Consider the following 121896-nt stretch of genomic DNA (forward strand, 5'->3'; position numbering starts at 1 on the left):
TCACAGTCCTTGGCTTAGCATTACAGCAGTACTAGGGATTGTGGTTTATTTTGCTCAAGGAAACCATGATCAGTAAAACACAGGCAAATCTTGGCTACAGTTTAGGTCAACCTACAGTTGGCTACAGTTTAGGTCAAAGCAGTCCATGGGGGTTATTTAACCGGCCCATAGATCCCCGCTGCCTGCTCGGTTGGCTCTCATGCACCGCACTAAACCAGCACGGAGTAGAGCAGGGACCACCTTCTGCAACGCTGGCTGGCTTCCCATTGGCTGCAGGAAGCTCCTGCAGCCAATGGGAAGCTGCGCACGCCTCCTCCGTGCCGGAAGGAGCGCCGGAAATAGTGTTTGCGCATGCGTGTGTGTGCGCACACACACTCTGGCCCACTGCAGCGTCTGCGGAACTGTGAAGCGACCCAAGCCACAAAAACTTTGCTGGCCCCTGGTTTAGGTGCTAGGCAAAAACGTTCATCTTCAACCAGGTCTTTGGCTTATTGACATTCTATGCCCTTTTAAATGTGTTGTGGGGATTATTGATTTGTTTTTGTTCTTCTTTTTATTATGTCTTTTGTGGGTTTTCATATTGCACTTCTATGCTGTGAACCACCCTGAGATCTACAGATGAAGGACAGTATACAAATTTTAATAATAATAATAATAATAATGCATGAAGAGGGCTACTGTTGCAGTATCACAGAAACATCCAACATTCTGCATTATATTTCTAGGCATTAACTGCAAATGCAGCCTTAAAATTTCCAAATCAGTTTTTACATTTATCCTTCAGATGGCATTGGCAAAATTCTAAATGTGTAGTAGATGCAAAGCCAAATTACATGGAACATGATATTGATAAGATTGAGGGGGTGTTCCCTCCAAGCCACATAAACTGAGTAACACCTATGCTGGCAACAGAGCCAGTACTGAAACTGTCCTGGCAGCCATAAACGCGATTTAAGCTTAACTTATCCATCTACAGCTTTTCCTGATACTTTATCCCTGGTTTATCCCAGGTAGACCCATAAAACACCCTCCTTGCAGCATGTTAGAGAGGATTAAACCACATTAGGATGGAGAGAACGTTCATTCCTGGAAAAAGTGCATGTGATGCTGTTATGACACTGAATGATTTTCCTGTAGTTTCTCAGTACTCATCTATAACAGATTTTATTGGGATTTAATGGGGAAGGAGCCTATTGTGCAGTTGGGTTACTGGTTTGGAAAGTGTGTAATGTGGCACTGCTGAGTCTCTGTTCTTCATTCACGGACAACTTGGGCTGTATCATCAAGGTATTTATTTTTGCAGCGAAGTATTATAAACCATTGCCAGTTCAATAAGCATTCCCTTTCCACAACCTTATTTTGCCAAGTTTTCCCAGCGTTGCTGACCCAGAGTGCATATGTTTATTTCATGAGCCATATAGGAGTGAATTATGCAGGGCTGCCCATTCCAAACTGGAGGACGAAACAATGGAGAGAGGGAGCGCTGGGCGGTTTGTGGAGAGGAAGATTTGTGTTAAAAAATTATCACTGATAAGCATTCTTGGAAAAGTCTTCTTGACTTTCATCACAAACAACCGTGATCATGTTGATTATATTGTAAGATGGAAACCTTGCTAGTTAATATCTAGCCTTGTCTTGGGAAAACCTTCTTGGCCTTCATGATAAAGAGCTTTATTTCGATTTGCTATATAACAGTAGTAGTAATGTGTAATGAATGCTTTAAAAAAAGTAATTACAAATAAGCAAAAGCAGAGCATTAAGAAAAAGGACCAAAGATAATAATAGAAGCTTAAAATTTGGGTCTGCCCATTCATATTTTCAGATCCTTGCTGGCCCTTTTAAAATTGGTTACAGCTTTCCTTCTGTGGCTTTGTAACTAGCCTGGTCTAATTTAATACCATTGTGATGTGATTCCAGAAAAGGTTTTTCAGCCTGCCAGCTTTGTATATATTCACCTTCTCTCCCTTCATGCACCACTCAGTATTTGTCTATATGAAATCCTTGTTTTTTCAAACAGAGAACTGCTACACAAGAAGGAGAACCATATATATTGCAATATCCAATTTTTCTCTTATTGGGCTCCATTCAATAAATATGAGTTTGCCAACCTATAAACTATTTGGATTGACAAGACAGGCTCTATAAGTCTAGGTTTGATGTCTTCTTTGTGGAATTTGCTCTATACCAATGATGTTTTTGAGTAATAACACAAAGTAGATATTATTTTAAGTTTAAAGCTTTGAGTTGTAGCACACAGTAGGCATTCGTTTAAGGCTCCTATCCACACTTACCTCGCTACTTCTGAATAGACACCCATAAGCTGTATATTTCACAATTAAGCCTATATTTAAGTAGGCAGTAAATTATGTGAGAATCATACTAAGTGTGATGTGTTTTAAACATAATACTTTTCCTTTTGGTTTCCTGAGGACTTGTTTAGAATATTAATACCAATTAGGCAATAGCTTTCTTAATTAGATATTGCCATGTATATAGGGTAGACAGTTGTGCATTGCCAAAAGGAAACAAAAAAAGAATTTGCCTTACTGCAGAAGAGGACACCAATTTAAATAAAATTTGAAGGCAATTCCTATGTATAGGCACAAATTTAGAAATAATTACTATAATTGAAATAGAAGTGCTCTGTCAGCACACCAGGTGCTGCTAATTGTGGATGTGCAACTTCGATGCTCCTGCTCTCCCTTCTTAGGATTCCTCATCTTTAAACCAAACCTGGACTGGACAGCCCTCATGTACAGGACACCTTCAAATAGATGGTTGTCCACTGACAGCTCTACTAAATATCTGGGATGTTTGTACTGATCTACTACAGTAGTGGCTGGTGGGGCGGTGTGGCCAACTGACTTACCAATATGGAGTTTGCTGCCAACCAAGAGGAAGAGGAGGGAGGCAGTATATGTGAAGAAGTGTGCATGCACAAGAAAGCTTATACAGTGGTACCTCGGGTTACAAACTCTTCAGGTTACAGACTCCGCTAAGCCGGAAGCAGTACCTCGAGTTAAGAACTTTACCTCAGGATGAGAACAGAAATCGTGCGGTGGTGGCGTGGCGGCAGCAAGAGGCCTCATTAGCTAAAGTACCTCAGGTTAAGAACGGTTTCAGGTTAAGAATGGCCTCTGGAACGAATTAAGTTCGTAACCAGAGGTACCACTGTACCCAGAACAAACTTAGTTGGTCTCTAAGGTGCTACTGGACAATTTTTAAAAATTTATTTCAACCTTCATTTTGGTGAGCAACATCACCCCCACTCCACTAGTTGCTACTATTTCTGTAAGATACCTTATACTTTCTTCAAGAGCTGTACAATCTGGCAAAACACAGCTCATTTATAACCTCTGCCCATACATATCTTGGTGCTGGGCCAAAGAAGGCTGTCCATAAATTAGAAGTGTGTGTAGTGTGTGTGTGTGTGTGTGTGTGTGTGTGTACTTTTCATCATCAGATGGAATCTTATAAAGGAGGGATAGAGAATATGATCAACACTTACAAATACCTTTTAAAAATGTTTTCACTGAAAGATTTTCATGGATAACAAAGGTACATATAATGTTTCTGTTTTCAGCTCATAAGAGTCCTATCTACAAGTCAGTTATGTTTGGTGTGAGACATTGCTATCATACGCATTGTGAGGTTGCAGGGGGAGAAAAAGGGAGGAAGATAGAAGGGGGGGTAATGATTTTCCTTTTTTGCATAGTGTATGTGCAGGGTTTCCATGTCAGCGTCACATGGCTCAGTTCTTCATCTATTAATTTATTAGTTGTTGGCAGTGAGAGAGATTGATATGGCTAAAGTGACCCAACAACCGGTTTCCCTCATATACACAAATACTGATTTTTTTTAAAAAAATAAACTTATCAAATTGTGTCCTCATTCTCGGGCTGTTCTTTAGTACAGGTGTTGCTTTCCCCAGCAGAAGAGAACAGGCCTCCTCCTTTAAGCAGGCCACCCCAGCATGGGGTCTTTGCAATGTGTCCCCACATGAAGTATGAATGGGTCTTTTCTGTTGCATTGAGCATAATGCAAAAGGGTGGGGGGTGGGGAGCCAGCTATTCTTCCAGATAAATGACTGACTGACTTTAAAGTCACTAAAAAGGAAAATCAAGAATGTCTGGACCTCCTCCTTTTCCCGAGCCTTCTTTTTCACAATGCTTAACATGCTAACACATAAAAAGGCATTTTGTTTTGCAAATGAAGTCTGGAAAAGGAATTGTGCTTCATAAAAGAAGTATCAACGCAGCAAGCTCAGTTAGAACTATATGCGTAAACAACACTGTCTCTTAAAATAAATACTGAATCTTTGTGCACATGCCAAAAAGCCCCAAAATGTTGTAGATGCAAACATTAGAGAAGACACATGAGAAAGAACGACAATTTCCTGTTTGGAAAATGAGGAATATACCATAATTATTTACAATAATCATTAAGAGTTGTAAAGTGGTTACAAAACAACATGTTTATGGTGCTGTTTTCCCCCTCCAAAATGAAATTCCTTATTAACAAAAAGTTTCTAAAAAAACCTGTCCAGTACCAATTTAATTATGATCTTTAATTGGCTTCAGATTAAACAAACCCCACAATCCTCTGTCCACAAACTTGGGAGACAGACCCATTAAACAAAGCAGGACTTGTGTCTGAGTCAACATGTATTGGATTAAGCAGAAAGAAAGGTATAGAACAGCAATATTTTAGTAAACTGCAAAGATAAACTAATGCAATACAAAGGTATGGTCTGTTAATTAACTTAATAAAAAATATTTGTCAACCACCTTTCATCAAAAGACTACAGGACAGTGCACACAAGTGTGAATAAATTCACAAAACATAAAAATGCAGTTTGGAACATAACAAAATACAAGAGAAAGCAGAAGATCCTTTAAAAAAAGGCTCAGGACTACCTCTTTCCATATGAAACTAACCTGACCCTGAGATCATCTTCTGATGCTCTCCGTGTGTCAGGAGCTTGTCCTACACTCGAGTAGGACCCTGGTAGAGACACGTGCCCGACTGGCATGTTCTCTCCTTCCTGGTCGATTGTTCGGGAGCTTCAAAGGCTTTCTTCAGCCCGAACATCACAGCGACCGATGCCAACAGACATCGGCACACTTAGGGATCTACAGAGTCTTCGCAGCTTGCGTAACAGACCTCAGCAGCTCAGCATTTTGGCTAATCTACTTTATTTACATATAAACACACACGGAGCACTGCAACATGGCTCCCTCTCTCTCTAGCATCAGACAGCAAAGAAAAAGAATAAAGGACAATACAGTGGTACCTCGGGTTAAGAACTTAATTAGTTCCGGAGGTCTGTTCTTAACCTGAAACTGTTCTTAACCTGAAGCACCACTTTAGCTAATGGGGCCTCTTGCTGCCGCTGCGCCGCCGCGGCACAATTTCTGTTCTCATCCTGAGGCAAAGTTCTTAACCTGAGGTAATATTTCTGGGTTAGCGGAGTCTGTAACCTGAAGCGTATGTAACCCGAGGTACCACTGTAGTCCCCCTTCACGGAAGACAGTAACACAAACATCCTGTCTCCGTCACTTCCCACTTTGTGGGGTCAAAACATACACTGTCATGTGATAGACAAAAATCCCATGACTGCAATCATGGAGCAGGAATTCTAACACTGTGTGCCTACTCCTTGAGAGGTCCGGAGGATGGCAACACAAGATTGGGCCCTCTCTGCAGTGGCTCCCCATCTGTGGAATGCTCTCCCCAGGGAAGTTCACCTGGTGCCTTCATTATACACCTTTAAGCACCAAGCAAAATTGTTCCTTTATAACCAGGCCTTAGGTTGATTTGATTGATAGGCCCTTCAAAATGTGGTTCGGGGGGGGGGGGCAATTGGGTTGTTTTTATTTTGAGGTTTTATATTTTCATTTTATTCTGTGAACCACCCTAAGACCTCCAGGTATAGGGCGGTATATAAATTCAACAAATAAATAATAATCATACTAAAACAAATCATAGACTAAAACACAATTCCCAAACAAGAAATAAAAATCTACAATGTAAAATACTGAGGAATGTATGATGCTTAGGTTACTATGAAATATATATAGTGTGGATTTTTTGGAGCAGTGTTGCGGGCAGGCCACGTTGTCTCCCACTCACTGCAGGGGCAGGGCTAAGCCCCCACATCATGAGGGAGTTCCCGGCCACATCACGGCCCCTGGCCAGCCAATCTGGTTGGCTGGGGTGAGCATGGCTTAGCGCATTTAAGCAGCTGAGTGGCTGGGAGATCTCCCTTCTTCCTGCTTCCGCGAATCTTGCTGCTCCCTTTCAGCTTAGCCTTGCTTCCTTCTGTGTAAACAAACAGTAGCTTTCACGATTTCTGCCTTTTTGTGGGTGCTGGAGTGCCCTCCATCCCAGCCTTCAACTCCATCGATCGATCAAGGGATTCGCTTGCTCGTGAACAGCTGACTGGCGGTGGAAATTCCCCTGCTGGAGAACAGCTGACTGGTGGCAGCTGAAAACAGCTTGTGGGCACGCGCTGCAGCGAGGGCTTTTTCGGAGGAGGTGTTTGGGTGCCGTTTGCATTGGAATTTGGGTTGGGAATTCCTGGCGACCGACTGGCACGAATGACGCAGCCTGCTGCTCACACAAGGAACAGCTTCACACATACACCCAGCTTGTCGGTGGTTGCACAACCACTGCCACCACCATCAAAAGAATAAGCAGCTCTTCCCTGTTCCACTCCTGAACTTACAGGATAGAGCCACTGCAGGGATCTAGCATTGAGCTTTGTTTAAAAGTGTGGCAGAAATGTAGCCCAAAATGTAAAGAGTTCTAGCGGAAGCTCAAAAACATAGAAAATGGGGTTTGGTCAGTTGCTGTGTATATTCCTTGGTTTCCTGCACATGGCTGCAGAATTCAGCTTCCAGATACAGAATTCTCGAAATTCAAGTGTTTTCCATGAACCTCTGTGCAGTATTATTATTTTTTCACCTCATTTTTGCTATTAATACAATGAAAACAAAACAGTAACACAAACAATAACCAATATCTTTTGCCAAATTAATCTCTAACACACATTACAAACAAACAAACAAACAAACAAACAGAATCCTACTCATTTATGATTTAACTCAACACGTTAATAGCAGAGTTGACAGCCCCCTGCCATCTGACCTTCTTCATTTACCTTAATTATCCTAAATTGTGTTGACAGTCAGTCAAAACTATAAGTAGGAAGCTAGCTAGGTCAAATATCCTATGGGTCTGACTTGTCAGTAAAAAGACTGGTACATACTCTCCTACCAAAGATATTTTGTTCCTTAACAACTTTGCTCTAAATTTCTGTCTAGGACAATATAGACTTCAACACTCTGCTTTCCAGGATTTCCACAACTGGTTGTCCAGACTGATGTTGGTGCTCATTCTGGGGAATCCCTCTGAACCATCCTAATGAAACTGCAAAGGAGAAGCTATTCAATCCTGTCTTCCCTTCCCCCAATGTTTGGAAAACATATGATTTTATATATATATATATATATATATATATATATATATATGGCATATCTATATCTATATCATCTATATCTATATCTATATCTATGCCGTATTTATATACATTTTTAATCATTATGCATTTTTCTCCACCCACCCACCCCTTTTTAAGAAACCTTTATAGCATAGATTGCTTTTCTGGACTTAGAAAGCCAATGGGTTTGAGGTCATTAAAAAGGAAATTACTTCAATTAATTCTGACCCACCACAGGTTTAAAAGAAATAAAGAGCTGTGAAACTTAAAAGGGAAAGGGTGGGCATTTTATGGATCCATGTGAAATATTTTGGTTACAATGAAAGAGAATTCTGATGGCTGCCAGACACCCAGAGGTTGGTCTCCTGTGACTAATTCTTTTTAGCTAGTTTGTAAATTAATCTCCATGTTCAGCTTTTCCTCCCCACTCCACTCACACCCTAGCTCTAAACTAACAAAAGCAGCCTATACCAGAAATCTACAGGTAAAGGCTGGAAATTAAAACTACTTCACACCCTCATCTGACCCTGTGGCACACTTTTATCTTAAAAAATATTATTTTACAGGTCCTCTCCTGCCCCCACTTCAAATGTGTTTTTCATTTACAGCCTCTGGGCATTTACTTGACTTTTGCCGAGACAGCGCACACCACTTCTTCTTCTTCTTTATAAAAAAGTGGCTCTCTTCTCTCTGTTGTGATGCTTTTAGTAGTTTCTACGAAGTAGTAACCTTTGGTCTCAGGGGATGTGAAAGGGAAGCAAAATATGTTGTGGGAAAGTGACAAGGCTTTACAAAGCACCTTTCTCAGATAGGCTTCCAGATTTCTGAGCGGCTGAAATGGATAAATGTTTTCCAAAAGAAAGTATCATTGTACAAGGTCTGTATACATAATTACTAAGCATGAAGCCAATCTCCTCCCCACTTTCTCTTTTCAGACCTACATTGCAAGTTGCTCATGATGAACAGGTCATGAGAAGACTCCCACACAAGCTCATAGTGCAGTTATTTTGCCAAGGAATGGAAGTCTTCCAAAATTTCCTTGAGTAATGATAGCACTCCCAAACCACAATCTTGGCCCATGGCAGGGTCCTTAGTTACTATGAGCTGGCTTCTATACATTTTTAGTAACAGGATCTTGCATGTAAGATCCCCACGTGGTTGTATCGGACAGTGGAGGAGAAGTTATCTATCCCCGTTATCCTTCTGAGATTTGGGGTGTCGTTTTTACCCCCAACACTTCTTCCCAGACCAGTAAAACTCATCATATGCCAATGCTGGAATGTGCAAATCAGTTGAGAGGAGGTTATTGGCTCCTCTCTGCTCATCAAATGACCACTTTGATTACTAGGAAAGGGGAAATTTGTATCCCCATCACCGTGTTGGACCGCCACCAGTATAGTGTCTACCTTATTCCCCCTTTTTTTTCAGCTGCCCAAACCATTCAAGTCTTGGAGGGCCAGAAAAATTCACTCCAGGGGCTGTATAAGACCCCCCCCCCAAAAAAACTGCAAATTAGCCATCCCTGCTATAAGCGACATTAAAATAATAATAAAAATCAGCAGCAGGCAATCCACACAATATACTAAAACCACCTTACCTGCAGAGGCTGCAAACCTCTCCAAAATAAGGATGGTTTAATGAATTTCCTAAAGGTGCTCATAGGTATTTCCAGCGCAGATTGCAACTTTTTTTAGTAAGAACGTGGTGTATTTCAGATGCATGAAGTTCACTGTTGAACTAAACAATGCAAACAGACTGATTACTTCTCAAAGCAAATGTCCAGGTTTCTTGTGATATGCCCCTCCCCCCGACAGACCAGCTGCTACTTTGACGGTTGAGGTTACAGCACGTAGATCTTCACAAAAGCAGATTCAAGCCCTGAAGGTGAAATCTGACAAACATTAATGGGAACATTTGGAAGTCATACTATTCATTTTGCACTATGAAAACAAAAAACCCAGTGCTTTAACATTCCATAGAATCACTGATGTGGCTATTGAACTAGGAGCACCCTTAACAGGGCAATAGCCAGCATTAGTCATACTTGCGAGTACACCCACTGAAATCAGTGGGTTTAAGTAACTGAAGCCTATTGATTTCCATCAGTTTACTCTGAGAACGACTATCCTAAATTGATGGATCTTCATATGCAATCAACAACCAATGATGACTCTCAAGCAATTGGATCAATGGAAATATCTAGGCGTGCTGTTTACCCAAGGGGGCCAAATAGCCATACGACCCCTTGAGAGATTGAAGGGGACATTAGAGCTTTTAAGTGTGGGGTGGGGGGAAGCCCACAATGCTTCCATCATATATTAAGCTTCTGCTCAGAGCTGTCGTAAAACTTTCCCAAACCATCATAATCATACTTGCCACCTGCTTACCTAAGCATCTTCTGAGACTGCCATTTAGGAGACCAAAACCACCCCAAAACCTGCCAGACCTCCATCACTGGAGAAACCAGCACCTGTTAAGACCACAAAGAATACCAAGAAGAAGGTGATCTCTGCTGATTTCCCTAACTATCCTACAGCCCCTGTAATCAGCTCCAGAAAGTTGGGGTCTCCTCCAAAAATTGGGTGGAAGGTGCGGTGAGGGACTGCAAGAGTAAATCAGCAATGATCCCCTTACTCTTCTTTTCCCTCAGCAAAGGCATTTGTTGGATCAGCGGAGGTTAGCTCAGTTGGTTAGTGTGGTGCTGATAATGCCAAGGGTTCAATCCGTGTACAGGCCAGCTGCATATTCCTGCCTTGCAGGAAATCAGACTAGATCCTTGGGGTCCCTTCCAACTCTACAATTCTATGATTCTATGAAAATCTCTTCCATGAGTACAAGGACACCTAATGGGCTCCACCAAATATGTTTTCAATGATTTGGAAATCTTAAGTGATGGTTTTGTCTTACTGATGAACAGTGTTTTTTTTCTGGGGGGGGGGGCGCAGGGGTACGCATACCCCTAAACATTCTGCATGTTCTTTGTACTTTTGTCCATTTACTATAGTTATTTTCCCCGATTTGAACTATAAAGTGGTGATTTTCTTGAGTCAAAATGAGAGTACCCCTAAACATTTTTTAAAGGAAAAAAGGACTGCTGATGAACCAGCAAACTAGCTGTGAGACTGCAACTATCACATCATATTAACATATTTCAGCACCCCCTTCAAAAGTTGTATGGTCATACTATGAATATTATCCTATTCTATCTTCACAACCAACTTATGTAGTAGAATAAACCAAGCTGATAATGAACAATTTTCCATTGATAAAAAGTCATTTTTATCAACACAAGTTATCAGATGTTACTGATTTCCATAAAGGAACTGATACCATACGAGATACTATCTTATCAGTTGAACATAGCCAGGACAGCTCCACTGTTATGAGACAGAATGCTGCTGAATACCTGTTGTTGGCAAGTGCAGCTAGGGAGAATCTTGTTGCACGCAGGTCCTGCTGGCAAGTGTCCTAAAGACATCTGGTCGGCCACTGGGAGAACAAGATGCAAGGCTAGAAGAACCTTTGGCCTGATCCTGTTGGATCTTCTTATGCTTTAATTTTTAAAAATAACATTTGCAAGGTTTGAGATTGATAATAAGGGAGAAAACAGTCAGCCCATGTAAGAGATCTGTGACACCAACCACAAAACCTGTTGTTTTAGCTTATTCAGTTATCTCACACTTTCCTTTCGAATAATAGCTCTTAATTGACACTTTTCATAATTGAATTTTGAAGTCTGTGTTGTTGTTTTTTAAATACAATGTTCAAATGTTACCATTTGTGGACGACTTACATTGCATACCATTTGTTCTATTATTAGAACACAGATGGGCAAAAATATTTGGTGGATGCAACCACCACACACAAAGATGTTAAGTTATTAGAGGAAGGTCAATCTCTGCTTCCCTGCTAAGCAAGCTGAGAAAACAATGAGAAGACAACTAGTGGGCTACACACATTGTCAGAATTAGAGGAAAAGATAAAACAAACAGGCCTTCCATTGTTCTATGATCTTGAAAAATGTAGAACATAAGGTGTTCCCCTCTCCTGTCTCTGTGCAACTAGTTGCTACTGATTTTCACTTGATGTGAAATGTGGGGTAAATTTCTGGAGGTTCTCACGCAAGGGAATCATCCAAGAAATTGTGAATTACACAAACACAGAAAGTGTGATGGCCAAATGGTGACAGTGCCTCTGATCCCCTCTCCCAGCCTCAATGCTCCCTTAGTCATGAGGTGGTGAGGTATCTGTTTCTCACCTGACAAGTATCTAGGGCTGAGGAAGTGTGAGCTTTTCCCCAATTCCTCTTTCAGCTCCTTTTGCCTTTCAATATTGCTTCTTCTGGTTCACACTTTTACCAGAACCAGGACTTTTTTCCCATCCAGAACTCACCGGAACTCAGTTCTGGCACCTCTCAGGTGGGCACCATTGCCATTCTAAGAAAATGAGGGAGGTGTTCATGGTGAGTTCCGACATATCTTTTTATAGAAAAATAGCACTGACCAGAACCCTTGGAAAAGCAATGTGTGTGTCCATGTTGTCTCAGAACAGAGTGATCTAGGAGATGGGCGAGACAACTGACCAGAAAAGAAAAAGTCCATGACACTAGTTCATAAATCCAGATGTGCAAAAAAAATGTTTACCAGCCCATGGTTCAGGGAATAAATGGCCAGTGGTTCTGACTTGTTATGGCACCTTCCTGTGTGTGTAGTTCTGAAGTGCCCTTCCTCTCCTCATTTCCTGCAACAGTGCCAGTATTGATTGACACTGAAGCCTTGAACTCACTGACCAAACTGCAGAAACATTGTAAAAACCATTCAGCCTGACTTTCAAAATGGCTGTTTTTGTATGTGGCGTGTGTTTGGACAGCTGCCCATTCTATAGTTCTACCATATCGTATCCCAGCAGGTTTGATGGTTTCCATCTTAAAATCACTTACTGAAAGCTTACTGTATTTTTATTATTATGATTTAACCTTCCTAGCACTATTTTTAAATATAAAATCAGCACAAATAATGAGAATATAATCACTAATTTAAACCAGGGAATTAGATGTTTCTGTGTATTATATAGTCATTGAGGGAATGTAAAAGAAACTCTTAGTTTAATTCCAGTTTCTTGCTTCACTAACCGCAAGCCACCTGCAATCATTATTCTCGGACATACTGCAATGTTTTTTTTGTTTTTTTTTACAAGATACAACTGTGAAAGGCTATAGTGTGGTATTTTAGCTGATTGCTTTTCAGATGCATTGAAAGAGGATCTAATTTTCAGTAATTTCATACATTAAGAATTTGATATGCCATTAAGAACTCAAGCCTTGACACTACTTCAGTGGAAATAAATGGATTTTTCAAAATATTTTCCTAGAGGCATGATCAAATTAAAGTATAGTACACAGTGGTTCAGCAGGTTCCAATTAATCAGTTCATATCGTGTTTATTTCCTGGCCTGATGTCTAGAATAACTTTAAACTTTTAGTTGGAGCAAAACACATAGGAATCTTGCATATAGTCAAACCTTCGACAAGCTGGAAAGATGGGATTATTGAATGATGGTCTTGCGCTTCCTCAGTAACTATCCTTCCAGCTCATCTATTTGCATTTTCTCATTTTGCATACAAGAAAGGTTACTCAAGTGATGCTATGAAAGAAATGGGCTGCTACGAGTTTAAATGAAGTGAAGGAGGCCCTCTGCCCAGCTCTTCCCAATACATCCACATGGTAAGTGGGTGGAAGCTAGTGTCCATGGATTTCAGCAGAAACACTTGAAATGGGATCACTGGCGGAGGAAGAAGAGTGCGGGGGGAGCGTATTGGCAAAACCTATTTGGTGTTTCACAACTTTCCAGCTAGTTGCAGGACCTTAGCCAGACCCAGCAGAGTAAACGCAGAATCCATGGAAGCAATTGGCGACTTGGTTGCAGACAGGATAGACGAAACAGGAACCAGGAACTTGTAGATAGGTGTTTATTATATACAGTGGACTATTTACAGGAACAGAACAGAACATGGATCTTTAGCTAGCTCTCTCATACACGACTCACAACTCTCAACCTCCAACTCCTACACTGACACTCGTACTCCTACACATTCCAGTTAGTAGGCCATTAATCATTATTCCCGTGAGAGAGCTTGACCAATCACAGAGCTGTCTCCATGCCTCTGTATCACCAGGCAGACTTACTCCTTCACATTGCCTTGGCTGTCTGCCAAATTCTAATTGACTCTGTGTGAGTAGTTGCACGTATTCAGATTCCCAACAGAGCACACCGCCCCCGGCTGCACGATCCCGGTGGGTGCCATTGCGGCTGCCCCGTCCCCAGGATGCACGCCAGCCCCGCCCCCACCTGCTCTCCACCTCCCCAGTGCCAGAGCATGAAGCTCTGCCACTGAATGGGATGTTTTGGAGGGGGTGGGGGGGAGCAACAGAGATTTGCTAGCAAAGGATCCTGGACTAACTCTCCTGCTGTCCTGTGACGGCAATGGGCGCAATATGGGCTTCTTTGCTGTGGCAGTCAAGATTTGGCATGGCAAAATGCAATTCCCCTCCCCTCTCACCTTCCATCTTAGCTCGCATGAGCAGTACAACAGTTCAGGACAAAATGAGAATTAGTATTGGGGGATGTAAGAGCAAACTTCATATGAACAGATTTCACATTTGTAGGATGTAAGAATATCCCTGAGACACCAATGTTTTTAAAATCATTGTTTTTTGGCTTTAGAACAAATGTATATGCCTCTATATTATGCAAATCTGAGGCACTCTGGATTTTCACTTTAAACTCTGCAAGTCCGATGGACTTAACAACAAGTTTGACTTCTCTGTGTATTTGTAGCATCTGTTTCTGATCATTAATGATTAGCCACATGAGAAATTACCCTCACAGCTATTCAAATTACGTTTCATGGAAGAGGTGTTTATTCCATTTTGTCCCGGGAGCAGTGTGAGAATGGAATTTGAGTGGAATAGTCTACTTTCATCCTATTAATTGTGTGCTGTTTATATATTTTGTGTATTTATACCACATAGAGCATGAGGTTGTAGGGATAGTTTATAATCCGCCAACAAAAAATGCAGCTGCACAGGCAAAAGAACTTCTCTTGGCCAGTGAAAGAGACGATTTAGTCAAAATGGACTTTCAGCTGGGCTTCCGTCTTCCGATATAAATTATACTTCTGTGTTTGATAGTATCTTTGCTCACTTTTTTGCTAAATTGTAATTATTCGTATATAGGAATTGTTTTGCCCATGTAAATATAGAGTCAACTATATTTTCATATTTTGAGTCTGGTTTATGCACCGACATAAAACAGTGGCGCGTAGACTTGGTGATGGATTACTCTCTTTGCCTTCTGTAGCATGTATTAGTCCCCTCTTATCCCAGATCTGAGGGTGTCACCAAGAGGCACCAGGGAGATGTGGCCATTTATAACATTTTCAGTTGCTTTATGGGCCCCCTATTTTGCTAATAAAAACCATTCACAGGGATTTTCCTGTTGTTAGAACACCTGGACCTGTGTTTCAAATCCAGTATTTCTCTCTTTGCTATTTGATGCTGGGGTAGGTGGAGAGAGTCCATGTATTTTCAAAGGTAAGTACTCAGCAAATGTGTACAAGGTGAAATATGTAAAGGTTCATTTGAGTCTGAAATTTGCCTTAAGGGAAATTCAGAAAGAACCTTCACATTTTAGATTAAAGCTGGTGGTCAAACACAGAAAAGTGGCTGATGCTAGGTGTTTGCAATATATAGTTTTTATGCACAGGTGAGCTAATATACTGCCAGCCTAACCAGTCACACAACCCAGATCTCCTGAACCGAAATTGCTGTTCTTAAAAACAGATGATGGTATTACAGACTCTTATTTCTCTCCAAGCATGATAAAACCACCTGATTTATTTTACCACTGTGGTTGTATGGGGTTTTTTATGGTAAATTTAGTGCAATATAATATTTATAGGGCCTTCAGCTGCTACATTAAACAAAAAATCCATGCATTGGGGTCCAGGATTAGTGATACTTAAGGAGTAGTTAAGGTCATGAACAAGTTCTATTAATGCAAGGATTTCTGTTTGTGCAACGGATCTCCCCCTACTTCTCTCCACATGCACCCTTCCCAAACTATTTCCACTGGTAGGCATTCTTCAACAGGAATAGTTGTGAGGTGTTCAAGGGGGCAGATTTCACACCTCAAACAATATTTTCTGGTGCTTCATAGACTTATACAATTTTATTTTAATGTTAATCAGTGATTTTAGAAGGTGTGGCTAAAAGGTCTGCTCACAATTTCAACTTGTGGGAAAAATTGAAGCTTCAAAGCTGTGACACAGAGATATTACACATGATATCTGTGATGTCCAATGCCAACTTATTATGGAGCCTGAACAAGAGATCTAGTGTGTTTTGATGCTTCTGGGTCTGTGGACCAGTATTTGAAGGATAGATCAGAGATGTTGGCAATCTCTGATCTACAGCACTATCAGAAAACTTGCTTCATTTTTTTCATTCCTCATACATGTAAACAAGTGAATTCTGGTCTATATTTATTCACAGTAGATGCACTATAGCAATAAAGAGTACAGCACTAAAATTATGAGTGATTGGCAGCACTTTGGCAAAATTATATACATTGGAAGCACCAGCTATTCTCAAGAGAAAACAAGTAATAGTAACACATTTGGCTAACAATATACAAATTATCTGGCTGGGTGAAAAAAAAGTGGTGGAAAATATGGAAGAGCTCATGGAATTTGGTGTGATTGATTTACAATTATATTTTTTGGCAGTTGTGTTATTTATTTGTTAAGGACACTTCGTCCCTTGTTAATACAGGATGTTGCAATATCATTTAGGGATTTCATCCAAAATTACTGAAAATGAGAGCCTATTAGCTGAATCGTCCAATAAAAAAAAGAAAAAGGTTCCACGGTACCCAAAACCTGCCAAATAAACCTCCCGCACGCAGCAGTCTCTTTTAACATCTGGCGATGTGAATCCTTACGTGTCTTTTTATATACGTACATATATATACACAAAAAGAGGGAAATTGCATTTCGGAAGTCTAGTGGGAAAGTGTGTTTTTAGGGCTGCAAATACTTAAGTGATCCACTCATGGTGTTGGAGCCATTCAACAAAATTACAGCTTTGCAACATACGATTCCGGGAGCTGACAATTCCAATTCAAAAATGGTACTTTTATTGTAACTGCTGAGTATGGCATATGACTTGCATGTCGGGTTTTTGTGCCATAAGCAGCTTAGGTGGCCAGTTGTAGTCCAAAACATCTGGAGGTCACTAGGCTGGCAAAAGCTGAGCTACGCACTTGCTCATCACCCACCTGGCTGAAAGGGAATGAATGCAACAGTGATAAGGGAATAGCAATTAGAAGGAATAAAATACATGCTGGACAGTAAATACTCTTAAAGAAACTTGTTCACGGATCATGTCATAAGTATTTTTATATTCATATCCATATCCTACTTTTCCTCCAAGGAGCTTGAGGTGCATATACAGTATGCTTCCTTCTCCCCTCTTCCCTTTTATCCTCACAACCACCTTGTGATGTAGGTTAGCCTACGAGACGGTGACTGGTGTGAGGTCACCCAATGAGTCTCTCAGGTACCAGTCCAAAACTTTACAACAACTGTCCCAATCGTTGGCAGCCTTGTAAATTAGCAAAATATTTGCGAAATGTAAATTAGCAAAATTAATGTATGATGATTGTATCAGTACTCCAAGTTGAGTTAGATGTACTTAAGACCTGGATAGCTCAGTTGGTTAGAGCATGGTGCTGATGATGTCAACGTTGTATGGGACAACTGCATATTTTTGAATTACAGGGGATTGGACTATCAGCCTTTCTCAACCTGTGGGTCCCCAAATGTTGTTGAACTACACCTCCCATCACCCCTAGCTAGCAAGGCCAGAGGCTCAGGGATGATGGGAGTTGTAGTCCAACAACATCTGGGGACCCACAGGTTGAGAACCGCTGGATTAGATGATCCTCAGGGTCCCTACTATTTGCTTAAGTAAGCCTAACACTGTGTTGGATTGGGCCCATAGAGGCCTTCAAAGAATGTCATTTTTCTATCACTACAAATCGCCAAATCACCTTCTAAATCTGGCCCATGGACAGTCCAGGAATCAACATGTTTTTACATGAGTAGAATGTGTCCTTTTATTTAAAATGCATCTCTGGTTATTTGTGGGGCATAGGAATTCGTTCATTCCCCCCCCCCCCAAAAAAAATATAATCCGGCCCACCACAAGGTCTGAGGGACAGTGGACCGGCCCCCTGCTGAAAAAGTTTGCTGACCCCTGATTTAAGGGATGTATAAGTAGGTGGCTGGACAGTGAACCAATAGATTCATTGTATACAGGTAACAACACACATGATTATTTGTGTACTAAGTTCTAAACTTGCCATATTTTGTGAAATGCTTCCTACGCCAATGACTTTGCCGGTTCCAAGTCTTGCTCATAAAGTTGTGGCCATTAACTCCAAAGTGTAGGTTACTTCTGTAGCTGTATTTTCCTTCCAGGTCCTGCAGCAATTTTCACTAATTTTATGGGTAAGTATTAAGTATGTCAGAGACATCACCTTGCCAACAAAGGTCCGTATAGTTAAAGCCATGGTCTTCCCAGTAGTGATGTATGGAAGTGAGAGCTGGACCATAAAGAAGGCTGATCGCCGAAAAATTGATGCTTTTGAGTTATGGTGCTGGAGGAGACTCTTGAGAGTTCCATGGACTGCAAGAAGATCAAACCTATCCATTCTGAAGGAAATCAGCCCTGAGTGCTCACTGGAAGGACAAATCGTGAAGCTGAGGCTCCAATACTTTGGCCATCTCATGAGAAGAGAAGACTCCCTGGAAAAGACCCTGATGCTGGGAAAGATGGAGGGCACAAGGAGAAGGGGACGACAGAGGATGAGATGGTTGGACAGTGTTCTCGAAGCTACAAACATGAGTCTGACCAAACTTTGGGAGGCAGTGGAAGACAGGAGTGCCTGGCGTGCTCTGGTCCATGGGGTCACGAAGAGTCGGACACGACTAAATGACTAAACAACAATTAAGTATGTCCCCCTTCATTCTTGGTAGTTTACCCTTCTTGCTTTTTGTCCTTTTTCTGATACATTTAGGAAAGAATTTATGGCATGCTCCAAATTCCTCAGTGTATGAATTATGATCATACTCAGGTTTACAGAACTACTTTTTTTAGGCAAAGGATACACCATTGTACATAATGGGAGAAACCAGGATCTGTCCTTTAATGTGAAGTCAGAATCAAAGCCTCTCTTTTATCTGCCATCTTACACTTAAGTAGACTATGCTCTTAACAGCTACATGAGGTGTGTCAGAGTTTCTCTATTGGTTACCTAGGTCAAAAGTAATGATGGAATGTGAGATAACAAGCTCCAGTGTCTCAAAGCAAGAATCCCAAAACTCTAAGAGAATATGAACAAAAGACATTTTGTGACCACCAGAAACATGATTAATTGAAAGTGACATTCTGTGCTAAGTACAGGTGACCCAATGATTGGGTCATGCCCTGAAGGTTTAAAGTCTCATGTCTTTCCCAAGGAAGTAGTCAAACAGGCATGTTTAACGGCCATTATCCAACTACTGTTTACAAATTTCAGGACTGCATACGGTCCATCTATTGTTGTCAGACATAAACACAAGCTATACCGGCATTTGAAATGGCAGATGGACAGCATGAAGAGTGGCAATGCGAGAATGCTAATTACCAATGACATTAATGATGAGTTAACCTTCCTTGCTTCAGATTATGAAGTCATGTGTTCATTTATTTGCTCCAAATGGATAACAAATTACATGTGTAATGTTTGATACGGTAACAGAACTAAATTATCTGCTCTTTGGGGAGATTTGTTTTCCCCTAATTGCACTAAACAAATCAATAAAAGAATTATCACTGGCATGATCCCACTGGGAGTTATGGTAGCAAAGACAAAGTCAATTAGTTTCCTGCAGCACAATGCACTCAAATGGAAAGAGTCATTATACCCAAATGTAAGATTCAAGCTATCTGGTATTTGCTTCCAGTGGAGAGAAAGGTTAGTAGGGAACGCTACACAAAGCAGGCCACACACGCTGCTGGTTCTGTGCCTATATCCTATTCTTTGTCTATATGCAGACTTTAGTCTGCCTTTTTTATTTTCAGTAAGAATATTTTCCACAAACCAATGACAGAATCTTTAGACTACTTCCTTTTAACAGAATGAAGTGATTCCCCACCCCCAACTCATAGCCCCCATTTTTCTCTTTCCAATAGCAAAAACTACACAAGGCCAATGTTTAGTCTCTTATGATGGCAAATGCTACTAACAAAGTGGAATATAACACCGTTGGGTTTAGCTGATGTTAGACATCTGAACATTTTACATTGGTGCTCTTCAGACAAACAAGGCACTTTTAAATAAAAATGTGAACCACTGCACATGCCAAAATAGTAAAAAATAAAAATGTTCTGACATATATTTGCCATGTTCAGTTTTTGTCTGTGCCTTATATTTCTATGTCAGTTTTACATATTATATTAATAAATCTTCGGTCAACAGTTTTATTCATAATTGCACTCAGAAAATGAAGGCAACAAATATAAGGTACAGTCTTGCGTTGATTGCATGTCTACCACAATAAATAAAAACGAGAAACAAAAGTATTTTCTAAAGTCAAATTGCATCATTGTCCCTTTTCCTCCCAGATTTTCTTTTTACTTTGGATTTATTATCTTTGCTATTAAAGCCTCAGTTTCCTAATAGACAAAAATCACTGACCACCCAAGGTTTTAATGCCTAGAGCAGTAAGCGGAATTCAGCAGTGATGTAATGTTGTATTTGAAAACACGTTATCATTCTGGTTTCTGTTCTGTGCTTGCATACAAAGGACTCAATTGATTTTTACACGTCAATACAATTTCAAAGGCATCCCAAAACTGTTGTTAAAGGACCATGAGCAGTTATCAAAGTCAAAACAACGATTCTATTTAGAAGTAGCTAACAATGTATGGTTGTTCTTGGCAGCAGGAATATATATATGGCCACAGTTCCCTCTATTCGTAGTATATATGTGTGTGTGTGCAAGACAAGCCCTAAAGCCACTAATTTAGTGCCACATTAAAGCTCATTGTGTATCTTCTCTTCTGCCCCTAGCAAAGTCAAGTACCACGACCTCTTTTTGGTCATGATGGGACAACAATTCATGCGACTGGGATTGAATTTGAGCAGCTAATGAAGCTACCCAACGTCATCATAAACAATGAGGTAGTATCTGTTAAAATAGACCAAAACGTTACAAATTATATCTGTATACATTATAGTCCTATCACACTAATTTCCCTACTTTTTAAATAAACAAAGAGTCTCAAAGTCTGCAACCCAATGTACATTTATCTGGGAATAAGCACCACTGAATGTAGTGGGACTTGTTTCTGAGTAAATATTTGTAGGATTAGGCCTGTACCCCGGAGAGGCCACTTTGTGCTAATGCAGCAAAAACAACATGGGAGGCAGCAGTTGTGAGTTACTGGTCTCTGCAGGCACAGCAAGCGCTGTGATTCTCCAGCGATTCAACTTCATCCCCGGAGGAATACTCCGTTGTCTCTTGAGACAGGTGGATGGCAAGAACAACAGTGATTCATAGGATCAAGGTACCTGATACATTAACAGTGAAATCTAAACTTGTCCACTAAGAGTAAGTTCCATGTGGCCTGTTCCCAGGTTACTAGTACAAGATTTCCACTTAAATGAGAAAAATGGCCCTGCCTTTTTTTTTTAGTGAACAACTCTCTGGGTGACATACACACAAATGGATTTGCAATACATTATTTACCAGCCATGTGTAAGAATAACTATACAGTACAATAATGAGACATAGAACAGATTGTTTATGCGTTTTGTGAGCCTGCCTGTTTGCCGGTAACAATAATGTGAACAATTTGATTGTCACAGAGTTAATGAACTGGACTGGTTAACAACTTCAGCCCCATTCAGTGAACTGGATCTACTAAACAATTTCTGACAGATAGTGACCAAATAACCACTTTGTATAAACATTGGAGGGTTGGCGGGTGCAAAATGAGGTTTAAACATTTTTTTAAAAGCAAATAGCACAGAATTCAGTTGTTGTATTGGGGTTACTTAACAGAACATGATACCTGAAGCTTAGGACTCCTGAGACTGTCAGAAAATTCATACAGCTTATGATAGGTATGATAATGCTTCTGAATCTGTAATGATTACTAATGTTCTCTTTGGAGCTTTGATTAGGGCTTGTATTGTGCAATTATGCCTCTTGACAAGGGTTTTGAATTACCCTCATGATATGATTAATGTCATTTTTTCCCTTCTAAAACTGGGAAAATTTCTTCCCCTAAAAGTGGACTTAATTTGCATTGCTATAGGCTTTGATGGCTTAATGATAAATAATTCCATGCAAAACCTTCAGATTAAATTGCCCTTTCTTCAGTTTTGCTTCCGTTTTCAATGTTATTTTCAAATGCATTCTTCTTTCATTTGCTGTTTGTTTTATCTTATGTATCTTATCTTTGTTTTGGGGTATCTATTAATACCCCAGCACTGCATTTCATCACAAGAATCACAAGAAAGCCATTTTATTAAAAAATCATTTTACGTATTTCAATTTCTCCTTTGTTTCCATGCTGATTGCCATCACTTCTCTCCTCATTTTATACCATCAGGTTTTGTGCCACTGGAGTCTTCAAGGCCCCCAAATCAGTATGGCACTTTAATTTAACACAGTTCATTTCTTTGGCTATTGATGGATTCAAAGAGTTCATTGTACAACACTGTCAGTGCATGAAATGCTCTACAATTGTTGTCTCAACCACCCTCATGACAAAGCCTGTGTGGTTATGTATTAAAGAAGATCAGTTTTCGTGATCAACTTTCAGTTATTTGGGAGAGCACAGTAAACATGGTTGAATTGCAAAGCAGGCATGAATCAAAACAAAGCACACCACCAATTTTATACCTTTAAACATAATGTCTATACAAATCTAGTCTGGTCAAATTCTTAACACTTCAGTTAGCCTGTGTGAGAGTCACACCAGACAAGACACCATACAATTAGCAAGGAGTGGTTCCTGGTGGGGCAGTCTGTGATTAGATCCCACTCAAAAATAGGGGCAATCTAGAAGTGCCGCAGGGTGAAAACCAAGCAAATTGGCAACATTAAAAAAAAAAAAAGTTCAGGGCATTTCAAATAAACATTCAATGCTGTAAAAATGTTTAAATGTTCTAACATATGGGAATCCAACTTCTTATAGCCATGCCTCCTTTCTCATACACTGGGGGGTCTCCAGCTTTGAGAATTATTAAATTCCTTAACCAGCATTTTCAACTTTGCTGTTTCATAATGGGGGAAAAATGAATCGCAAAACAAATGTGTCTCAAATATCGAAATGTAGGTGTAACTCTGCATGGTATGTATTTTCATACATACAAAGGCAGACCAGATAGGAGGGTCCATGAAATGGAAAAAACAGTTCATAGAATAAAACCTTCTCTGAACCTTCCCCACTGCTTAACTATTTCAGTTTCCATTTTTTTTCATTGGGGACAATAGCATATATAGAAAACTTTTATAGTTTCTTTTGATGGGAAGCCTAACTGACTGCATGGTGCTTGTTTAGGAACAGTGCTGGCGCATTAAGGTTTCATAATGACAACTAAGGAATGAAGGGGTTGGAGGCTAAAATATATCTACCCTATAATCATGTTTCCTCATGTATGTTCTGAGATGTGGAGAGATATCCTGCTGAAGACTATATTAAAGATGCCGCAGAGTTTTCATCAACGCAATGAAGGCCTTGTTTGAAACACTACTTTTCTGGAGGAACAAAAATGGAAGTGCTGTGTTTTCTGGAAAGGGGGTGGTAGAAATTTGATGGTTAAACTGGTATTAAGTCCCAATTCCATTGCATTCAGGTGCTAGATCACACTTCTGCCCACTGCCATGGAAGATGGAGGTCAAAAGTTGAATTATTTTGCCATTAACTGCTAGTGTTTGGCAACTAGAAACGGACAAAATGGAGGCAAGCAGACAAAATGGAAGTGACCTAGCAAAATATGCCCTGGGCAGGAGCAACTATAGTAAAGATTTTAATTCTCACCACAAAACTTGTGCAGTATATTATAGCTAATTTTGGGCAATATGATATTATTGACACTGTTAGCAATATTCCATTGCAGAAGATAAATATAAAATTTTTTACACATAAGCCGTTGTTGCTTTCAGAATCAGCCTAGATCCCTCCTGTTCAAATGCTATCCTTCATCCGCTTGACGTGCTTAGAAGAGGAGATAATCTCATACACATGTGCTTCTGGTAAAATGGCAACCATCCCTGGCTAAGAAATTAACACCCCCTTTAAGTTTATCCCCTTTTTCTCAGCTTCCAACAGATAAATTAAAACCAGCATTAAGCAAGTGCAGTTTTGCTTCATATGCAATTTCCGATCATCGCTCCACAAACGCGGCATCGTGAAATAGCCTCAGGCCCTGTTGCAATTGAATCATAACCAGTGACACTCTGTTTCCCATCCTGCTGTATTGATTTATCTCCAAAGCCCCCTGCAGAGGACTCTACATGCATTCCACTAGGGAACAATGTTGGTAACAGCTGAAAAGTGTTATTAAACATCTCTTTCAGCTTCAACTTGAATGCAGGCAAATTCAACTGGTCCCTAAAACATCGACTCAGTAGGATTACGCACACAGCCGTAACTATGGGACCCATTCGTAGTAATTGATTAATAATGAAGACATATGCTGATAATCTCTTTACATGGGAACTCTCCCCTCATTGACAGCTACCACATAACAAGATGATCAAAGGAAGAACTACCACATGAAAGAATCAGATTGATTAGACATGTGACTATTGCAGTTTTAGGGCCAGTTCATGCATAGGAGTGGCAATGGGGGAGGGGAATGCAAAGGGCTGCAGTGGAAGGGGAGGAGTCATGAAAGCCTCCACTGTACAATTTTGCTCATGCTCCTCTAGATCTCATCCACTCCAAGGGAATAAAAGCTCCTATACCTGATCCAGAGACTGCATGTGAATGGGAACAGCCCAGGCAGAATGTAGCTGCCCAAAGGACAAGAGCAGTTAACCAAACTCAACAGTAACCTAGGGAAAGCCACTGATGAAAAGAAAAGATCCCCAGTGGGATAGGTAGCCCAATGGTAGAAGCGCATGCTTAGCATCAGGTTCAATCCCTCGAACATCAAATTAAGAGTAAGGTAGCAGTTAATATGGAAGTTCTCTGTCTGAGGTCCCAGAGATCTGTTGCTAGTCAGAAATAGACAATACTAGGCTAGATGGACAAATAATGACTGTCTAAAGGAAGTTTCCTATGATATTGTTTCTATTTTTGATACATGCCACTTGTAGTCCTTAGGCATGAAATGGAGATAACAATATATGTGTACAGTGGTACCTTGGGTTACATACGCTTCAGGTTACATAGGCTTCAGGTTACAGACTCCGCTAACCCAGAAATAGTGCTTCAGGTTAAGAACTTTGCTTCAGGATGAGAACAGAAATCGTTCTCTGGCCGCGCGGCGGCAGCAGCAGCAGGCCCCATTAGCTAAAGTGGTGCTTCAGGTTAAGAACGGATCTCCGGAACGAATTACGTACTTAACCCGAGGCACAACTGTATCATAATTTGTTCTTGTTTCACACATCCTCTTCCATATTAGAATTACAGCTGAAATAACAACTTTCCATTACTTTGTAACTGACACGATTCATTCTTTACCTGTAGGCCTCCCTTTTCATATGCATGCTTTTTAGTTCAATTCTTTATCTTAATGCAAAATATCTCTCTAGATACTGTCAACACAGAAACCAATTAGAGTCAATCATTATTAACTTTCTGTTATTTCCCTTTTCTGACAATGGGAAGGTCTAGCTTACACTTATCTTGTAAGCTTCACAGAAAAGCCAAGAGCAATCTTTAAGTTGTCATTGAGCTTGCATTCCTCAAACATTTCTAGAGATGCAAATTATCCCACCCACCCATTTCCAAAAAAGTGGGAGGTGGGAGGGTTTTCCAAACCTAAAGGTAGGCCAATCAGTCTTGATGTGAAAAATAAAATTGCCTTCTTTATTATCCTTGTTTTAAGATTGCTACCCTATTACGCACAGCAACCTACCATTATTGAAAAAAAAGGTTTGCTGTTTTGTCTACTTAAACCAAGGTTATCCAAACAATAAGCATGAACATTACTGAAAATCAGCATGCTGAACAATGCTGTTGACCTCATGAGGACACAGTGGCTTTCCTTCTCTTGTGCATCTGGAAAGAGCATCACAGGAATGTTCACCTCCTCACAGGAGAGCTATGCTGAGCTCATTCATTTGGAAATCAGTGCAGACTGTTAGTTGTTCTTGTCTTGATTGGCTTTTTTAGTTGTCTTTAATCATTTTGGCTTGGAATTTCATAATAGAGTTTAATATAGCTTTGAAATTCTTCCTATTGAAGGTAATGGCAGAACTCCTACTGGCTAAGAACACAGAAACAGGAAAGAGAACTGCAAGCATATTACTGAAAGTTGAAGGAAGTGTTATCCCGATTAAAATCTTTTTTGAGTGCTTTCGCACAGACAACACTGGCTCTAGCGCAACTCAACTTTGACATCATGCGCTATATGGTTGGAAAACAGATGTCGTGGACTTTCTAGCCCAGAACAAAATTGAATTTAGGCATTGATATGGAGATTTGGTGAGAGCCATTTTCAAAGGGAAACTGACAGTAACTTTATTCCAAAATGTAGGTGATGTTGTTTGGGCCTAATCCACTTAGTTAAAAAAGACATCACCGGGAGCAAGTGACCTCCTATAAATATTGAGGTATACACTTTTTAGAGAAGCTGGAGAGCCTACACTGAACATGTCAACTTTAAGATGAAGAATGCCTCTAAACAATAATCAAATTTTCCTGTAGCAAAAGACGAAATTTGATTAATGCTGCATTGCATTGTCTTCATTCTGAACTTCCGCAACTGCAGACAGCAGTGACAGTGGATCCATACAGATTGCAAAATACTCCATCCTGCACTTGAATTAGAAGGAAGTAGCAGGGTAACTAGTGTCTGGGAAGGTAGCTTCAGTATTATAAATATTCACAGAGTTTCACTCCCCCACACTATTCAGACCACTCACTGGCTGCATTCCTATGTGATGATAAATTAGAGGTTTGGAACCTGGGCCCCCCAGATATAAAACACCCATTATCCCTAAGGATTGGCTATGCTGGCTGAGGCTGAAGGAAATTATAGAGCCCAACAATATCTGAAGAGCTGAATGATGTTTGTTGGGGGATGTGGGTGGTGCTGTGGTCTAAACCACTGAGCTCCCGTGCTCTGTCTCAGCACCTGCCTTACATAGCAGTTTGAAGTAGTAAGTAGATATATAGGTACTGCTGCGGTGGGAAGGTAAGCGGAGTTTCTGTTCACTCTGGCTTCCGTCACGGTGTTCCGTTGCGCCAGAAGTGGTTTAGTCATGTTGGCCACATGACCCAGAAAGCTGTCTGTGGACAAACACCGGCTCCCTTGGCCTGAAAGCGAGATGAGTGCCACAACCCCATAGTTGGCTTTGACTGTCCTTTACCTTTCAATGTTTGTATAAAAGCAGTTAAAACTGCATAAAGAAAAATATGGGTAGTTTGGAAGCGTTGTCTCTGTTGTCTGTTGTTTTGTCCTAAACAACAAACAGTGACTCTTTCAAGCTTATTCATGTCGTGCTAAACTATTTTTTAGAATAATGTGTGAACGTAGCAACCGAACTGCAAGCCCATTAAAATTATTGTTGCCTGCAAAGTGTAAAGGAAATATTTCTGGTACATCACCTTCTCACTTACTCATATGTGTATTCCCAGCAATAGCATGTGCTAACTTGCTTCAAAATCTATAGTTTTTTTTTGTTTTTTTACATATGCTATGGCGTGTTACACTACTACCATCTGCTGGACACGCTTTAAAATACACTTTCATAAATAAGGCCTCGTTTAATTGTATCGAAACAAGAGCTTTTCACTGTAATTAGTAATACAACAAATATCCATAGTTTTCCATTCTCAAACCAAAAATGCAATATTCCCAGCTACATATAAGTATTCTGCGCAAAACAACAAATTTCTGAACAGTTACTGTAGATAATCAAAAAGCCCAAAAAAAGTAGTGACTTCTGCACTACAAGTGACTTCTGCCAACTACAAATAATAGAGATGGGTCCATAATGATCTGTGACTTAAGATCAAATTATGCAATATCAAGCTAGTCTGAACTTTGATGGGGAAATAACAAAACATAGCCTAGGGGCATAGCCAACAGTGAACAAGTCAGTGCTTTGAATAGCAAACAATCCATGTATTTATGTGAAGGTTGTTGGCATCCGTCTGTCTTGAGAGACAATGGAGTGTGCCTTCTGGGGCACAAGCCTGGGCAGTGTGTATGCAGATCCTGAGCTGCCTTTATCTGGCTGTACCAAGTGTCCAGAAAGGTGGAGTCTCTGTGATATTCTTCTGAACTAAGCTTGTGTTATGTACTGAGTTGAATAGGATCCAAACTGCAGCAGTCTGATTGGTCCTAGAACAATAGGATCCAAATTGCAGCAGTCTGATTGGTCCTAGAACAATAGGATTCAGAATGCAGCAGTCTGATTGGTTGGCAGGAACTGTCAGCATCGCCCTAGAGCCAGTGCACCAACTGGACTCTTGCACCTCAACCCCGACTGGGCTAGGCGAGCTGGGTAGCACCGCCAGAGACCTCCTTCTCACAGGAAACGGTCACAGTGCTGTGGACTCACAGCTCAGAGCTGAGAGCACCGGATTCACTGTCTCAATAATACAGTCGTTGCGCAGCAGAGTTTTGCAGAGTCTTGCAGAGTATAAACCACTCGGAGAGCAGCTCTGTAAAATATCTTCCTTTTATTCTATAACTACAACTATGATACAAAGCTATATACAGAGCTGAATATTCTAAGCACAAATCAATGCTACACTGAGAGTCTGCAGCTGCTCTTAGCAGCAATCTTATCTCTAGGATCTCTAACACTCTCACTCTCTCCGATACACTGACTGACTGACTCTCTCTCACACACACACACAGATATGTTGCTGGGCAGAATAAGTAGATAGGCAGGACACGCCTCCTTCTCTCTGGAGAGTCAGCAGAGACCATCAGGAGATGATCAGGAGATTCTTGTGTATGGGAGGGGTGAAATCTCCTCATCCTCCCCCATTTCATCCGACCATTTCAAGAATCTTTAACATAACTGCAATTTGCATAAAATACACATTGTGACAATACAAATGAATAAGCAGCTTCTGGAAAAATCTTCACACACATTTCTTCCTCTCAAATGCAAATTGACATCTCTAATTAGGCAGATTTGAACAAACCATTTTTCAGAACTCAAATACACGCTTTCCTTCAAATATCAGGTAAGGAAATAAATAAAGCGTTTTGTGCTACTACTCTCAGCACACTTCATGCTAGGTTTGAAAACCCCACCAGAGTTTCTCGTGACCGCAGTCTTTGCAAACTCTTCAGAAAACCTTTTCGGTGGTACACCCTTGGTTGTTCTCTCGGACCTGCGCAGAACTCTTTGATCCTCTTGTTCTGGTGCTTCCTCCTCTTTGGGAGAATGGGGAGCTAAAGTATATGAAGCTGCTAAGTCTGAGTCAGCGTCAGACTCACCTGAGGCTTTTGGGCTCTGATAATCTGTGCCATCATCTGGAACTACATTGGCATCAGGATTATCATCACCAACAACACTTGCCTCCCTCTTAACTTTCTTTGCCCCTTTTGCACCATCATCACAAATGGGATGGCACTGAAAAACGCCAACTCTGTCCCATTGTGGATTGTCATCAATACTCCTGGTCAGTCTTATGGTTTTCGTGTCTGTGATCAGAACACAATAAGACCCTTTCTCATATCCTAGGAAAACACCATGTTCTCCACGCTTGCTCAGTTTGTCACCCTGCGAGGTGTGCACCCAAACCTCCGAACCAAAAATTTTAAAATGCTTTACACATGGCTTTCTTCCGTGAAGCATCTCATATGGCAATTTACACTAGACTGGTACCTCCTGTTATACACATGACAGAAAAACGAAAGAGCTTCAGCCCAAAAAGGATTGGGCAGCCCTGAATCATGTAACAGCGTTCTGATTCCTTGCTGCAGAGTCTGGTTTACTCTCTCACATAAACCATTCTGCCAGGGTGATCTGGGCGTGGCTGTCCTATGCTCAATGCCCTGTTCAGAAAGAAAACTCTCAAACTCTTCTGAACAAAACTCTCCACCCTTGTCTGTGAAAAGAAAACGTACATTCTCATTATGTACATTTCTGAGCCATTTACAAAACTGGTGAAACTTGGTAAAGGCTTCAGCCTTTTTCTGCAGCATATAGACCCAAACATATTTCGAATAGGAGTCTATCAGAACCATGAAAAACCTTGAATTGCCTCTAGAGAGCGCTAGAGGCCCCACTAAGTCTGCATGAATGACTTCATATGGTTTCTTGGCCTCTCTCCCAGACTCTGTACCTTTGGGAGCTTGCCTTGCCTTACTCTCTGCACAAGAAACACATTTCATGTGGTAGGGACATTCTTTCAACTTCATACCCTGAACCATATCAGGCATTTTTGCCACAGCCTGGAAATTCAAATGACCATAAACGCGATGGTAATAATGAATACATTGGTCATGCAACTTCTCATTCTTATCTACAGACAAATTGCAACACTCTTTCTCAGTTGCTTCTGCAGTGCCTGTACCTGAAACAAAAGGCAATTGGTACAATCCATTTACACATTTTGCATACAGAATGAGCTTGCCATCTCTAAGAATTTCACAGCGAGATTTAGCAAACACCACCTTAAACCCTTGACGATCAAGCTGGGAAACACTCAACAAATTGTCCTGAATATCAGGCGCATACAGGACATTCTTAATAGTTGCATTCAGGCTCTTTAAGAACACAGTTCCCTGAGCCATACTCGTGAGAACTGTCCCATCTGCTTGATGAATTTCTTTCTCTTGCTTCTCAAGCTGAACAAAGAGATTCTTATCTTTGGCCACGTGGTTTGAACAGCCAGAGTCGACCATGAAGAAACTCCGCCCACGTTGACTGGAACAGCGAGAGATCAAGGCCTTTGAAGTAGCAGGTGCATGGGGATTTCGTCCTCCTCCCCCTCTGCCTCTGAAGTTTCCCTTCTTCTTTGAAGACTTCTTACACTGGAAACTCAAATGGCCTTGTGCTCCACACGAAAAGCACCGCTTCAATTTCAAAGCTTTAACAGCAGCAGTTTCACTTTCACTTTCCCCTGCTGAAGACTCAGGCACATTTTCAAGCATATTTTTAACAGCAAAGTCCCGGCTTTCTTTAACAGCCTGTCTGCGATCCCACTCATTCAAGAGCACGCTGGACACATAATCTTCTGTTAGCCGGTCAGAAGGCATTGTGGAAATCTGGGCAGCCACTCCATCATAAGACTCATCTAGGCTATTGATCATCAGCATTGCAAACACAGCCTCTGAAATAGCCAGGTCTCGCTGAACAAGGTCCTGTCTGAGACGCTTTAATTGAGATAGATGGCTAGGCAAATCACCACCTTTCTCCAACTGCAGCCTGCACAGCTTCTTAAAGAAAATCACACTGGAACCAGCATTCTGCCTCAGATGCATATCTCTCAACTTATGCCAAACAGCTTATGCAGTCTCTTGACCCTCTAAGTTCACCAGCAAGTGGTCTGAAACACTCAAAATAATTGTCCCTCGGGCTTTCATATCTGCAGCATGCCACTCAGCCCAGTCATCATCATCCTTATCGGGAGGGTCATCTTCTATCGTGTGAAATAGTTTTTCCCTCTGTAAAAGCGCTTTCATCTTTACTTGCCAAACTGCATAGGTTTCAGGCGTGAGGAGAGGAAAGGACAGAGCCATCTGGCCAGAATGTGCACAGACCATGTCTGCTATTACTTAGAGCAAGACACTTCCCTCGTGCAACACAGATAAAGCCTTGACTCCCTCAGCCACTCTCTCTCCCACTCAGAGCGCAATTAACAGGCAAACAGGGATGCTATCTTCTTCCTTTGGCAGTCAGCAACATACCTCCATAAATCAAGCAGCAGCAAGAGCAACAGCGGCAGCTTGAACACTCTGCTCCAAAACAGCTCTGCTTCTGGGAACCGCAAATCAGTCCAGCATGCAGCGTCCGTTCCACCGTCCGGCAATCAGCAACAGAAACCTCTGGCGACTGGGACGACTGGGACGACTGGGATGACTGGAACAACGCCAGGTCAGACGACTGGAACAACGACTGGGCCCATAACCGATGTCAGCATCGCCCTAGAGCCAGTGCACCAACTGGACTCTTGCACCTCAACCCCGACTGGGCTAGGCGAGCTGGGTAGCACCGCCAGAGACCTCCTTCTCACAGGAAACGGTCACAGTGCTGTGGACTCACAGCTCAGAGCTGAGAGCACCGGATTCACTGTCTCAATAATACAGTCGTTGCGCAGCAGAGTTTTGCAGAGTCTTGCAGAGTATAAACCACTCGGAGAGCAGCTCTGTAAAATATCTTCCTTTTATTCTATAACTACAACTATGATACAAAGCTATATACAGAGCTGAATATTCTAAGCACAAATCAATGCTACACTGAGAGTCTGCAGCTGCTCTTAGCAGCAATCTTATCTCTAGGATCTCTAACACTCTCACTCTCTCCGATACACTGACTGACTGACTCTCTCTCTCACACACACACAGATATGTTGCTGGGCAGAATAAGTAGATAGGCAGGACACGCCTCCTTCTCTCTGGAGAGTCAGCAGAGACCATCAGGAGATGATCAGGAGATTCTTGTGTATGGGAGGGGTGAAATCTCCTCAGGAACCACCCAATCATGCTCCAGATATATGTGAATCCACAACCTGATTGGCTTACAGTAGAATTCCAGAATTAGCCAATCATGTGCAGCCCATGGTGGTGCTAGCATGCGACGCCTCGCCCTATGGCATTGGCGCTGTCCTGGGACACCAACTCCCGGATGGAAGAGAGGTACCGGTAGCATACTTTTCCCAGACACTCAACGCAACCGAGCGGAACTACTCGCAAATAGAGAAGGAGGGGCTGGCAATCGTGAAGGGAGTAAAAAATTTCCATGATTTCTTGTACTGGCGGCCCTTCACCGTGGTGACCGACCACAAGCCGTTGCTTGGCTTGTTTGCCCCCGAAAAGCAGACCCCCCAAGTGCTGTCTCCTCGCGTCCTCAGGTGGTCAATTTTCCTTGCCAGCTACCAGTATGCACTGATTCACTGCCCGGGGAAGGCGATGGGCCATGCGGACGCCCTCAGCAGGCTACCACTACCGGAAACAGGCCCCGACCCAGCACCTGCACAAGAGGTTATGAGCCTGGAGCTGCTTCCCAACCGCCCCATTCAGGCACAAGAAGTTGCACACCATTCCAAGAAAGATAGGGTCATCTCCCGGGTCCTGGACTGGGTGTGGAGGGGATGGCCCAGCAGCAGCCCTAGGCCAGAATTCGCTGGCTACACAACCCGCAAAGGGTCGGCCCACAAAGGGTGCCTGTTATGGGGAAGCAGGGTTGTTGTTCCCCAGCCCCTCCGCAAAAGGGTCCTCACAGCCCTACACGAGACGCACCCAGGGGTAGTAAGAATGAAGGCCCTTGCCAGGAGTTATGTGTGGTGGCCGGGGATCGACGGAGAAATAGAGGCCTGGGTCAAACACTGCCAGGCCTGCCAAGAATCCCGCCCAGATCCCCCAAGGGCCCCAGTCCAGTCCTGGGAGTCCGCCCAAGCACCATGGTCACGCCTGCATATGGACTTCGCTGGCCCCTTTCAGGGGAAAACATTCTTCATAGTGGTGGACTCCTACACCAAATGGCTGGAAGTCGCACTGGTACCGTCCACTTCTACATCCGCAGCCATCCGGGTACTATGCAGGCTGTTTGCAACCCACGGGCTCCCTGACACTTTCGTCTCAGACAACGGGACTGCATTTACGTCAGGAGAATTCCAAACCTTCACAGCGCAGAACGCCATCCGCCACATCCGTTCGGCGCCATTCCACCCTGCCACCAATGGCCAAGCAGAACGCATGGTGTGGACCACCAAGGACACCCTTCGCCGCATGACGCAAGGGGATTGGTAGTACCGCCTTGCCACATTCCTCCTAGCACAGCACAGCACCCCCAGCTCAACGACTGGCCGGAGCCCCGCTGAACTACTAATGGGTCGGCGCCTTGCAATCAGATTGGACCGCCTTCACCCCGATAGAGCTCAGGATGAGGTAGTGGTGGGGGAAGGCAGGAACCCCCGGACCTTCGAGGCCCAGGACCCATTGTACGCAAAGAATTTTGGGGCAGGCCCAGCATGGGTACCCGCCACAGTCACCAGGGTCACTGGCCCCGTGTCGTACGAGGTGCTAACGGATGGGGGGCAATGCTGGCGCCGCCACTGCGACCAGATACGGCGGCGATTCTCGGGAGAAAACCAGGAGGAGGAAAGGTCAGAGGAGTCCCAAGGGAACAGAGGGGCAGTGAGGCCCATAGAGCAGGAGGGGCCAGCAGGAGAGGCAGAATCAGTAAATACAGAGAGGACCCGCGAGGCCGAAAGGACACCGGAACCAGAACCACGACTGAGCGAGCCGGTTGCGCCAGACCAAACAGGCCCATCAAAGCCAGCATCCTTGGAACACGAGCCAGAACCTGAACCCCGGACCAGGGAACACCACAGGCTGCAACGCACACGTAGGCCGCCGGCATACCTTGAGGACTATGAATGCGACCTCCCGGGCAGGACTGGAACTTAAGAGGGGAGGGGTGTTATGTACTGAGTTGAATAGGATCCAAACTGCAGCAGTCTGATTGGTCCTAGAACAATAGGATCCAAACTGCAGCAGTCTGATTGGTCCTAGAACAATAGGATTCAGAATGCAGCAGTCTGATTGGTCCTAGAACAATGCAGCAGTATGATTGGTTGGCAGGAACCACCCAATCATGCTCCAGATATAAGTGAATCCACAACCTGATTGGCTTACAGTAGAATTCCAGAATTAGCCAATCATGTGCAGCCCATTGTGTAAATAATGTATATAAAGCAGATACTTTGAGGGGACTTTTATTCATTCCTCCTCACCACTATGAGCTGAATAAAGAGCATGAAATCACTTTGCGACTCTGAGTATATTTCAGCTTGGATCCTAGAACAATAGGCAAGTAGGATCCTAGAATGCAACAACTTATTGGCTTGCAGGAAAAGACCAGTCAGGCTCCAGGAGGAAATTAATCAGCCTATTAGTCTGGTAGGATCGTAGAATGCAACAACTGATTGGCCTGCAGGAAAAGACCAATCAGGCTCCAGGACGGAAGCAGAATCAGCCAATCAGACGGGACTCATTGTGTAAATAATGTATATAAAAGCCTGAGGTTTGGGGGCAATTCAATCACTGTTTTACAAGCTACAATAAAGAGCATGAAATTACTACAGGACTCCGAGTATATTTCAGATATACAGTGGTACCTCGGATTACATATGCTTCAGGTTACAGACTCCGCTAACCCAGAAATAGTACCTCGGGTTAAGAACGTTGCTTCAGGATGAGAACAAAAACTGTGCTCCGGCGGCGCGACAGCAGCAGGAGGCCCCATTAGCTAAAGTGGTGCTACAGGTTAAGAACAGTTTCAGGTTAAGAACAGACCTCTGGAACGAATTAAGTACTTAACTCGAGGTACCACTGTACAGGCAACCCACAATTTGTGTGGGGATTGTGTTCCGGGTCATCATGTATGATGGAGGTGCATGTATAAGCCTGCCCACCCTGCCCTTTTTCCCTGCTACTTCCAGGTTCTTGGCGATGTCCGCGTGCAGAGTTGCATGTGCTTTGAACACAGACAAAATGCTAATTGCCTGTATTTGTTAATGTTACAATTTTGGTTCTCTTCCTTCGCTACTTTGAAATTGGTGTGGGAGACAGACCTTATAGGCAAACGGAAAGATTCTCAATGGCTTAAGATTTGGTCCACCCATCCCATCAGGTCCAGGTCAGAATTCCTCATCCAGAGATTCCCCCCACCCCCAATGGGAAACTCACTGCTTCAGACAAGGAGGAGTACAGCACATACTTTGCATTCGTGATAAACCAGGCTCTCCAGTTTAAAAGGATCACAAATCAAAATCTGGGTATCAGTTGTTGACAGTCCTGTTCTACATGAATTGTCTGATCTGTTCCTGAAGATGCCTTAAACTAAAAAAGAAAAAGAAAAAAAGCCTTAGCAAATAGTTTAGTATATCTTTCAGAATAAACACAAATAGAAATTTTGAGGACAGGAGCCAAAAATAATTGCTAACTGGATTAAACAAAGCAGAAAACCAATGGGCAGATATAGTGGCATAAGATTGCTGGACTTAGAAGTAGGTCTTGTGGTTGGCTGATTGATGGCTGGTTTTCAGCATATTGTATTAGACCTACACTGAATAATTGGATAATCCCTATAAAACGCAATGATTTTTCCAAAAGGTTTGTAAAGTTAACACCAAACAGTAGAATGGAAACAGGAATCTGGTTGCAGAAATTATTGGCAGAAATGTATAATGAGGTTTCAGTTAACAGAAGCTTGTAGGAGAAATATATGGAGGACAAGAAAGGAAATTAAAAATACTGCTGAAATAGCAGAGTTTCTGATCTCATGCCAAGCTTTGTGACTGTTGATTTCGTAGTGCATGATTCAACATCCTTTTTTATGGGCATGAAATTTGGAACGGAGTATCTTTATGACACCCGTTAAATCCAACAAAATTTAAGGCTGCATCAATTTTTTTTACAAGTTTCAATACTTCCCCGCATCACTAAAACATTATTTAAAAATATCTGGGTATGTTCCAGGTTGAGTTAAGCACTTCCACATCCCATTGATTTCGAAAGAGGATGGATATACTGTAAAATCATGGGCATAAACTCTTTTGGATAATGTTTTCGGAACACATTAAGGTCCTTTGCTTTTTTGATTGAAAGATTACGATCGTAAAATAAATTTAACATCAAGTTCAATAGTACTTATCACTAAATCATGTATTTAGAATTGCATTTCAAAATGGGCACGTAAGAGATACTGTCTTTAAAATATCCATCATAAATTCACAAACTGTGAACATTAAAGAAAATCCATAATTTACTGTTTATTATTATTTTCTATAAAACCACTTAATTTTACAATTGAAACCTAACATTTTAAAATTTAAATTCGAAAGGAAAAACTTTTAAAAATTTATCTAATTAATCTAGAAACAAAAAATAAATATTAAAAAGGCATTATAGTTTGCATGGATGACTTAGTATATTATATGGAACCTTACAGTTCTGTTGTTTATTTTTGTAATAGCTGTCATTAGTTTATATGCTGTCTATTATTATGTTTGTGTGTGATACATACTACACACTACATCCAAATACTATGTACAGTATATATGTTGGGCTGGATCCAGAGTTCCCGTGAAAGTGGGTGTGTGGAGGGGTTGTGAGTTGCTTTGGGTTGCCCAGGGCAAGATAAAGTGACCAACCAATTTAATAAACAATAAAATAATAGAAAGGTGATCTTCCCGGATCCTCTCCCTCACAGATCAACAAGCCTCGCCCTCCCCCCGCTGTATCTCCCAAAAGTCAGGGAACCCTGCTGAACGGACTGGACTGTGGCAGGGGAGATTACAGAAAATTGAGCGGAGGCACTTACTGTGAGTGGGTATAGAGCAGAGATCGGCAACCTAAGGTCTGGGGGCCAGATACAGCCCACGGGGGTCGTTTACCGGCCCCCAAGCCACCACTGAACACTGCCACCTGCTCGGCAAGTCCCCATGCGCTGCACTAAACTGGCGCAGCATGGTTCGGGGACTCATTTCTGCGGAGCTGGCGGGGCTTCCTATTGGCTGCAGGAAGTTCCTACAGCCAATAGGAAGCTGCAGTCGCCTCCTCCGCACCAGAAATAGTGTCTGCGCAGGCGCGCGCGCACGTTTCCTCTGCACTGAACGCACGTGCAGACGTGCGCAATCCGGCCTGCAGAGAGATCTCCGGGGGAATGAAATGGCACAGTCTGCTTAAGCCTTGCCAACCCCTGGTATAGAGCATGCAGTATCCTGGCTCCCAGTTATCAGGGTTAAGTTGCCTTTTAAAGAAAGTACAGTGAGGCATAACTGTGAACTGAAGTCGCAAAGTACAACTGAGATGCTTTTACAATTTCTAAAGGAAAGTGAGAATTTTGTCTTATGAAGTCAGTTGCAGTACTCCTGTGTATTAAGTTCATAAGCTTCTCAACCTGGCAATGTCCCACCTTTGTTATCCCCCCCCCCCCGAAGAAACTGAACTCAGATCCCCCAAGACCAAACCATTATTGTATCAATTAAGACCAACAAATTTCCCCCCTGCTCCAACAGTCTACGCAAATAAATAATAGGAACAAAACTTTACATTTTGTGGAAATCACAAAAGCTGTTTGTAATTTGTTGTTGGGTCAGTTCCATGGGTGCAAGAAAACAGTTGGAAGTTCTTTGAGACAAATCATGAAAGAATGTATTAAACAAATAAATTAAAATACATTGCATAATGCAATCAAGTTTCAAGCTTTACAGTCCTGAAACAGCTCTCAGATATGCTCTGCCCAAAGACGACTTGCGATGAAAGGCTAGTTGATATTTCCTTAATAATCGCTGTAACTTTTGATTACATTAAATTTAATAGTTTCCATTGACCTAATTGTATCCAAGATCTTTGAATGTCCCTATAGAAAAATCCTATTAAACTTACTCCGTGCAAACAGGAGGGGGAAGAAAAACATTTATATTGAAATGGTTTGAAAGTTTAACCTTTTGACATATTTGGGAACAGTGATCAAGGACAAACCTCGTCTTTTGCAGTAAAAACAATTCTCTGGCATATACCTTAGCCTCAAACTGAATATTTTGCTATATTATCCCTTGGTAGAACATGTTTCCTGCCTTTCCTGCATTTGTCATTTTGATTATTAATCTTTTCAAGACAAAGACAAGTTTCTTTCCCATCTTGCATGGAATAAAGCATATGTGTGGGTGCAAATACATTTTAAAAACCTTATGAAATAATAGTTACCTGTTAACCTTTAGGGTGTGTTTAAAGAGTGGCACAAGGGAAATTAAGTATTTTTCCATCCTTTCAATGCCTATGTTTGAACAAAGTGTAAGTTTCAACCCATATTAGTGAACCTCAGTATCAAACACAGCTATTCACCTGTGGTTCCAAGGGCATTCCATACTTTGGAATAGTTCCTCCCACTAGCTCTGGCAGGTAGGTTCTAATCTTCTGACCTCACTTAGTGGGAAGAGACATCTCACCCTCCAGACCAGACTGCCCTCTTGTTTTGGTCAGGTTTTGGCTGAGTTCCCTAATAACCCAGCCACCTTTCCCTTTCTAGAACCTCACCCTTCCCTCCCCGTTTTTTTTCTTGGATTACCATATTTTTCCGTGTATTAGATGCCCCCATGTATAAGACAACGCCCTATTTTGGGAGACTCAAAATTCAGAAAATGGGGGAAGATTGCCAGAATTGTTGAGGGGTTTTTTAGCAGAGGACAGCCCAGAGTGCTTGAGCTTTTTTGGGGGGGGGGGGGGAGGTTGCCAAAAATTGCTACCCCGCCGGAGTGGCGCTAAAAGTCATATGCGCCACTAAAAATATCTATTGACTGCCCGCTCTGAGCCAGCAGCCGCCAGTCACCCTTCTGATTGACGCAGCAGCAGCCAACAGACAGCAGACCTTGCTGCAGTCACCAATCACCCACCCAATCACCACTGAAACTCTCCCGATCGTGGCTAAAAGCAATCACCCGTCCCGCCAAGGCACTATCTGTGTATAAGATGCCCCGCTTTTGGGGGGCTTTGTTTTGGGGTGAAAAAACCTTGTCTCATACACGGAAAAATACGGTACTTTTAATTACCTATTTATTTATTTCTTTACTTAATGCCTCTCCCCCAAATCTGGTATGGGGCAAGCTGGGAAGACATATAGTAAGCCATGGGGGCCTGTAGTACGATGAGGGAGCTTGACTGGTTTTGCAGATTGTGCCCTCTTAACGAAGGGCAGACACACAATAGCTTGTGTTGATTAAGCAGCTGCAGCTGATTCTCCTGCAGATAAGTTGGGAGAAACACTATCAACAGGACGGAGCTCCCAATGTGATTCCTAGTGCCTCTCCACCCCAACCCTAGAATCAGCAGAGACAGAATTCCTGTCCACTATAGCTAGCAGGATGGGATGCAGGTGGCGCTGTGGTCTAAACCACTGAGCCTTGGGCTTGCCGATCAAAAGATTGGCGGTTCGAATCCCTGCAACGGGGTGAGCTCCCGTTGCTCGGTCCCTGCTCCTGCCAACCTAGCAATTCGGAAGTACATCAAAAAGTGCAAGTAGATAAATAGGTACCGCTCTGGCGGGAAGGTAAATGGCGTTTCTGTGCGCTGCTCTGGTTCGCCAGAAGCGGCTTTGTCATGCTGGCCACATGACCCAGAAAAACTGTCTGCGGAGCGGACAAACGCCGGCTCCCTCAGCCTGTAAAGCGAGGTGAGCGCTGCAACCCGAGTCGTTCATGATTGGACTTAAATGTCAGGAGTCTCTTTACCTTTATAGCTAGCAGGAGAGCAATTACACTCTCCAAGTCACTTCTTGCAGGGGCAGTCAGAAGCTAGCAATCTGCACACGAGGTTTTCAGCCACACTTAACCAAAGGTCAACTTTGTGCCCAAAGCACCTGAACACCAAATAAGGCGAGGGAGGGGGGAAGACTCTAATTTGGATCCATATCCCATGGGTAGGGTTGCCACCTTCAGTCAAGCAAAATAAAGGACATGTTTAAAACTGGGGGTCGTCTTATACACCGGTAGTTGAAAGGGGGGGGCGATTGGTTGTAGCCGCGAGCAGGAGATTGTCAATGGTGATTGGGAACGTGAAAAAGCTATGCAACTGTGGGGAATCCCCCCCCCCAAAAAAGCTCAACCACTCTGGGCAAACCCCCCCCCAAGCTTAACAAGTCTTGGCAATTTCCCCCTATTTTCTTAATTTTGAGTTATACAAGGGGGCATGTTATACACGGGAAAATATGGCAATTTCTTAATTTTTGGTTCAAAAAACCGGGGCGTCTTACACATGGGGTCGTCTTATACATGGAAAAATACAATAAATCCCATTTCTTTAAAAAGATCAGATGTTCCAGAGAGGAAGCAAGGAGCTGGATTTAGCTCCTCTTTGTAGAATTTGCAGCAGTTTGTTCAACAAGAGTAAGTATGGACAATATTGAACCGGAACTTATTCTACGTACATGTTCAGAGTGTTAAAGCACAATCCTATGCATGCTTACTCAAAGGTAAGTGTATGCAATGGGGTTTACTCTCAGTTCATAGGACTGCAACTTTCATCTTACGAAGTATTGGATTGGTGTGGAAGATGTTAGTATATTATGCTGTCCATTTTATATGACCCTGAGATGTCATTACATGTATCTGCATCAAAATTGTTTCTGGAAAATAATTTTTTTTTTTTTTGCTACCTAGCAGAAATATGATACATAAAAACCGCAGCATGTTTACATCCTAAGAATGTGGGCATGTTCAATAGGATGCTTCTTGTTGCAAGAAGCTTTTGGTGTGTGTTTGTGGAATTAAGAGCTTTTAGTAAGCGGGATTTTTTTCTTTTTGTAAAGTGAGTTTAAATTTTTTAAATCATCAGCTAAGCCTTGAGACCATTTGACTGTGAATTAGATCTGAATTATTGTTTTTTCCCTTTCTAATGCTTTGTTATGACAATCACATTTTGTAAGACTTATGCTTAATTGGACTTATGCTGCAACACACATCTAGGTCATGCATTTTAATGTTCCACAAATTAACTGAATGAATTCAAAGTTAGAAGTTGACTTTTTTCTAAATCAAAATGCAAACACATTTTTTATGAATGCTGAAATGTTATTGAAATGTTTAGATTACTAGAAATGAAATATTTATTAAGTGATGGAAATAGAAACTTCAAGGAAGTTTTAGAGATTTCCTACGTTTGGTAATAATAATAATAATAATAATAATAATAATAATACCCCACCCATCTGGCTGTTTCCCTAGCTACTTTGGGTGGCTCCCAACAGAATATTAAAAACACAATAAAACATCAAACATTAAAAACTTCCCTAAGAAGTTACTAAGCATTTAACAGTCCCCACCTTTCAGTTCAATGAAGCCCGCCACAGAAATAGCATACCTCAATATAATCTTAAAACATACTGCTTTGCTAAGTGAATGCCTGCAAAGAGATCACATTCTGTCTTGCTGCACATCTCTGTGATGAAACAGAATCGCCCTCTTCAAGCACTTCTGCTTAAGAGATCTTCACTGTGCCCGAGTCCTTTGTTTCCCTCCTGCTTCAGCAGTACAGTACTCCATACATTCCTTTGAAATAATTCCCTCACTAGGTTCAGACGTCACACAGCCTGAACCTGCTTGAGTACTGCTGGAAGTAAGCCCCACTGAGTTCAATGCAATAGGCTTGCAGCCTTGGTTCAGAACTCGTGGTCCCTGTCATATTTCCAGTAGTTTGTTTTGCATTTCATTTCTATCTGTAAACTACTGATAAACGTTTATTTCATACAGGCATCCGAAACATTGTGAGCCACTGCACAAAGAGTAACTGCAGACATTAATGAATAAGGAAAAGCATGTTTAGCTCTATCAGAAAAAAACCCACTGGGTGCTCTGTCATTCTAAGGAGTTCACTATATTATTGAATTCACTTACTTTGGGCACAATCAATCTGAAGTTGGAAAACTTGAGCATATGTTTAACAATCAATCCTACTGAAATCAAAGGGACTTAATAATCCTGTTTAACGTCAGCTGAAATGCAACCGTTATTTAATTCTGCATTCCCTACTTCTGACTGTTTACATGAAAATGGCTTTGAGAGCTGTTTTTATTAGAGTTCCAGCCATAGCCTTAGCTCTGTGCTTCATTATTTCAAAAGATTTATTTAATTTTAGAACACATGTCCCAATCAATGTTAACACATGTTTTAACATTTAGGTTTATTGTCCTTTAAGCAGTTAGACACACATTTTCATTAATTCAGTTACAAATACAATGCATTTGCACACGTGAGAGATTTTAGCTTGCAAACTTCCTGACAAGTTACTGGAAAAGTTTCTTAGTGGTATGCTACGACATTGTATATCTGTAGTAAATGTTATTTTAAAATTGTAGCACAGTTCCCATAAAATTGGTGTGGTTGGTCTATTCGCAAGGATTTTGGATAACGATCAGAAGATATTCCTTATCTGTGGAAAAAGATAAGAAACAATGAAAGTGATGGCAAATGCTTACAGATTGTTCTATTTCGACAATTCCTTATTTTTACAATATACATTTCAAAATAGTTCTATAAGCCAAATATTTTCATAGTTATAATGTTTTGTTGTATTTGGTGAATCCTTTCCCCAATATTGATTGTTAACTATTTTGGGGGATTGATCTTGGGCAAAATAATAAAGACCACTGCTTGTGCCCACTTAGCAGACAAAATGAAACACTTCAAAAAATAGTAACAGCCATTGTTTATCAAATATCATCTTGATGTACAAACACAAGTACTAAAAGCAAATCTGTCCCATGTAAGATTGGTGGTTTGGGAGTCATTTGTCACCAACAGTAAGTAGCTGCAGTTTTATGTGCTAATTGGCCAAATCAAGCTTTGGAAAAATTGTTGTTCCTCACACCTAGGAAATAGTCTTATACCAGATCTAACAATTTTCTCATCTAGTCAGGCACAGCAATCAGCTATAGTCTGGCCTTGCCACACAACATGATAGATAAAAGCTGGGCCCTCTCTATTTAAGCCCGGGGTGCCCAAACTTTTTTCAAAGAGGGCCAGATATGATGAAGTGAACATGCACGAGGGCCAAACAAAGTTGTTGAGCTTTTTTTAGGATTGAAGTTGCTGAGCTTTTTTTAATCCCAGGACATATACTGCTGTGAGGGCCAGATTAAATTGACTGGCAGGCTGGATTGGGCCCCAAAACGGATTTTGGACATGCCTGATTTATGCAATTATAGGATCTGAAGGCAAGCACATCCCTTATGCTTTTATCTTCCTAACTGAAACAGGAAGACTGATGCTTAACAGCAGCATTGGAGCAATGAAAGGGACCTCAAAAGCTACCCACATAGCAGTAAAAGCAATATTTTCTTTTGGAAGACAAAATATATTACCTGGGGCAACCATGATTTCATGTTTCTTTGATCTAATCCTGAGAAAGGTCAGATCATTCTGGGGATCGATATCTCTCACTGTGCTTTTTGCTTTCATCGTGAGCTGATGAAGGAGACCTGCATATTGTACTGTAGTTGAGTTGTCGAGAGTGGTTCTGATTGGGATGCCTGAAAAGGAAGTCATTTGCTGCTTTAAGATTAAACAGGGCAACATCAGGACCAAACTGCATCTGAGGTTAAGGACACTTCTGAAAAACCTATTTTTATTCTGGAGAAAGAACAGCCAATCAGCAACTGTTACAGGTGAGGAGAGACAATTAAACCATAAATAGGAATCTGTTCCCTCCTTTTGCTGCCCTGTATCAGAGACTGGGGAAATAAGAAGGGACGCCTAGTTGGGAAGTAAGCTGCCAGACCCTACTACATGCATTTTAATGAGATTTCAGTAGCCTATGAGACAAAAGTTGTAGACCAAGAATGTCAGGCTGTAATCAAAATTACTTGGGCAAACTCTATAAAAAAAGAGTTCTCAACAATCTTCTCCATGCAGCTTGATATTCACTTCTGCTTAAACCGAGTAATTATTACCAATGGTTACTAGCTAAAATAGGTATGTTTTACCTCCACTGCCAGAGGAATTATGCCTTTAAATGCTAGTTTTTGAGAATCACAACCAGAGTGTGTGCTATTGTACTCAGGTCCTGCTTACAAGCTTCTCACAGGCATCTAGTTGGCCACTGTGAGAACAGGATGCTAGACTAGAAGGGTCATTTGCCTAATCCAGCAGGTTGCTCTTATGCCCTTACAGACCCTCCAAGTGTCCATATTTTCCAGGGCAGTCCAAGATTTTCAGAAGCCATCCCAGTTTCTGATCTGATCCCCACTTTTCCTTAGGATGTCCCTATTTTCATCGGAGAAATGTTGGAGGGTATGAAGTTATGTAACTCCTGAGCCAAGGAAATAACTATATAACCTTTAGAAGACATCTGAATGAAGTTATTTAATGTTTAATGGGTGGTATATAAATTATTATTATTATTAATAATAATAATAATGGAATAGGACGTCCCTATTTTCATTGGAGAAATGTTGGAGGGTATGACCTTATGTTCATTAGGTAGAGACATCTGGAAATACTGTAAAACCTACTACTGGAGTAGGCACGTGAATCTTTCCTCAAGAATCTCAGTATTTTGGGCAACTAGACAAATAGCTACAAAAATAATAAATGGTCACAGACACTTGAGATCATTAGAGTAGTTACGTACTGGGTGAAACCCCAACTTCCAGTAAATGGGAATGCTGCCACCAATTTCAAAAAAACCATAATTTTATCCAGTGCATAAAGGTGTTGGTACTCCCCCATGAAGTTGTTAAAGTAAGTGCCACACTTTTAACATTGGTGGAAAGGGAAGTGCTGGTACTGTGTATCCTTTAGTACCCCCAGAAAAAAGCACTGGTTTTATCCACTGTGTTAAAGTGGCAAAAGTGTCTTAAAAAACATAGCATTTGTGAACATGAAGAAAATGCTGAGGCCTCACACACAAATCACAAAGTACCCATCAGCCTCTTGATATCAAATACACTATTCACCCTGATGACTTCTGCAGATTAAAAGAAACCAGTCCTCAGCTTTGAATTCAAATTGTAAATTAGAATAACCAGCTTAGCTTAAAAGAGATTTCAAATAGCAAAAGAAAAATTCCAAAAAGCATCTTTTTGTACAAAGCGTTGAGTGTACTTCTGAGAACACCCAAAAGGCAGACCTTTACCTTCTGCATTTACGACAATAGTTCCAATAACTCCTTTATGTGACTGGATCCTCTTTAAAGTTTCTTCTACCTCTGCCTGCAAAAGAAGCAAAATCACTTTAACAAAATGTGAGCACTAGCTCACATTTGGCAGCAGCCAATATATACTTGCACTTAGGGGTGCTTTCAAACTGCTAGGTGGGCAGGAGCTGGGACCGAAAGACGGGAGCTCACCCCGCCGCGGGGATTCGAACCGCTGACCATGCGATCGGCAAGCCCTAGGCACTGAGGTTTTACCCACAGCGCCACCCGCGTCCCAGAACATGGGATAGTATCCCACTAAATCAAAATCAGAGCAGACCTACTGAAATTAATAAAGTTAGTGCTAACCATTAATTTCATCGGGTCTGCTCTAACATTGGATCCAGCCCATTGAACTAGCTACTGAATTAACAGCAAAGGAGCACTTGTGGAGGGAGCCCTGTTGCAGAGTGGCATCTGGAATTATGGCATCATGCTGAAGGCACTAGGGAACGAGGCTGCTTTGCATTAATGGGGCACGTCGGAAGGGACATGCTCTTAGTGAAGCAAGAGAGGTGCTATGTTAAAGGGTAGATGGTAAGATGGAGGCTTAAAATGCCATCTATATTTTTCTTTAAAACCCAGCATTAAGAAAGCCACCTGCAGCATCCTCTACTCCCACATATAGTAGTCTGCTCATGTGGGGTTTCCTGCTACCAACACCCTGATAGCAGCAATACTGAGAGCAGAAAGCCGCACTCACAAGTTGATAAGAATCCAGATGGGTTGCCTCCTTAAAATCCAAGTTAAACTCAAGCTCTTTGGTTGATTTACCCAGGCAAGAGCCAGCATACCTGCTTACACAAATAACTTGTGTTCAATTTGCTCCTGGATGCAAAAAAATTACATGACTCATAGACAGAAGGATGGAACCCGCCCCCCCCCCAAAAAAAATTAAGCAATGGTTCCACAAGATTTGGGAGACAGTAGTCCTATAATAAGTAATCCATCAGGTCCAGGTTATAATTATAATATGGCACTGTTCTTATTTATAATTTTCTGAGAGACTGAACATCAACTGAGAAAAGTGCCAGCACATTATAAAGCAGGCTTCCTCAAACTCGGCCCTCCAGATGTTTTGAGACTACAATTCCCATCATCCCTGACCACTGGTCCTGCTAGCTAGGGATCCTGAGAGTTGTAGGCCAAAAACATATGGAGGGCCTAGTTTGAAGAAGCCCGTTATAAAGCAATGGTAATAACTGTAAAAGGGGACGCGGGTGGCGCTGTGGGTTAAACCACAGAGCCTAGGACTTGCCAATCAGAAGGTCGGCGGTTCGAATCGCCGTGACGGGGTGAGCTGCTCTGCCAACCTAGCAGGTCCCTGCTCCTGCCAACCTAGCAGTTCGAAAGCACGTCAAAGTGCAAGTAGATAAATAGGTACCACTCCGGCAGGAAGGTAAATGGCGTTTCCGTGTGCTGCTCTGGTTTGCCACATGACCTGCAAGCTGTACACCGGCTCCCTCAGCCAATAAAGCGAGATGAGCGCTGCAACCCCAGAGTCAGCCACGACTGGACCTAATGGTAAGGGGTCCCTTTACCTTTTTAATAACTGTAAAAGTCTAATCCAGTTTACAGGAAAGATTTGTGGGTGTGGGTGTTATCTATCTCTTATATCTGTAAGTCCCAAAGTAGCTTACAAGTTAAAGGCAATAAAAACAGCAAGTATCAAAACAATTATGTCAATTATTTTTTCGTTTTCCCTCCCAATCCCTCTTCCTTTTCAGTGAGCCTCAGAGCAGGAACTGTCTTATGGTTGTTATCTGCAAGCCATGTTGAAAGCCTTATTTGGCTTTAAAGTGTTGCTTTTTTGTCCTTCTACGCAACTATTAAAAAGCTGGAGAAACGCCCCCCCCCCATTGTTTGCACTCCGCCATCCTAACAGTTGAGCTCAAGAAGACCTACCTGCCCTGTTCTTCCCTCTACATCAGGTCACAGGCCACTGCTCCATCTAATACAGTGTGGTTCACCCCCACCCCCCACCCCTGGTTTCCAGGCAGGGGACCCCACCTGGAGATGCCAGAGGCTGAACCTAGAGCCTTTTGCATGCTAAGCTGATGCTGTACCAGAGAGCTCAGGCCTTTCCCCTATATAGGGACCCAGATGCCGAGTCAGACCATGGATCCAAGTAAGCTCAGTGTTACCTGCACTGACTGGCAGCGGCTCTCCAAGGTTTCTGACAGGAGCCTCTCCCAACCCTCGCTGAAGATGCCATTGGGGGCAGAAGCCCTGCCGCGGCCCTTCTCCTTGAAATCTCCAGATCTACCTTGGCTCCCCCGTTTCGGGCCCCCCCCCCCGCTTTCTCCCTACATATACAAACCCGGCAAGATCGCCGCCTCTCCCCTGAACCCCATCACAGCATAAGCTCCCCCTTCTCTCACCATGGCTCCGCTGGGAAGGCTCCAAGGCGGCAGCGCTTCAGCAGGCCTCCGTTGCTATGGAGCTCTGCCTGCAAGCGCAGGGCTGGGCGAGAGGAAGGCCCCAGAAGTGAGGGGGCGGGTCCTAGAGAGCCGTCATTCTCAAGAGTTCTGCGCCTGCCTGTTTCAGCCTCCCATCAGGGCGCTTTAGCTTGCTTTGCAAGGAGGGAAAACTGTAATTATTTAGGGAGCAACGCAGCAGTAACAGCAGGAGCGGCGCGAGCATTTTTGTTGCAGTTTTACCTTTTCCCTTAAAGCGCCCCCCCTTTCTTTTTGGAAAGGGAAATGTTTTAGATAGCGCGCTGTTCTATTTCCCCCCTTCCCTCCCTCGCCTGCTTTCTCCTTTCCCTCACGGGGAGGAAAAACAGCCTAGAAAATGGACTTGTTCTCCTCTCTCGCGCGATAAAGCCAGCTTCCTTGTTAGGAAGCCTCCGTGTAAAACAAAAAAAAGCACCTCCAGTGGTTCCTCCAGTCGCATGAGCGGGAGAAGCAGGGCTCCTCCGTGGAGCTGCCTTGAGACTTCCCTTCCCTCTCCCGGACAGAGACGCTTGCTTAGAAGTTAAGAGCGGGTGGAAATTGCCCTGCCTTTAAAGCCCCGTTTGCTCCATTCTCTGTGTTTGTCCTGCCTTCCCTTCCTCTCTTCTCTCTGTGTTGTCTATCTCTACTATTTTCACCTCCTCACCCTTGAACTCTTATCAATTCTCCCCTCCTCCCTTAGCTTTTTCACACGTTTCCCTAACCCTAAACATCATTTTTTGCTGCTTCTTCGTTTTTTCTTCCCTCGCACCCACCCCCACTGGCAGAAAAGAAAAGGGGGGGAAGTGTTTTTGTTTTTATTTACTGGTGGTGTTTATGTTGTTGGTTTCCCCTAAATAGCTTCCCTGTTCCCTCCATATTAAAAATGAAAAATAAAATAAGGGAGGCTAGCCCCTTCAATAAAAAAGTAGGATTGGGGCTTTCAAGGGGCATCTTCTGTGTGGCGCTGTGAGTTAAACCACAAAGCTTAGGGCTTGCCGATCAGAAGGTAGGTGGTTCAAATCCTCGCAATGGGGTGAGCTCCCATTGCTCGGTCCCTGCTCCTGCCAACCTAGCAGTTCGAAAGCACATCAAAGTGCAAGTAGATAAATAGGTACCGCTCCGGCGGGAAGGTAAACGGCATTTCCGTGCGCTGCTCTGGTTCGCCAGAAGCGGCTTAGTCATGCTGGCCACATGACCCAGAAGCTGTATGCTGGCTCCCTCGGCCAGTAAAGCGAGATGAGCGCCGCAACCCCAGAGTCGTCCGCGACTGGACCTAATGGTCAGGGGTCCCTTTACCTTTACTCTGTGTTGCAGTAGGGGTTAATGGAGTGGGAAGATTTAACTGGCTGCCTTATGCTCTCTTAACTTGAGGCTGCTTGAGTTGAGGTACCTCCATTGCAGGGGGTTGGACTAGATGACCCTCTGTGGTATCTTCCTAATCTGTGATCATCTCACAGTAGTCTCAAATTCCGCTTCCAACTCTGCCCTCAGCTTTCTATCTCTTTCTCTCCTCTTCTGGACTTCTCAAGACAGCAAAACAGCTTTTCTGCACTGCTAGGATGCTTCCCATTTCCTCTTTAAAGTGGCTCCTTGGGCAAAAAAATACACACTTTCAAAAGTTAGGATTGCCTCAAAAATGGGAGAGAGCTCTGTCAAGGCTTGAGGCAAAACACTGGATAGGATAGATGGGATAGGATGGAGGGGGAGCTTCTGACAGGACACTGCAACCCTCACCAAATCTACTGTATTCAGAAGTGAATCCCATTCACTTCAGTGGGACTCACTGCCACTGTCAGTGGAGTCAATCTAGGATTGTAGGTTTTGCGAAGATAGGAAGTGGGGAAAGCAAACCAGGGAGGCAAGTGAAGAAAGAAAAATGGGGGAGACACTAAGACTGAAGTAGCCCGTGTGTGTGTGTGTGTGTGTGTGTGTGTGTTGGCTCTTGTGGATTTACGACAACTGAAACTGCCATCCTGAGTGAAGGTGGAAGAAGCAGGGGACCAAACAGCTAGTGAAGGGTGAGTCTTAGGCATCTGAAGTCACAGTGCAAGCCTAGCCATGCTTACTAGGAAGGGGGGGCAGGGTTTACCTTAAAAAAAGTAAGTTATATATAGAGTGAGTCCTTTAAAAGAGGCCCCGTGGATACAGAGTACACATGTTCCTCTTTTAAAAGACACCCTGTATATTGTATGGAACAGATATACACCCAATGCCCAAGGCAAAAATCCACCTGTATCTCTATCAATAAAGTTGTGGGCATTTCTTACCCAGATCATTGTCTGCTTGTGTTTATTAATCACATCTTATATTTAGCCACTGCCCGGGGTGTGGGTTTATGCCACTAAGACTGGCCCACAATCAATCAGTCAATCATTATCTATCTGTCATCTCATGGAAAGTTTACCCATTTTTTTTTCCAGGAAAAAAGCACTGCTTGGAACTCTCCTTGAAGCCTCCCTTTTTCTCTTATACAGTGGTACCTCAGGTTACATACGCTTCAGGTTACATACAGACTCTGCTAACCCAGATATAGTACCTTGGGTTAAGAACTTTGCTTCAGGATGAGAACAGAAATCGCACAGCAGCAGCAGCGGGAGGCCCCATTAGCTAAAGAGGTGTTTCAGGTTAAGAACAGTTTCAGGTTAAGAACGGACCTCCGGAACGAATTAAGTTCTTAACCCAAGGTACCACTGTAATGGCAATGGCACCCACCTGAGAGGGGCTGGAACTGAGTTCTGATGAGTTCCAGCTGAAAAAAAGCACTGCCCATATCTCCAGCAACCATTTTTTGGTATCGCTAGGCTTAGCAAGAATATTCATCTGTCTGTGTGTGTGTGTGTGTCAGGTTTTCTTTAAAAAATATATAAAGTATCAATCCAATTCAAAACATAAAACCCAAAATATACTTAAAAGCTGTTATGTAAATCATTGCTGATGGCAACTTAGGGTCCATTCCACCATTTTTGAGGTGAGAGAGTCAACGTGACTTTGGTGATAAATGCTGGTTAAGTTTCTTTTGAGAATATTGGTCTTGAGGTAATTTTAAGATGTCAGATTCTAGAGCAGATCCAGCCCAGTCTCTGACTAGTGGCTTGGCCTAGCAGCACTGAAAGATGCTCCACATTGCAGTGGTGTAGGAAGGGGGGAAGCAGCCCAGGAGCGCGGGGCAATGGCACCCCCCCCATGACTCCCAAGCCTCCCCCAAGCTGTCAGAAAGAGCTTTTTAGTAGGCAGAGCTGTTCCAGTGGAAAGAACTCCCTCGGGAGGAGGTGGCTTCTCCTTCCTTGGAGGTCTTAAACAGAGGCTGGATGGCCATTGGTCAGGGATGGTCTAGTTGAGATTCCTGCATTGCCCCAGAGGGTTGGCTAAATGACCCTCAGGGGTCCCTTCCAACTCTACAATTCTCTGGTGCAGGTTTGTGCAGATTTTTAAGTACAAGTTGGATGCAAGGGGTGCATAGGATTGCAGCCAGTCTTATGTACCGTCAACTCAGGAATAAGTCCAACTGATCATTATGAGACTCTCGGGCAAGTAGATTGCTGCTGTGCAGGCCTGCTTTTTAAATAAATGTTTTCTTTTTCAGATAATACAGAGCATGGTGAAATCACAATAAATAAAACCTTCCCTTCAGTAGTTTCAAACACTATTACAGGTTTCACATAATGTCTGTACTGCATTGTTTAGTGTGGCAGCACCTGCACTCCCAGCCTATTCCAATAAAGCACGTGCCTTTGCTATACTCTTTTCAGACACCTGCTAAAAGCATTGTTTAGGCAAGCATATCCAGATGCTTAGGAAGTTGAAGTAATATTAATCTGTTTTAATATTTTAGCTTTTGTATGTTTTAAAGTAGAGTTGTTAATTTTTCTTGATTTTACTGCTATGGTGTTCCTTTGTTTTTGTAAACCACTTTGCAGGCTGGTTTTTTTAAAATAAATTTTATTAAATAAATAAACAATCAATATAAATAAAATAACAAGCCAAAACACAATCCATCCTGTAGATTTAAGTTTCTGTCCAGTCGCCTACTTGTTATCAGAGGCCCAGAATCCACGTTCCTTTGTAAGAGAATATGAAATAAAGTCAAACCATTTTTGCAGGCAAATAAAATAAAATTTCAATGGGGGGGGTGTGACAAGGAATTTTCTGCACCCGGTACCACCTGACCTTGCTACGCCACTGACTGAAACGCTGAGCCAGGGAGGCAGATAGAGCCATGTTGAGTCGGCTCAGTGGCGTCACCCAGGCCTTGTCTCATTTCCCAAGAGATCTTCAATATGGGGATTTTTAAAAAGAGGGTTCCCAGTAATGAAGGGCAGCTCCTTGGTTAGTGAACTGCAGCAGTACAAACAGGTCCAAGTTGCAATCTACAATTCCCCTGCCTCTTGAGCTGCTCCTCTTTTGAATAGGGTTACTCGTGAGAAAACAGCTCTTGTCTCTGGAGTGCAAGAGGGCATGCTCAGGGCTTTAGAATTGGGTCCTTAGCCGTTTGCCTTTGGGAGTAAATTCAACCCAAAAGGAATGGGCTGCGCGGTTCCCAGTCTCTGCGTTAACTTCACACTTCTTTCCTAAGCTCATTTAGGGAGAAGTTCTTTGAGTGAAATTCTTAGTAAATTTTAAAAGGGTGGAGTGGGGCAGAACCAGGGTGACAGTCTGCTATCTAAACCTAAAGACTATTTTTTGTTGTGGATTTTTAATAATGCTGCAGTATATATACGAGCGCTGACCATTCATGTTTTTTTCAAACTATAGTCCGGCCCCCAACAGTGTCTGAGGGACAGTGAACCGGCCCCCTGTTTAAAAAGTTTGAGGACCCCTGGTTTAGGCATTTCATATTATTTATTTTGTTTACTTTCTCTCCTATTCTTGCTTATCTGTTCAAAATATTATATTGCATTGGATCATTTGCTGGGTTTGATTATGGAAAAATGCAGCAGCTTGGAGCCCATAAATGGCAAGTAGGAAAAAAAGCAATCTCTGGTTATAAAGGTGCTGCTTTGGCCTGCCTTGACAAGGTGCTTTCTGGTGGCGGATTGCTAGAAATCAAGTCACACTTGCAAAACTGAGCAGAGTTCAAGGGGGTTTAGTGGTGGAGGTGCACCCACAAGGGAAACTAATCAGGTATGGGGTATTGGAGGTGTGGATGTGACAGAGTCACCCTCATCAGCAGAAGCTGTGGTGCCACCCCTTCATTCAGTAACATTCACCAGCTATGGGGAGACAGGAAGGGGAGCAGGCAAGTCCACATTATCAGTGCTGCCCCACCCTGATCCATTGGGTGCAATTTAGAGGGATGCCATCCCATTTTCAGAGCCATCAGCCCCACTGGGTTTTCATCTCCCAGCTACGAAGGAGAGGATTTGGAAAGGGGAATATGTTTGTGTTTTCAATGAGAAAATCCTTCAGAGGACCAAAACGTGGCAAATATCTGGAACTCAAAGCTAAGGTTCTTTCCTACGTGCAAGATACGAGAAAAGTCGGGATGTCTATTTCATGAGATGTAATCCAACTGAAGGCCTTGGAAATTGCAAGGACTGTAAACATACAGCAGAGGGTATTCCAGGTAAGTATTAGTTGGTGCTGTCAGTTTATGCGGAGAAATGGTCTCGCTCTTTGACGAAGCACTGCATTAGCAGAGACTGCCAGAACATTTTGAGGAGATACGGACTAATTTCCAGCGGTACGTCATCAAAATGCGGCAGCATCACTCATACCCATTACACCAATCAGTAATGCTGAAAAGATGCCCGTATTTTTCGACATGCCAAGCAATACGACAGTAGGCTTTGGTTACCAGACATCCCCGTTTCCTGGGGACGGTCCCTGGATTTGCAAATCTGCCCCCGGACAAATTCAATCCCTGGAATGTCCCCGTATTTCATTAAATGCCCCGGGAAACATGGGAGCAGCAGCGGCAGTCTCAGCAGCCTGGAGCCAGCCTGGTAGTGCACTTGGCTCTGGAGTCTGGCTGGCTTCAGGAGCTGCTTGCAGTGCCCACCATTTTTCCTCGCCGGAAGTCCCCACATCATGTGTCTTGTGCGCAACACATCATATGGGGACTTCCAGCGAGGAAAAATGGTGGGCGCTGCAAGCGGCTCCTGAAGCCAGCCAGACTCCAGAGCCAAGTGCACTACCAGGCTGGCTACGGGCTGCTGAGATTGCCGCTGCTACTGCCACGTTTCCCAGGCACATTTAATGAAATCCAGGGACATTCTGGGGATGGAATTTGTCCGAGGACAGATTTGCAAATTCGGGGGCTGTCCCCGGGAAACAGGGATGTCTGGTATCCCTATTTCTAATCTAAAATGTATATAGAATAAAGCACATCAAAACTTTGAGGAGAGAAGAGATTGTAAATGAACTTCTAGATTAAGGATAAGAAACCTCCAGTTTGATTACTCTCAGTTGAGATGCTCCCCTTCTTAAATTTGCACACTTACGGGATATTCCCCACATCACTTTTGCACATGTCAGCTTTGGGGGGCTTGACCCTCCCCCCCCCCCCGCACCTATTTACCAGGTTAGACAGTTGCCTTACTCTCTTCCTGTGGCATTGGCAACCTTTCTGTATGTTTTTTTAGTTTGGAATTAAGACGGTGCTTGAAACGGAGGAGGGGACCCTGCTTTTGACAAGAGCAGTTGACCCAAGTCCCATCCATGATGATTGATGCTATCACGCTACTGTTTGCCCTCTGTATTCTGCCTCAGCCTGTGGATATGTAAGTGACTACAGGTGATTTATCTTTTGGTTTAGTTGTATTTCATAGGTGGGCAGTCTAGCACTTGGGATGCTTTTAAAAATACATTAAAAACTGGAAGGCTACATCTAAATTGCAAGCTTTAATGTGTGTGTAATCTGCACAATGGCCTGAAGCCTAAGAAGCACAAGCTGAACAAAGCTTGTGTAAGGTTTGGGGTCATCCCCGCTTTGAAGCACCACATCTTACTCCATATTGCTTAGGAGGGTTTTTGGTCCCCTGGATCCAAGGCAACATTGGTTCTTAACAGTTTTTAGAAATTTTAATAGATGTACAACTGATCAAACTCTTACATAGTTTCCTGTTGTGAGCGTATGAAAGTCAGACTGCCATCTTTAAGGCACCTGGGAGTGCATCTCATTGAACTCATTGGGACTAGCAAGTAGACATGGCTAGCACTGCACTGTCAGATAATGTTACTGATTTGTTTTCCTTACTCTTATATAGGCATGAGCAGGTTCTGGCAGCATTGACACAACTAGCAGAAATGGATGAAATGGAATGATTCAAACCCATCTTGGATGGCCTGAAGAGTGACACTCAGTGCCATTAAAGGTAACAAGTAGGGCCTGCAGCAAAAAAAGGTTTTTCTGTACTTCTGCAGACCTCAAGGTTCTGCTGATACCACTTTATTATTTCTCAGTCCTCATTTTGTCCATATAGCCACCAGTACTTATGTCTTGAATTTGCTACTTATTATACCAGCTTCTTGAACTTTTTTGTACAGCTTTGGTATGAGTTAAGGAGTGAGTGTGTTTGTTTGTGTGTAAACACACACACACACACACACACCGCAGACAGTCTTAATTGGCAAACTTCTTTGTCAGGTTTACTGCAAGGGCTTAGCCTGCTATTTCTGAGAATGCTTGGCTAGATCTGACATGGAATCTCTCTTCAGTATTTCTTAGGTTGCCTACCTACAGTTGATCAATGCCCTAATCATTTCATGAGATGAACTTGACTTCAGAGTTCGCATCCGCAGTGAACTCATGCGTTCTGGACTCCAGCAGATCCTCAAGGTGGGGCACATCTTTCTTTTGTGCTGCCAGGTGTTGCTGTTTTTAGGGACATCTGATGTCTCAGTGCTTTGTTTGAAGTGTTAAAGAAGTGAGAGCAGCTGTGGGTTGTCTTGAATATGCTGAAGATGTGCACAGGACCAGTTTTCCCAAATGGCCAGGATTTGCAAGAATTTTTAACACCACCTTGTTTACAGTCCCCCAATTGAGTTTGCTTCAGCAGTTGCAGAGCCTTTTATTTCTTAAGGGATAACGGATCCCTTAATGGTAAACTGGCACGGCGTGGGTGGCAGATTAGCTCCACATGGGGACTGACTTCCAGCAAGCAGCCACGGCTTTCTATTAGGAATAGGAAGCCAATAGGAAGCCACAGACGCCAGCTCCCCTCCCCCCATGGCTCCGAAAGCCAGTGGGGAAAGAACAGGTTTTGGAGCCATGGGGGGGGGGGAGGCGTCTGCGGCTTCCTATTGGCTGCAGGAGCTTCCTGAAACCAATAGGAAGCTGCAAACGCCGCCTCCCCACCCATGGCTCTGAAAGCCAGCACATAAAGAGCGGTGTGTGTGCGCGCACACTCCTGCCTGCTGGCAGAAAAGTTGTCGATCCCTGCTTTATAGGCTTGGTCTCAGGATGACTCAAGCAAACCTGCACTCTTGCACATCAGCACTAACACTCTTTTCCGTTTCCTTTCTCCTGCCTTATGCCTCAGTATTTTAAGCTGATTGATGAATGTATTTCTCAGATAGTCCTGCACAAGAATGGTGCTGATCCAGATTTTAAGTGCAAGCACCTTGACCTTAATATTGAAGGTCTGGTAGGTGGACCAGGGGCCAGCAAACTTTTTCAGCAGGGGGCCAGTCCACTGTCCCTCAGACCTTGTGGGGGGCCAGACTATATATTGGGGGGGGGGGTGAACGAATGCCTATGCCACACAAATAACCCAGAGATGCATTTTAAATAAAAGGACACATTCTACTCATGTAAAAAACACACTGATTCCCAGACCGTCCGCAGGCTGGATTTAGAAGGCGATTGGGCAAACTAAGGCCCGGGAGCCAGATCTGGTCCAATCACCTTCTAAATCTGCCCTGCAGACAGTCCGGGAATCAGCGTGTTTTTACACGAGTAGAATGTGGGGCAGATGGCATTGTACAAAGTAACACTGCATATAAGTTAAATCTTCTTAAATTAGGCAGACCAGTCCCAGACCAGACACACATCAGAATTATGGGAATGGAAGGAGCCTTCAAACCCAAACCCCAGTGCTTTGGGATAAATCACACATTCACATACATAAACGTGATCTCTCATCACTTGGTAATTCACAGCTATCCGTGCAAACTGGATGCATTTGAAAGTATTGCATTTGAGTTAATGTCAGGTGATATGAAAGTCTGTATTGTAATGTTTGATCTGGGATGGTTATCTTAAACTTACAGGTCATTACTTGATGATGCATTGCAGTCATCAAATGATGAATGTGCATGCATGAAAATGTCTACACACAGGATTTAAAATATCCTTCACAGATCTCTTAAAGACCCTCTTGTGATGTATTTTTAAACTATCTCATCCTGGCAAATCCTTCTGCCAACAACGTCTGGAATTCAACTCTCTCTAGGAAAGCTAGGAAAGTTTATTAGAGGTGTCTTTGCAACAGTTATATTTGAAACATTTTCTGTTTCATGTAAAGAACGCAATCTCCTTTTTCAGAGAGAGACTTTCAAGATACAGCAGCCTGTCTGTGGCAAATCACTCCTCAAATGCCTGGAGAGTGTATTTGATAACTCAGAGTCCCAACTGTCTATAGAAATGGAGAAAAATGAAAGGCAACTAACAACTAGGGAAGACCTGATGATTTGAGAAGTCTGCTAAATATCAAATTAAGTTTAGGAAGATATTCCAGCATTGTTGTGACTGAGAACTTTTGCATGTATATCCTTTGCATCTTTTGTAGACAGGATAAAGGAAACAAACTAATCCTGAATAGTTAAATAGTTAAAACTTCATGTGTTGTGGTGAAATCGTTCAATTCATTGAGGTTTGAAATAACATTTTTTGGAGTTAATAGATTTGAGAAATTTTAAAATGCTGCTCCCTGTTCTAAGTTTCTAATATGAGGCACTAACTAGAGCAAAGCTTTCTAAACTGTGGGTCATGACACTTTAGTGTGTTAGTTACAGTGTGTAGGTGTGTCGCACAAATGCTCCCTGCACTCCTCCCGGGGCAGGAAAAGGGTTAGTTTAACTTCTGGTTTGCTAGTAAAACTGAATTACCATGTCATGAAATGATGCATGTCTATAAACTGTGTCACTAATACGAAAAGTTTGGAAAGCTCTGCACTAGAGCTTATGTACTGTGTATGCAAGCTTTCCCTCATCTGCCTATGTGGAAGCTAGCTGTGGCTGCTCAAGGATAAGGGAAAGACACATGACAGATACTCTATGTGCAGAGGACAGTGTCATTTCAACTGAACACCAACCAGGCAACTATTTTTCTATTTGCTACCACTTGCTTATGGGTCACTTATGAGCATTGGCGTAGCATGGGGGGTGCAGGGGGGGCCGGCCGCACCGGACGCAACATCTGGGGGGGGGGCGCTCGCACTCGCAGCTCTCTGCCCCTACCTGGCTCACTCACTCTCTCTCAGCGCTGTCACAGATTTCGCAAAAATTTCGCTATTGTCACACGGATCCTCCTCCTAGCCAATCAGGAAGTGGGATCCACTTCCTCATTGGCCGAAAGGCGAATGCATGCAATTGGCTGAGCTGCCGAGCAGGAGGCGGGAGGACTCGAGGAGACGCGGGGAACTGAGTAGAAGTCGCCACTGCAGGCAAGTCTCTCTGCATTGAAAGGGGGCACGTTGGTCTCTCTGCATTGAAAGGGGGCACACTGGTCATTCTGCAATGAAAGGGGGCACGCTGGTCATTCTGCATGTTGAGCTGACCAGATGGATTGAAGTTTCGTTGGTTCAACAGTGACGAGACAGATTTCGATCCATATGTAGCTGCTCCAGCTCAACATAAGTTGATGTAAGCCAGTGGGTCTAGCAACCTTTAATTTATTTTTATTTTTTTGCTGAAAGAGTAAGGCAATAGGCATGAAGGTGAATAAACATTATGTTAAGAGCAAAGAAATGGTTATACAATGAAGGGGTGCTAAAACTGCAGCAACGCAAGAAAGTGATTTTCTTTTTTTTCAAAGAAGATGGATGGTGAGAACAGTTGCGATGCTGGCTTGACCTTAATACAGGAAACAGGCAGAGAACAACTGGAAGCAATTGATCAGCTTCAGGCAGAAATTAAAAAACGTACTACGCAGATGAATACGCTTCACCAGCGATTTGCTTTTTTGCAAATCCAAACATTGTTGGATACTGGAAAAGATGATTTTATTAAGAAACAAATTCAGCACACTTGTGCTCAGTACACAGAATTGAATGCTGCATCTATGCTCACCGAAATAACTCGACTTCGGCACCACATTATCTTGTATAAGGAGGTCAATCCTGATGAGCAGGTTGCAAACTGGTCAGCTTTAGATTTGCTTCGCTGGGTGTATAAGTGGAAGCTGCAAGAAAGTTTAACTAACTTTGTTGTCACATTAAGAATCTTTCTTACTATCACTGTTTCTACAGCGAGTTGTGAAAGAAGTTTCTCAAAACTTAAACTAATTAAAACATATCAGAGATCTACAATGAGCCAAGAAAGACTAAGTAATCTAGCAATACTGTCCATTGAGACTTTAATGTAGATTTCAATTCCGTTGTTGAAAAATTTGCGCTAATTAAAAGCAGGCGAATTTAAATTAATCTGTATATACAGATTGATATCTTGCACTTCTATTAAAGAATTACAATTAGAGGTACAGGATTGAGGAAGTTGGCTCCATCTAGCCCAGTCTTGGATCATCTCCAGGGTATGGTTCCATTTTGATGTTTAGTTTTTGTTCTTGATATTTTTTGTCATTTGTGATGGTTGTGAAACGACATATAATAGCATGGCCCATGCTAGGTTACTACATTTGTAGATTTGTATTCCTAGACCTGCTGAAAATGTGGAGAATGTGTAATGCATGTTCGCACTCAATAAAGTGTTTGAAAATAAACTTGTATTTAGATGCATTTTACTTTAAATTACATCAGTATTTTCATAACAAACAATACATGTGCTTAGGGGGTAAGGGTTTCTTTAACTAATCTAGTGGAAGAGACTCGAGTGCTAAAATCCACGGGTTAGGTGGCGCAAATTACTTGCCTTGCCCCGGGTGCTGACAACCCACGCTACGCCACTGCTTATGAGCATGGCTGCTGTTATGTACTGAGCTGAATCCTAGAATAGGATCCAGAATGCAGCAGTCTGATTGGTCCGCAGGAGCCACCCAATCCAGCTCCAGGTAGAAGTGAATCAGTGACCTGATTGGCCTGCATGAGCAGCCAATCAGGTTTCTGGAGGAGGTGAATCTGCAACCTGACTGGCCTACAGGAGCAGCCCAGAATCAGCCAATCACGCAGGGCTCATTGTGTAAATAATGTATATATATAGCTAGACGTTTTGGGGAAAATTTCATTCATTGCTACTATGAGCTGAATAAAGAGCATGAAATTCACACTCGACTCTGAGTATATTTCCACTGCCTACTTGGCTACTTCAGCCTGTCTCCCCTCCAGATGTCTCAGGCACATTTAAATCCAGTAACATAGGCCAAATGGTTCACAGCAACCATACATGCATGTGTGTTCAACCACCCCTTGAGGGTGCCCAGAAACCAGTACAGCCCAGAAATCCAATTAAGCAGTTTATTCAAAAGGTGTATAGAAAACAGAGTAAGGGGCAGAGATCAAAATGAAAATAAAACACTACCAGAATGTTGGAGAAGCAACACATGGTTTTTAGAATGCCCTTGTGTTGTTAATTTATCCATTATTTGCCAGTTTGTGGCTGAGAATCAATAGTACTTTCTTTACTTTCCAATCTCTGTAAACAATAGCCTGTTGGTTTCCATCATCCTTTCCCACTGACTCAGGTCATTTTTTCTGGGATGTCTCAAAATTAGACATTCAAGTCATATTGTCCTGGTTTATACCAAATGAGGATGAGGCCTTGAGTTTTCACCTGGCCATTAGAAGAAAATGGGATTCCTTTTTGAGGGGAGTGGGGCTGTGCTACTAACACTTTTAATGCTGTTCTCAAGGGATCAGTGAATTGTGCTCTTAATGAAAAGTTTCTCAGCCACTGATTCAATACATTTCAGACACACTTATTATCTGAACCAATGCACACAGGAGCACCTAATGTAGTTCCTTTCATGGGAAATAGAAATTTTGATGTGTCTTTCATGTTGCACAATTCCATCAAAGTCATATATTTTGAAGCCATTATACTCCTGAAAATAATTGAACTTATCATTACTATAGAGAGATATTGAACCAGTTCATAAAATCTCAGGAAGATAAGCAGCAGTTTACATGCCGTGTCTACTATATATGTTGGAAAATGGTTTGCCCTGTGTTTTTTGGAGGCCTCTTGAACTGTTGTTACCAAACTTGGCATGAGGGTTCCCAAGGTAGGCACAGTGGTTTTCGCCAATGCTAGGATACCAGCTGCCATTCTGAATCAAGATGGCAGTTCAATATATGGCCTGGAGTGACTTTGCCCGAATTTCGACATGGCATGATAGGTCCAAACTGCACCAATTGCAAACTTGGCATGAGATGGAGGCAGGGTTTTTTTTTGGTCAATATTGGGCTGCTGGGTGCCATTTTAAATTAAGATGGTGGACAAAAACATACTTTGGCAAGACTTTGCCCGACTTTTGGCATGACAGGTCCACATTGCATTGATTTAGTTACCTCTGAAGATACTGTCGCATCTGAAGGGACACTGCCAAATTTTGTGTGACAGGCCCAACCTGTGCCAATTTTGATACCCTTTAAGATATTGTCACTCAACTCAACATGAGGTTTCCTGTGTGGGAGGTGGTGATCTTCATCTACATAGAGTACCCATTCTGAAACAAGGTGTTTGACTGAAATATGACTTTGCTCAATTTTTGGTGTGATGGGTCCTAACTGTGGTGTGGGTGCCCCTTATGTAGATATAATCCCCTTAATAACCCCAGTTTTTATCCTGCCTCTTGTGGTGCAGTCCATCTCATGACCAAGCCTAATAAACCCCTTTACAATGAGGTTTTGAAGCCTTCCGAGGGAACCGGCGGCAGCAAAGAACTTAAAGAAACAAGACACAGACAAGTGAAGCTGAGGGACCAGGTCCCTGACACTGTGGTAGAGGCAGGATTTCTCCATTAAGATTTTACATTCTTATAAAAGACCCTTTTGGGTTAATGTCCTTTCAGCCACAATAACAAAAAGCAATTTTTTTCATGGCAATTTAAAGTTATGTTGTTTTATGCATACCTCTAAAACCTGTGTGTATTTTCTGAAGTGTAATAAATGGATAACCTTTTTTAAAAATAAAACCACTAGCTATGGTACTCTTTCTCAGTTATCTATATTGAATTTATCTCATTGTAATACATTTTAATTTATTGCTTTGCTTCCTACTCATCTGTAATTTTTTTCAACTGGTTCTCCACTTCTTGCACAAATGCTGGGAAGCTCTGATCCAAGAGACACAATCGAATGAAACTGCCTAGATCTTCAGCATTCCACTGGGAGTGTTGATATGCAAGAGGAAGCTCTATGTTTGATGTCAACACATACTGCAGAAGCAAGAAGATATGGTCAACTGCTTACAAATAAAATAACAATGCTTTCTACCAATTTTGCTCTGTCTAATTAAGTCTTTCTCTTGATGAAATCCAAAGGCATTGGAACAACTTATGTACTCTTTCAGAATTATCCTTTCCCAATTTACTCAGAATGGCTGTTTACCATCCTCCCAGTGAGCATTAGTTGTGGCACCTCCTCTTTCGCCTGAATGTGACACAACATCTTAGTTGGTCTTCCCCCTTGGCCCTTCTTGTGCTTAAGGGCTGCAATACATAGCCTGCTGCAGCTAATTCTTATATAGATTATAGACATGTATATACAGTGTGCATAAAGGGTTTGCATCACTTGAACATTAAGGCACTTGCTGCAGTTATAGATGTTGGGCTGCCTTAATATGCAGGAACATTAAATCAGATAGGTCAGTGGTTGGAGCTTGAGACTCTTAATCTCAGGGTCATGGGTATATATCTATATCTGTATCACTGTGTTCCGCAGTGTTTACTTCCAAATAAGCATGCACAGGATTGAAGATTTTGTCTTCTAAATATGCCATTAAAAATAATAAACTGCTTAAAATGCAGAAAACAAGAGCAGAGAAACTCTGCATTATGGTCTTATTATATTGTTTGCTTGTTTGTAATTGTATTTTTTATATTGTCTTCTTCTTGCGTGTTTTTTTGAGGGGGTTTAGTTGGTCTAGCCCTTTTGTCTCTAGGGGAATTAATAAGAACATGTAGCTCTCTTTTTTGCCTTTTACTAGGGTGTCTGGTTCCTCTGAGCTGGCAGTTTTGTCTCCCCCCCCCCCACTGCTCCATTTACAGAGAGCACCAGGTTAACTTAACATAAGATAGGGCAGGGCAATGGCCATCCATAGCCAATCATAATAAAACCTGTGAGCATGTCTAATGTTGTCTTTCTCTTTTCAGTGCACCATGTTCTCAAAGCGAGGCAGACAGGTATCTTGCTCGCAGTCAGGAGGGGATTCTGGAGATGGAGGGGTGATTCTTGCCCTTTTGGCTGCCACCAGTGTTTTGATTTTCCCCTTACTTATTAGGGGGTATGTTGTTATTATATGTGTCCTTAGATGAATGTCTGTGTTGTTATCATCAGTTTCATTATTCTGCTCTGTCAGAGACATTATATGTCCTGTGCTCAAATATTTACCTGTGCTAGCTCTGCTACAGATGCTCTTTCTTGTGCTGGAGGTTGATTTACAATCTAAAAAGTATTGAAGATAAATTCAATGAAATGTATATTGCCAAAGAACGAAAATAACAGAAAAATGGAATGAGCATTTTTTCCAGTTTGTGTGATCCAAAATATTTAGAATTTGTGTGCTCTAAAAATTACTAAAATCAGAAGAGCCTTCTAAAGCATCACTCCAGTAGCATGTTTGTATTTCACAGCAAACAGGGGTGTCAATGTGACCTGAAAATGATCAGAATCCCATGACATTTGATACCTAAGGGCAATAAAAGTATAAAAAGGTAATCGAAAGAATAGGCAAACATGCATTCCTGGCTGAAGCCCATGGGACAACAGTTGGCTATTCCTGCAGGGCCAGCCCTTACATTAGGCACGCTGAGACAACCCCATGAGGCGGGGGTGGGGGCGGCGGCAATCTATTTTGCTAACCCTGTATTCCTATTTTATAGAAGAAATGTAAACAATACACAAAAGTGACAGCAGTACTTTTCCGTTCCTTCTGTCAATCCACCCCCTACATACACCCCATCACCTTACAATGTGCTCCATTGGTGAATTTTGCTCAGTATCTTTCATCTGACGCTCATTATCTAGCAGCAGGCTGTGAACTGGTTGCAATTCCTGTCTTGCTGCATCCATTACTTGAACGGGAACATAATCAGCAAGCTTCTGCACACAGTTATTGCAGTTCTCCTCTGCCTGTGTTTTGGAGTCTCCAATAAACTGAACACGAAACATACGGTGTTTGCTCTACAAAGAGAAAATGAAACTAACTTTCCAGCTCCTTAATTTAATTCATGCTGCCTGCCTGTTCTAGGTGTTTAAAGATGTAGTGCTAAAACCATCAACCTAGGTATATACATACCTCTACAGTTGTGATATATTACCATCATTTTCTAATGAAAACTAAGGAGTAGCTAGCAATAGCTTGCACCTCTAATACTTGCTTTTTCTGACCAATAGCTCATTTTTATTATGAAAAGCTTTTCTTTTAGATCTTACTGAATTGGTGCACAAGTGACAACACAACTCACAATGGCCACTTACTTTAAGACCCCTGGGAGTAGTGGTTTGTTGCCTGGCACAACTGTGGCTCAGCTAGGCGCCCTCTTCCCATCCTGTGCAGTTGTTGGGGGACAAAATCCTCCTGTGGCTGCACAAGTGGATGGGAGCCTGCCTGTTTGAACAGGCCAATGACAGGCAGGCTAGTGGGTATGGATGCATCATTCATAAAGGAGAGCTCCCAGTGCATTCGGTGGTGGGCAAGGCATTGGGTTGGATCCTGGGGGGGGGGGGGGGGCAGTGTTGGGAATCCCATCCCTGCCACTAAAAATATTTAGTACCCCAATAAAGGGGTCCAGGAGGCAGTGCCTGTCCTGATACCCAGACGGGAGCTAACTAGCCATGGCCCGCCTCCTGAGTGGAAGTTCTGGATGGAATGCTCTGATCTGATGTATGTCATAAGGTGACCCTTAATCCAAGGTTGACCCAGCAAAAACAATCAATCACCAGTTGGGCTACCAAAACCTAGTTACAATGAAGTTGTGGCCTATTCAAACCTTGTCCTGTGTCCATTCATCTTTCACTCTTCCGGTGGTAGTTGGGTACTGGCAGCATGCACCCAGTGCCTGAGCCTACAATCCCCAACTCCCCCAAGAGCCTTTCACAAACCATTCAAATTTAATGAGGTATTGTAATTGTGCATCTCATGTGAGCCTGTGTTATTTATTAACAGGTAATGCTGCTTTTTCTTGTCTACCTTACAGCTGCATAGGCATTATCTGCTTAAATCCCAGCTAGGTCATCCTTTTTTTAATTTGGATCAAAGCTGGTTTGAGGAAAAACACATCCAAACACAGTATTTCATAAGAAACAACAGACTCTCGGGTGTGGAGAGACTTTTTGGCTCACATTCTGATGGGTGGGATAGTGATAAAACATATCACATTTATTTGAATAGAACTTAAATGTAACTTGCTTTTTCCAACCTCAGAGCTTCTTTTTCAGGTATTTATTATTTAAAAATCAGTGTTGTATTTAATGTGACTATATTAAGACCTTTATTGAAAACACCGTAGGCTGCTTCATCTGGTCATTTTTGCCATACATATAATTACCAGTCACACAACTTTATGAAGCAAAGTATTTTGTGAATGGTGATTGTTGCAACAGTATTCACAGCTGGCACAATTCTTTAGCAAGGTCTTCAGATATATAAAAAAGAGGACTTGAATATATAAATAAATATGACACCTGAATAAGTACATCAAAACATGACATCTAAGTAAATGATTTCTTCTTGAGTGTACCAGATTGCACATAGGAACTCCAAATTGTATTTTTAATAAAATAAAATAAAACCACTTCTAATAGTTGTGATGAACTATTATAAACCTTTTCCAAAGCATGTAATCCTATTATTTCCATGTTTCTTTGGCATAAAGTTGTCAGGAAGGTAGATTTATAATCAGGCAGCAGAAAACCAAAGAGCACAGAAATTATGGAGGGTTTTTTTCCCCCCATATAGCATCTGATAGCATTCTTCAGCAAGAAATGCAGTAGTTCCAGATCTGTGCAAGCTGTCAAATTTTCTGTGGTACTGTGGATGGTAAGGAAGGAGGGGGCTACCAGGCAACATACAGCACAAAACAGAAGGGTTTTCTTTAAATTGGATTTTGTGTGCACATAATCTTAAAATGCCAACAAAATAGATGTGTAAGAAGCACACACATACCTGGAACTATTCAAGGTTTAATAAGTGAAAATAATTAAAGTATAGAATAACGAGGGGAAAGTAATCTAGACAACTGTGTCAGAGAACACCAAAGAGAGATATATATATATAAACATGCTAAGAAAAGAATTTTGAAGCCTGAAACAGCATACCTTTGTTTTTGAACCAAACAAAATGCAATCTGCATTTCTAACTATCTTCAGCCATTGAGAAGCATCAATTAATGAAAAACCTTCCTGGGGGGAAGAAACATGGCTCAATTTATCTACAGAAAAGCTCTGAAGCAGGAATACGTCTTACAGTCTATTTCAAGGGCTATCTGATCCAAGTCCAGCCTAAAGATAAAGAACCATAAGAAGGAAGAGCAGGGGCCTTGAAGTTGCTCATAAACAATTAACAGTTTGACAGGTGTATTAGCATATATACAGTAATGATTAGGAATATTCTGCAGGGACGTTGGATTTTTTTAAAAGTGTATTAGAGAGGAGTTAGCAGAAAACACCCTCCTCAAAAGAAAGAAAAAAACCCAAATAGCAGAAACAAACTCCATTGTTCCATTTTGGAATTATTGTTCAATCACAGTGGTGTTGTTGTCTTTCTCAGTGGAGAAAACAGGAGCTTGCAAGGTGAGCCTGTGAGCCACTTTGCACACGTAGAAGACATCTAAATGTTAAATATTTTTATTTCATTGGCAAACTACTGAGATCAAAGCCATCAATGAAGGATTCATTTTTAAAGGGAAAGGGAAATATTTCAAACAAGGAGTTTCCTGCACAATGTGGGGAAAGTAGGCTGCAAGTTATGTTTGACTTAAATAATTTCATATTCCTCCCCAGTTTATTCTCACATTTATATTACATTTTGGATGGTAAGCTCTTTAGGGCAGGGACCTGTTATCTTATACTTGATAATGCACAGTGCACACTGATGGTACAATAATACTACTGACAAGCACAGCAATCACTATCATTAGCATGGGTCTGGAGGTCAAAGTGTATTCAGAGCAGTCAGAGCCCTTAAATGGTTACAGCATCCTGGGGTGGGTGGCTAGGGCATTATTCTGTTTTATTTTGTATTCCAGCTAACATTTAGTCCATCCAGATCAGGACCATGGCATTGGGGAGACTTTATGTAAATTCTATTTTACAGCTGGATCTAAATTACAAACTCTATGGCTAAAATATCCAGCCAACTTTGTTTTTTCTCCTGCACCCCCTAATCTGCTGGGCATCCTTTCTGAGTGCTTGAAAGCTTTCTCACTGTTTTGTGATACTGGGTTTGTCCTAATAAATTATTGCCCAACTGTGAACTTTTAACTGGACCATATGACTTTCTTTGCATTTTGTGCAAATTTGAAAGCATCTAGCAAAGTTCTTACACTTGCAAACCATTTAAGCAGTGCTTAGTAAAACCAATATAACATTCCTACAATGGACACTATGAAACTGAAGGACACAATTACTTATGAAAATGAATACTCACCATTACTTCCTTTCCTCTGGAAATGAAGAAATGGCCGGAAATAACTATGGTAAGAACAAGGAAGCCGGATTCCTTGTTTGATTCCAAAACCTTATTTATAACGACAATGAAAAAGACAATGTGTATGAGGAATTTATCTTTTGCTTCAAAGCAGCTATTTTTACAACATATACAAATTACTTAAATCTATTGGTGCCTATTGTAAAAAACCATAGTAGTTTTATTCCTTTTGTGTGTAGAAGCAAGTAATAAATAAATAAATAAATAAATAAATAAATAAATAAATAAATAAATGGAAAGCTTCTCTTATTTAGGTCTGACAGCCTTTCGTAAATCATGAGAGGTACTTAGAGATGAAAGTCTGGTCCAAAATCATGCTGGAAGCCTGCACTTCAATGCTAGAGATTTCACTGAATGGTGTAAGGATCAAAACTCTGAAACTAAAAACAAGTTTAAATCTAATTTAAGAACATAAAGCTTGCTGTATCAGGACCAAGGTCCACTTTCTGCATCCCAATTTCTGTGGCCAATCATATGTCTCTGGGTTAGGTCACAAATAGCATTTGATGGTAAACCTATCAAGCCCTAAGCAGTAGCACATCTAGGACCTTCAACCAATGCTATTTTTCTAGAAAAAGAATTGCCGGAACCCACCATGAACACCTCCCTCTTTCTCGTACAATGGCAATGGCGTTCACCTGAGAGGTGCTGGAACTGAGTTCCTATGAGTTCCCCATGAAAAAAGCCCTGCCTACAATAAAAGTAGATTATAGACACTGGCAGTAGCCCAGTAGGGTACAACATCGATTTCAGCCACAACGATGATCTCGCTTCCCATCAAAGCATACAGACCAAAGCCCAAATCAATGCATGGAAAGGCCTTCAGCCAGTGACACTCTCACTACTCACCTAAGAATCCATTGACAAGGTTGAAGTTTTATAGGTGCAGAATTTTCTTGAACTTTCTAGATTTCTCAAAAACACATACTGCAGCTATTGTTTACTTATGTTAAGTCTCTGAGACTCAAGGTCAATGCTCAGGGGCAGACAGTATATTGTTACAAAAGTCTGGTACCTGCCCAGTGCCCCTCTCTCGGCCGAGCAGTGGCAAAAGCCCATGGAGTTCCAATCACACAGTCTCTGTGTCCTTTTGGAGAATGAAATACATGGAGACTACCATGCATGGATGGCATATTTTATTGACATACAGGGTCCTCCATATAGGCTCAGCTAAATTAAGCTTACCTTCCAAGAGCCTGAGGAACTGCCGGATGTTCCAGGTATGAATGTGCCATAACGTTTCAGCATCCATTCTGCAGCATTAAGGCAGGAAGCAGCATCCCGTGACTGTTCTGTTTCGGGAATTTGTTCTGGCAGTGGTTGCTCTACTTCAGAGCATGAAGCTGGATCACAACTGACCCACCCAATTTTGGGGAAACAATACGCAGGGTGAACAATATGGAAATAAAACAAAACGGGAGTGTGGGGGAAGTCAAGGGGAGGAGGGTGGAAATATGAAAAATGGTTAAAGACATGTTGTTAGAAAACTCAGTAAGAAATATTTTTTAAAAAACAAACAAACAACTGACCCACCCATGGCTGTAACTGCTGCCTGTCGCCATCTTCTAGGCTACAGTCACTTGAGAGGAAACCACAAAATGGGGGAACCTAGCAAAATCAACACGATCATAAGATTTAGGCAATGGTCCGATGAAGCCTGTCCATCCTAATACTGGAGGGGCCACAGAAGTGGCTTTAGTCCACATTGCTTAAAAAATTTGAGACTAGTAGACCCAGTTTGAGTTGCACAACTCAAACTGACTAATTTTTTTTGCATATATTTCAACAATCCCAAAGTTTGAGACATACGTTGTAATTTGCCTGTAAGGTTTCGATACCTATCCCCTTTGGATTAAAGAAATAAAATGATTACAGAACTGAGGAAAGCTGGAAGTTTGTGGAGCTAAAACTGAAGTTTGGAACACTGGAAAATATTGATGAGAACAGGATGGAATAATATCAGGAAAAAGCAGATTTATCCATATAGTGGTGAACTTTTAAAATTCAGTGGGATACATTGGTTTGAGTATGCCTGTTTTAAGGGGACAGCAACTAAGATTCATTTGTCAATGTTCTCAAGGAAATATGTTCTGCCTTTCTATGACATAATGGGATGTTTGCTATGAAGACAGCTGTGGGGAAATACCTTAAGCCAGATGATCAGCCTTGAAATTCCTGTTTTAAAATGTTCAAATTCGGAGATACATGGATTGAAAATTAAAGAGGATTTTGAATGGGAGAATTTTGGAAATAGTGGACTGTGCTGTTAAGAAGTAAAAGGAAAACATCTAGTGAAAGAGAACTATTAGGTTCTACTGTACATTAGATGTCAAATCCACCTATTTTTAATCTAAGAATGAGCAAGCTAATAACTAACTGTAGGTCACCTGGCACATGACAAAATTTATGTATAATATTTTGACAGCATGAATAAAACAGAAAACTATACTTGATTGATTTGCATTAAATTATGCCTCAGTGCTCACTTGCCGTACTCTCCTTTTGATGCTACTTTCTATAAGAAAATGAAATGAAAGTATCATTTTGAAATGCGTATTAAGTCAACAAGCTACTATTACAGAACTTTATTTTGGTGTTCTCTAACACAAACAATTTACGTAACCACAGCAATCTTTAAAATTCTCTTAAAACCTTCTCAAATGTTTTTCTTGTTAAGGGTCACGTCATTTTTGTTTAGCCAACTTGTTATAATTTTGAGAGACTTCAAGTACAAACAAGGAGGTAATAAAAGTTATTGTTGTCCATGTAAGCCACCCCCCCCCCCCAGAAAGTCACTTCTCTCTCCTCTTCCCACCCTATTTTGTTCAAAAGTCTGTCATGGCAGAAATTCTGTGCAAGGTACTACCAAACTCTGTGAATACCCTTTGCGATGTTCAAATTGTAGGATCAAGGCCCAAATTCAGTTTGAAGAAAAGAGCACAACGCCAGCGTGCCCAAATACGTACAGCAGGTCTTCAGTGCAACTGTTTGTTTGAACAATTATTTCACAAGTGCAACTGCATTGCCTCATGGGGGGTGGGGGGGTTTCAATTTTTGACTATTATTTACAAACACACACCACAATTCTATTGTCAGATCAAAGCTGTACGCTGCCTTCTTAGTCCAAAAATAGGCTTCTCACTGGGTTTAGAAAACAATAATGGCAAAACAGATTAACAACAGAAATCATAATTATAGAAGAGCTGCCTCATAGAAAGGAAAAAAGCAGTCAGGAACTGAGGCACTTGGTTAGGCATGGGGGGGGGGACTCTTTAGAAAATATGCCTCCTCCAAATTAAAAATCCCCGTGATTTGGATGCCTACCCCAGCCGTTTCCCATATTTTGTCAGGCCTGAACTAACATCCATTTACAGAACCTGTGCAATTTCCTCAGCTGAGGAGGCCTAAGAGATGAGGGCCAGCATCCAGTCAAAAAGCCTGCTGAAAATATGAACAGTGGCTTGACAAGACAGGCTCTTGAAGGAGCAAAGCGAAGTCCCCTCAAAAAGCAACACCTCTATTCTGTCTGAGGGTTCAATACTGTTGAGAACTCAGAAGGGATGGTGTTAAGATATTGATTTTTAAGATTTTCCACAACAACCGTTGGAAAAAGCAGTCTGGAATCCTTTCTATTTCCTCGCTTCTTATAGTGCTTAGCTTCCCCAACACATCCCAACTGTTTCATTCTTGTCCTTAACACAGATTATTTACGTTCTATTTCTATGCCTTTCGCCTTTCAAATATTTCTTCAGTCATGTAAATTTTTGGTTTGTCTGTAGTAAATGTAGGGGTGTCGCATCATGGGGAGTGTTATGTTGTTTCCAGATAGGGCCTTAATACTGCATAAAACGTCGATGAGGCATCACAAATACAAAATCTGGAAGTATGGAATCGTTAACCATTTTTAAAGAAGGGTAATTTGACCTTTGTTATAAAGAACTAATTTCTTGTAAAAGCAGCACTCCTGCTAGTGGCATGAATTGGAAAAGATTGGAAACAGCAGGTAGAAAAACCGGGATGGACTGTCCTGAGTGGTAAGGAGGGAGGAAATATGATGTGTTTAGGATATGGGGATATGGGTTTATGATTTGGTGTCACCCAGTCGTGTAGCTGGGGGGGGCGCATCGGGTGGCATTTACGTTGGGGGCAACATGCCGGAGCCTAAAGTGACGCCCAAGTCCAGGACACCCCAGAGCACGGTGCGCCACTCCCCAAACAGTGCACTCAGCTGCTGAGGGCGGCTAAGAAGGACGCAACTGGGACGTGCTGGCCCTGTAGCACATCTGAGCCATGGTGTCTCCCCTGGAAGTGATGCACTAGCTTGGACACCTGCAAGTACTGTATAGCCAGAAAAAGCAGCATGGGGCTGGCCCTGCTGCTCAAGCTGCTGTGCTATGCTCAGTAGTGCGCCCTGCCCCACAGGTGGCTTGCCTTGCTCCCTAGCAGCTAGCTATGCCGCTGGTGTCCCCAGAGATTACTGGGTTTTGCTTCTTTTGTTTTCTTTCCTTCGCCCTCTTCCCACAACTTCACTGCTTTCGAAGCTTCCCTATCTGTGCCCAATCCTATGCATGTTTACTCAGAAGTGTATCCCATTGCAATTAACAATAATATTCAGTGAGATTATGTATAGAGGATTTGCCACCTCAGTTGGGGGTAAGGGCTCGCCTACTAATTTTCTGCTATGTACTCATTTGTGTTAGCCTTTAGCATTCCTCCCAAGGAGTTAAGGGTTCTCCCCCTCTTCAACTTACCCTCACAACAATCAGGTATATAAGTTGAGAGCCAGCTAGCAAGGGGATTCTGCAAGCTGGTGGGAGCCCAAAGTCTGAAGATATCATGGGAGCACCCGGACAAATTCAAATATATCACCATAATTAGAGTAGGTGTATTACACAAAATATGCACTTTTTTTGGCCTCCACTAGTGCATGGTTTCAGGACCAGGATTGCATGGTTTATGCATTGAATAGACAAAATTGCAGATGTTTCAGTAGCAGGAGTAATGTAATGGATGGTCACAAGAATAACCATGCAGTGAGACTGACATGCATGCAGAAGACATTGTATGTTTGGATGACACAATGAACAGCATAAGCAACCTGTCAACATATATGCACTTTCGTAACCTGATAAAATCTTTAATAAAAACTTATTTTTTAAAATAGCAATCCTTTTGAAGAATAAAAAAGCTCTTTGACGAGTACCATTAAAGCAAGGAAAGGGGGGCCACCCTTATGCTATTCATATAATCAGTTATCAGTAATCAATATATCCACATATGCTCACACATAATCAGGGCTTACAGTATTTTTATAATCCATTTTGAATCAAGAAAGCTTTTTGCCTTAGCTAACTGCAAACTGCTTGGAACCGCAAGTCCAGAACCAACCTTTCACCTAGTAACATCCTGTACCCTATAGGAAAGGGGAAGCCATGAATCACAAGGCGCTGGTACAAATATCCCCCTCAACTACAGGCTAAAATGGTCCACAAAACAGGAAGGGCCTAACCACAAAAATCCCTACAGAGCAGATGCGTAAGGGGGAGGTAGCACCAGGAGATTGCCTCCCTAAGCCTTATTTCCCTGTTCTGTCAGAAGTAGGGAAAAGGTCAGACTGTACATCATTGTGCATCATTGTACACACAATGGAAAGCAGAAGTTAGGAGTAAAACTCTGCGTAAGATCAGGAGCATGGCAAGAAGCACGCTAATTGGCTATTTTTCGCTGGCGTTCGTGACTGTTTCATGATTGTCTCATGATCTGTGATTTGCTCAGGTATATAACCTCAGGACCTGTATCTCTCTGGGTCCCAGTCCTTTTGGAAAAGATTCCAACTGGGTCCTTATTGCTCAGCAATAAAACCTCACCTTCTTTTTCTCCAAAAGCTGTGTTTGTCTGATCCTTGTTTCACTCGATAAGTGGGTACCACTTTACTTTCATGTGCTTCATTTGGTGCCGTGACTCGGATCACAGGCCAGTAGGGTATCCTTTTTTTACCCAAAAAGCCTTGCCCAACTGGGTGGGGCACCTCGTCGTTAGACCACGCTTGCCAAATCCAGATCGAGCTTTCTATCTTTTTGTTCATGAAAAACAAGGGGTGGCAGCAGGTGTCTTGACTCAGAAATTGGGAAGCTGGAAGAGACCGGTAGCCTATTTGTCAGAACAGCTGGAAGCTGTGGCCAAAGGATGGCCACCTTGTCTGAGAGCAGTAGCTGCCACGGCCTTGTTGGTTAAAAAGGCATTTAAATTTACCTTTGGACAGGAAATTTATGTGAATGTGCCTCATGCTGTTTTAACGTTGATGGAATACAAAGGAAGTTATTGGCTTTCCAACGAGCGCATGGCCAAGTACCAAGGGCTTTTGTGTGGTAACCCACAAGTACACTTGCAAGTTGTAAACACCCTGAATCCCGCCTCATTGCTACCCCTACCCGAGTCAGTGGACCATGAGCCTCATGATTGCATTCAAGTTATGGATGCGATTTACTCTAGCCGTCCAGATTTGCAGGATGAGCCTTTAAAAGATCCTGATGTAGAATATTTCACAGATGGAAGCAGCTTCATAAGGGAGGGGCAAAGAAGGGCTGGATATTCTGTGGTAACCCTCAATGACGTCATCGAGGCACGGGCTCGGCCGGTTTCAACCTCAGCGCAGAAAGCAGAACTTGTGGCTCTTACCAGAGCTCTTCAGCTGGCAGCAGGCTGCCGCGTAAATATTTTCACAGACTCAAAGTTTGCTTTTTTAACCTTGCATGCCCACGGTGCCCTGTGGAAGGAGAAGGGGCTCATAGGAGCAAAGGGAAAAGCTCTGAAGCATGGCTCAGAATTAGAGAATTTGGAAGCCGTGTGGGCTCCAAAATAGGTTGCTGTCATACATTGCCGAGGCCACAGCAAAGAAACCACAAAAACCGCAAACGGAAATCAATTTGCAGATTTAGCTACGAAATGGGCTGCTCTATTACCACCGCCCCCTGCTTCCATAACCACTTCTCTTTTTCCAACAGCAGTAGATATAGAGCAAACGAAGCCCATTTACACAGAGGTAGAAGCAAAATGGGCACTACAAGAAGGGGGGTACAGAATTCCACCACAGGATGGATGGTTTATCCTACCAGACCAGCGAGTTTTTGTCCCAGAAGCCTTAGGCAGAGACATAGTGAAACAATATCATGAGTCCACTCACTACGGGGCCACAGCATTGCGGGAAAGCCTGAATAGACAATTTTACATAACTAGGCTATCCCAGCTGGTCGAAGCAGTGTCACGTGCATGCCTTCTGTGTGCCAAAAACAACCCCAAGCAAGGCCCAGTGCCTCCGCCAGGAATACAACAAACAGGCTTAATGCCAATGGAGAATTTAATAGTGGACTTCACAGAGATGCCCAAGGCAAAAGGTTATAAAGCTCTGCTAGTCTTCACATGTTCAATCACAGGCTGGCCGGAAATTTACCCCGCCAGAACAGAGAAGGCCCAGGAAGTCGTTAAACTCCTCCTAACGGAAATCATCCCAAGGTTTGGCCTACCAAGATGTATAGGCAGTGACAATGGCCCAGCTTTCGTTGCATCAATAGTGGATGGTGTATGCAAAGCCTTACGAATACAATGGAAATTACACGCGGCCTATAGACCTCAAAGTTGGGGAAAAACAGAAAGGATGAACCAGACTCTTAAGGCAGTTAGCTAAATTGTGCCAGGAAACTCATTGTAAATGGGTAGACTTGTTGCCTATAGTTTTGTTCAGGATCAGATGTTCACCCACAAAAAGACTGAAACTTTCCCCTTTTGAACTTTTGTATGGGAGACCCCCTCCAATAGCCACAGGAATTACAGCAGACTTAACACAAGTGGGGGGGGGCAGATAACCGCAGAGCAAATCCAGGCTCTTTCTCGTATTTGTCTTTATTTAAACAGGTGGTGTCTCGAGCGTACGCCGATCAGCCTGGCCGAACCAGTCCATCCTTTCCGCCCGGGAGACCAGGTTTGGGTGAAAGAGTGGAAAAGCGACCCCTTGGCACCCCGGTGGAGAGGCCCCTACACGGTCCTGCTGTCCACAACCACAGCGGTCAAGGTAGCAGAGGTAACCCCGTGGATTCATCATTCTCGTCTGAAGCGGTCTGAGGGTCATTGGAACTGTGAGCTGAACCCGTCTGACCCTCTGAAGTTGAAATTCACCAGGAACCCTTGCACCTAGCCCCTCCGGAGGCGGGCAGGAGCACGGGCATTGGGACTACAGGTCTGCTCTCACTGCACCCGGAAGCTAGTGAGTCTACGCACACCGGAAGATTTGGGAGCTGCACCAGCGTATGGGAGGACCCTACCAGTTAAAATATCAGTCAATCCCAGATTTCAGCCAGATTTTGCATATAAACCCCTAGTACAAATAACAGTAACAAGGGCAGATAGGAGGTGGGACATTCTTGATAAGTGGGTGGATTGGTTGACTACATACGGTTACTACATACCTTTCTTTTTCTGTGAATTCTACATACCAGATTGGGCACAAGCAGGTCCAAGACAATAGTGACACATACAGGGGGAGGAGTACATGCCAGGGGAACCCAGGAGAGCCATACACAGCTTCTCCTACCCACCTCCCCAAGGGGCATTTCCCCGCGCCATACTGGTCACTGTAGCCTTTTTCCCTCCACCACCCACAGGTCCCTTCCAGGTAGCAGTTGCAGAGTGTATACAGTGTGAGTTGACCTCTCCAGCCCGACCAGAACCCGGGGACCACTGATAAGTCCACTGGGTGCAGACAAGCGGGAGGCTATATCTCGCGTAAGGTATGTTCTAGTACCTGCTACCTTATATAATTCTTCCAACCTCACTCCTTCTGGTCCTGATAATTCTCTTCTGCATATACAAGAAGGATTACAGTGAAGACACCAACCCGGAGCCAGAACTGATAAGGTTCAACCCCGAAGGCCCACAAAGGGAAAATGAGAATGAAACTCCTATTAATCTTGATTTGCTTGTGGGTCCAGAGAGGCCCAACAGTAGTGGGTAATGCCTTTATAAATCATGCTGAACACGTTCCAACTATATGGGGGAAATGCTACCTTATATTATGGGGCAGATTTGAGGGTAAACCATACACAGCACGGGTCTGCCCTTGTGGCTCGTTGGAAGTTGAAACTGCTTCACATGTACTATTACACTGTCGTCTTTATGAGGATATACGTTTGACTTTTATTACACCTGTTTTGCAAAAGTCCAGGAAAGAATCGGAACACCATAGTTTAAAACTACTGCTAGAGGACAAGAATCCCAAGACTACATTAAATGTAGCCAAATTCTGTGCGTCTGCAATTAATCGCAGGAAGCAAGTGGTATCCCATAATGACCAAACCCCTAAATGTTAATTACAGGGGGCACGCTAATAATTAATTTTAATTTTTTATATTTAAATCCTTGTTATATTCATATTGTCCTCTGTATTTCTGATATATATATATATTTTGTGATCTGTGATATTGTGTGTGTTGATGCTGGTCTGTGACCGTATTAATAAATTCATTCATTCATTCATTCATTCATACCTTATATTATGAACACCCAAGGAAGGTAGCTGACATGTCCCTCATACCAGGTTTGATCAAGGATCCTGATGTTGTTTTGGAAAGCCTACTGTACAATCAAAGTGGCCTCTTTGCAGCCCCACCTTCCGAAATGAATGACACCCCCTACCGATACATACGATACACCAAAACCACAAAAGGCCTATGTTTTTGTTGTCATTCCACTGGAGTATGGAATTCCAAATGGAAGTATTGGCCCCAAGTTAAGTACCACATTGACAAAGGATGGCTGGGAAACTATACCCAATGCACTGATAAATTTTGGCTTTGGGGTTCCTACAATGCCTCCTACCTGGGCAATACTACCTCTTCAGATTTGTACCCATACTTCCCTCAGTATTTGGTTAATTTCACTGGACAAGGATCCATATGTTCTGGCTGGATGATCAAGGATCCTAACCTTTGGTTTTTATATGATGGATTGGCAACCAATTTCCATCCAGGAAATTACCAGTGTGTAGGCGTAGGCGCTTTCACCTTTCCGGTAATGGTGGAGGTTAATCACCAGGTTCCCCACCTCGGAAGCAGACGGAAAAGGGCAGCCCTAGGCGAGCACTGTGAAGATGAAATTTTTCTGTCAAATTCTGTGGGGAGCGTTGGGGGAGGATTTATAGGCTTCCTCTCAATGGGCATATACCCAGGAGTAGTTTCTGAACAAAACCGAGTGGCGCTGTTTGCTCTCACATGCAGGCTGGAGAAAACTATCAATGCTACCACTCGTGTCTTGCACTCCCTACAGGCAGAGGTTGAGGATTTGAACCAATTAACAATGACCCATAGATTAGTTCTTGACTACCTCCTTGCACGCTCTGGCGGTTTTTGCAAAATTGTCCCAAAAGGTCAATGCCATGTTAAATTCATGACCCTTAACAAGACAATCGAGGACGAATTGCAAAAGCTACAGGCTCTTGTAGGTGACAACACACCCACTCAGAATCCCTGGGAGATGTGGTCGTGGATCCCAGGAGAAGGGTGGGTGCATAGCCTTCTGACTGCCTTAGCCATAGGAGGATTTATTTTTCTGTTGCTTCTTTCTGTAATCCCTTGCTGTCTGTCCTTGCTTAGAGGAATGATAAGCCGCAATATTAAGCATCTTACTGACCCCCAGATTCTGGCAATATATCGAGCTCTGCCCCCGGTGCCAGAGGAGGACCAGGAAGACCATGGTTACGAGCGAATGCGTCGGGAACCAGTTCTCCTGCAGGAACAGGTCCCTCTGCAGGAAACAGTGGTTTATTCTGACATCCAGAGTGGTATTCAAGCTCAGGAGTCAGATGAATCTTCTCTCTGAGCTTGAAAAGGGGGGAATAAAGCAAGGAAAGGGGGGCCACCCTTATGCTATTCATATAATCAGTTATCAGTAATCAATATATCCACATATGCTCACACATAATCAGGGCTTACAGTATTTTTATAATCCATTTTGAATCAAGAAAGCTTTTTGCCTTAGCTAACTGCAAACTGCTTGGAACCGCAAGTCCAGAACCAACCTTTCACCTAGTAACATCCTGTACCCTATAGGAAAGGGGAAGCCATGAATCACAAGGCGCTGGTACAAATATCCTCCTCAACTACAGGCTAAAATGGTCCACAAAACAGGAAGGGCCTAACCACAAAAATCCCTACAGAGCAGATGCGTAAGGGGGAGGTAGCACCAGGAGATTCCCTCCCTAAGCCTTATTTCCCTGTTCTGTCAGAAGTAGGGAAAAGGTCAGACTGTACATCATTGTGCATCATTGTACACACAATGGAAAGCAGAAGTTAGGAGTAAAACTGCGTAAGATCAGCAGCATGGCAAGAAGCACGCTAATTGGCTATTTTTCGCTGGCGTTCGTGACTGTTTCATGATTGTCTCATGATCTGTGATTTGCTCAGGTATATAACCTCAGGACCTGTATCTCTCTGGGTCCCAGTCCTTTTGGAAAAGATTCCAACTGGGTCCTTATTGCTCAGCAATAAAACCTCACCTTTTTCTCCACAAGCTGTGTCTGTCTGATCCTTGTTTCACTCTAAGTGGGTACCACTTTACTTTTACGTGCTTCATTATAACTACCCAAGATGTTAGACATGGTGGAAATTATCATGAGAAAGTGATTGGTTGTTTCACCTGACATACTGCATCCAAGGAATGACAGACTAGTATTGTCAAGGACTGGACAGAGGAGGAATGGTGGAGACCACCTCCCCAGCTTGAATCTTCCAGAGAAGAGGAAGACAGGTTTTATTCTGTCTAACCAGTTTTTCTTTGTGCCTCCTGATCTTGCTATGCTTGTTGTATTTGGAGCCAGGAAGGTATTTGCTTGTAGACAAATTGGCCAGTCTAGAGGTTTTGCCTTCCCTATAGCAAAATATCACAACTTTTGGCCGTTAAGACACTGGGTGGAATCCTAGTCTTCAAGCTTTGGGTGAAGAGGGTTTATCTGCTTAAAATAATTTTAAGTCGCAGGTTTCTGTGGCAAAAAAGCAATTAACAAATTCAATAAATAAAGTAATAGCCCTATTCAATTATGTATTCTGGGAAATTGACAGGGAAAGGCATTGTAGCAACGTGCTCAGTGAAGCCATTTTGAGAGTTAAAATGTTAAGCAAGGAAGCTATTTTGTTGATCTAGGCCAGGCCTCCATATCCAGTAAATACACTCAGACACCCACTACCCAGAGACAGGCTGATAAGGATTACCAAACAAGGACATGGAACGGTAATGTCCTACTCCTCATGCCCTGTCTCTAGGCAGAACCTATTGTATCTATCAGAGTATATGTAATTTGATTGAATAAAGACCTGATTCAAGAATGTATAAAGGGAAGCCTCCCCTGTTGGGGAGGGCCGGACTTCGGAACTTATTCCTCCGTGCCATTCCTTGCTGCTGGCAAACAATTAAAACTTTCTTGCTTTATTTTTCTGTTGCTGTGTGGTCATTTGACTAGCCTGACCATTTGCTACATGCTATCCTTTGATATGCCATCTAGTAGGACTGTTGATCTGAAAGGTGCCAAAACTATCACCATGAAAATCTCCGGACATGAGAAAACCCATTACACAGCTGTGTTGTCTTGCTGTGCAGACGGCACCAAATTGCCACCCATGTTAATTTTCAAAAGGAAAACATTTCCAAAAGAAGTGATTCCAAGAGGAATTGTTGTACATGTTCAGTGAAAGGATGGATGGATGAAAATGGAATGAGAGTATGGCTTGAAAAAGTGTGGTCCAAACGTCCTGGAGAGCTTCTGAAAAAACCTGCCTTATTAGTACTTGACCACTTGAATGCAGCGGATAATGCTGATGAAGTAAGACGCGCTTGCCGGAGCTCCCCTTTCCAGTTCATGCTGTAAGTTACTCCACCCCTATTTTTCTCTGAAAGTTGGCACGATAATGTTTTGATGATAACGCCAGGAGCTCACCCTGTGGAAGCTTGCAAAGCCAGCGCCATAAATCTCCTTAATGAGCTTCACTAACAACCTGATTAGCTGTAACTTGGGCAGCCACCGGCCGCGCTTCCCTGGCCTTCCACCAGCTCTTGCTTGGCCTTTGAAGGACTCTTAGATAACCGAGCCGCTCAAGGGGTTTAGCATGACGAATCTAAAACGTGGCCGTACCTCTTCTGTGGAAGACTGTTCCTTTAATGCCTCAGAACCTAGGTCTAAGGTTTCGAAGCCTACTGGGCTGGATTCACCACCTAAGATCTTAGAGCCTTCTATCTCATCATTGGAGGAGTTTTTCTGCAATCTTGTGCCTCCTTCACCTGTTACTTCCAAGCAGTTAGATTGCCTACATGATCCTGCAATGACTCCAAACAACCTTTTAAACACCTCCAAGCAGATAGACTGTCCACATGATCCCGCAACGACTTTAAATACTCCCTTGTCAGGAGACAAATCGCTGTTGGATATGACCTCCAGCCCAGATGGCCTCTCTCCCTACCCCGACCCTCATCGTAAATCTTTATGTGATATAGTACAATCAGCGGAGCTGAGGACTTTGCAGAAATATTGCCTTCACTCGGCTGACGAAATAAAGGTGCTATCAGCTTCCATCAATATGTTAGAGGGAAAACTAAATGCCTTCACCAAAACCCCTGTCTCAATTTTGAACCCGCCATTAAATCATCAGGGACCTGACAATTATGAGGCACAGAGCCTAAGTAGGGGGCAGCAGCTAGTAAACCTCCAACTCACCCCTAACAATATATGCTTGAACATCGCTCACTCCTGCTTCCCGTATTATGCCTGGAGAAATCATAAAGCTGCTGTGATCTCATTGCGAATGTTGACCAGGTCTTACTTGGCCCAGGATGGTCTCCTATCATTAGAATGGCTGCCAGAGACTCCAAAATTTAAGCGCTTGTTGCTCAAGTTCAACTCTCCCAGGCTTCCTGCACTTTTGAGCAAACTTCAAAATCGTCTCAACTGGTTTGGAATCTTTCCATAAAGATGCTTCTTTAACCATTGTAGGGGCATTATTGGGAAAATCCCAAATTCAGCAAATTTGGTTAGCCGGCCTACAAGGAGGACTGAGGACCGGAATTCGCAGCAACGGACCCTTCCTATGAACCCCTCCCCACGATTTACTAGCCGACCATCCCACCGGCAAGAAGGGACTGCCTTAAGGGGTAGAGCTTTGACGGGTCCAGCTTTGGCCACTATAGATGCTTCTAAAGATTGGCAGACACAAGCCTATGTGGACCCCCCTGCAGCGAAAATGATCTCCAATCCTCAAAATGGCTGCATTCCTTGTGCTGATACCATGACGATGCAAGAGACACTGGGGGATCCAGTAGCCCTTTGGACAAACACTGAGGCAGTGGCAAGGCTAAACAAGCTACTGGAAGCTAACCGAAAAGGATGTATTTCTTCTGTCTTACATAGTGCTTTCCCATCAACAAGCCTCGATCCTCAAGGCACGACTCCTGCAACTACAGAGCATACGGCAAACGACGAGTCTATGGACTTGTCGGTTAGTAACACCCCCTCGTATCAAGATTTTCTCTTACAGCGATCTGTAAATTCGCCCCAGCCACTGGCTGCTCCTGTGACATGTGACAACCTGAACCTGAAGTGCAAACAATCAAAAATCACTGCCTTTTTTCACCCTACTGCCCCTTCACGCAGCGTGCACCCCCATTTGGATTCTCCAGGATTAACCACGCAAGAGAAATCATGACTTGAGGGAAACACAAAGCGGCCTCTTACACTACTATCATGGAATGTGGCTGGTATTAAATCCAAACTGACAGATCCATCATTTGTTGCTTATATAAATGGCAGCCACATCCTCCTATTCCAAGAGTCATGGGCCTGTGAGGACTTCTATCTAACAGGATACAAGGGCTTCTACCTGAATGCCACGCAGAACTCGTTATCACATGGTAGACCGCAAGGAGGCTTGGCTACTCTTGTTTCCTTAGCCATAAATCTTCAGGCCGAAAAAATTGACATCCAGTCGTCACTCATGCTGATTATAAAGTTGCAAACAGCAGAGGAAAGGATAGTAGTGATCAATATCTACTTATGTCCAATTTATAAGAGAAATTTGGTTGATCTGAGATGGCAGGAAATCCAAGTGACATTGGAAACGCTTTTTGATAAATACCCCGAAGCCACTTTTCTGTTGGCGGGAGATTTTAATGGACGCCTGTCACACACTGACCAAATCTTATTCTCTAAATTTAGCAAGTACCCTTCTTCACCTCTTATGACTACAGATCTTTTACCAAGGAAATTCAAAGATAACATAGCCACTTACGCAGGTTTCAAATGCAGGCAAACCTTGCTGGCCCTCAATTTCCTTCTGCTAAATGGGGCAATCAGCTCGGACTACCCTGCCGAATTCACCTATTGGTCAGGTTCACGTGCATCCACTATTGATTTTGTATGGATATCTCCTGACCTTACCCCAAAAATATCCAGCTTTAAGGTGGCTTCAAGATTGGAGAGTGATCACTTCCCTCTAGAAATTTCCTTGACTCTGGCTGACGAACTTGATAGGCACTCCTTTGTGCACCTATCAAATGACCATCTGGAGATAAGACCTACAGCCCTTAAATGGACCTCCAACTCGGCCCAGCAGCTGAACGAACTTCTCTGGTCTGATCAGCTCCAAATAAAAAGGGCTTCCCTTATGCAGGCGGATGAGCCTCTACCAATGTATGACGATTTAGTAGAACTTCTAAAACCAACACTAGCTCGGTCCCCCACAAAGCATGGTAAACAGTTTTTCCACAAAAAATGGTTCGATGAGGAATGCAAAAACTTCAAGAATCATCTGTATAATGAATGGTTGGCATACAGAGCATCAAATGACCCCATGCCAAATAACCGTCTTATCACCCTCAGGAGAAGTTATAAAGCCCTACTAAAGGAAAAGAAGCTCGAGGCAGAAAGAAACAATTGGAACAACCTTTTGATAGCTGCAGAGAACAGAAATCCAGCCTCTTTTTGGCAGTTAATTTCCAGATACCTGGGTAGGCCGCTTGCAAGAACAGAACCCCACATCTCAGCGGACACTTGGGAAAGATACTTCGCCGATCTGTATGCAGCTCATGATGCCTGCGGAGATACGGTGGAGCCGGAAGCACTGCCCGATTGGGACCCAGTTACATGCCCTGAAGTTGAAACTCTCATAGATCGATTTAAAGCAGGCAAGGCCCCCGGTGATGACCTTATATCCATTGATGTCATCAAAGCAAATAAAGATTGGTGGATCCCACTTTTAGCAGTACTTTACACGCATATAAACAAAACAGCAAAATTTCCCTCAAGCTGGAGCTCTGCGTTGATTGTATTAATACATAAGAAAGGACCACGTACAGAGCCGAGCAACTTTAGGCCAATCAGCTTGCTAAATGTCATTGGGAAGATTTACTCAGGATACCTGCTGAACAAACTATCGAAATGGATGGAGGACGACAATATCATTGCCGATGAACAGGCGGGCTTTCGCCCTGGAAGATCTACCACAGACCAAATATTAACCTTGAATCACCTGGCGGAAAAGTATGCAGGCAAAGCCCCAAAGGTTCTTCATGTGGCTTTTATTGACCTTAAGCAGGCATTTGATCGAATCTCTAGAAAGCAGCTATGGATAAAACTGGCCGCTACAAAGATCGATCGTCGTCTCCTTCATCTGATTATCAGCCTCCATACAAACACCCTTCTGAGAATCAGGCTAGACAATAAAGGCCTAGTCTCCAACCCGGTTACCACCACTAGAGGGGTAAGACAGGGTTGTCTATTGGCCCCAGCATTGGTTAATTTTTACATTAACTCACTGGTGACTCACATGGCCAATGATGCTTTCCACCCCCCCAAATTAGCAGGCCGATCTCTGAACGTTCTTCTGTATGCGGATGATGCCGCACTTCTTGCCAGATCCCCTATTGGACTGAGGAGAATGTTGCAAGCTCTACATGAATACTGTGATCAGCATGAGCTCCAACCCAACTATGCTAACACCAAGATCATGGTCTTCTCTGCCCAACCGAGAATCCATCGATGGTCGATGAACGGGATCCCCCTAGAGCAGGTTAACTGCTTTAAATATCTGGGACAAGTAATACGGTCAAATAGGTCTTTTCTGGCCCATAGAGACTATATAACAACTAACGCATCTAAAGCAGTCATCCAGATTAGATCTCTATATGCTAAGAATCAGGCTCAATCAGTGAAGATAGCTTTGAGACTCTTTCAAATGAAAGTCCTCCCCCTTCTTTTGGTGGGCATCTCTTTAGGCTCCCGTAGGGATTTTTTGAAACTGGACTCTATCCAAACGCGATTCCTTAGAGCCATCCTTAGGATTCCCCCCTCAGTAGCGGGTGCGGTTATGAGATTAGAGATCGGCTGGCAAGCTCTACAGTATGTGGCCTTGAAGACGAAGCTCTGGCTATGGCTCAAGCTTTGTTTTAAACCAGTGGGTATTGCCCCCTTGATATTGAGGGACGACTTCCAATCATCGTGGGAAAGGGAGGTCATTAACGAGGTTCAATCCTGCGGATTGTCTCACCTTTACTTTGAGTCTATGACGTACAATCAAGCTAGAGCTGTGATCTCCCGGAGACTGAGTGACATTGCCAGACAAGGGGACATAGCCCAGGTAAAACCAGGGATGTTCCTAGGGGACCAGATTTATCGGACCATACCAGCCCCCTACCTTGCAGAAATCCACTATGTGGAATACCATAGACTTCTTACAGCGGCTAGATTAAATGTCCTTGACTCTGCAATATTGTGGGGAAGGTACAGGGGAGTACCATACGCCCAGAGAACCTGTCATTGTGCCATGGGTGTGGTTGAGTCCACCGAACACATTCTCTTGACTTGCCCTTCTTATGCAGAGCTTAGACAAAATTTTATAGACCCACTCCTATGTCAATTCAGCTTCCTACCCGGAGAAAACCAGGTTTTACACTTGCTGAATAACGCCACTAGAGCTATACCCTCCTTGGTGGCCAAATTTCTCTTCTTAGCTTTTAAGCGTCGCAAGACTATAATTGACTGTATTGATATGGGGCTATCTGTTTAGCCCATTTTAGTGTTGGCTAAGTTTTAAAATTTTCCTGGATGTTTTTAACTGTGTATTGACAAAATGTACTTTTTTCTGACTGACGGTCGAATAAAAAGGATGATGATGATGGTACTTGACCACTTTAGAGCACATATTAGCGAAACTACAAAAAAGTGCTTTAAAGAAGTGAAGACTCACCTAGCTGTAATTCCTGGAGGTCTTACCAACCAGTTTCAACCTCTCGACATTTCCATCAACAAGCCATTTAAGGTCTTTGTGCGAGAAAAATGAAACAAATGGATGGCTGCTGGTAATCATGATCTGACACCTACTGGACAAATGAAGAGGCCCACTATCACTCAAGTTTGTGAATGGGTGAAAACATCATGGCACTCGGAGGAGGAGGAAATCATTGTCCAGTCATTAAAAAAAATGTGGCATTAGCAATGCTTTGGATGGAAACGAAGATGGTATCTTATATGAAGATAGCGAAGAAAGTAATGTCAGTGATTGTGAGCAACTGAGCTTCATAAATTCTGACTCTAGCAATGATGAGTTCTTGGGGTTCACAGAAGACCAGAAGAGTACTCGAACCTTAAAGTCTCTCTTCATTTGTTAATGACAGTGGTGATGGTTCTCAATGCCACTGTTGAGTGCTGTTCACTTTACATGGTTGAAATATTATTCTGATATACCAGTAGTTTATCTTATGGAGCAAAAAGTACAGTAGGCTAAAAGAATGAAAAGGAAGTATAGTGGTACCTTGGGTTAAGTACTTAATTCATTCCGGAGGTCCGTACTTAACCTGAAACTGTTCTTAACCTAAAGCACCACTTTAGCTAATGGGGCCTCCTGCTACCGCCGCGCCGCCGGAGCACGATTTCTGTTCTCATCCTGAAGCAAAGTTCTTAACCTGAAGCAATATTTCTGGGTTAGCGGAGTCTGTAACCTGAAGCATATGTAATCCGAGGTACCACTGTATCCACATTGGCTAAAAGCGTCCTGAAGAAGTTTACTCAAGCCTGAGAACTGGGGAAAGGATCTGGAGTGGAAGCATTTTTGGTTCCCCCATTCCCTGTAGTGAGATGGGCCTCTTGATAAATTCTAGATTGCACGTGTAAAAGTCAGTATAAGATACAGAGACCACTAACTTTAAGACTGCCTCATAAAATAAGGGGCTCCAATGCCTCTCTCTCTATTCCACAAGGCCTTCCCCATCATGTGTGTTTGCTCTTATTGTGTACATACTTCCTGATAAAGTTCAGTAGAAAAGCCATTTCTTTCCTGCAGTTGCACCTTGTTAGGTCATATGTTTGTCACATCTAGTTTCCAATTGCTTTTTATCTGGAATACTAACTTTCATTGGCATAGGTATCTGAGTTGGTTTTGTCATGATGCTTGTACTCTTCTCATGCGTTTATGTTCATTCCCCCACCCCTTGCTAATAAGATGCTGACCTTTGCCAGACATTCCTCTTTGATTTATAGAGCTTCAATCTTCCCATTCCCAAGAGCAATTTTTCTCCTTTTTACTAAATTATTTAATATTATTTAAATGATCTTACTAGATTTTGGCTGAAGAACCCTATTTTCCCTAATGGAGGGAAGTGAGCTTGAGAGCATTGTGTTTCTTTTCCTTGTTATAAACCTTGTCCAGATTGAGAACTTCTCATCACAAGGGTATTTAGAATGATTGGGGGGAAGTGGGACTGCTCAGTGATTGGCACAACCCTATTTTGCTTCAATACATCTGGCTCATCTCAATCTTATTATTATTCAGAATAAAATCTCTGTATTTTTCTCATCAACTTTGTTTCTGCAATAATGAAGTTTGAAAGGAAGTGAAAGTCCCAAGCCCATCGTCTTTAAGATAGGAAGCTGCCTTGTAACAAGCCAGAACAAGGAGCAGTGTGGTGGGACAGTACAACATCTGGCCTGTGTGCATGGGGATGTAGTCTGGGCATGGATATAAGAAGCATCTACTGGATCAGGCCAATGGGCCATCTAACGCAACACCCATCCTGTTCTCAGACACTTGTAGAAAACGTGCAGGCAGGACCAAGCAGAAGAGTGATCTCCCCTCCTGAGGTTTCCCGCAACTGGTAAAAAAAATCTCCATCCACTTTCTTCATGCCTTGCTTAATTTAATACATCTTGTTGGCTCTTTCTTGCCTTTTTTATACGTACACTCCAGGAAAAAATGTTTAAGACTAGGTAAGACATACATTAATGAAAAAGCAGCAAAACAGTTTTTGCATTTCATTCTTTGTGTGCCTCCTTCCACAACAGGTCCGGAGGGTGGCAGCATGAAACAGGCCATTTCTGCAGTGGCTCCCCGTTTGTGGAATGCTCACCCCCAGGGAGGTTTGACTGAAGCCTTCATTATACACTTTTAGGAGCCAGGCAAAAATGTTCCTCTTTAACCAATAATAATAATAATAATAATATTGCAGAAAGTCTGTGTCTAAGTCAAGGACAAACTGAGTAAAGCAAATTTCTTTGAGTGAATATGAAAGAGGATTCTCTCAGGTAAATCTTATAGTAACTTTCATCGTCTCTGCTTATAAGGACAATTTATTCATGGATGTTCATCAGGATGGTAGGACTCTCCCTTACTCAGTTCAACCCTACCCAATATGTGGAATCGTGGTCGCTACATGAACGACATTCTGCAGTTGATACAAAAAGCAGGAAGCTATCTAAAGACGAAGTACCGTATTTTTTGCACCATAACACTCACTTTTTTCCTCCTAGAAAGTAAGGGGAAATGTCTGTGCGTGTTATGGAGGAAATGCCTACGGGTGGCATGCCTACAGATTTTCCTCCTCTAAAAACTATGTGCGTGTTATGGTCGGGTGCGTGTTATAGAGCGAAAAATACGGTACATTGCAGGATATGTTTAAAATGTGACACTTACTACAAGAACTTCATGGTAATGATACCTTTTTTTCTTACAAAAAAGCACTATTAGGGTGGTTACCCTCAGAGGTGGATGGATCCAATGGGTTTCCAAACAGTTCTGGGGGATTTTCTGGCTGATATAACTGGTGCTCCTGTCTAAGATGTGGCTGACCTCTGGGACATCCAAATGGCTCAGGTTGTTGAGCACCATCTCCCACTTTATGGAGCCCGTTAGGCTCCTTGGTATACTCCTGACCTTTAGGCAAAGAAACAAGCTGGGAGATAGCTTGAATACAAGCAGATGAAAATCCATTCAAATACCATCAAACACGGGTGAGGGCTCATCACTTAATCTATCTTGTGGCAGTGCAGTGAAGTCAGCAAAGACTGTGTTGACTTGCTTCAAGAATCCAAGTCTAATAAGCAACACTACTAGTGTTATTTCTCTATGAAATGGTATTTGGATATAATAATGTAGGAACAATATGTAACTAGAAACAGCTCAGAAATTACAGAAAAGCATCTCATAATATTGAGGGAACATGGTAAGACAAGAACTTCTAGGTAAGCACTGCCATCTTGTGGGTAATTCAAAGGGGAAGGTACCAAAAAATCATACTAATTCAAATGGCAAATATTTTTGGATAAATCACTTTGTGACTGTGTTTGATTAATGACTTAACTGTAATAATATTAATGACTTAACTGTAATACTAATTCAGCTAATTCTGCAGTTACTATTCTTTCTATTCACTATGTAGAGGAAAAAATCCTTCAGGAAAAATACAGAATTTCCCCCGCTTCACAGCATGTTCTCAATCTTCCACCAGGACCATTGAGATAAAGCAGAAAACAAACAGACTCCTTGTGATTTCTATATCGATTAAAGGTAAAGGGTAAAGGGACCCCTGACCATTAGGTCCAGTCGTGACCGACTCTGGGGTTGCGGCGCTCATCTTGCTTTATTGGCCAAGGGAGCCAGCGTACAGCTTCCGGGTCATGTGGCCAGCATGACTAAGCCGCTTCTGGCAAACCAGAGCACCGCACGGAAACACCGTTTACCTTCCCACCGTAGCGGTACCTATTTATCTACTAGCACTTTGATGTGCTTTCGAACTGCTAGGTTGGCAGGAGCAGGGAGCGAGCAACGGGAGCTCACCCCGTCGCGGGGATTCGAACCGCCGACCTTCTGATCGACAGTGGTTTAACCCACAGTGCCACCCGCATCCCATCTATATTGATTAGTGTGGTCTAAATGCCCATGACCATTAAAAGTTTATTTTCTTCAATATATTTCAAGACCACTGCCCAAACTGTCAATGGGCAGCCATGTTAGATACCCTTGCAGCAAACAATGAGCCTCATAGTACCTTACAGACTCGATTTCTTTTATCAAAGGTGGACTTTTTGTTGATTAAAGCCCACATCATCATATCTTGTTATTAGATATACACCTAAGTCCCGAAGAAAATAAACTATGGCACCAAACAACCTTGATATAAAAGGCTATTACCATTTGTTTACTGGGGTGTGAAAAGGATAATCACAATTCTTGCACTGAATACTAAGCAATGCATTATTGTTGTTAAATGGCAAGAACTCTCTTTCCAGAGTATTAGTTATGCCTTCCAAATGCACCCAATATGCACTCTTACTTGAAGAATGTAAAACCCCTTGGTGGACTACAAATACTCTAATATTTTTATCTAGAAATCTATTAAACACAACTCTGGAACCCATTGAAGAGCTTTAAAAAAATATTTTAAATAAACATTCTGCTACTCCACATGAGGCTCTCAAGCCTAGTTTCCTTTTTATTCTATGTTACTGCATTTTGAACATATAGAGAAGTATCGCCTGTTTTCATTTTATATTTTTAATCAATCCACAAAGTATTCCTGGGGCATTTTTAATTCCTGAGATTTTAGGGGCTGTGGCTGAATACCTGCCTTACTATGGCAACCCAGTCAGATGGGTGTGGTACAAATTTGTTGTTGTTGTTGCTAATGCAGTGTTTCCCAAACTTAAAATAACCATATACTCCTTTTGAAAGTTTAGACTTAATGGTGTACCTCTTCTTGGCAGGTTAATTGGAAGGTTATCCAGCCTAAATTCTGCCATATATCCTTTTGAAACCCTTTCGTGTACCCCTGTAGGTACAGCATTTCCCCCCAAAAGACATCATGAAGCCCCAAAATACTTCAGCAGCCTTACAACCTCTAAATAAAAAGTGGCAAATAATATAATTGTTGTTAATAATAATAAAAAGCTGACCTTTATGTTTATTAGTTACCCACCCTTAACGATAAGGTCCCAGGTGGGATCCAACGACAAAAGAAGCCCCCATGTTGCAAATGATTTAACACAGAAAAATAAAGCGGGCTCCTAAAATACACATCTCCAGTAGCAAAAGCAAGGATAAAGAGGTGCGCTTAAGATGCAGGATTGAGACCCACCTCGCTCCTAGAACAATGCCTAGTTCAAAAAGTAGGCTTTTTAAAAATCGTAAAATATATTAAGGGAATTTAATTGAAATCTAAAAAGGGGAAGTGGCAATCACACTGCACAGAAGTTTACATTAATTTTCTTTGCTAATAAGCCTCAGCGTATTTTCTTTCTTTTTTTGCCACGTGCTCCAGCGCTCTAACTTTTAAAGCTGAAACGCCTGCATGTTTCAAGTAAGGTTTTAGTTTGCACCAACCCCTTCCCTAGAGGAAAAAAAAATACACCCCAAACAATAAAAACCTCTCCTTATGAGAAACAAGACTGGATCCCCGCTTCTCCCCGTTATTAACAAAAACCCACGGAGCTCCCTAATCAACCACCATGAAGGGACGTGGGGGCGGAAACGCTCAAAGATTTCACGCAAGCGCGTTTCCATAGGCTAGAGGCACCAGAACGCTTTACGGCACACGGGCGTCGGGGATAACGACGCTTGCATTGCTGTTCGCCCCACCCCCTTTCCTGCTGCGCACGCGCAACGGGGGAGCGCCCTCTGTTGCCTTGTACTCTCGCGCGACGCGAAGGAGGCGGAACTGGATTTTGAATCAGGTGGCGGGAAGATCGTCCGGAGTCCGAGCTCAACCCCCGTCGCCTCGTCCTCTTCGAATGGCGAAGCAGCAGAGCCGGGAGCAGGGCATCACCTTGCGGGGCAGCGCCGAGATCGTCGCCGAGTTTTTCTGTGAGTTAGCCGGGGAAGGAGAGAGGAGGGACTCGGTTGAGCGGGCTGCTCCTAGGGGAGCCGCTTACTCTGGAGTAAGCCCCGCTGAATCCAAGGGGCTTTACTTCCGAGTAGGGACGCCCGCTTAGGATCGGGAGGAGGAGATGCTGCTGCGAGGGAATGATGGCGCCCGAGCTGGAGGGGAAGGAGCGGGACGCAGCATAGGCCAGCCATCCTCTCTTCTCTTTTCCTTTACTTTCCCCCACGTTGATTTATTTGCTTTACACAAACATCCTGTCGCTGAGGGTATAGCGCCCCACAGCGTGCCAGCAAAAGTTTGCATCGCAATATAAAAGAGAGAAAAAAACCTGAATGGCTATGCGTGGAGTAGCTTTCCAAGGTAAGGAGCTCCAGACTGCATTTCTGCACTCGTTTGCCCGGGAGTAAGCGCCCTTGAAAAGAACGTGCTTCTGAGCAGGCCCCTGTAGTATTGCGCCGTCAACCTCCTTGGTTGTGTAGTTCACAGAAGCTTATAGCTGTAATAAATATAAGGTACCACAAGACTTTGTTGTTTTAGATGTTGATAGTCACACACATGTCTGTAGCACCACGCTGGTGAGTTTTCCCAGCTTTGTGGACAAAGCACTGGATTGCACTGCCTGTTCTCCTTAGAGTCCTTATCTGCTTTCATTTTAAACTTTATATCGGAAAACAGGTAACTCTTTAAAATAAGCATGCTTATTCCAATTTGTCCACTCTTGGGCCAGTTATGAGCATTTGTGGTTTGGCTTAAGCTTCCCTTCAAGTTAGTATCCCTCAGCCATAAGCCCTTGTAGACATTGATTTACAAACGCTTGCCATATTACTTCATCTAATTGAAGTATTGTGTGAGAGCAGCATTACCTGTTTCGCATTTTGCATAAGTCCACCTGATATCATTTAATCAAGTATTCTATGAGATGTGCAATTTCAGTTCTAGGTGTTAGGAAAAATTATGATACAGATAGCAAACATAAAGTTGGAGGTGTACAAATAACCTTCGACACAAACTTAGGTCTAAAGATGATTGCTTTCATTAAAAAATAAACAATGTGAAGTTACGTTTTAAAGGTAACAATGTAAGATTTTTGGCAAGTGTAGCTTTAACCTACCCACTGTAGTATTAAATTAGAAGTTGCCCTGACCAAAATAAAAACACATGTGCAATTATTAGAATCCTTATCTGCTTTCATTTTAAACTTTTAAACTGTATGTCGAAAAAAGGGTGACTCTTTAAAATAAGCATGCTATATGTGTTACTGGTTTGTAGCCAGAATAAAATAATAGACTGCTAATTCCAATTTTGTCGGCCAATAGCTTTGGCACCTGGCATGAACTCTGCCCCTTGAGCCATTATCTCTGCCCTGCAGAGAAGATTGCCACTTATAAAAACAGGCACATGCTATGCTTTCTGCTGGAAGCAACTGAAGGAATTTAAAAGTAAGGTGATGGTCCTTGTATTGTTAACACTTGAATATTTTTTCCCTTCTAGCATATGGTATCAACAGTATCTTATACCAGCGTGGGATCTATCCTGCTGAAACATTTACACGTGTTCAGAAATATGGACTTACTATGCTTGTAACTGCAGACTCTGAACTTAAAAATTATCTGAACAATGTGGTGGGACAGCTAAAAGGTATTTTTTATTATTTCCTGACAGTTTTCTTATTACTGCATAGAGATTAAGAAAACAACACAGTCCCTGTCCTCAGACTTACAATAATTTAAAATTACCCTAGTAGCTCAACAAATTGGCCAAAACGTAGTTTTAAAACTTTCAGCAGTTTCCCTTAAAGAAAATATTGTTGTCAAAATTGCACAAAGTAGATGAATACAAGATCTTTCTTTGGATGACAGTGCCTATGTGCTCTCAGCAAAATCTTATACCACCTCTTGTTTCTTTTCTATTCAATCACTTAAAGGGCAGACATCAGAAAAGCAGGATTACTAACCTTTAAAATCATAACAGAAGAAAAATGTATTGTCTGCCTGCCTAAAAACCATCAAATATAGGTTCAGTTAGACTTATGTAGGAGAGGGTTCCACAACTGGGGTCCTGCCAGTGAAAAAATCTGTGTTAGCTTTTACGGCCAAATATTCCCTCCTTGGTTGTGGAGCTCAGAACAGGCCTTCTGGTGGTTCATTTATTAAATTTATATTCCTTCCAAAGGAACCCAGGGTGACTGATTACTACAACTGAGGTCCTGGTTCATATGGGAACAGGAGGCCCTGCAGATACCTTGCCCTCAAACCAGGACTTTATAGGTAATAGCCAGCACCTTGAATTAGACCTAGAAACAAACTGGAAGCAGTGCTGATGGAATAAGACTGGTAACATGATCTGAATAGTGAGCACCAGAAAGCATTCTGGCCACCAAATTTTGCACTGATTGTAGTTTCTAAATGCTCTTATAAGGGCAGCTCCTTTCAGTAATCTAACCTGGATGCAGCAATTGGCCAGATTTGTGTTGTTTAGGAAGGGACATAATTGGAGAATCAGTTGAAGCTGAGCATACACTTTTTAAAGAAATAGAAAGGTAGATAAACTCATCTTTATTGGGCTTTTGCATCAGTGAAGTGCTGTTTCTGTAGTCTCCAGAAGATAGTAGAAAGGTAAACACACCTTTATTCTTGGAGTCCTTTTTCATGATGGGAGCAGTTAGCAGCAACCTCAATAATGGGTGTTGGTAATACATTTGTATTACCTTTGTAATTTGTATATACCTTGCATATATGTTCCGGAACTCTGAAATCACTACTGCTAGATGGGAGCAACTGGTAAAGCCTGAATCCATATAATAAGATCAGTTGTGTGGCAAAACATACTGTGGACTCCCAAGCAATTTAGAAAAACAGATCCACTACCAAGAATACAGAAGTTGGCCATTCCTCATGTATAAAATTAAGTCACCTCATTTATGTCCAGTCAAACCTCAGTTGTCGAACGTAATCCGTTCCAGAAGACCTTTCGACTTCCGAAACATTTGACAACCGAGAATCAAAGGGCAAAGTCAATGGAGAAAACCGGAGCAGTTACTTCGGGGTTTTTGGCATTTGGGAGCTGAGGATTGACTGTATAGGAATGTTTGAAATTTCTATTTAGTTGACATTCTGGCATAATTTTTGCACATCAGGCTCCCTACATCGTGTACCATGTGTATCCTATCAACTGCAGGTTGCCTGTATGGTTAATAGTTTGCAGAAAGGCAGTAGTAGTGTTTATTTCAGGTGGTTTAAAATGTTTTAAGGTTGTGTAACACTGGGACTTCTGGGAAGCAATTTTTTGTCTTGCTTTTTCCCCAGAATGGCTCTATGAATGCTTAGTTCAGCGGCTAGTAGTGGTGATCTCCAGTAAAGAAACCAGTGAAGTTCTGGAAAGGTGGCAGTTTGACATTGAATGTGACAAAGCTGCAAAGGATGAAAGGTAAGTGCATTTAAACATCATTGTTTCAAACAATGCAAAATGTAGGCATTTATTCAGCTTTGTATTCAATTGTGCTCTTCTCTCACCCCAGGTACAAAAAAGCATATTGCAAATTGAGGTGACAACATAATTGTCTTGTAGAGATGGATGATATGAATATGCTTGTGGATATAGAGATACGTAGTTGCCTCCTTCAAAAGGGGGAGACATGGCTTGCAAATGAGTAAAGCAAGGGTTGTGCTTGCAAAGTGGTCAGCTAGTCCATTCTAAGGCCTGGGGTGTCAGAAGCAAATGCACACAAGTGAAATGCTATAGATGTAGGCCAGGAGTGGGGAAAAAGATTTGATGGGCAGCCCAGCTCCTGACCAGACCCTACCCCACCCCCATGGACCACTCTGACAGATGGGCATGTCTTGTCAATTGTATGACATCAGGTGACCCAAAGTAAGCTTTCCCCTTTCATCACTGCTCTGAATTCACCAAGCCACAATTTATAGTCAGGTATTGGCTGCACTTGGAGTAAAGAGTCCAAAATTCTATAACCTAGCACATACCTGCCTGAAGTGGGCTTGCCAGAAGTGTAACTGTAAGGCTGCTAATTGTTCCTGTCCCACCTCTGATGTTGCATATTACATCAGATGTGGAGTAGATTTAGGGCCTGTCAGGCCTAACTTGGCCTGCAAGCCAGTGGTTCTTCCTCCCTGGCATAGGCAATGGAAACTTGCAAAGCAACCACACCAAACATGGCATATAATTTGGACCAGTGGATATTTACTATGCAAAATACTAATAGCTCTGTTAATTTATGATGTCAGACTTGTTTAATGACAGCTTTTGATTGCTATTTTAGTGCACCGAGAGAGAAATCTCAGAAAGCTATACAGGATGAAATAAAATCTGTTATCAGACAGATAACAGCCACAGTAACTTTCCTTCCTTTACTAGAAACAACATGTAAGTATCTTGTCACTTGATGCTTTTGACAGAATGCAGCAAATCTATTTGGGGGCTTATTCGTAGTATAGGCAGCAGAGCAAGGAAATGAGTACAACCTAATTTCTGTAAAGTACATTGCCAAGCGTTTAAGGAATGTAAACAATTTATCTGGCATAAGGTGAACAATGAGTTCATTTTCAGATGATGCCATATTATTTTATAAAATCTGAGTGGGCTGAACAGCTCCAAAATAGTGTCTTCCAACTGGATGGTGCTGTATCCTTTCCCTGCCCATGCTCTCCCCAGCCTTTTCTCAGTGGTGCTCTGAGATCAGGTGTAACACCTGTTGGAAAGAAAATAGGGTGGGATAGCAGGAACAGTTATAGGGTGGAAGGGAAGAGGTTTATCACCCTCATCCTGCCTGCTTACTCACACTTCACAGCAATTCAAACAAGCAGACTTCTGAAACCGGCGCTGCTGCTGTTTGCTGAAAATGCTGTCAAAAGTTCAATGAAAGTGATTCACATTTAAGTTGACATAACATAGATGGGGTCTTTCATGGGAAGGAAGGCTGTAAGTGTAGTGGGCTGCATCAGTAAAATTGTTTGGAGGCATTAAAACTAGTAGTATGACAACGACCCTAAATCTGGTGAACACTCGTTCAGTAAACTGCAGTTCTGATAATCCTATTTTAGTTAGCCATCAAGTGATTGATATGAATGAATGATCCAGTCCTAATTTAGTTCAATTAATGTATTGTTGCAGCATTAAAAGTATGAATGTGCTTGAATTTTAAATACAAGCGCACAATTTTATTCTACCCTAAAAAATGAATTTAGAATATAGGCACGCAATATAAATCCAGTAACACTGGGTTTTTCCTTGCAGGTGCATTTGACTTGCTGATTTTCACAGACAAAGACTTAGCTGTTCCGGAAAAATGGGAAGAGTCTGGTCCACAGTTCATTGCTAACTCTGAAGAAGTTCGTCTTCGTTCCTTCACAACTACAATACACAAAGTCAACAGTATGGTGGCCTACAAAAAGGACAGCTTCCCCTGACCGTGCAAATAAGACTGTACATAAGCTTCCTCTTAACTTCTTTAGCAAATAGTAATTACATTCTGCATAGATCCTTTGCATTCCAGTAAAACTAACAGGGAAAACATACTTTGTACATAGCTTGAATATACTGTGGATGTATTTCTAAGAATGAATACTGAAATCCTGTTCTTTGATATGCGACTGAATTTCCTCATTCTGGTTATTACAGGAGTGTGGACTGAATGTTTTTAATTGTATTTTGTAGGATAAAAAAATAAAGTAAAACTTTAACTGGTCTTTGTATCATAAGTATCCTGTATAACTGCCTATATTTACTTAAATGTGAGTCTACTGCCAATAAACTACTTAATTTTGTCTTTGTTGTGGTTGTGGCTAAAGTTAGCAAAATGTTACAAGACCTTAGGGACTGGAAATATCAGCTTGATCTGGCTCACAGCCCTGCACATAGCTGTTAGGCTTAAGACACCTAGGATTGGCACCAATAGAAGTTTTTCCTACTGATTTTAATTGCTGTGGAGCATTTTCACTAGAATATTGGCATCTATATATACACAGCAATACCTTGGTTCTCGAACTGAATCCGTTCAACTTTCGAAAACGAAGGCGTGGCTTCCAATTGGCTGCAAGAGCTTCCTGCACTCAATCGGAAGCAGCATCAGACATTCGCATTCCAAAGAATGTTTGCAAACCGGAACACTCCCAGGTTTGCGGCATTCGGAAGCCAAAACGTTCACCTCACAAGGCATTCGACAACCAAGGTATGACTGTACTGCCATCCTGACAAATTGTCTCTAGCTTAATGTTTCCCTCTGCAGCTCTACTAATGGCTAATGAAAAAATTGTCTTTTTTCCAAGTTTATTTATGCCAGGAGGGTGGACAAGGGGAGATAGTTGTCATGGTGAGAAGTGTATGAACTGGCGTGGACATGGCTCACCTTTTGCTGTAACCCTTAATACCCTGAAGAAAATGTGCCCATAAATGGGAAGAGAGGGGAATTCTCTCAGAAGCCAGCTCCAAATACTTCCAACAGGAACAACTGCTCATCTTTTCAGTCAATAGCTTTTAAGCTTCAAAAGCTAATAGTTCTTGCATTTGTCCGGTATATAAGCAAGCCCCACAAAGCAAAAATTTAATAAATCTCTTTATTCGAGACTTTACATACAAAAGAAGTTCGAGAACTACGTTCAAAGTGGCTATTTTAGACATGGGCTGACCAAAGGGTTTGACAGGAGAATTTAAGGCATCAACTACTTGCCAGCCAATTCAAGCAATCTGGGAAGAGGATCCTGACATGTTCAGGATATTCCTGCAGAAGATGATCACCAGGTTTAGATCATATTAGGTTTCCTACTCCAGGTGTGCATCTTAAAAATGCCAAGTTTTCCCACTTTTGTATTCAAAATGAAACTCCATGCAAAAAGCAGTGCTGGGTTTCAAAACATCCCCACTGTCTTTGTAAGCAATATATTAATTTAAGAGGGCTGTGCAAGTGGAATTTTAGGAGTTCTTCCATTCTTTTTCCATTCTATTCTATGCGCAGGATAACATTTAAATCACATCTTGGATCTCTTTCAACTCAACTATGGAAGTGTAGTTTCACCATCACACAGAGAGAAAGGAACAGAAGTAATGTCATGTTGCAGACTCAGGAGTCTCTGAAGAGCCAATGTACATCATGGAGTACAAATAAATATCTTCCAGAACATCCTTAATAGTGTTCATAACCTGTTAGAAAAAGTAAAAAGAAATCACTATAATTATGTTTAGTGCCTACTGAAGAAAGCTGTTGGAAAAATATTAAGAGCAAATGTTATTTTTATGACTAAGCTGGGAAAAAAGTATACAAGGAAGTTGCTGTTGAGAGTTAAACTCATTACTGTCTAGCAGACAAACATGCAGTGTAACTGGAGATGGAATCCTGAACAGTTTTTAAAAAAACACCTCAAAACACTGAGAACTTAAGATGGTGCTTGGAATTAACTGCTCTTTAAATGAATTGGGTTTATGAATTGCCAGTTATGTTTTCATAGTATGTAAGAACCTAAACTATTACTATTACTACTGACAGGAATTTTCTCCACCTTTCTCTGAAGCATATGACATAATATACACAAACCATGTGGATTTTTATAAAGTATGATCCACTGCAGAGTAAACTTTTAGTCCTGCTCTGTTTTTTGCATACAACTTACTGGAATCTACCAGAAGCTGCCAAACATGAGGACAGCTGAATATGAAGTCACACGAACTTGTCTCATTCTGGCCCTGACCATCAGCTCATCCATCTCTACCACCTACTCTACAGGAGGTCCAAGAAAAAGTATTTTCCATTTCTGCTACCCAATCTTGCAAATTTAAGATGCTGAGGGGTCAAACTTCAGATCACTCCCATCTTCCGGTTTTATACTCAGAGATTGAAACTTGATGGTTTTGGCTTCATCTTCCTATAATTTCACAATCCAACAGCAGATGCGGTCCACTTTTTCGAACTATGGCCATTCTTCATAAGGAACTCCAAGACCATTTTTAACATATAACTAAGCAGTGATTGAAATCCATAAAAGCCGGTGTTAAGAGCACCCACCTGAGCCTAGTTCAAATGACGAATGAGTTTGTTGATTCCACTACCTCGAAATCCAGTATCGCCAATTTCTTTGTGGAACCCCGCTTTATTGCGGGCGGCGTGGCGAGCTACTGACAGGTGGAATGGCCACAAGAAGTTGTTGACTTCATGAAAATGTTTCCCAGCTGAGTAAATTTCATGAATAAGATCTTCCAAACAAATAATACCAGAGTTTCCTAAGAGGGAGAAATGATTTCAGAAACACAGTAGCATCCAATTTCTTTGGTCATTTCACTACCCTTTTCCTAGATCACAATAAAGCACATGCTGCCCCAAAGCTTAGTGTCCTCCCCTACATAAAATCTCTTACCCAAATGCTCCTCTATCAGAATGTTGTCTGTCAAAGCAAGCTTTTTCTTATTGACCTTTGCATGGCCTCGTTTCAGGATCAACTCTCGAATAGATTTCAGGTTCGGATAACTGTGTAAACAAAATTAGTGGTGATGCTGCTGGAGAATTTTTCAAAAACTACAAGATCCTTCCAAAATGGCAACTTATTTGGTAAGTAACTGCTATTTAGCTCCTATAGAATGGCCACAACACTAGTCATTTTAAAGCACAGTATGTAACAGTTTCCTACTTGTTTTTAATACTCCCGCCATCCTTAGAACATACCTCTTCTCAATGGGACTCAAGGTATAGAACTAGTCAAGATTTGTGCAAACTACTGCTCCAAGACAGAATGCATTGTGGCATGTATTTTTATAATCAAAGTTTTGTTGTTCTATTAACAGCCTATTTTATAGTTCAGTTACGAAGTGGATTATTGCAGCAGATTCATGCCTAAATTGTTTTCAGAAGACAAATGCACAAAATCTTCTTTGAAGCAGACTGCAAATGCCGCCTGATCTGAGCCCAACCTGTGTTGCATAATTAACCCCCTGCACAAATGTATATTATGCTGTTAACCCACCTTCATACAAAACGTCTATTGATGTCAACAGATAAAAAGATCCACACTAAATATATTAAATGTATATATAGCTATATTTAAAGTCAGGCTAATAGGCCCTGGATGATTGTACCATTTCCAAAGGCAGCAGTAACACACACACACACACAGAGAGAGAGAGAGAGAGAGAGAGAGAGATCCCATCCCCATCCTCAAAAAGGTCACAGAGAGAGAGAGAGAGAGAGAGAGAGAGAGAGAGAGAGAGAGAGAGAGATCCCATCCCCATCCTCAAAAAGGTCACAGAAAAATAGATTGAGAGCAGTTTTGTACTTGCCAGTTCATCTTTCCTGACATGCCAGTATTAGCATGCAAAAAAGAAATCTACTTAACTTTTTCGGAGTTATGGTGCCTTTTATATTCATTTCATTGCCTTTAACCATCCCTCCCACACACAAAAATAAAAGTTGTACTAACCCCCATGCCACATAAGGCTCCACAGTACGCAGCATTTTCAGAGATGTTGGTGACAATTTAACAAACGTGCCACTGTAAATCTTTCTCAGCCGTAGCCTATGTATGACATGCCGCACGCGTAGGCTCACACCTTTAATTCTAAAGCAAAGTAGGAGAAATCAGCCAAATTCTCCCCTTGGACAGAAAGCTCCATAGTAAGCGGAAACAAATATTGATATGCATCAACAATCACCTTTTAACATTTTCTTGAAAGTTGTGTCCTAAAGCTGCAGCCTGATCTTTCATTTCTCCCTTCAGCAGGAAGCAACAAACTATGAGCCCTGGCTTAGCAGAGGCATAGGGAACCTCCAGCCCACAGGTCATATTTGGCCCACAAGGCTGTTTTTCTCTAGCTAGAGCCACTCCCTTGACATCAGTTGTGGGGTGGGTAAAATCATAACTGTAAAGGGACCATAAGTGGCCTGTTTCTCTGCAAACCGGATTTTACAGTAAGTGCAAGCCCCAATTGACAAAGCAAGAAGTGCTTTGTTGCCCAAAGGTCCTTTGCAATCAAGCCATTCTGTAAAGGAAAAAGCTTCACCTAGTGTCATAATGACGTCCAGTGGGTGCCCCTGCCTACATTTTGAAGTGCACTATGGGTGTGGGAGAGGGGACATCAGGAACCCGTCACATCGTTGGATCAAATTCCCTACCCTTGGGCTTAGCATAATGTCCAAACCAATGCTCATGGTTTGCTTCACGCAAACAAACCAAAAGCAGGAAGCTAAGGTTTGCTCTTACTGCTTTTATTCAGTGTTCAGTTCAAGAAGGTTTTTTGTTTTGTCATAATTCATCAATACAGTACAGTGGTACCTCGGGTTAAGTACTTAATTCGTTCCTGAGGTCCGTACTTAATCTGAAACTGTTCTTAACCTGAAGCACCACTTTAGCTAACAGGGCCTCCCGCTGCCACCGTAGCACAATTTCTGTTGTCATCCTGAAGCAAAATTCTTAACCCGAGGTACTATTTCTGGCTTAGCGGAATCTGTAACCTGAAGCGTATGTAACCCGAGGTACCACTGTACACCAATTCACTGTTCTGCAAATATATCCATGGATGGTAATTTTTTTTTAAAAAAAAACCAACCCACATAATCTGTGCAAATTGGAAAACTAGAATGAGCAAAGCAGTGAAAACCAGCAGATTGCTGGAAAACTAAGTTACAGATGACAAACAGATGCTTACTCTGCAATCCGTACTGCGAAAGCCAGTTTGTGTCCCTCAGGCATTAGCAGCAGCCGGGGCTTATGTTCCATGCGCCTCAGACGGACATCATCTCTGTGTTTCCGATGAGAATCCCGCAAAAATGTCTCAAGACGTTTGAATCTGATTTGTTTTCCTTTCTGATGCTACAATAAGGAAATTAAATTTTAAAAGACATGCCTTTATTTTAAGTCACTATTTGCATGCTACTCAGTTTAGTACATAATGGTCAACATGCTCAGCATGTTTTTTCAGTACAATGACATGCCAGCTGTTGTACAGCACTCAAGAGTATCACAGTTTTGTATCTTTGGGGTTATGCCCTAAAATACAGTGAAACTGTTATAAATGTAATAAAGTAATAACAGGATACGAACTTCCAATACATTTATTCATAATGTGTTTTATTAGCAGCCGCAAAACACATAATATACCTGGCTAACATGTGGCCTACTGTTATAACTGGAAAAAACACTCCCTTCCTGGATGACAGCATAAGAATATAGGAGCAAGCACACCTGAGTGACTGATAATATAAAGGTCAAATAATTTATTGAAAAACTGAGCATTTTCAATACGCATCAATACAATAAGTTACAGGGCAATGTTTAACCACAAAGTTTGTTGGAAACAGTATAGCAACAAATTATCTTAATTTAACCTAACCTTATTTCTGCTCTCTGAACTGAAATACTTATGTGGTTACTTCTTTTTCCTTTTAGAAAAAGGAAACAGATTTCAGTTTAAGGAGCTTAAGCTACAATTGGGTTAGGCAAGTTACCATGGAAAAGTAGATGGGATGTGATAGAATTTGGAACTTTATATCAAAGATAGCATCCTAGTTTGATTCAGTCACAAAAGAGTTCAAGCAAGTCTTGGTTACGGTCATACAGAGGAACTTCAAGAAAAAGGTTTGATAAAGAAAGGACAGAAAAAGTCATTCTAAGAAAAAGTTGTGAGGGAGTACCTATTCTTACAATACTGGAGAGGTGAAAATGGTGATAATACTTCCTACAAATCCAAGTAAGCAAGAGTACATCCTTCTAAAGCAAAAAGATGTACAGTACACCCTTGATTTCTACCACTTCTCTTTTCCCAAGGATTTTAACTGAAACCTGATTTTACATTACATGCATCATTTCTCTAACATTTATTACAGCTGGCCTGATCAACAGAATTCCTGCCTGAGCTGACCAGGTGAGCGTCCAGTGTCCTGACCTACAATATGCCTCCCCTACCTTTCTTTTGTCCAACAGCGCCTGCTTTGCTTGGGTGGCTTTGATTGCTTGATATGCCTTTCTTTTTTTCAGTAGATTTTCTGGCACCCGGGGAATCTTCTTTGGTGGTCTAAAACACACGAGTTTGAACGGGTCAGACAGAACACAAAAACAGATCTAATGGAAAGCGATTTTCACACATTCATATACATAATGCATTGCACAAATGGGTCCTATTCAAGGACTTAATTCGTTCTAGTAAACATACACACAGACTCCTAGAAGCGGTTGTTTTCCATATCGTACTATCTCCCTCCACTGATCCAGTACAAAGCACTGTGACCCCTATCTATTGTTCTTACAGGCCTCTGACTATGCCTCCATCCAACAAACAAAGCAGAAGCCCAAGCCCTCCCCGAGGATGGACATGGATTCTCCCCCGATCTACTTCTTCCCCCCTCGAAAACTCACTCAGGTTCCGCCATGTTTCCTCGCCACCTGTGTCCCGTTTCGATCCACTACGCATGCGTACCCCTTCCGGAAGGAAGCGTTTCGCATTTCACGCACAGGCGCGTGGAGGCGCTGCCCTTAAATGGCATGGTTTAATCCGCTCTAGAATCTATCTCTATGGTTCTCGTCCTCAAGAGATATACGGTAACGCTAGAATCATAGAGCTAAGAAAATTCATTAACCTAACTTCCGGGTTCATTTTTAAACATGGGTTCCATCCTGGGGAGAGCAGTGAGAGCTGCCCATAAAAGGAAATACGCGGAGAATTCCAGGGTTTTAGGGTAGCTGTCATAAAGCAGCAGCGCTCAGAAGAAGAAGAAAACCAGTGGAAAATGCAGTTCCCTCCCCTTCGTGTCTTATTTCGTGTTGAAAAAAATGATCTTCAGTTTTAAACCCCTTTTTAAATGTTCGTGCTGATGCCTTGCGAGAGTGGGGCGAGGGGCGGTGAATGACACATGTTTTACAACAGCCTTGTAATGTAGTCTAGTATGGATATGTTCCGTTTATGCATGTTAAAATATACCCCACCCCCCCGCGAAAAAAAGCTCCCCACTACTGTTTCCACGAAAGAAGAGCTGAATTATAAGAAAAATAAAATTCCTGAGTTTTGCTGCTGTCTTTGCGGCAGCGGAGAAGGAGGCTTGTAAAATGAGAGCGTTTTCCATGGATGTCCATTCGCAACTCTCGGAGAGTTGCCGGGCGGGCAGGTGGGATTATTAAAATGGGGAGCTGTCCTCCTCATGGTCATCCAGCAGGCAACATCCCAGGGAGGGAGGGTGGTGAGTCGGAGAGAAGGGTTCAATGCTGTGGCGTCCAAATTGTGATTTGAAAATTGTGGTGTGGCTCCTGCCAGGACAGCATTCTGGGGAACTAAGTTATTGGACTTGGAAGTGGAATATCTCATTTCATTGGAGAAAACAGGAGTGATGATTATTTTAACACTTGAGGCCCAATTTATTTTTAATGACATAGCTGTCAACTTTCAGATTTGAAAACAAGGGATCAGCAGCCTCAGCTTGTCCGGGGACAGTCTACAGGATATCTAACAATCCGGGATAGCAGAGGGAAGCAGTGGGAAACGGCGCTGGAATAAGGGAATTTCCCGCAAAAAAAAGGGAAAATTGACAGCTATGTTTATTGATTGACGGTCATTTTATATGTGTGTGTGTGTAACGGGATCTTGAGAGGGACGCGGGTGATGCTGTGGGTTAAACCACAGAGCCTAGGACTTGCCGATCAGAAGGTCGGCGGTTCGAATCCCCGCGACGGGGTGAGCTCCTATTGTTTGGTCCCTGCTCCTGCCAACCTAGCAGTTTGAAAGCACGTCAAAGTGCAAGTAGATAAATAGGTACTGCTCCGCCGGGAAGGTAAACGGTGTTTCCGTGCGCTGCTCTGGTTCACCAGAAGCAGCTTAGTCATGGTGGCCATATGACCCGGAAGCTATACGTTGGCTCCCTCGGCCAATAAAGCGAGATGAGCGCCGCAACCCCAGAGTCAGTCACGACTGGACCTAATGGTCAGGGGTCCCTTTACCTTTACCTTTATGTGTTTTCTGTAGACTGATGGACTGCTGGATGGCTGGCCATGGTGAAGGCTAGGACAACATGCTAACTCCATGCAGTAGACCAGACTGGTACTCTCACATATTCATATTGGCTAAAGGGTATTTTTATCCTATTATGTTAGACCGCATTATGTAATCTCATAATAACTCTTATATCACAGCCAAATAAACAAATGTGATAATGATTCATTGCTGATGCAGCTTTATGGGCAGAAAAGCTGTGATGCAGTGCCACATCATTCCAAATAGGCAACTGAACTTTAAAACCACAAGATCCTTGATGCAATGCAACAGCAATCAGAATCCTGTACATGCTGTACATTGCAATCTTATGGAGAGCTTGAACTGTGTCAAACTTTTTTTTTAAAAAAAAAGAATTATGAACATGAACATATAATTGGGCAAACTTTGTCATAACCAGTGGATTTTCTATCGAAACCATCTGCAAGTCATCCCAGTGACTTAACAAATGACCAAAAAATTAAAAAATAAAAATATATCCGCATGGTAACTGCTGGGATCATTCAGCACTGTTAATGGTTAGATCTCTCTTGCTTGTGCTATAAGCTTCTTCCTAGGAATGTATTTTAATCATGGCCACACCTTTTAAATTAGCTTTAAGAAAGGTTGACTTGCGGGTGTTCCACCTTTATTTTCTTAACACTTGGAGATGTGTTTTCCAAGCATTGTTTCTACCTCAAAATGTTAATGAAGTTCAATATCTCACTTTGCAGGTGCAAATTAAACCCAGTTGCTCTCTGCAATGTCTCCTCTCACAGTATATGTAACTAAGGAAAATTTGGATCTCCATAAATGTGACCATAATAGCCTCATGCGATGAGATTAAATGCTTGTGCAGTAAGTCTCATAAAATATACTGTAATCAAATGGTAGAATTAAGTATGCTTAAGTCCATTGAAATCAGTTGACTTAAATATACTTAACTCTTGTGCTGGAGTATGGCTTTAGTTATGTCTGCAGTATTCATCTTCAAAATTCCCATCTTGGATAATTTTGAAACAGGGTGAGCAGTGATAGCAGTTAGCAAACTACTGTGGGGTTTTGTTGGGAGCTGAGAGAATTTCTCTCCTTAACAATTTTGCTTTAAGTAGGATTTGATTTGATTACATATTCCCGGTCTCTTTGATTAATTGATGTAAATTTGTATAAACATATCTGGTGTAAGAGCTCTGCCATAAAGTAACTTTATCCTTAGAGACATGTAATCATAATATAAATATTATATTACAAATATTGACGTTATAGTCAATGCAGGTATCAGGGTCATTTGCACAGCTGTGTATATATTTCTGCTCCTTCCAACAAATCTGTGATATTCATTGAGCAATTTTTTTTGGCAACAATACATGTGCTATGTTATGAAAAATAATAGTTTCAGTCTGTAGTGTTTCCTTCATCTTAAGTTATTCTTCCATGCTGTGCAAGTAATCTCATATCCTTTGTTTTGTAGGACAAGAGTTTAGGTATTGATTCTCACAGGAGAGCTAAACAGGCAATAGTATCTGGCTAATGTTTGTGAACATATATAATTCACACTAAAATATGGTTTTGAATATAATATATTAATGCATTGGCAAGGCGTAATCACTGTAAAACAATTACAAAATCTCCCATTGGTTTGAAAGCCATCAGGATTTGGTGAAAATGCCAAAAAGAGACAGAAATGACAAATACTAAATATTTAAAAATTAAAAGCAATAGCATCAGAGAATCTTGAGTCAGGGCATTTTTAAACTCATCCTAAGTAAACTTGAAGCAATACAATTCTTTTTGCTTTGCATATTTTAAAATCTAGGACAGCTGATCAAAAACTAATCATGGAAGACCCGTATTAAAATAAGTACATGGTTGCCTTCTCCATGAGCAGGTAAGGAGTTCTCTTGTGGGGGGGAGGGGGTGACCAGTCAAATATGTGCACCAACTAGACAGCAGATAGCCAAATATTTGAAGGCAAAGCTGGAACAGACGCATTGCATGTACAAGTTCTTCTATTCAATCCCTGTTTTTAACTCATTGTAACCCACTCTGGCTGGAACCTGCTGTTGAAAAACAGATAATCATAATACTCATCACCATCTCCAGTTTAGGTGGTTCTCTGATGGCAGAACCGAGAAAGATTTCTTCCTAAAACCTTTGATAGCTGATCCCAGAGAACATAAGCAGTACAGTACTTGGCTAGATAGACCAAGGATCTGACCATGTACATTCCCCTGTGTTACCTGCATCACGTAGCTCTGTTGCCTGAGTACATAAGGTGTAAGTAATTTGTAGAGTTGATTGGTGCCTGTTTGTTGCTTACAGAGTGGGGTTGCTAGTGTGGGGGTTACTGGACGTGTAGGGTTGCAGGGGGCTTTGTAATACATATATGTGTAGATACGCATGGGGTTGCATAGGATGTATCCATTAGGTGGCTCCCTCTACAAACATTAAAGTCCTGACAAATTTTCGCTTCATAATTTACAATGCATGCACACCATATCATTTTGCCAGCAATTGTTTCCAGAAGCTTTAAGGGATCAGAAGAACTTTAAGAACTTTTGAGCTGTTGCTCAGAACTTCAACCAACCCAGAAAACTTTTCACAGTCTGCCATCTCACCTCCCTGCTCACGTTTCTCTCACTTTCCACCCATGTGCACGAAGACCTGCCAACTAAGGCAGGCTTTTCTTACATCTAATGTAGAGGATGTGAATATGTCCGAACTGCCTTAAGGACACGGCCAGCTGGCTATATCCCAGCTTGTGTCTGCCACCACCTCTCCACTCACCTGAATTCCTGAGAAAAAGAAACCCATACTAAGAGCTCCCCAGTCATCACTAAGGATGCAAGGCCACGTTCATTTCAGCTCTGTTTTTCATTTTGCCAGCCTCAAATTCAGTTCTCCATATTTCTGCAGCAACTTGTGAATAATTATTTTTTAATCCTCATACAAATTATTCAGCATTTTAGCGTGAATTTCTCTTAAACACATTTTTGCCTGCTGTTTTGACTAATATACGGTACACATTGTTGCTAGCAAACTATCCTAGGATACAAATACACTTTGTATGAGAATTTCACTAATACATTCATTACTGCACTGCAAAATTTGGATTTATTTGGTTCTCATCTTGCTTCAGAAAGTATGAATTTGATAGATCCAGCTTAAATGTGAACTGAATCCAACCCCTCCCCCTAAAAAAATCTCTAAGTACACTGGTACCTCAAGTTACATATGCTTCAGGTTACAGACTCCGCTAACCCAGAAATAGTGCTTGAGGTTAAGAACTTTGCTTCAGGATGAGAACAGAAATCGTGCTCTGGCAGTACGGAGGCAGCAGGAGGCCCCATTAGCTAAAGTGGTGCTTCAGGTTAAGAACAATTTCAGGTTAAGAACGGACCTCCAGAACGAATTAAGTACTTAACCTGAGGTACAACTGTATAGCATCAAGGGAAGTAATAGTACCATTGTATTCTGCCTTGGCCAGACTCTACATGGAACAGTGTGTCTGGTTCTGGGCATCACAGTTTGCTGCTGCTGCTGATGATAATGATAATGATAATGATAATGATAATGATCATTATTTATAGCCCATCCATCTGACTGGGTTTCCCCAGCCACTCTGGGCTGCTTCCAGCAAAATATAAAAAATAATAAAATGTCAGGCATTAAAAACTTCCCTGAACTGGGCTACCTTCAGATGTTTTCTAATAGTTGTGTAATTCTTTATCTCCCTGACATCTGATTGGAGGGCATTCTGCAGGGAGGGCGCCACTGCCAAGAAGGATATTGAGAAGTTGGGATGTGTTCGGAGGGTGACCAAGATGATAAATGGGGAGGAAACCAAGCCTTATGATAAATGATTGAGGGAGCTGGGTATGTTTAGTCTGGAGAAGAGAATAATAATAACCATCTTCAAATGGTTGAAGGGCTGTCACATGAACGATGGGGTGAGCTTGTTTTCTGCTGCTCCAGAGGGTAGGACCCAAGCCAATTGATTCAAATTGCAAGAAAGCAGATTCCGACTAAATACTAGGAAGAGCTTTCTGACGGTAAGTGCTTTTCAACAGTGGAACAGACTACCTACGTAGGAAGGTGGTAGGATCTACTTCATTGGACGTTTTAAAGCAGCGGTTGGATGGCCATCTGTCAGGAATTCTTTAGCTGTGATTCCTGCATTGCAGGGAGTTGGGATAACCCTTGGGATCGCCTTCCAACTCCACAATTCTGTGATTCTACGATTTGGTGTATAGAATAATAATGTACACAGTTTTGGTTACCCCATCTCAAAGAATATATTTTTGATGGACAAAATACAGAACAGAGTGACTAGCAAATCAGATATGCTTGCTCCTAAGTAAGTCCCACTGAGTCAAATGGGCCATACTCGAAAGAGTGCTTAGGACTGCAGGCTGAAATTTATCATTGGGGTGGAGCTTTGTTCATATTTACACAGAAGTATGTTGTACTGTGAGTCTCCTCCCAGATCAGTATACCTAGGATTGTAGACTTAGGTTCTTATCCATATCTTTCCTTCTGTTTCTCCAAAAATGGTCATACTTTCTAGTTTCTTTTGATTAATATACAGAACAATTCTTTGGATACCTTTGAGGTTCGCCCCCTCTCTTGCCAGAAACTACTTTGAAGCTACAGACGGCTGAAGTGGTTACCCTGCAGCTGCAGAGTTATATAAGCTCAACCCCATAAATTCGATGCTGCTTTAATAAGCAAGGATTGGGACCTGTCATTCAGCAGAGAATATCGAGGGTGGCTGCATTTCTTTGGGGGAGAAAAGAGAAGTTTGCTCTTTGCATGCAGTACATTAATCAGAAATTCTACTCTTTATATTAGATCTGTTCAAATCATGTAAATCCAAATTAGTAAATTTGTTAAAACAAACAGGTGAACAGATCAGGTTTCGCTTGGCACCCAAAATGACAGCACCAAGCAAATTTGCCATGGGAAGGAAGTTCACAAATGGGTGCCCCCACATAAAAAAACCCCCTCTCTTTGGTAGCCTGCCATCTGAAGGTGGTAGGATCTCTTTTAAGGACTTACTGGAGGAGATTTTTAGAACATTATTGCTACTATTCATTACCACCATTGGTAGTACTTTGTCCTCTATTTAAGGCCTAAGATAACAAGAATGGTGAGTTTATGCTTTCTGGAGCAATATTTTTGTCTGCCTGTCTATATTTCATTCTATTTTAGCCATCATTAAACCAATTACCAATTTCAGTGTGAGTTGGACTTGCATTCTGCTTTGACTAGAGCTATTGCACTAATGGGCTACTCACAAGATTTTCTGAACCAGTAAACAAGTGCTTAGGATGAGATACACTGAATGCTTTTAAAGCTGAGGAAGTAGAAGGAAATCCACGGTGTTCATTTTTATTATTCTGAAATAGAAGGTTAAGGAAATATGATGTGCTCTTCAAAAGTGTGACTTTGGTACTGTGTGAAATAAATCATCATTAGCAGTTTGGTGCCAATTAACAAAGGAAATGAGTTGTGAGGACATGCTGGTACTTGGCACTTTAGGGGAGAATTAATTACAAGTGCTTAGAACACCTCTGACCCATACTAGCAAAAAGTTTGAAACTATGGTTAATATGTGCAGAGGCGGACAATCTTTTTGTTCTTGTTGAGGAACACTATCCCTCAGGAGTAATTTGACAGGGGCAAGTTACCTACAGTGAGCAGGGCTGGAGTCAAAATGAGCAGGGCTGCCAATGAAACTTGGGAGGGAGTTAAGAGCAATGGGCCCTTTTCTATCTCTTTATTCATTTCCTCTCTCCCTTTCTGCCATCTCCTTTTCCTCCTTTTCACCATGAAATTGTGCCAAGAGGACTTCATGGAATTCGGCTAACACCACAGGTTGGCTGCCTCAGCTTTCCAAGAACTTGATGAAATGTTAAAATGTTGTCTTTTACTCCAGTATGTGAAAATGATGTCCTTCAAAGTTATTTTCTCATAATCGTCTAGTCTCACCCATTACCCATTACTAGGCTGCTACCTGACCTAAGATAGGTTGCAGTGGCACTACAACCACCAAAGCATAGTAAATTCCCCAAACAGCCTAGGTTGAAGACCACCAAAACTGAATTAGTCCCAATTCTAGGACAATGACTGTTGTTGTTATGGGTTCCTTTGCTTTAAGCTTTCTTCTACATATTGTTAGCAGCCTCGGGTCAGGAAAAAATAATTGTACCCTAGAGATACTGCCACGTTATGCTGGGTGTGGTGCTTGCCTCTGGTGAGTAATTTCTAATGTCCTTTGCAATTTAACAACTCAGCTGCTATGAGTGGAATTATGCATTATGAGGCAAACGTAAGTGCTTTGTAAAGTTAATGAAAAGCATTCAACAATATGCCTTGCCTACCATAATGGAGTGAATTCAGGAACACCAAGCCTTCCATGTCACGTGTGAAACACATGATGCACAAGGCTCGGGAAATGGTTGAAATCTGAATTATATGGATTTCTTCTGGCTTGATGGCAATTTGGTTGTGAAAGAGCATATTTGCAAAATCCAGAGGCTGGGGATTCAGATTGTTTAAGTTTTTCATTTTGTTTTGTTTTCTTCCACATCAAAGGACTGCCTTCCTTTATTTGTTGAGGACTTATGGCGATTACTGGGGAAAGCAAGCCTGTATTCAATTCTAATAATTTTGCAGGATAGAAGAAAGAGAAAATGCATGGATCCGTGGCATTTGCAGGGAGGTTTATATTAGAAGATACTTCATCTCCTGATGATTGTTTTCTTCTTGTAAACGGAGACATGGACCACCCAGTCTATCTCTCAATTAATCCACTGGCATGTTTTTGTGTATATAGCTGTCGGTAGGTCTCCTTCCAAATTATATAAACTCACCTCTCATAAATGACCAAAAGTGGTTATAATTGAAGTTCACAAGGTGTTTTTCTTCATAGAGTATTCCACATCAGAACATAGCAAAATAAATCAAGTTTAGTTCTTTGGGCGTCTGAATACAGGAAATTAACTACAAAATGGTTTCACTTGATGTTACTGAAACCTCGGTCGTAAGGTGATATACCCTTATGTTAAACACTTGTAATTATATTACAATGCTAAAGAAAGTGCACGGTTTTACATAGAACCCGAACCTGTTTAAAAGAAGCGCAGACCTTATGGCATACGTATTTGTGCAGTTACAAATCCTCAAAAAATGCATTCAGATATATAGATATATATTTACATATATGCACACATATAGTTGACATGGGGATGGCTATTTTTTATTCCTCTCCTTTTATTGATGTCAATGAAAGGGAAATCCTTTTCACCAGGAAGGGCTCACAAGTTGTGCTGTCAGCAGGACTGTGGACTGAAGGGCTATTGGGTACAACATGCATTTGCATCTCTCTTACGCTGCACACATCCCTTTGCCATGCCAGTCAAATGTGTGGCTAGAGGAGGATACATGCTATGGCACATACTGTCAGGTGGTAGGGCCAGTTCATGCACCCTCCAGCTCTCCTCCTACATTCTTTCACCATGTGTACAGGTGGGAGGGTTGCCTGAACCCATGCGCTCTGTGGTGGTTCAAATCTACACAGTGAGTTCTCCTGGGTAACAGACACTACAGGCTTTTGACATTATAAATCAGGCAATGCTTCCCACTCACCCCTTGCCCAAGGTCTGCCAGGCCTTCTGCCCAGTTTTTAACATGTTACAGGACACAATGTATTTGTTGAAAGTGAGACTGAAATAATGGCACAACCTTTTTATGAAACCAAATTCTTATATGTTGGAGGCTCCAATGTTTGCATCATACACGGACCTCAATCTTAGAAGACTGCTCCTAGCTAATCTAGTTAAAAGGGAAACCATTCCTGCCCCTGTAATTGACAAAGTTAGAAGTCTATCCCTGCCTAACATAATTAGAAAGGGAAATGGCTTTATTTATAATTGACGAAGGCTGCGATTCATTACATAGTTATATGAGCATGAGGTTTAAGCATGCATAATTGTGCTCTGGCCTGCAGCCAAGAATATTATATTTCTGTTCCAGGCATATCCAAGTGTCTGTGCAAGTGCTTTGTAAAGAGACTAGGATTAATTTTCAGTTCATTTTTTACAGGGATATTAGTATTAGAAACATTCCCGTAGAATCAGCTTTGTTTAAATTGGAAATAAGAGTAGTGTTAAATGGTTGTCTCTGAAGTCCATAATTAAAATACATATTTATATTAAAAGTATGGGTTCTCTATTATGAGCTGTAACAACCAATGGTCTGGTTCACATGTAGTGCTCAGCCAAACCTTGGTTTACCATGAACAAGCAAACAAGTGGGCTCCCAGAGAGGAGACTGCTGCTGTGCTATGTGGTTGTCCAAATCTGGCCTCATGGTTTAACTCAGGCATAGGCAAACTCAGCCCTCCAAATGTTTTGGGACTACAACTCCCACCATCCCTAGCTAACAGAACCAGGGGTCAGGGATGATGAGAGTTGTAGTCCCAAAACATCTGGAGGGCCGAGTTTGCCTATGCCTGGTTTAACTCTCTCAGATAAAACAAAGCTGTAAACCCAGGGGTCAGCAAACTTTTTCTGCAGGGGACCGGTCCACTGTCCCTCAGACCTTGTGGGGGGTGGACTATATTTTTTTTGGGGGGGGACGAACAAATTCCTATGCCCCACAAATAGCCCAGAGATGCATTTTAAATAAAAGGACACATTCTACCCATGTAAAAACACGCTGATTCCCGGACCGTCCGCGGACCGGATTTAGAAGGCGATTGGGCCGGATCTGGCCCCCGGGCCTTAGTTTGCCTACCCATGCTGTAAACCTTGGTTAGCTCATGGTTTGTCTGAAGATTTCTAAACCACAGCTTAGCAAAGCACAGAAGCCACAGAGGAGCAGAATATGTTAAAAAATGCGTAAGTATGTAACTAACTGTATTATAATGATGATTGAGCCAAGTGATAGAGAAGAAAATGTGGTTTCTAGCTTATCTTCTAAAATCAAATATATCCATAAGGAATTACAATTAAAGTTAGCTGCTCTTCTTCTTAGTGCTATACATACAAGCCATATGCCTCTTCCTGTACTATTGTATTTGGACATTTGCTTCAAGTGATGGTGTTTTGTACGAATTGCTGTGCACTAAGGTCAAATAAAATATATTAACAGTTCTTTACCAAATATACATAATCGTGAGGCCATATCAGTATACTGTCCTGTCCCAGAATAAACATCTGTTGGTGTGAATATTTGCAGTAGCTTTTGTAGTTGGAAATATCATCAAAGCATCTGTGCTTTTTATCTGAACAAATGTTTGAGAATATTTTCCATGGCCTTCGTCCAGCTCTAATTAAAATTAATATGAGTATGGATGAAACATACCAAAGTAAAATTGTGGGGAACTCAACAGTTAGAATCTTCCTGCTGTGTTGCTGCGATACAGTACTGTGATACACACTTGATGTTCCTGATAAAGGACCATATGGATTATAGCAGTAGGAAGCCCAGTTGTGTAGTGCTGATTCTCAATTTCTTTTTCTAATCACACAGCATTCCAGTCTGAACATGTTTTTAGCTTGTTTCTTTTAATTAATGCTCTTTTTTTCAGAATTAATGTGGCATCCCTACAATGACGTCTGTTGCAATTCTCTGCTTTAATGCTGGTACAACTTTCTTTAAACAGGAGGCAACATTTTGCCATGTAAGATTCTTACTAGAGAAATGGCCATTTATAAATTCTCTTCAAAGGAAGATCGCTAGACAGACAGATTTGCATTCCATGACTGGCTTGCCCTATGGTAGTGAAGCTCACTCGGATGGGCTAAAGAATGTAAGATAAACTTGGCTGGATCAAGCCAGAGTAAGGTTACCAGATTTTTTTCAATGAATCCGGGGACACTTTAAATAAATAAACAAACAAACAAACAAATAATACACGTTCGGGACAATGCTGCAGTGATGGCAGTGGCAGGGGGCAGCCGCTGCTTTGACCTCAACCGCCACATTTCCCCTTCCTCCGAGGCTTCTATCTGCTTTCTCCGTGAGCCTGGGCAGTCCCTGAGTTGTTGGTTCTTCGGTGGTGGTGGTGGTGGTGGGGAAGCGTTGTGCAGTGGGTCAAGCATGGAAGGCGGAGAAGGAGGGCCGACAGCGGCGGCAGCGAGGCTCAGGCAGCACGATGCCTCCCTTCCCATCAGAGCAGCCCCAATCCCATTCCTACTTGCATCCTTTAACGGGGAAGCAAGGCTTCCCATTGCCTAACTGAGAGATGCCTGCCCCCTCCTGCTTGCACGCAAGCTCTGATAGGCAGCTTGAAGCCTCTCTTCACAGCTGAGAGATCCCCATCCCGCTCCTGCTTCTACGCAAGTAGGAGTTGGGAGGCTGCTCCGATATGCAGCATGAAGCCTCCCTTCACAGCTTAGTTGCTGGGGTCAAGGAAGGTGGAGGCAGCCCAGAAGCTGCATCTTAGAGCCCCTGCACCACCATCATAATGGGACTTCCAAGCAGCTCCTGAAGCCAGCCAGAGCCAACTGCTCCAGGCTGCTGAGACTGCCGCTGCTGTGTTTCCCGGGGACATTAGATGAAATCCGGGGACTTTCCAGGGATGAAATTTGTCCGGGGACTTATTCGCAAATATGGGGACTGTCCCCGGGAAACGGGGACGTCTGGTAACCCTAAGCCAGAGGCCATCTAGTCCAGCATCTTGTTCTCTCTTTTTTAGTGGCATCCATCTGTCTTGAGAAACATTGGAGTGTGCCTCTGGGGGTGAAGTCAAACCGCTGCATTAGCATCACTGAAGTGACCTTTCTTGGACACAAGCCCTAGCAGTATATATAGTGGTCTTGGGCTGCCCAGATGACAAGACTTTCAGCCTCACTGATGTGCTCCAAAGGAAACAGTGCAATGTATTTGACACCAGTTTGGCTGCAGAAGATCCATCAGCTAACCTCATCTGGTTTAGCCGGCCAGTCAAGGCCATTTCCTGGGGTGTGGCTGCTGTTACATGTTGACAGCTTCTAGGAGCCACAGATGAGCTGAGTGCAGGGTAGAGACCAAAGGTGGACAAACTACCCCAGAAGGAGCATGACATGTCCCCCACCAGAGGTATTGCCCCTCCCCTAACACCCCATACACCCCAGCATAGTGGCAAAGTAGAAGCCTATGGCAAGTCTACAAGCAGGACTTCGGTGCAATAGCATTCTTTCCACTTGTGATACCCAGCAATAAGTATTCAGCGAGGTGTACTGCCAGACCTTATCAAAATCAGCTGGAAATTATTATTAAATTCTTTTATCCAGGAAGAGCCAAGTACTAATGATTTTCAAAGCTGGAGAATTCTCTAGCAAACTGTTAGACATCATCTGGTTTCTATTTTGGATTTGAAATTGTTTTCATATATGTAATTAGCTGTCATTATATACATAATTGCTTTAACTATTTTTATACAAGAGATGGGCAGACTTTGAGTCTATAATTGATCTACTGGGTGGACAAGAGAAATAAACACTTTTTGACACTTTTTGTCACTAACAAATGAGAGGAGAAAATTCTTAAGAAAGAATGATATGCCCTGCCATGGAGACAGGAATTCAGAATTCTAGGTTTGTTTTATGCTTTCACTCATTTAGGGTTTATGTAATTTGATTCAGATTGTCATTGTACTTAGTTGCATTTTAATATTTGTTTGAAAAGGAGCAATTTTTCCTCTTTAACGGAGTATGCTGTGATTTGTCAGGCAAATCCAGCATTTCAAGCTTGCTTATGTTGTAGTTTATTTGGGTCTGAGTTAAACTTCTCTTGATGTTATTTTGTGTTACTTTCATTCTGTTAAACCTTTGTTTTATAATGGTCTGGTGATTAAATGCAAATAAACAAATTTGAATCTGTTTGTATCTTCGAATCATAGAATTGTAAAGTGGGGAGGGACAATGAGGGTCATCTAGTCCAACTCCTTGCAATGAAAATTGAAAAATATATTCAGTAGTTTCCAAAACAATTTTGTGACATTTGCACTTTCTCAGCTCCTTTGCTGCTGTTATGTTCAATAGTGGCTTCCTGAAAGAAGACCACACAGGTTTAATTGCCCAGCCAGAAGCTCTCAAGATGGCAGGGTCTAGAGTGTGAACTTTAGCAACTTCAATTTGTTCCTAAGTCTCTGTGCTTCCTAGATACTCTTGCTGTTTACTGTGGACAGCTTTTTTTGGGGGGGGGGGAACAGTATTTGAGTCACCCTAAGTATGTGATCCGAGTTACACAGGATTGCGCTACTGCAAAGGGTGGCAGGGGTTGTATGCACTTAAATCTTTTTGATATAACCAAATTTATAGAGGGAGAGTTGTTACAAATTACATGAAGAAACCTTTCAATCTTCTTCAAGTTTGTGAATATATATATATTTGTGTGTGTGTGTGTGTATCCAGAATTAATCAAATGCCCCATCCCTTAGAGAAACAGGTCAGCTTCTTCTTTTTCCCCTATGGCCTAAATCTTTTTTCACATGCATTTCCTCCCACTTCTTTCTTCTGCTTGTACCTTAACAAAGCACTTTAGCTCCACTTTGTAAGCTTCATGCCAATTAGTGAGGTGTAACACCTTTCCCTGGGAGATTTCCAGGACATCATGGCCAATGCATGAAAAAACTGAATGTGTTCTCATGAGTTCAATCTATTTTAGGGGCGATGGGGATTGTTGTTTATGTTGCCTGTCCCTGCACATTAATCTTCCTCAACAATAGATGTTTATCCTTTTCATAACCCTGTTGTGTGTGCTTTAAAATATCTTTGTATGGTCCTGCTTGAGCCACTGGACAACTTTTAACTGAATCCAAAATTACCATGTCACTGGCAATACTTTTTTGATTTATCACCATTTTCTTCAAAGGTAATTGTTTAATGACTACAGTTCCTTTCATTTGAACGAATGCAGCGATGGGCAAAGTCTTTATCTTAATAATCCAAGTGACAAAATGTGGGTGGATTATGTCTCCCCATCACCATCACTACCGGTTTCTTTCTCAATTCCTTCTTGTAGGTCTGCAGTGGTAATTTTCCAGCACCCTTAAGAAGTTTCCAAAGTTGAACACAAACAAATTGCTGTCAACCTGGTACGCCTTCCCTGATGTCAATGATTAAGAAAGATATTCAAGAGGTGTTTTTTGTGTTTTTTTTAAAAAGAGAATTCAGTTCAGTTATCATTGTTCAGGAGACAGAAATAAAACAGCCTTCCTGTTTAGAAGAACTTTTTGTCATGAACTCGTAACAAGATGAACAACATAGAATAACACTGAGCTTCCAAAGACTACAACATGGAAGAAGTTCAAAGCACATTCCTTTACTATCCAAAAGAAAACAAGATTTCAAAATAAGACTCTCCTGGGATAACTTCTAATCTATCCTGGGTTTGAATGGGCTAGCAGCTGTTCCATCAAAGATTTTCCCTAAATTGGTTGGAGGTGTAATCCTATACATTTCTGAAATGTCTGGAGGGCCATTTTTTATATATAATTACATTGGATTTGGGGACCACAGAGTCTAGGACTTGCCGATCAGAAGGTCAGCGGTTCAAATCCCCGCAACGGGGTGAGCTCCCATTGCTCGGTCCCTGCTCCTGCCAACCTAGCAGTTCGAAAGCATGTCAAAGTGCAAGTAGATAAATAGGTACCGCTCCGGCGGGAAGGTAAACGGTGTTTCTGTGCGCTGCTCTGATTTGCCAGAAGCGGCTTAGTCATGCTGGTCACATGACCCAGAAGCTGTATGCCAGCTCCCTCGGCCAATAAAGCAAGATGAGCGCCACAGCCCCAGAGTCGGTCATGACTGGACCTAATGGTCAGGGGTCCCTTTAACTTTACTTACATGGATTTGGGGGGGGAGTGGGGAGTGGTCTGCTAAGGTGGTCAAATGAGTTTTTCTAAAATAAATAGCTTAGCTGGGTCTGTTAAGTATCTTCTTCGTAATGGGTTATCACAGAAACTATTAGATAAAGCATAAAGGTATTTCTGGAAGTTGAGCATGTCTTTCCCTTCCCAATCCTGGGTGGAGGTGGTATCTGTGAGGTGTCTGTGTTGGTATGAGAACAAAGGATCGCCAGTTTGGGGACTGGATCTGAAAAGAGACAGCGAGGCCCATCTTGCACTCTATGCTGGATCCAATTCTACAGCAATGCAGGGCCCCCAACCCCTAATAGGGAGCAAAGGCTGTGGGAATGTTAATGCCATGAACCTGGTGGCCAGAAGTTGTGGTTAACCTGGCAGCCTGCTTCTATTACCTGGACTGACTCTTCATCCAAATTGGCAATGATGGCAGCAGTGGATTCCCAGGCCAGCTTGCTGCTAGTTGTGATGTTGCATAACAGTCCTCTGAACCCCTTCTTTGCAGAAAAACAAAGAACACACAGGAAACAGGCAAATTACAGGAAGTTCCTAGTGAGAGAAGAGGGCTCTAATGCATGGGCATAGACAAGTGGGGCAGGGAGGGGCAAGTGCCCCCCATCAATAAAAATCAATATAAATCAATATAGCTAACTGAGGTTCTGCCCCCCCCCCAACAAAAGTCCTGGCTACGCCCATGCTCTGATGGAGCAGTTGCCTGTCTGTAGGGGAGAAGCTGTAGTATTGCAAAGATGTGCATTTGGCTGCATACCAGGAATGTTAAACCCTTGGCGAAGGCTGAGGGTTAAAGGAAGAACTGAGAAATGTAGGTTTATTTGTTCCTATCTGATGTAGGGTTGCCATATTTCAAAAAGTGAAAATCCAGACGCAAAAAAATTATAAGCTTTTTTTGGCAAAGTTTCCATAATAAAAGACAAAAGTGGAAAGGACCTAACAGAAGCAGAAGACATCAAGAAGAGGTGGCAAGAATACACAGAGGAACTCTACCAGAAAGAAATGGATGTCTCGTATACCCCAGGGAGTGTGGTTGCTGACCTTGAGCCAGACATCTTGGAGAGTGAAGTCAAATGGGCCTTAGAAAGCACTGCTAATAACAAGGCCAGTGGAAGTGATGATATTCCAGCTGAACTATTTAAAATTTTAAAAGATAATGCTGTTAAGGTGCTACACTCAATATGCCAGCAAATTTGGAAAACTCGGCAGTGGCCAGAGGATTGGAGAAGATCAGTCTACATCCCAATCCCAAAGAAGGGCAGTGCCAAAGAATGCTCCAACTACCGCACAATTGCACTCATTTCAAACGCTAGCAAGGTTATGCTTAAAATTCTACAAGGCAGGCTTAAGCAGTATGTGGACCGAGAACTCCCAGAAGTGCAAGCTGGATTTCGAAGGGGCAGAGGAACCAGAGACTAAATTGCAAACATGCACTGGATTATGGAGAAAGCTAGAGAGTTCCAGAAAGACATCTACTTCTGCTTCATTGACTATGTAAAAGCCTTTGACTGTGTCGACCACAGCAAACTATGGCAAGTTCTTAAAGAAATGGGAGTGCCTGATCACCTCATCTGTCTCCTGAGAAATCTCTATGTGGGACAAGAAGCTACAGTTAGAACTGGATATGGAACAACTGATTGGTTCAAAATTGGGAAAGGAGTACGGCAAGGCTGTATATTGTCTCCCTGCTTATTTAACTTATATGCAGAATTCATCATGCGAAAGGCTGGGCTGGATGAATCCCAAGCTGGAATTAAGATCGCCGGAAGAAATATCAACAACCTCAGATATGCAGATGACACAACCTTGATGGC

The 121896-nt window shown here is 42.2% G+C and overlaps 4 protein-coding genes and 1 long non-coding RNA gene across 34 annotated transcripts; 2 read left to right on the plus strand and 3 right to left on the minus strand.

Annotated features, from left to right (window-relative positions):
* Window positions 1–42642: 42642 nt before the first annotated feature.
* On the minus strand, window positions 42643–48202 carry DYNLRB2 (dynein light chain roadblock-type 2). Its single transcript, XM_081022138.1, has 4 exons — window positions 48055–48202; window positions 45614–45689; window positions 43842–44009; window positions 42643–42910 (listed from the first exon to the last, which is right to left on the minus strand). Exons 1-4 carry the CDS (start codon window positions 48055–48057, stop codon window positions 42867–42869), a joined length of 291 nt encoding a protein of 96 aa, XP_080878264.1. The 5' UTR covers window positions 48058–48202; the 3' UTR covers window positions 42643–42866.
* Window positions 48203–60663: 12461 nt separating this feature from the next.
* Window positions 60664–91917, minus strand: REC114 (REC114 meiotic recombination protein). Of its 30 annotated transcripts, none has more exons than XM_081022060.1 (9): window positions 71469–71796; window positions 70578–70606; window positions 69625–69699; window positions 69277–69445; window positions 68032–68121; window positions 66702–66785; window positions 64353–64565; window positions 63774–63827; window positions 60664–62599 (listed from the first exon to the last, which is right to left on the minus strand). In XM_081022060.1, the coding sequence occupies exons 3-9, from the start codon at window positions 69651–69653 to the stop codon at window positions 62438–62440; spliced, it is 801 nt and encodes a 266-aa protein (XP_080878186.1). In that variant the 5' UTR covers window positions 69654–69699; window positions 70578–70606; window positions 71469–71796; the 3' UTR covers window positions 60664–62437. The 30 variants fall into 30 exon arrangements, with proteins under 30 accessions (XP_080878186.1, XP_080878185.1, XP_080878203.1 ...); XM_081022059.1 differs by having other exon boundaries at window positions 71416–71796; XM_081022077.1 differs by having other exon boundaries at window positions 69621–69699; window positions 71416–71796.
* Window positions 91918–92040: 123 nt separating this feature from the next.
* MAD2L1 (mitotic arrest deficient 2 like 1) lies at window positions 92041–98048 on the plus strand. The gene is made up of 5 exons (XM_081022102.1): window positions 92041–92249; window positions 93760–93906; window positions 95574–95694; window positions 96545–96648; window positions 97519–98048. Exons 1-5 carry the CDS (start codon window positions 92177–92179, stop codon window positions 97689–97691), a joined length of 618 nt encoding a protein of 205 aa, XP_080878228.1. The 5' UTR covers window positions 92041–92176; the 3' UTR covers window positions 97692–98048.
* A 775-nt stretch (window positions 98049–98823) lies between these two features.
* On the minus strand, window positions 98824–104737 carry RPL7L1 (ribosomal protein L7 like 1). Its single transcript, XM_081022096.1, has 7 exons — window positions 104616–104737; window positions 104166–104274; window positions 102910–103073; window positions 101685–101822; window positions 100629–100738; window positions 100280–100494; window positions 98824–99420 (listed from the first exon to the last, which is right to left on the minus strand). Exons 1-6 carry the CDS (start codon window positions 104627–104629, stop codon window positions 100286–100288), a joined length of 744 nt encoding a protein of 247 aa, XP_080878222.1. The 5' UTR covers window positions 104630–104737; the 3' UTR covers window positions 98824–99420; window positions 100280–100285.
* A 1477-nt stretch (window positions 104738–106214) lies between these two features.
* On the plus strand, window positions 106215–119372 carry LOC308485928. Its single transcript, XR_013990875.1, has 3 exons — window positions 106215–106317; window positions 108035–108106; window positions 119233–119372. It is a non-coding gene; the product is annotated as an uncharacterized lncRNA (long non-coding RNA).
* Window positions 119373–121896: the final 2524 nt, after the last annotated feature.

This window comes from Podarcis pityusensis (genome assembly GCF_964106645.2).
Source record: "Podarcis pityusensis genome assembly, chromosome: 9".
Lineage (NCBI taxonomy): Eukaryota > Metazoa > Chordata > Lepidosauria > Squamata > Lacertidae > Podarcis > Podarcis pityusensis.

Bases quoted from the DNA above. Each gene is read 5' to 3' on its own strand.
- DYNLRB2 (XM_081022138.1), bottom strand. The intron at 44,010-45,613 runs GTAAAGGTCTGC...CTTCCTTTTCAG, and splicing joins TATTGTCGTAAATGCAGAAG to GCATCCCAATCAGAACCACT. The intron at 42,911-43,841 runs GTAATATATTTT...CTTTTTCCACAG, and splicing joins TGAAATCATGGTTGCCCCAG to ATAAGGAATATCTTCTGATC.
- REC114 (XM_081022056.1), bottom strand. From the start codon at position 91,233: ATGCTGTACCTACAGGGGTACACGAAAGGGTTTCAAAAGGATATATGG. The intron at 69,446-70,577 runs GTGAGCACTGAG...TGGGTGGGTCAG, and splicing joins TCAAAAGGAGAGTACGGCAA to TTGTGATCCAGCTTCATGCT. The intron at 66,786-68,031 runs GTGAGTATTCAT...TCTTCCCCCCAG, and splicing joins CCAGAGGAAAGGAAGTAATG to GAAGGTTTTTCATTAATTGA.
- MAD2L1 (XM_081022102.1), top strand. From the start codon at position 92,177: ATGGCGAAGCAGCAGAGCCGGGAGCAGGGCATCACCTTGCGGGGCAGC. The intron at 92,250-93,759 runs GTGAGTTAGCCG...TTTCCCTTCTAG, and splicing joins GATCGTCGCCGAGTTTTTCT to CATATGGTATCAACAGTATC. The intron at 93,907-95,573 runs GTATTTTTTATT...CTTTTTCCCCAG, and splicing joins TGTGGTGGGACAGCTAAAAG to AATGGCTCTATGAATGCTTA.
- RPL7L1 (XM_081022096.1), bottom strand. The intron at 103,074-104,165 runs GTAGGGGAGGCA...TCCTTATTGTAG, and splicing joins CGCTGTTGGACAAAAGAAAG to CATCAGAAAGGAAAACAAAT. The intron at 100,495-100,628 runs GTAAGAGATTTT...TCTCCCTCTTAG, and splicing joins TCTGATAGAGGAGCATTTGG to GAAACTCTGGTATTATTTGT.